The sequence below is a fragment of the Phoenix dactylifera genome, unplaced genomic scaffold (assembly GCF_009389715.1).
Source record: "Phoenix dactylifera cultivar Barhee BC4 unplaced genomic scaffold, palm_55x_up_171113_PBpolish2nd_filt_p 001033F, whole genome shotgun sequence".
Taxonomy (NCBI): Eukaryota; Viridiplantae; Streptophyta; class Magnoliopsida; order Arecales; family Arecaceae; genus Phoenix; species Phoenix dactylifera.
In genome coordinates, this window is record NW_024068386.1 from 5,125 (window position 1) to 147,776 (window position 142,652).

At 42.5% G+C, this 142,652-nt stretch overlaps 7 protein-coding genes and 3 long non-coding RNA genes across 23 annotated transcripts; 4 read left to right on the forward strand and 6 right to left on the reverse strand.

The window, feature by feature from the left end:
* Positions 1-5,189: 5,189 nt before the first annotated feature.
* LOC103700522 (65-kDa microtubule-associated protein 3-like) lies at positions 5,190-48,783 on the forward strand. 3 transcript variants are annotated; one of them, XM_039121294.1, is made up of 6 exons: positions 5,190-5,960; positions 6,042-6,113; positions 6,248-6,534; positions 6,612-6,654; positions 48,373-48,479; positions 48,581-48,783. In XM_039121294.1, the coding sequence occupies exons 1-5, from the start codon at positions 5,949-5,951 to the stop codon at positions 48,412-48,414; spliced, it is 456 nt and encodes a 151-aa protein (XP_038977222.1). In that variant the 5' UTR covers positions 5,190-5,948; the 3' UTR covers positions 48,415-48,479; positions 48,581-48,783. The 3 variants fall into 3 exon arrangements, with proteins under 3 accessions (XP_038977222.1, XP_038977220.1, XP_038977221.1); XM_039121292.1 differs by lacking the exons at positions 48,373-48,479; positions 48,581-48,783 and adding an exon at positions 7,393-8,925; XM_039121293.1 differs by lacking the exon at positions 48,373-48,479 and having other exon boundaries at positions 5,212-5,960.
* On the reverse strand, positions 8,859-16,033 carry LOC120107820. 3 transcript variants are annotated; one of them, XM_039121289.1, is made up of 3 exons: positions 15,674-16,033; positions 13,175-15,576; positions 12,141-13,078 (listed from the first exon to the last, which is right to left on the reverse strand). In XM_039121289.1, exons 2-3 carry the CDS (start codon positions 14,193-14,195, stop codon positions 12,987-12,989), a joined length of 1,113 nt encoding a protein of 370 aa, XP_038977217.1. In that variant the 5' UTR covers positions 14,196-15,576; positions 15,674-16,033; the 3' UTR covers positions 12,141-12,986. The 3 variants fall into 3 exon arrangements, with proteins under 3 accessions (XP_038977218.1, XP_038977217.1, XP_038977216.1); XM_039121290.1 differs by lacking the exons at positions 12,141-13,078; positions 15,674-16,033 and adding an exon at positions 8,859-11,142 and having other exon boundaries at positions 13,647-14,978; XM_039121288.1 differs by having other exon boundaries at positions 12,141-15,576.
* Positions 17,475-23,266, reverse strand: LOC120107821. Its single transcript, XR_005509445.1, has 2 exons — positions 23,023-23,266; positions 17,475-22,926 (listed from the first exon to the last, which is right to left on the reverse strand). It is a non-coding gene; the product is annotated as an uncharacterized LOC120107821 (long non-coding RNA).
* LOC120107822 lies at positions 24,452-25,691 on the reverse strand. The gene is made up of 2 exons (XR_005509446.1): positions 25,485-25,691; positions 24,452-25,388 (listed from the first exon to the last, which is right to left on the reverse strand). It is a non-coding gene; the product is annotated as an uncharacterized LOC120107822 (long non-coding RNA).
* A 2,958-nt stretch (positions 48,784-51,741) lies between the features above and the next one.
* Positions 51,742-53,428, reverse strand: LOC120107824. The gene is made up of 2 exons (XR_005509447.1): positions 53,295-53,428; positions 51,742-53,167 (listed from the first exon to the last, which is right to left on the reverse strand). It is a non-coding gene; the product is annotated as an uncharacterized LOC120107824 (long non-coding RNA).
* On the forward strand, positions 53,422-57,217 carry LOC120107823 (large ribosomal RNA subunit accumulation protein YCED homolog 2, chloroplastic-like). 3 transcript variants are annotated; one of them, XM_039121296.1, is made up of 8 exons: positions 53,422-53,681; positions 53,824-54,015; positions 54,414-54,503; positions 55,923-56,009; positions 56,113-56,193; positions 56,268-56,313; positions 56,415-56,427; positions 56,516-57,217. In XM_039121296.1, coding segments are annotated over exons 1-7 (657 nt in total). In that variant the 5' UTR covers positions 53,422-53,522; the 3' UTR covers positions 56,417-56,427; positions 56,516-57,217. The 3 variants fall into 3 exon arrangements, with proteins under 3 accessions (XP_038977224.1, XP_038977223.1, XP_038977226.1); XM_039121295.1 differs by lacking the exon at positions 56,415-56,427 and having other exon boundaries at positions 53,425-53,681; XM_039121298.1 differs by lacking the exons at positions 54,414-54,503; positions 56,415-56,427 and having other exon boundaries at positions 53,427-53,681.
* A 1,678-nt stretch (positions 57,218-58,895) lies between these two features.
* LOC103700009 (surfeit locus protein 6 homolog) lies at positions 58,896-60,451 on the reverse strand. The gene has a single exon (XM_008781991.2). It carries the CDS (start codon positions 60,431-60,433, stop codon positions 59,171-59,173), a length of 1,263 nt encoding a protein of 420 aa, XP_008780213.2. The 5' UTR covers positions 60,434-60,451; the 3' UTR covers positions 58,896-59,170.
* Positions 60,452-60,482: 31 nt separating this feature from the next.
* LOC113462610 (kinesin-like protein KIN-10B) lies at positions 60,483-65,239 on the forward strand. Its single transcript, XM_039121309.1, has 8 exons — positions 60,483-60,512; positions 61,730-61,816; positions 61,907-61,953; positions 63,358-63,379; positions 63,464-63,532; positions 63,641-63,679; positions 63,839-63,932; positions 64,592-65,239. Exons 1-7 carry the CDS (start codon positions 60,483-60,485, stop codon positions 63,875-63,877), a joined length of 333 nt encoding a protein of 110 aa, XP_038977237.1. The 3' UTR covers positions 63,878-63,932; positions 64,592-65,239.
* A 25,493-nt stretch (positions 65,240-90,732) lies between these two features.
* Positions 90,733-101,566, forward strand: LOC103699965 (small nuclear ribonucleoprotein-associated protein B'-like). 2 transcript variants are annotated; one of them, XM_039121307.1, is made up of 2 exons: positions 90,733-91,641; positions 101,286-101,566. In XM_039121307.1, exon 1 carries the CDS (start codon positions 90,814-90,816, stop codon positions 91,627-91,629), a length of 816 nt encoding a protein of 271 aa, XP_038977235.1. In that variant the 5' UTR covers positions 90,733-90,813; the 3' UTR covers positions 91,630-91,641; positions 101,286-101,566. The 2 variants fall into 2 exon arrangements, with proteins under 2 accessions (XP_038977235.1, XP_038977234.1); XM_039121306.1 differs by having other exon boundaries at positions 90,734-91,641; positions 101,298-101,566.
* Positions 101,567-111,706: 10,140 nt separating this feature from the next.
* Positions 111,707-123,245, reverse strand: LOC103699492 (protein virilizer homolog). 7 transcript variants are annotated; one of them, XM_039121301.1, is made up of 7 exons: positions 122,940-123,245; positions 121,501-121,656; positions 120,849-120,899; positions 115,491-116,287; positions 114,703-115,406; positions 113,036-113,123; positions 111,707-112,954 (listed from the first exon to the last, which is right to left on the reverse strand). In XM_039121301.1, exons 5-7 carry the CDS (start codon positions 114,853-114,855, stop codon positions 112,356-112,358), a joined length of 840 nt encoding a protein of 279 aa, XP_038977229.1. In that variant the 5' UTR covers positions 114,856-115,406; positions 115,491-116,287; positions 120,849-120,899; positions 121,501-121,656; positions 122,940-123,245; the 3' UTR covers positions 111,707-112,355. The 7 variants fall into 7 exon arrangements, with proteins under 7 accessions (XP_038977229.1, XP_038977228.1, XP_038977231.1 ...); XM_039121300.1 differs by lacking the exons at positions 115,491-116,287; positions 120,849-120,899 and having other exon boundaries at positions 114,703-114,861; positions 121,501-121,556; positions 121,650-121,656; XM_039121303.1 differs by lacking the exon at positions 120,849-120,899 and having other exon boundaries at positions 115,491-115,549.
* Positions 123,246-142,652: the final 19,407 nt, after the last annotated feature.

A 142,652-nucleotide genomic window follows, 5' to 3' on the forward strand; every position in this document is an offset into this window, starting at 1 on the left:
ACATCCGTTTCGCCAGAGGCGAACTCCTCTCCGCTGAGGGGAGTTGGTGGGGACACAAACCACCGTTTCCAGCATGTATACAGGCGTCGCCGGCGTGCATAGCACTTTGGCCACCCTAGTTTTATTTTCTTGCGTATTTTCATTTATTTCTTATGTATTTTCGTATTTTATTAGTTGCTGGCTTGTTTGATTGTATTCAGCTAGTGTAGTGACCCATGATGTTGTTGGGTCATGGGTAGTTACATGATCTCATTTGTGGGGATCATGGGTAGTTGTATTGGGGCTATATATGGCACCCCCTTATCTACTGTTTGGTAGAATATTTGGGATTAAAAAGACTTGGCTTTGGCATCTGGTGGACTCCAGACTCCTCCCTCCTCCTTCCCCTTCTTAATTTCTTCCTTTAATCAGCTGTCCCGCATCAACATCTCATTGAATTGCTTTAGGGACTCCATGCCTACAACCGTTTCAAAGTTATTGATGGGCATCTACAAGAAATCAACCTTATCGGTCCAAGTGCCTAGGCGCAAATCTACTCGAGCCTAGGTGCAACTCTACACCATCAATGGGCTACCCCACATCTTTACCCAGCCCTTCCCCTTGCCCACCTTAAGCCCAAGCTGCTTTACCTCATCTAACTTGATAGAATGGTGACACATCTGTGTCCACCATCACATGGGTGGACTTTCCAGGTCTTGATATACATCAAGGTTTGAACTTTGTAGTTTCGGGCATCGGATTAGCCTTTCAAGGTGTTGAGTAGTCAGACAACTCATTGGAGCACTATCTTAGCTCTTGCTCCTCAAACATATCATTGAGTGCACCCCTGTTAGGACAATATCTAGTCCAATGTGGACTGTCATATAGAAAACTATTACCTTAAGGCTTCCTTATCAACCTTCTTGCCATTTGGTGGCTTGCCTCCACCCTTGGGTGTTCAGTGTTAGAATGGCCATCTTCCTTGCCATGAGAGAGGGCTTAAACCCCTTTGCTCCTCTACCTTTGGCATGATCACCCTTTGGACCCTTAGAAGACTTTGGCCTTTTAAACTTCACCTTGGTTGAGGGCAGTTAAGATACGCTTCATACAACGCCTTTGCAATTCAGTGGCAGCCCGTGGTTTGAGATCATCCATGAAGTTGAACAGCTGGTCCCCCTTCCCTATGTTAGGGATTTGAAGCATATGGGAGGAGAATTCCTTCCTATAGTTCCTAATCGAACTTGTTTTTTTGCAACTCCTTCATTCTCTTTCGTGCCTCATGGGTGATATTCTTAGGATAGAACCGCTTCTTAATTTCCCATTTTAGCTCATCCTAAGTGTCAAATTGAGCAAATACCCTTCTCCATCTCTGCATTTTTCCTCTGCCACAGTATAGTAGCAATCAGGAAAAGGGTAGCAATCCTCATCTTGCACTTTTCATCGTTATAGTTGAGTGCTTCAAAGTTCCTCTCAATGTGCTGCAGCATCCCTCTTGCCATCATACTCCTTAGGCTCAGGAGCTTCAACCCCTGGATTGATACCCATGGTAGGTGCAACAATAACCCACTAACCACAGTACTCTTGCATGTGGCCCAATTGGCTTTGGTCTCCATGCTCTTCTTCAGCTCATCAAATGGAGCTTGAAGGTTGATCAAGGCTTCTAGTAATTAGGCTTGGAATGTGAGATGTTCTTGATGTTGAGCTTCCCCCACGTGGTTGATGACACTAAGCATGTCCTAGCGGAGTTCCTCGACTTGCCTGCCGAAGTTTTCATCAAGCTCCATGCCTTGCTTGAACTCATTAAACCGATCCCTCATATTGGCCATGACCAGCTCTACCTTCGCGATCTTTGCCTATGTATTTCTCACCTTGTTGTAAGACTTGTCTTGACTTCCCTTTCCCCTTTTTAGACCATGTTGGTGTTTTCTTCCACCACATCATGTTGCACCTTGACAACTTTTGAAGCCATCATGCTCCACCTTTTCTCACAACAAGCTAAGTAGGCTTGCCTTTCTCTTGTATGACTTGTCATGGGCTTGCTTTTCCTCAAATACACCATACGACACATGGAAGCTTTGCTAGTCTACACCATGGTATGCTGTACCATCCCGAACCGGATGGTACCGGGCGTACTAGTGTGGCACCGGTACGAGGTCCGATACCGAGACGGCAAATCTTGGTCTACACTTGCCTCTTAGTCAACTTGCCAAGCTAGCCCCACAAGCTAGAATACTAGAAAGCTAGGGAGAGCACATGAGAGAGAGAGAGAGAGTTTGAGTGAATGGAGAGTTGTATGGCACTAGAGAACTCTCTACAAGGCTTCTTTTCTTGTTTGCTTATTCTTTGTTTGGTGGTTTGGCCAAATAAGGCGTTCCTCTTTATAGGCACTACCATGTACAATGAATGGTTAGGATTATCTACATTTATCACAAATCTAACAGCTATGATCATTCAAGATCACTCTTTAGAACTTTCCCACCTCCTTGACCAGAAACACCTAGAAACATACTAAAAAATATCTAGCTTCTAGCTAAATCCATAAGCTTCAATTGAATTCCATGAGTCTCCAGAAATTTAGTTTTTAGGATTCCTTTTGGTACATGTGCTCAAGAGAGGAAAGTGTGTGCCAATTGTTTGATGAAATGCACGGTCCGTCACACAAGGCATACCTAGGATCAACCTCGGCACTTTGCCTACCTCAAGCAGGGTGACTTCATCTAGGCACATAAACGCGAGCATTGCGCGCACCTTGCTTATGAACCAAGGCACAAAAAAGTGCCTTTATGATTGTTTGTTTTGACTGTGGATTGTAGCAAATATATTGTGTATATGATGATGATTGTTTTGTTTGTATAACTATTTTGTGTGCTTGTATTTTCAATTTTATATCTTTTTGTTGGGTGTGGCTGAAATTTTTTATTATGTTCATATGCAGATTTTCATGTTGTATTGGATTTTGTTATTGTGCAAGTGTGTTGTGTTTACATTTTTGTCACTATGTGCGTATGTGGCTGAAGTTATTTATTGTGTGTGGATTTTGTGATGTGTTTGTTTATGTTGTTTTTATTGTCAAATATGTCTAAGTCATGAATTTGTTATGTTCATGTACATACATACTTATGTGTATACATGTATGTAGACATGCACAAACACCTAGTTTATTAATATATTTGTATAAATGCTAGTTTATATGAGAATTGGCAACTTGCAGAAAATAAGCATACCAGAATTCTTAAAGATTCTTTTCAAGGTACAATGTTTATTAAGGAAAGTGGAAGGATTTTGAGTCCAAATATGCATTTGGGCTCTGTTGGGGGAAAAACCCCAAGTCATGCCATAACGGAGGCGCTCGGCCAAAGAGTGCCGACCGGAAAGGCGCCTGGCCAAAGAGCGCCGACCAGAGAGCTGCTTGGCCAAAGGATGCCGACCAGGAAGGCGCCCGACTAGAGGGCGCCGACCAGAGTGCGCGCCAAGAGGTGCCCAACCAAAATAAGCTGCTCGGTTAGAAAGTGCCGACCAAAGACAGCGCCGAGGCGCTCTGCTAGAAGGTGCTCGCCTAAAGGGCGCCGACCCGGAGTACTCAAAGCAGCCCCGCCACAGGGCGCCCCATTGGGCGACCAGCTCGGCTCGGCACCCTTGCCGAGCCGATGCCTTAACCAAATGTTCAACCTCCGCCTAAAGTCCAAGGGACTTGACAACTCCTACGGCTTGCGACCTGCCACTATCTCCAAGCCATCAAGGCATAAGATCTCCGCAGGCATTCGGCACGACCTGCCATTAATGCATGAGACTCCCTCAAGTCTCCGATGCGCTCAGGCATTTAATGAACACGGCCCAAGACGATCTCCGGATCACTGAACCATCAGAGCGCATGGCTCTATCTGACCGCCGGTTCATTCGGTAATAAATGCACTTACCATCCACAGACCCCAGGCCCGCCACGGCCGGCGGTTCAACCACTCCAACAGGTCCGATCGACCGTGACAACTCCCTGGTTCCGGTCTGATTCGGCCCCGTTCTCCACTACGCCATAAATGGGCCAAATCGTGCCCAATTATTACGGACAGGGACAAATCCCCCGGTCACCTCCCAGGTAACGTAATCCCCTCCTATAAAAGGGAACCTGGGAGAACCAATGGGGAAAAACGACAACAAAAACGGAAACAGACCCCCGGGACTGAACCCTCCGGGAAGCACAGACACAATTGATGACATCATTCTCTTTGTCTTCTTGATCTGATAAAATACTGTCTTCTCCATACACTTCCTCTCCCCCGCTCTCTCCACATACTTGCCCCCTCTGACTTAGGCATCGGAGGGCCGGCGCCGGGGAGCCTGGCCACCGGTTTTCCTTGCAGGACTTGCACACCCCCCGCGGCGGAGGACGCAGCCAGCCGGCGCACCGCCGTCCGCCTCCTGCAGCAGCGGAGCTCCTCCTTTCCCGGCTTCACGGCGGCCCCCGGGTCCAATTTCCAGCAACAGGCTCCAAAGCCTTTTGCTTTACACATAGATAGATAGCTTCAAGTGATTCATGGTAATGTAGTATTACATAATCCAGCATAATTTAGTTTAATTTCCATAGCAAATTAAATTAATGAAAAATATCTTAAAAAATGATTGATTGGTTTAAAAGTTATTAGCTACTTATCTTTTGTTATAAAGGATAAGTAGAATACAATCAAGGTTCTAAATAGCAGTTGTGATATGGAGGGGGCTGGGATATGACATGGGGTTTGGCAGGCACCACATTGTTTGTAATCAATCATTATTTATAAAATAAGAAATGATATAATAGATATCAATGAGTAGAAAATTGGCAATAGACCATTAAAATTACAAATAGGAAGATAGGGGTGGAGAAGGTAGAGAAGCCAGCATGGCAGCAAGAATGGGGAAATGAGGCTGTTAGAACATATTTCCATGCATTAGAGTTTGGCACATGCTATGCATGTGCGAGGTTCTGCGGATAACGATCATCCTCCAATCCTAGTTTACTATTTTAGTTCGATACATATTCCCTCAACTTTTATAGGTTCACCTCTCTTGTACCTTTTCCGAAAAGTAACAAATGTACTAAGTGGGATTATGTTAATTTGAGATGGGAGTGCTGTTAGGAGTGTGGAGACAATCATATGAGATAATGCCTCACGGACACTCGAGTTTATGTTTAATATTAGAACTTACATATGTCCACACACGTATAGTAGTAGTCTATTTTTTTTCCTTTTTATTATGCAGTATTGTTATAATGGTATTTCCATCTCATATAGATATTTATTAATTTTTTGCCCTTCTAGATATGGTATAGCATATGATTTCCCAATGTGTCTCTCTTTAGAACTTTCTTTTAAGAAGATTAATGTATGCGAATGGCTGTTCCATTTGTCTTAAAAAGTCTATATCCAAGGCACAGGCATCATCCTTAACTAGCTGAGAAACTCCATAGGGTAGAATGATGCATGGTTATTTGGACATCCATGGAGCAATCATCTCTAGTGAGCTAGTACAGAACAAATTTACTTTTTTAGAGTGTATCATCAAGCTTATCTTTGGCTCCCAACACGCTTCATATCCATTAATGGCATATACAAAGAGGCCAAGGGGATGATTTGTCACTGTATAGAATCTCTAAAAGCTAATAATTTGTTTGCATACTTCAGTTTTAAAAGCCTTCCAGATGCAATGCCTTCAATGAAGTAATGTTCATGCCATGATTCAAGGTTATTACTACTATCTATTAATTAGGCAAAGAGAGCTGCTACTCGACCATTCCATTTTCACAAAATGCTAGCAAAGAGGGCTGTAATATTTGTACATCTTTTGTTTTTTAATTCATATGTTTGTTTTCTGTCTTGTCTTTTCCTGCAGTGTTAGTTCTCTGACAAACTAACCCTATCATTGTGTAGCCTTGATATAGAACCTCTCTGCAAAAAATAAAAGCCTGGGAAAAGGAAAAAGGAATCCCGTTCATGTATGACAAGGTAGAATTTGATCTCCGGAAACATATGCCAAATTAGTGACAGCTTATGATTTATTTAAAGCCTGTCCTTTTGATATTTCAGGTAAGATTGCTAGAGACCTTGGAAGAACATACTGTGCTCAGGCATCAGAGAGAGGAGAAGCGGCGAATATGGGTGGGCTTTCATTTTCTGTTTTTCTTGCTTCCAGTGTCTATCTGCTAGATGCTCTATATTTTGTATTTTATGTATTTTATCTGCTAGTGCCAAGAAATATCTGTGCTTACTCCTTCGGTCATCATTTTATGTAGGAACAAAAGAGACTGCGGGAGCAGTTTGCTGCCAAGCACGAAGTACTATTTGGGAGTAAGCCCAGCCCAATGCAGCAGGTAACAGGGAAGAAGCCTTTGGGTCAGAGCTCCAACGCGAACATGGTAACTGGGACATTGACTTCTCGTTGTGTCTCAACACCTTGGCTCGGCTACCCTTCTACACACAGGCCCCAACCGTTGAGCAATTCTATGAAGAAACCTGGACCCTCCCAATTTAGCTCATTTGAGAAGAAAACAAAGAATAGTACATCTCTGACAAAAGGAAGGTATGTGTTTAGAGTTATTTAATTTGTCCTTTCACATGATCCATCAGAAGTAACTTTTGGTTTTGCCATGCTCTTAGGAAGCCGTTCAATGCTACAAGTCCTAGCACCAAATCTATCAAGGTAATAAACCCACTTAATTCTCTTTCATGCTATACGGAAAATAGGTGTGCCTTTTTTTTTTTTTGAAAATCTGCAGATATTTAGACATGGTAATTCTGCACATTAAATGAATTACCTTACCACAATAAAATTGAAGTTGCAGTAGTATTTATATGCTTATTTTTAATTTGATTTAAACAAATTTTGTGCAACAAATTCCTTTGATCTATATTATCGAGACAAATAAACTATATAGAGGCATAACTTTACTGAGTTGGAATTCATGACTTAGAACAACCTTAATGCTGCAGGGAGAATGTATTTCAAAAATATTTTTTTGGAGAGTATGTGTTCTCTTATATTTTAGGATCCATATTTTAATTGAATAATTTATAAAATTGTAATGAAGGATGATGTCTTATCAAATGCTGCTATGAATGTGGATACATTAGATGTGGTCAATCCATATATATTTTTTTTGTGTGAAACCAGCTTTTTAAGTGCGGTATGGATAAAACCAGCTTGTTAGAGAGGAAATTTTGTTTAACATTGCATGCCCATTGATTTTTCTTTTCCCCAGAAGAATGCTTTAAGTGATTCTACATGTGGCGACACTTCTACACAAAGTGACGTATATTTGATACTATTTTGTTATTTCAAATTAGTGGTTAAGTTTCCAAATATGTATTGAGCATTGCACTTTTCTACATGCATAGTTTTTCTTCAACTGCTGGCAATTTCTGAAAGAATTTTATGCAGGAAACTTGCGTGCCACCCATTGCTACTAATGCAGAATCTAAGATTCCAGAGGGGAGAAGCCACCTTTCTTTTCTCCCTCTGTTTCACCATTGAAGCAGAGGGGAGAAGCCATTTAGGCTAAAAGGACACTCGTTTGCTACAAAGCTGGTTTTTGTATCTAAGATTTAGGACCCAAGAAGGGCTTTAAATTGAACAACAAAGAAAATGACAAATTTGGCTCTACCGATATATGCTAAGATCTTTGACACTGAAGAATAAGAAATGCTAATGTTAAGATCTTTCGCATTTATAACGCCATAATATTTAGATATGATAGTGGAACAGTTAGAGAAAACTAGAATGTTAGAGGGATGTCTGTTTCATGTGAACAAAACTTTTCAACCCAATCTGGACAGGGCCATCTATAGCACATTGAGCTGATATTTTTACGAGACAGCCCCATTCTAGAATGTTGTGCTGATTGTGATTTGTGAATAGTTTTAACAGTAATCCAATAATTAATGGCACTCACGAATCATATAAAAAGATATAATTGACTTTTCAATCTTTGGCCGTATTGGTTCTGAAATCAACAATGATGTCACTCCTACAGTCTATGGTAATACCTCCTGATATCTGCTGCCATATGTGTGCATGCAGGATAATAAGTGAACTGCCACTGTGTCAACCTTGTGCATAGACTAGTTATAGTTAAATGACAAATCACTGGGCAATTGACATGGAAAGTAAACCTGCAAAGCCTCCTCCTACGAACCACCTTAGTTTTTTTCTTTTTTCTTTTTGTTTTTTGAGCAACCCACGAGAAGACCCTATTAACCTTCACCACATTCAGGCCTGCGAGACCGTACATTTTTATTTTTCGTTTGAATGCGAAAGCAACAGGCAATCTTATATATTTTTCCCCTTCGCTGCATGTTTATGGTCTGAAATAAGATAAGAAATTTGTGTTGAAATAATTAGATTGAAAGGGCTTAAAATGCTCTTCGTATTCAAGTTTCTCTCACAATTAGGGCTTCTAGTAAGTATTTGAAGTGACAGCTAATTATTTTTTTCATGCTTTATGGTACTATCTTTCTTTTTTTATTCTGAGGAAAACTTTATGGTAGTATCATATCTACTATCTCCTATATTTGACATTCTTGTTGAACACAGTATTTTTGGTGTTTTACCATTAAAGGGGGAAAAGAAAAATCAGATCTATTTATTTGATTATGTAAAGGACAGACATTTGTTAGACAGTCGAATTTATACTTTATGATTCTAACGAAGAAAAGAGATGTTAGTAACATTTCTTGTTAACCTCAATAAAAAAGGGAAAAATAGAAAAGTGCACTGTTGCTTGTGTTTTCCTTCTCATACGTGAACACTTGTTAGGTCTTGTAGCTTAATCTAGATTCCACTTCGATAATTTTCCAGAGTAGACAACCTTGGTGGTGGTGTCAACAATGGCCTTGATGGCATCAAGGATTGTGGTTCCTGTTGCAAAGGATCGCTCGAAGTTCAAAACATTACCATGCTCTGCAATGTCTGAAAAATAAGAAACAAAGTCAATCTAAGGTGTTTAGAATGTTTACCAATTGCTAGATTGTTCCCACTGCGTCCTTGCCAAGTGATAGTCCATCCTCCACACTGACAGCCCAAGTTGTCGGCATGGCTCCCAGCTACAAGGATCTTCTTGGCCTTCGTAGGAAGAGGCAACAGTGGATTGTCCGTAGACATTCCATTTTTTAGTAGTACAAGTGATTTCTCGCCTCTTCGTCTCCATTCTCCTCTCTCTCTCTCTCTCCCTCCGTCTCCATCGGAAGCCCTAGCCCCTTTCTTTCTTCTTCTTTCACCTCCGCCCGAGCCCTTCTCCCATCCTTCCTCTCTTTTTGCTTTCCCCCTTCCTCTTCTCCCTCTCGCCATGCCACCGTGGGGTGAGCCTCCTCCGGGAGATGCTTCCACCTCGGAGCGGCAGAAGGGAAGGCCCTGGACCTCCTCCGAAGTGGTGCCGGAGGAGTCGAACGGGGTCCCCGAGGTGGGGCCGAGCCCCTGGGAGCTCCCCTGAGGAGGCCGATGCTTCCTCGGCCTGTAGCCGCTCCGGCGACTGCGGCCGAGGGGTGCCCTTCTCCAGGGTGGGAGCAGTGGGAGAGGGAGGGGCTAAACCTCCTCCGAAGTGATGCCGGAGTGAGTTTTAGTCTACGGGGACCTCCCTTACCCCGATCCGACCACGGCGGAGGAGGAGAACCACCGTGACCGAGAAGGAGGCGCGAGAGATCCAGGTACAATCCTCCCTTTTTCCCCCCTCTTTTTCTTTATTTATTTTTTTTTATTTTCTTTTTCGCCTCCCTCTGTGGTGGTGCCACCACCTTCTCACTGGAGGGAGGTGGGACTCGGCCAGGGCCGCACGGCCCTGCGGTCGCGTCGAGGTACCCTAGGGCAATCACGGCTGAGCCTGCGGTGCCCTGGGTGCCCGCAAGCCGAGCCCAGATGGGCTCGGCCCGGATTGGCAACTGGGCCTGGTTGGGCTCGGCTTCTCCTTTCTTTTCTCCCTCTGTTTCACCACTGAAGCAGAGGGGAGAAGCCATTTAGGCTAAAAGGACACTGGTTTGCTGCAAAGCTGGTTTCTGTATCTAAAATTTAGGACCCAAGAAGGGCTTTAAATTGAACAACAAAGAAAATGACAAATTTGGCTCTACCGATATATGCTAGATGAGGCCATACAACTATGAGGAACTTAGACACTGACGAATAAGAAATGCTAATGTTAAGATCTTTCGCATTTATAACGCCATAATATTTAGATATGATAGTCGAACAGTTAGAGAAAACTAGAATGTTAGAGGGATGTCTGTTTCATGTGAACAAAAACTTTTCAACCCAATCTGGACAGGGCCATCTATAGCACATTGGGCTGATATTTTTACGAGACAACCCCATTGTGGAATGTTGTGCTGATTGTGATTTGTGAATAGTTTTAACAGTAATCCAATAATTAATGGCACTAACGAAGAAAAGAGATGTTAGTAACATTTCTTGTTAACCTCAATAAAAAAGTGAAAAATAGAAAAGTGCACTGTTGCTTGTGTTTTCCTTCTCATATGTGAACACTTGTTAGGTCTTGTAGCTTAATCTAGATTCCACTTCGATAATTTTCCAGAGGAGACAACCTTGGTGGTGGTGTCAACAATGGCCTTGATGGCATCAAGGATTGTGGTTCCTGTTGCAAAGGATCGCTCGAAGTTCAAAACATTACCATGCTCTGCAATGTCTGAAAGAAATAAGAAACAAAGTCAATCTAAGGTGTTTAGAATGTTTACCAATTGTTAGATTGTTTCCATTGCGTCCTTGCCAAGTGATAGTCCATCCTCCACACTGACAGCCCAAGTTGTCGGCATGGCTCCCAGCTACAAGGATCTTCTTGGCCTTCTTAGGAAGAGGTAACAGTGGATTGTCCGTAGACTTTCCATTTTTTAGTAGTACAAGTGTTTTCTCGCCTCTTCGTCTCCATTCTCCTCTCTCTCTCCCCCCCTCCGTCTCCACCGGAAGCCCTAGCCCCTTTCTTCTTCTTTCACCTCCGGCCGAGACCTTCTCCCATCCTTCCTCTCTCTTTGCTTCTCCCCCTTCCTCTTCTCCCTCTCGCCGTGCCACCGTGGGGTGAGCCTCCTCCGGGAGATGCTCCCACCTCGGAGCGGCAGAAGGGAAGGCCCTGGACCTCCACCGAAGTGGTGCCGGAGGAGTCGAACGGGGTCCCCGAGGTGGGGCCGAGCCCTTGGGAGCTCCCCTGAGGAGGCCGACGCTTCCTCGGCCTGCAGCCGCTCCGGCGACTGCGGCCGAGGGGTGCCCTTCTCCAGGGTGGGAGCAAGTGGGAGAGGGAGGGGCTAAACTTCCTCCGAAGTGATGCCGGAGTGAGTTTAGTCTCTGGGACCTCCCTTACCCCGATCCGGCCACGGCGGAGGAGGAGAACCACCGTGACCGAGAAGGAGGCGCGAGAGACCCAGGTACGATCCTCCCTTCCCCCCCTCTTTTTCTTTCTTTATTTTCTTTTATTTTCTTTTTCGCCTCCCCTCTGTGGTGGTGCCACCACCTCCTCACCGGAGGGAGGTGGGACTCGGCCAGGGCCTGACGGCCCTGCGGTCGCGTCGGGGTACCCTAGGGCAACTGCGGCTGAGCCTACGGTGCCCTGGGTGCCCGCAGGCCGAGCCCAGATGGGCTCGGCCCGGATTGGCCACTAGGCCTGGGCCGGGCCTGGTTGGGCTTGGCTTCTCCTTTCTTTTCTCCCTCTGTTTTGCCATTGAAACAGAGGGGAGAAGCCATTTGGGCTAAAAGGACACTGGTTTGCTACAAAGCTGGTTTCTGTATCTAAGATTCTAAGATTTAGGACCCAAGAAGGGCTTTAAATTGAACAACAAAGGAAATGACAAATTTGGCTCTACCGATATATGCTAGATGAGGCCATACAATTATGAGGAACTTTGACACTGACGAATAAGAAATGCTAATGTTAAGATCTTTCGCATTTATAACGCCATAATATTTAGATATGATAGTGGAATAGTTAGAGAAAACTAGAATGTTAGAAGGATGTCTGTTTAATGAGAACAAAAACTTTTCAACCCAATCTGGACAGGGCCATCTGTAGCACATTGAGCTGATATTTTTACGAGACAGCCCCATTCTAGAATGTTGTGCTGATTGTGATTTGTGAATAGTTTCCAATAATTAATGGCACTCACGAATCATATAAAAAGATATAGCTGACTTTTCAATCTTTGGCCGAATTGGTTCAGAAATCAACAATGATGTCACTCCTACAGTCTATGGGAATACCTCCTGATATCTGCTGCCATATGTGTGCATGCAGGATATTAAGTGAACTGCCACTGTGTCAACCTTGTGCATAGACTAGTTATAGTTAAATGACAAATCACTGGGCAATTGACATGGAAAGTAAACCTGCAAGCCTCCTCCTATGAACCACCTTAGTTTTTTTCTTTTTTCTTTTTGTTTTTTGAGCAACCCACGAGAAGACCCTACTAACCTTCACCTCATTCAGGCCTGCGAGTCCTTACATTTTTATTTTTCATTTGAATGCGAAAGCAACAGGCGGTCTTATATATTTTTCCCTTCGCTGCATGTTTATAGTCTGAAATAAGATAAGAAATTTGTGTTGAAATAATTAGATTGAAAGGGCTTAAAATGCTCTTCGTATTCAAGTTTCTCTCACAATTAGGGCTTCTAGTAAGTATTTGAAGTGACAGCTAATTATTTTTTTCATGCTTTCTAGTTTATGGTACTATCTTTCTTTTTTTATTATGAGGAAAACTTTATGGTAGTATCATATCTACTATCTCCTATATTTGACATTCTTGTTGAACACAGTATTTTTGGTGTTTTACCATTAAAGGGGGAAAAGAAAAATCAGATCTATTTGTTTGATTATGTAAAGGACAAACATTTGTTAGATAGTCGAATTTATACTTTACGATTCTAACGAAGAAAAGAGTTGTTAGTAACATTTCTTGTTGACCTCAATAAAAAAAGAAAAAAATAGAAAAGTGCACTGTTGCTTGTGTTTTCCTTCTCATACGTGAACACTTGTTAGGTCTTGTAGCTTAATCTAGATTCCACTTCGATAATTTTCCAGAGTAGACAACCTTGGTGGTGGTGTCAACAATGGCCTTGATGGCATCAAGGATTGTGGTTCCTGTTGCAAAGGATCGCTCGAAGTTCAAAACATTACCATGCTCTGCTATGTCTGAAATAAGAAACAAAGTCAATCTAAGGTGTTTAGAATGTTTACCAATTGTTAGATTGTTCCCACTGCGTCCTTGCCAAGTGATAGTCCATCCTCCACACTGACAGCCTAAGTTGTCGGCATGGCTCCCAGCTACAAGGATCTTCTTGGCCTTCTTAGGAAGAGGCAACAGTGGATTGTCCGTAAACTTTCCATTTTTTAGTAGTACAAGTGATTTCTCGCCTCTTCGTCTCCATTCTCCTCTCTCTCTCCCCCCTCCGTCTCCACCGGGAGCCCTATCCCCTTTCTTTCTTCTTCTTTTACCTCCGGCCGAGCCCTTCTCCCATCCTTCCTCTCTCTTTGCTTCCCCCCTTCCTCTTCTCCCTCTCGCCGTGCCACCGTGGGGTGAGCCTCCTCCGGGAGATGCTCCCACCTCGGAGCGGCAGAAGGGAAGGCCCTGGACCTCCTCCGAAGTGGTGCCGGACGAGTCGAACGGGGTCCTCGAGGTGGGTCGAGCTCCCCTGAGGAGGCCGACGACCCTGGGAGCTCCCCTGAGGAGGCCGACGCTTCCTCGGCCTGCAGCCGCTCCGGCGACTGCGGCCGAGGGGTGCCCTTCTCCAGGGTGGGAGCAGTGGGAGAGGGAGGGGCTAAACTTCCTCCGAAGTGATGCCGGAGTGAGTTTGTCTCCGGGGACCTCCCTTACCTCGATCCGGCCATGGCGGAGGAGGAGAACCACCGTGACCGAGAGGAGGCGCGAGAGACCCAGGTACGATCCTCCCTTTTTTTCCCCCTCTTTTTCTTTCTTTATTTTTTTTTCAACTTCTCTCTCTGTGGGTGGCGCCACCACCTCCTCCCCGGAGGGAGGTGGACTCTGCCAGGGCCTGACGGCCCTGCGGCCGCGTCGGGGTACCCTAGGGCGACTGCGGCTGAGCCTGCGGTGCCCTGGGTGCCTGCAGGCCGAGCCCAGATGGGCTCGGTCTGGGCTCGGCCCGGATTGGCCACTGGGCCTGGGATGGGCCTGGTTGGGCTCGGCATCTCCTTTCTTTTCTCCCTCTGTTTCACCATTGAAACAGAGGGGAGAAGCCATTTAGGCTAAAAGGACACTGGTTTGCTACAAGCTGGTATATGTATCTAAGATTTAGGACCCAAGAAGGGCTTTAAATTGAACAACAAAGAAAATGACAAATTTGGCTCTACCGATATATGCTAGATGAGGCCATACAACTATGAGGAACTTTGGACACTGACGAATAAGAAATGCTAATGTTAAGATCTTTTGCATTTATGACGCCATAATATTTAGATATGATAGTGGAACAGTTAGAGAAAACTAGAATGTTAGAAGGATGTCTGTTTCATGTGAACAAAAACTTTTCAACCCAATCTGGACAGGGCCATCTGTAGCACATTGAGCTGATATTTTTACGAGACAGCCCCATTCTAGAATGTTGTGCTGATTGTGATTTGTGAATAGTTTCCAATAATTAATGGCACTCACGAATCATATAAAAAGATATAGCTGACTTTTCAATCTTTGGCCGAATTGGTTCAGAAATCAACAATGATGTCACTCCTACAGTCTATGGGAATACCTCCTGATATCTGCTGCCATATGTGTGCATGCAGGATATTAAGTGAACTGCCACTGTGTCAACCTTGTGCATAGACTAGTTATAGTTAAATGACAAATCACTGGGCAATTGACATGGAAAGTAAACCTGCAAGCCTCCTCCTATGAACCACCTTAGTTTTTTTCTTTTTTCTTTTTGTTTTTTGAGCAACCCACGAGAAGACCCTACTAACCTTCACCTCATTCAGGCCTGCGAGTCCTTACATTTTTATTTTTCATTTGAATGCGAAAGCAACAGGCGGTCTTATATATTTTTCCCCTTCGCTGCATGTTTATAGTCTGAAATAAGATAAGAAATTTGTGTTGAAATAATTAGATTGAAAGGGCTTAAAATGCTCTTCGTATTCAAGTTTCTCTCACAATTAGGGCTTCTAGTAAGTATTTGAAGTGACAGCTAATTATTTTTTTCATGCTTTCTAGTTTATGGTACTATCTTTCTTTTTTATTATGAGGAAAACTTTATGGTAGTATCATATCTACTATCTCCTATATTTGACATTCTTGTTGAACACAGTATTTTTGGTGTTTTACCATTAAAGGGGGAAAAGAAAAATCAGATCTATTTGTTTGATTATGTAAAGGACAAATATTTGTTAGACAGTCGAATTTATGCTTTATGATTCTAACAAAGAAAAGAGATGTTAGTAACATTTCTTGTTAACCTCAATAAAAAAAGGAAAAATAGAAAAGTGCATTGTTTCTTGTGTTTTTCTTCTCATACGTGAACACTTGTTAGGTCTTGTAGCTTAATCTAGATTCCACTTCGATAATTTTCCAGAGTAGACAACCTTGGTGGTGGTATCAACATTGGCCTTGATGTTATCAAGGATTGTGGTTCCTGTTGCAAAGGATCGCTCGAAGTTCAAAACATTACCATGCTCTGCTATGTCTGAAAATAAGAAACAAAGTCAATCTAAGGTGTTTAGAATGTTTACCAATTGTTAGATTGTTCCCACTGCGTCCTTGCCAAGTGATAGTCCATCCTCCACACTGACAGCCCAAGTTGTCGGCATGGCTCCCAGCTACAAGGATCTTCTTGGCCTTCTTAGGAAGAGGCAACAGTGGATTGTCCGTAAACTTTCCATTTTTTAGTAGTACAAGTGATTTCTCGCCTCTTCGTCTCCATTCTCCTCTCTCTCTCCCCCCCTCCGTCTCCCTCGGAAGCCCTAGCCCCTTTCTTTCTTCTTCTTTCACCTCCGGCCGAGCCCTTCTCCCATCCTTCCTCTCTCTTTGCTTCTCCCCCTTCCTCTTCTCCCTCTCGCCGTGCCACCGTGGGGTGAGCCTCCTCCGGGAGATGCTCCCTACCTCGGAGCGGCAGAAGGGAAGGCCCTGGACCTCCTCCGAAGTGGTGCCGGAGGAGTCGAACGGGGTCCCCGAGGTGGGGCCGAGCCCTTGGGAGCTCCCCTGAGGAGGCCGACGCTTCCTCGGCCTGCAGCCGCTCCGGCGACTGCGGCCGAGGGGTGCCCTTCTCCAGGGTGGGAGCAGTGGGAGAGGGAGGGGCTAAACTTCCTCCGAAGTGATGCCGGAGTGAGTTTGTCTCCGGGACCTCCCTTACCCCGATCCGGCCACGGCGGAGGAGGAGAACCACCTTGACCGAGAAGGAGGCGCGAGAGACCTAGGTACGATCCTCTCTTTTTTCCCCCTCTTTTTCTTTCTTTATTTTCTTTTATTCTCTTTTTCACCTCCTCCCTCTGTGGTGGCGCCACCACCTCCTCACCGGAGGGAGGTGGGACTCGGCCAGGGCCTGACGGCCCTGCGGCCGCGTCGGGGTACCCTAGGGCAACCGCGGCTGAGCCTGCGGTGCCCTGGGTGCCTGGGCTCGGCCCGGATTGGCCACTGGGCTTGGGCCGGGCCTGGTTGGGCTCGGCTTCTCCTTTCTTTTCTCCCTATGTTTCACCATTGAAACAGAGGGGAGAAGCCATTTAGGCTAAAAGGACTCTGGTTTGCTACAAAGCTGGTTTCTGTATCTAAGATTTAGGACCCAAGAAGGGCTTTAAATTGAACAACAAAGAAAATGACAAATTTGGCTCTACCGATATATGCTAGATGAGGCCATACAACTATGAGGAACTTTGACACTGACGAATAAGAAATGCTCATGTTAAGATCTTTCACATTTATAACGCCATAATATTTAGATATGATAGTGGAACAGTTAGAGAAAACTAGAATGTTAGAAGGATGTCTGTTTCATGTGAACAAAAACTTTTCAACCCAATCTGGACAGGGCCATCTGTAGCTGATTGTGATTTGTGAATAGTTTCCAATAATTAATGGCACTCACGAATCATATAAAAAGATATAGCTGACTTTTCAATCTTTGGCCGAATTGGTTCAGAAATCAACAATGATGTCACTCCTACAGTCTATGGGAATACCTCCTGATATCTGCTGCCGATATGTGTGCATGCAGGATATTAAGTGAACTGCCACTGTGTCAACCTTGTGCATAGACTAGTTATAGTTAAATGACAAATCACTGGGCAATTGACATGGAAAGTAAACCTGCAAGCCTCCTCCTATGAACCACCTTAGTTTTTTTCTTTTTTCCTTTTGTTTTTGAGCCAACCCACGAGAAGACCCTACTAACCTTCACCTCATTCAGGCCTGCGAGTCCTTACATTTTTATTTTTCATTTGAATGCGAAAGCAACAGGCGGTCTTATATATTTTTCCCCTCGCTGCATGTTTATATTCTGAAATAAGATAAGAAATTTGTGTTGCAATAATTAGATTGAAAGGGCTTAAAATGCTCTTCGTATTCAAGTTTCTCTCACAATTAGGGCTTCTAGTAAGTATTTGAAGTGACAGCTAATTATTTTTTTCATGCTTTCTAGTTTATGGCACTATCTTTCTTTTTTTATTATGAGGAAAACTTTATGGTAGTATCATATCTACTATCTCCTATATATGACATTCTTGTTGAACACAGTATTTTTGGTGTTTTACCATTAAAGGGGGAAAAGAAAAATCAGATCTATTTGTTTGATTATGTAAAGGACAAACATTTGTTAGACAGTCGAATTTATGCTCTATGATTCTAACGAAGAAAAGAGATGTTAGTAACATTTCTTGTTAACCTCAATAAAAAAAGGAAAAATAGAAAAGTGCACTGTTGCTTGTGTTTTTCTTCTCATACGTGAACACTTGTTAGGTCTTGTAGCTGAATCTAGATTCCACTTCGATAATTTTCCAGAGTAGACAACCTTGGTGGTGGTGTCAACAATGGCCTTGATGGCATCAAGGATTGTGGTTCCTGTTGCAAAGGATCGCTCGAAGTTCAAAACATTACCATGCTCTGCTATGTCTGAAATAAGAAACAAAGTCAATCTAAGGTGTTTTAGAATGTTTACCAATTGTTTGATTGTTCCCACTGCATCCTTGCCAAGTGATAGTCCATCCTCCACACTGACAGCCTAAGTTGTCGGCATGGCTCCCAGCTACAAGGATCTTCTTGGCCTTCTTAGGAAGAGGCAACAGTGGATTGTCCGTAAACTTTCCATTTTTTAGTAGTACAAGTGATTTCTCGCCTCTTCGTCTCCATTCTCCTCTCTCTCTCCCCCCCTCCGTCTCCCTCGGAAGCCCTAGCCCCTTTCTTTCTTCTTCTTTCACCTCCGGCCGAGCCCTTCTCCCATCCTTCCTCTCTCTTTGCTTCTCCCCCTTCCTCTTCTCCCTCTCGCCGTGCCACCGTGGGGTGAGCCTCCTCCGGGAGATGCTCCTACCTCGGAGCGGCAGAAGGGAAGGCCCTGGACCTCCTCCGAAGTGGTGCCGGAGGAGTCGAACGGGGTCCCCGAGGTGGGGCCGAGCCCTTGGGAGCTCCCCTGAGGAGGCCGACGCTTCCTCGGCCTGCAGCCGCTCCGGCGACTGCGGCCGAGGGGTGCCCTTCTCCAGGGTGGGAGCAGTGGGAGAGGGAGGGGCTAAACTTCCTCCGAAGTGATGCCGGAGTGAGTTTGTCTCCGGGGACCTCCCTTACCCCGATCCGGCCACGGCGGAGGAGGAGAACCACCGTGACCGAGAAGGAGGCGCGAGAGACCCAGGTACGATCCTCTCTTTTTCCCCCCTCTTTTTCTTTCTTTATTTTCTTTTATTCTCTTTTTCACCTCCTCCCTCTGTGGTGGCGCCACCACCTCCTCACCGGAGGGAGGTGGGACTCGGCCAGGGCCTGACGGCCCTGCGGCCGCGTCGGGGTACCCTAGGGCAACCGCGGCTGAGCCTGCAGTGCCCTGGGTGCCTGGGCTCGGCCCGGATTGGCCACTGGGCTTGGGCCGGGCCTGGTTGGGCTCGCATTCTCCGTTCTTTTCTCCCTATGTTTCACCATTGAAACAGAGGGGAGAAGCCATTTAGGCTAAAAGGACTCTGGTTTGCTACAAAGCTGGTTTCTGTATCTAAGATTTAGGACCCAAGAAGGGCTTTAAATTGAACAACAAAGAAAATGACAAATTTGGCTCTACCGATATATGCTAGATGAGGCCATACAACTATGAGGAACTTTGACACTGACGAATAAGAAATGCTCATGTTAAGATCTTTCACATTTATAACGCCATAATATTTAGATATGATAGTGGAACAGTTAGAGAAAACTAGAATGTTAGAAGGATGTCTGTTTCATGTGAACAAAAACTTTTCAACCCAATCTGGACAGGGCCATCTGTAGCACATTGAGCTGATATTTTTACGAGACAGCCCCATTCTAGAATGTTGTGCTGATTGTGATTTGTGAATAGTTTTCAATAATTAATGGCACTCACGAATCATATAAAAAGATATAGCTGACTTTTCAATCTTTGGCCGAATTGGTTCAGAAATCAACAATAATGTCACTCCTACAGTCTATGGGAATACCTCCTGATATCTGCTGCCATATGTGTGCATGCAGGATATTAAGTGAACTGCCACTGTGTCAACCTTGTGCATAGACTAGTTATAGTTAAATGACAAATCACTGGGCAATTGACATGGAAAGTAAACCTGCAAGCCTCCTCCTATGAACCACCTTAGTTTTTTTTCTTTTTTCTTTTTGTTTTTTCGAGCAACCCACGAGAAGACCCTACTAACCTTCACCTCATTCAGGCCTGCGAGTCCTTACATTTTTATTTTTCATTTGAATGCGAAAGCAACAGGCGGTCTTATATATTTTTCCCCTTCGCTGCATGTTTATAGTCTGAAATAAGATAAGAAATTTGTGTTGAAATAATTAGATTGAAAGGGCTTAAAATGCTCTTCGTATTCAAGTTTCTCTCACAATTAGGGCTTCTAGTAAGTATTTGAAGTGACAGCTAATTATTTTTTTCATGCTTTCTAGTTTATGGTACTATCTTTCTTTTTTTATTATGAGGAAAACTTTATGGTAGTATCATATCTACTATCTCCTATATTTGACATTCTTGTTGAACACAGTATTTTTGGTGTTTTACCATTAAAGGGGGAAAAGAAAAATCAGATCTATTTGTTTGATTATGTAAAGGACAAACATTTGTTAGACAGTCGAATTTATGCTTTATGATTCTAACGAAGAAAAGAGATGTTAGTAACATTTCTTGTTAACCTCAATAAAAAAAGGAAAAATAGAAAAGTGCACTGTTGCTTGTGTTTTTCTTCTCATACGTGAACACTTGTTAGGTCTTGTAGCTTAATCTAGATTCCACTTCGATAATTTTCCAGAGTAGACAACCTTGGTGGTGGTGTCAACAATGGCCTTGATGGCATCAAGGATTGTGGTTCCTGTTGCAAAGGATCGCTCGAAGTTCAAAACATTACCATGCTCTGCTATGTCTGAAATAAGAAACAAAGTCAATCTAAGGTGTTTAGAATGTTTACCAATTGTTAGATTGTTCCCACTGCATCCTTGCCAAGTGATAGTCCATCCTCCACACTGACAGCCTAAGTTGTCGGCATGGCTCCCAGCTACAAGGATCTTCTTGGCCTTCTTAGGAAGTGGCAACAGTGGATTGTCCGTAAACTTTCCATTTTTTAGTAGTACAAGTGATTTCTCGCCTCTTCGTCTCCATTCTCCTCTCTCTCTCCCCCCCTCCGTCTCCCTCGGAAGCCCTAGCCCCTTTCTTTCTTCTTCTTTCACCTCCGGCCGAGCCCTTCTCCCATCCTTCCTCTCTCTTTGCTTCTCCCCCTTCCTCTTCTCCCTCTCGCCGTGCCACCGTGGGGTGAGCCTCCTCCGGGAGATGCTCCTACCTCGGAGCGGCAGAAGGGAAGGCCCTGGACCTCCTCCGAAGTGGTGCCGGAGGAGTCGAACGGGGTCCCCGAGGTGGGGCCGAGCCCTTGGGAGCTCCCCTGAGGAGGCCGACGCTTCCTCGGCCTGCAGCCGCTCCGGCGACTGCGGCCGAGGGGTGCCCTTCTCCAGGGTGGGAGCAGTGGGAGAGGGAGGGGCTAAACTTCCTCCGAAGTGATGCCGGAGTGAGTTTGTCTCCGGGGACCTCCCTTACCCCGATCCGGCCACGGCGGAGGAGGAGAACCACCGTGACCGAGAAGGAGGCGCGAGAGACCCAGGTACGATCCTCTCTTTTTCCCCCCTCTTTTTCTTTCTTTATTTTCTTTTATTCTCTTTTTCACCTCCTCCCTCTGTGGTGGCGCCACCACCTCCTCACCGGAGGGAGGTGGGACTCGGCCAGGGCCTGACGGCCCTGCGGCCGCGTCGGGGTACCCTAGGGCAACCGCGGCTGAGCCTGCAGTGCCCTGGGTGCCTGGGCTCGGCCCGGATTGGCCACTGGGCTTGGGCCGGGCCTGGTTGGGCTCGCATTCTCCGTTCTTTTCTCCCTATGTTTCACCATTGAAACAGAGGGGAGAAGCCATTTAGGCTAAAAGGACTCTGGTTTGCTACAAAGCTGGTTTCTGTATCTAAGATTTAGGACCCAAGAAGGGCTTTAAATTGAACAACAAAGAAAATGACAAATTTGGCTCTACCGATATATGCTAGATGAGGCCATACAACTATGAGGAACTTTGACACTGACGAATAAGAAATGCTCATGTTAAGATCTTTCACATTTATAACGCCATAATATTTAGATATGATAGTGGAACAGTTAGAGAAAACTAGAATGTTAGAAGGATGTCTGTTTCATGTGAACAAAAACTTTTCAACCCAATCTGGACAGGGCCATCTGTAGCACATTGAGCTGATATTTTTACGAGACAGCCCCATTCTAGAATGTTGTGCTGATTGTGATTTGTGAATAGTTTTCAATAATTAATGGCACTCACGAATCATATAAAAAGATATAGCTGACTTTTCAATCTTTGGCCGAATTGGTTCAGAAATCAACAATGATGTCACTCCTACAGTCTATGGGAATACCTCCTGATATCTGCTGCCATATGTGTGCATGCAGGATATTAAGTGAACTGCCACTGTGTCAACCTTGTGCATAGACTAGTTATAGTTAAATGACAAATCACTGGGCAATTGACATGGAAAGTAAACCTGCAAGCCTCCTCCTATGAACCACCTTAGTTTTTTTCTTTTTTCTTTTTGTTTTTTGAGCAACCCACGAGAAGACCCTACTAACCTTCACCTCATTCAGGCCTGCGAGTCCTTACATTTTTATTTTTCATTTGAATGCGAAAGCAACAGGCGGTCTTATATATTTTTCCCCTTCGCTGCATGTTTATAGTCTGAAATAAGATAAGAAATTTGTGTTGAAATAATTAGATTGAAAGGGCTTAAAATGCTCTTCGTATTCAAGTTTCTCTCACAATTAGGGCTTCTAGTAAGTATTTGAAGTGACAGCTAATTATTTTTTTCATGCTTTCTAGTTTATGGTACTATCTTTCTTTTTTTATTATGAGGAAAACTTTATGGTAGTATCATATCTACTATCTCCTATATTTGACATTCTTGTTGAACACAGTATTTTTGGTGTTTTACCATTAAAGGGGGAAAAGAAAAATCAGATCTATTTGTTTGATTATGTAAAGGACAAACATTTGTTAGACAGTCGAATTTATGCTTTATGATTCTAACGAAGAAAAGAGATGTTAGTAACATTTCTTGTTAACCTCAATAAAAAAAGGAAAAATAGAAAAGTGCACTGTTGCTTGTGTTTTTCTTCTCATACGTGAACACTTGTTAGGTCTTGTAGCTTAATCTAGATTCCACTTCGATAATTTTCCAGAGTAGACAACCTTGGTGGTGGTGTCAACAATGGCCTTGATGGCATCAAGGATTGTGGTTCCTGTTGCAAAGGATCGCTCGAAGTTCAAAACATTACCATGCTCTGCTATGTCTGAAATAAGAAACAAAGTCAATCTAAGGTGTTTAGAATGTTTACCAATTGTTAGATTGTTCCCACTGCGTCCTTGCCAAGTGATAGTCCATCCTCCACACTGACAGCCCAAGTTGTCGGCATGGCTCCCAGCTACAAGGATCTTCTTGGCCTTCTTAGGAAGAGGCAACAGTGGATTGTCCGTAAACTTTCCATTTTTTAGTAGTACAAGTGATTTCTCGCCTCTTCGTCTCCATTCTCCTCTCTCTCTCCCCCCCTCCGTCTCCCTCGGAAGCCCTAGCCCCTTTCTTTCTTCTTCTTTCACCTCCGGCCGAGCCCTTCTCCCATCCTTCCTCTCTCTTTGCTTCTCCCCCTTCCTCTTCTCCCTCTCGCCGTGCCACCGTGGGGTGAGCCTCCTCCGGGAGATGCTCCTACCTCGGAGCGGCAGAAGGGAAGGCCCTGGACCTCCTCCGAAGTGGTGCCGGAGGAGTCGAACGGGGTCCCCGAGGTGGGGCCGAGCCCTTGGGAGCTCCCCTGAGGAGGCCGACGCTTCCTCGGCCTGCAGCCGCTCCGGCGACTGCGGCCGAGGGGTGCCCTTCTCCAGGGTGGGAGCAGTGGGAGAGGGAGGGGCTAAACTTCCTCCGAAGTGATGCCGGAGTGAGTTTGTCTCCGGGGACCTCCCTTACCCCGATCCGGCCATGGCGGAGGAGGAGAACCACCTTGACCGAGAAGGAGGCGCGAGAGACCCAGGTACGATCCTCTCTTTTTTTCCCCCTCTTTTTCTTTCTTTATTTTCTTTTATTCTCTTTTTCACCTCCTCCCTCTGTGGTGGCGCCACCACCTCCTCACCGGAGGGAGGTGGGACTCGGCCAGGGCCTGACGGCCCTGCGGCCGCGTCGGGGTACCCTAGGGCAACCGCGGCTGAGCCTGCGGTGCCCTGGGTGCCTGGGCTCGGCCCGGTTGGCTACTGGGCTTGGGCCGGGCCTGGTTGGGCTCGCTTCTCCTTTCTTTTCTCCTTTCTTTTCTCCTTGAAACAGAGGGGAGAAGCCATTTAGGCTAGAAGGACTCTGGTTTGCTACAAAGCTGGTTTCTGTATCTAAGATTTAGGACCCAAGAAGGGCTTTAAATTGAACAACAAAGAAAATGACAAATTTGGCTCTACCGATATATGCTAGATGAGGCCATACAACTATGAGGAACTTTGACACTGACGAATAAGAAATGCTCATGTTAAGATCTTTCACATTTATAACGCCATAATATTTAGATATGATAGTGGAACAGTTAGAGAAAACTAGAATGTTAGAAGGATGTCTGTTTCATGTGAACAAAAACTTTTCAACCCAATCTGGACAGGGCCATCTGTAGCACATTGAGCTGATATTTTTACGAGACAGCCCCATTCTAGAATGTTGTGCTGATTGTGATTTGTGAATAGTTTCCAATAATTAATGGCACTCACGAATCATATAAAAAGATATAGCTGACTTTTCAATCTTTGGCCGAATTGGTTCAGAAATCAACAATGATGTCACTCCTACAGTCTATGGGAATACCTCCTGATATCTGCTGCCATATGTGTGCATGCAGGATATTAAGTGAACTGCCACTGTGTCAACCTTGTGCATAGACTAGTTATAGTTAAATGACAAATCACTGGGCAATTGACATGGAAAGTAAACCTGCAAGCCTCCTCCTATGAACCACCTTAGTTTTTTTCTTTTTTCTTTTTGTTTTTTGAGCAACCCACGAGAAGACCCTACTAACCTTCACCTCATTCAGGCCTGCGAGTCCTTACATTTTTATTTTTCATTTGAATGCGAAAGCAACAGGCGGTCTTATATATTTTTCCCCTTCGCTGCATGTTTATAGTCTGAAATAAGATAAGAAATTTGTGTTGAAATAATTAGATTGAAAGGGCTTAAAATGCTCTTCGTATTCAAGTTTCTCTCACAATTAGGGCTTCTAGTAAGTATTTGAAGTGACAGCTAATTATTTTTTTCATGCTTTCTAGTTTATGGTACTATCTTTCTTTTTTTATTATGAGGAAAACTTTATGGTAGTATCATATCTACTATCTCCTATATTTGACATTCTTGTTGAACACAGTATTTTTGGTGTTTTACCATTAAAGGGGGAAAAGAAAAATCAGATCTATTTGTTTGATTATGTAAAGGACAAACATTTGTTAGACAGTCGAATTTATGCTTTATGATTCTAACGAAGAAAAGAGATGTTAGTAACATTTCTTGTTAACCTCAATAAAAAAGGAAAAATAGAAAAGTGCACTGTTGCTTGTGTTTTTCTTCTCATACGTGAACACTTGTTAGGTCTTGTAGCTTAATCTAGATTCCACTTCGATAATTTTCCAGAGTAGACAACCTTGGTGGTGGTGTCAACAATGGCCTTGATGGCATCAAGGATTGTGGTTCCTGTTGCAAAGGATCGCTCGAAGTTCAAAACATTACCATGCTCTGCTATGTCTGAAATAAGAAACAAAGTCAATCTAAGGTGTTTAGAATGTTTACCAATTGTTAGATTGTTCCCACTGCGTCCTTGCCAAGTGATAGTCCATCCTCCACACTGACAGCCCAAGTTGTCGGCATGGCTCCCAGCTACAAGGATCTTCTTGGCCTTCTTAGGAAGAGGCAACAGTGGATTGTCCGTAAACTTTCCATTTTTTAGTAGTACAAGTGATTTCTCGCCTCTTCGTCTCCATTCTCCTCTTCTCTCTCCCCCCTCCGTCTCCCTCGGAAGCCCTAGCCCCTTTCTTTCTTCTTCTTTCACCTCCGGCCGAGCCCTTCTCCCATCCTTCCTCTCTTTTTGCTTCTCCCCCTCCTCTTCTCCCTCTCGCCGTGCCACCGTGGGGTGAGCCTCCTCCGGGAGATGCTCCTACCTCGGAGCGGCAGAAGGGAAGGCCCTGGACCTCCTCCGAAGTGGTGCCGGAGGAGTCGAACGGGGTCCCCGAGGTGGGGCCGAGCCCTTGGGAGCTCCCCTGAGGAGGCCGACTCTTCCTCGGCCTGCAGCCGCTCCGGCGACTGCGGCCGAAGGGTGCTCTTCTCCAGGGTGGGAGCAGTGGGAGAGGGAGGGGCTAAACTTCCTCCGAAGTGATGCCGGAGTGAGTTTGTCTCCGGGGACCTCCCTTACCCCGATCCGGCCACGGCGGAGGAGGAGAACCACCGTGACCGAGAAGGAGGCGCGAGAGACCCAGGTACGATCCTCTCTTTTTCCCCCCTCTTTTTCTTTCTTTATTTTCTTTTATTCTCTTTTTCACCTCCTTTTGTGGTGGCGCCACCACCTCCTCACCGAAGGGAGGTGGGACTCGGCCAGGGCCTGACGGCCCTGCGGCCGCGTCGGGGTACCCTAGGGCAACCGCGGCTGAGCCTGCGGTGCCCTGGGTGCCTGGGCTCGGCCCGGATTGGCCACTGGGCTTGGGCCGGGCCTGGTTGGGCTCGGCTTCTCCTTTCTTTTCTCCCTCTGTTTCACCATTGAAATAGAGGGGAGAAGCCATTTAGGCTAAAAGGACACTGGTTTGCTACAAAACTGGTTTCTGTATCTAAGATTTATGACCCAAGAAGGGCTTTAAATTGAACAACAAAGAAAATGACAAATTTGGCTCTACCGATATATGCTAGATGAGGCCAAACAACTATGAGGAACTTTGACACTGACGAATAAGAAATGCTAATGTTAAGATCTTTCGCATTTATAACGCCATAATATTTAGTTATGATAGTGGAACAGTTAGAGAAAACTAGAATGTTAGAAGGATGTCTGTTTCATGTGAACAAACTTTTCAACCTAATCTGGACAGGGCCATCTATAGCACATTGAGCTGATATTTTTACGAGACAACCCCATTCTAGAATGTTGTGCTGATTGTGATTTGTGAATAGTTTTAACAGTAAACCAATTATTAATGGCATTCACGGATCATATAAAAAGATATAGCTGACTTTTCCATTTTTTCTTTGGCCGAATTGGTTCAGAAATCAACAATGATGTCACTCCTACAGTCTATGGGAATACCTCCTAATATCTGCTGCCATATGTGTGCATGCAGGATATTAAGTGAAGTTTCACTGTGTCAACCTTGTGCATAGACTAGTTATAGTTAAATGACAAATCACTGGGCAATTGACATGGAAAGTAAACCTGCAAGCCTCCTCCTAGGAACCACCTTAGTTTTTTTCTTTTTTCCTTTTGTTTTTTGAGCAACCCACGAGAAGACCCGATTAACCTTCACCTCATTCAGGACTGCGAGACCTTACATTTTTATTTTTCTTTTTACTGCGAAAGCTGTTAGATATATGCCCTAGAAGCCAATATGGCTGACACATTATTAATTCTGGGACATTGTTTTGTACTTGACTTTATTATTATTGAATAATAAATGGGCATTCTTTTCATTCATATTGTTTATGTGTCTATGAATCGTCCAAGGAATTAATAAGACGATACATATTCTCAAGAATTGAGAATTTGAGCCATGTATCATTGGTGATTAATTTCTAAATGCTCCTGATCAATGGATCATCACGAGGACGGTGATCGATCCGATCAGTGCACAGATCGCTTTCCTTATGGATGGATGAGACTCGAGTCCACAGTGTAGGGACACTGAAGTGAGAGTGCATGTGCTTGTTAGAGAACAAGGGTACTGAGCGTGACCAAGACAAGAAGTCACTTGAATGTCTATTCACTCGTCAGTGACTTGCTTGATGTTGCAGTAGTGTGACTGGTCCTTTGACCTGCGGTACTTCGGCTACTCACAGTGAGGTTATTGTAGTTTGACTGCACATATACATAGTCTCTAGTCATATGAGTCCTTGTAGTGTAGATTGGCTGCAGTAGGTTGACTGTAGGAGTAGGGTATGCATCTACATGGAATCTATCGACCTTGATAGATGAGGAGAGATCCTATGTGATTTATAAGACTGAGTTCTAAAACCTTGGCCAGGGCAATATGTATAGTGGAGAAAGAGTTTTCCACTCTCGAACTCAAGTCGAATAAATCTAGACATATGACAGACGACGGGGTTTAGCGAGTTATCAATGACCTCCGTTCTGTAGGGATCCACGATAGAAGGACTGTATCATACGATAACTGCACCTAGAGGTTCATCATTTTATTCTGCTGGGTAGCCACTACATACTGCTAGGTATCACTGGTGGATGGTGAGACTCACGGGGACCATCTTGATGGTCGATGATCCCTGGTGAGTTGAGTTGGAATTGTTTCAACCCATTGAAAGGAGTTTTTAATGATATTGTGATAGAGATCGCCATATATCTCAGTACCAGTCAGAATAGAACCTATGGGGTCACACACATTAGAGGTATTGACCGATTCGATGGTTGAATTGTGATTAGGAATCACAAATAATCAATTTGATTGATAATTGGTTAACCCGCTAAGAGTTAGTGAGTTGAAGAAGGAATAATTGCAATCAGATTGCAATTTAATTTAATTAATTGGACTTGATTACGAGTTCTACTTGGAGTAGGATCCTTGGAGTCCTAATTGGATTAGGATTTCAAATTAAATTAGAGTCCTATTTGGAGTAGGATTTTTAAAGTCCTAATTGCCTTAAGGCTGAAATTTAATAAGTCCTAATTAGATTAGGATTTTCTTAAGTCCTAATTAATTTTAATTTTAATCTAATTAATTAAAAGACTTTTAATTGGAGTAGGATTGAAGAGTTCAATTGAGTCATGGTTCAATTAAATCCTAATTAGATTAGGATTTGGAGGAAATTGAAATGGGTGCAAATCTTATTTTGAATAGGATTGAATCCTAGCACTTGGACCCAACCCTCCCCAATTAATTAGATTGATTGGGGGCTAACCAAATGGGAGAATAGGGAGGGACCTACGCCCCTTCCCTTGGCTGGTGGCGTGAGGGAAAAAGGAGGGGCCACACCCCTCCTATTTTGAATTCACAAAGGGATAAAGATGAGCTAAAATTTAGGAGCTCATCTCTATCCACACACCATAAAAGGGGAGTTCAAAGGGGCTCTGAATTTTTAATGGTTTTTCCTTGGGATTTTTGGCAGCAAGGAACCTCCTTCCATTCCTCCTTTCAGCCACAAGGAAGCAAGGGAAAAGAAGCTCTTGGCGTGGTCTACTTCATCCCCTTCCTTGGTTCAAACGCGAAGGAAAAAGAAAAGGCTGCGGGTTTTTGTTCTCGTTCCTTTGAACCATCCTTCTTCCTCCTCCCTTAGGCACTCAAGAGTTGATTGATAGGAAGGATATCAGCCATCAATAGTCATCTCTGCAAGGGAGCTAGCACCCCGGGGAGATCTAAAAGCTTCGATCGGTGCTTTGCCTCGTGTGGATACCCGTAGAGGTCGGACGCGTGTGCGGCTTCCATCGAACCTTCAACAAATCCACGTAAATCAGATTTGCGGAGACTATCTATCCGCACAAGGTGAAGATCTGATCTTCTTAATGTTTTTAAAATGGTTTATAAGAATTTAATCCTAATCTATCTACAAACGACGGTTTTAAAATACGTTCATGCGATGAACGGATCCCGCATATGCTTTTCCGCTGCAATCTGAAAAATTTTGAAATTTTCTGCAGCATATGAGGGTAACTAATAGTGGTATCAGAGCCATGGTTATGTAGATTAAGATTAGAATTAAATTTTTAAAGGCATTTTAGATCTAAAATTTAAAGGATTATGCTTGCTGAAATTTACTGCATGCAGAATTTTCAGCTTGCTGATTTTTCTGCATGCTGATTTTTAGATGCTTAGATTAATGATTCTAATGCTTTGATAATGTGATTACAAATGTTTAGAATCATATCTTGCATAATCAGCAAGTCGTGAGATGAAATTATTAGTTAAATTACAGATCTGAAAATAATATTTATGCATGAGATGCATATGGTGATGATCATAGATGGACCCTTTACATGTGCTGAAATGTTCTGCAATGTTCTGTGATGCTATGTAATTTTTAATTTTTCAGATGCATGCGTGCATCTTAAATTCATGTATTAGAGACATGCGTGTCTCATGAAAAGGGTTGTAATTTATTTTTTAATTTTATTTATTTTTTTAAAGCAATCTGTGATGTGTGTTGCACGTCGATGGTTGATCGATATGAACATCAACAAGCTCAACATGTGTGGATCGAGATCAAGGGTTGATTGAAGATGGATTAAGGAGTTGATCACAATTGGACCTAGGGGATCAAGATCGAGTCAAGAGTTGAAGACGATCAAACCAATTGACGTGCATGTGCTTGTAAAGTGACCCCATCCTGGATCCATGATCATCACCATTTAAATTTATTTGTTGATAAATGCCTGGATTTTTAATGCTTATGTCTATGCGGGTAGATATATATTTGCATGAGATGTGAATAATCGATCGAGAGAGACCTAAATACAAACCTCCTCAATCAGTCGAGAGTGAACCAACATGAGCTTGTCATATTAGATTAATTGATCTAATTGGTGTCTAGGCAAGCCTAAAAGGTGGTTACTTAATTAGGACCTTACTCTCCGAGTAAGGGGAGCCTCCCACCTGCTTACCTGACCAATTGTTCGATTACCTCTTATGAAGAACTCAAGTTGCAAACACTAAGACATGATTTCATAATATTAAGTCCATAGGTCTTCCACCGTAGTAGAGCTGCTAAGGTCTTTCCGGTGATTTGTCTCGGCTGGACATAGTGGGCATGTTGCATCGGAGGACTGGACCTCTCTATTAGGCATGGGATGTTGCGGGGTAAAGGTGGGGTTGAGCACCAATAACTGTTAGGTGAGGAACCAATGACGACTTTATTTCTGCGGTTATACGGTGGGTCTGATTTAACAAAGTAATGGGGACAATAACTGTTAGGTGAGGTCTTCATGACTTAGAGATCAAGTACCACTGCAATTTGCTTGAGAAGTATTGTACAAGAGTTGTACACTCATTCATTTATATGTCACCAATAACTGTTAGGTGAGGCGGCATGTAAATCGGTGAGACCGCAGTACTCACTAGAAACCCTAGTCGCATAGGGTATTCGTTTCTCCATCAGGGGAGTATGAGGGATTCGAGCGGCTCTTCGCGCGCACGGCAGCCGGAGCGCAGACTCGTGTGCGCCCGCTAGCCTGCGCGCTCGTGATGGAGGGCGGCACTTGGCCCCAAGTCGCCACACCAAATCCTTCGTCTTATGCTCCTTCCGGATGCCTCAAGATGTATGGATGCGGGTCGAACGGGTAACACCGGTTGTGTGTCGAGCACTTAGTAGCCAAGGAAATCAAGGCAAGGGGCGGGTTTACTGGCTGCAGCTTGGACCGACCCTTGGCTTGAATGAAACAACCAAACAATTCAAGTGTATGTGGTGGAAAGATTAAGGTTGATTCTATTCCCAAAATGAAGCTTACAAGCATAATCTAGTGAAACTATGATGGGTTCTCACTAGCCCAAGTCCTTAGAGACACTCTAGGACCGAATATAATAGGGCAAAGCCCTCCCAAGCCTAAGGTCGAAAATACAAGACTCTCAAGATGACAAAAGACTCCCCCCCAAGCTCTCTCAATGCATATTTATAGGCTCTTCAAGGGGCACAAGAGTGGCTAAGGCATATGGCACATGTAGGGCCAAAGGCTTGGCCAAGGCATGGCCAAGCCTTAGGCATAGGCTGCTGCCTAGCTGTGGCTTTTGCAGGGGGTAGGCAGGCCATTGGAAGGGCCTGGGCATGGCTGGCTGCAGGGGCTGGTCGACAGGGCCTCTTTTCGGAAACACATAGATCATCAAGACCTCTTTTGGGTTGAGAGATCATATCTTGTTTTTCATTCTTATTTGTACAACCCGGAAGGGATAAATTTTTGTGGTGTAATCTTTTCATAAAAGGGAGGGTCCGCTCATCCTTTGGGTGACGACCGTAGGAGGATCGGGTTGATTTTTGTTGGGTAGAACTTTCAGATTTCATGGAGCCGGGTAGTGAATCGGTTAGCCAACAAAGGCTCCTTGAGGTTATGGAGAATAACAATGCAGAAATCAGCCGAGTGTTAGAGCATGTGGTGACCACCTTGGCCGCCATAAGGAGAGAAGGAAATGCCAACATAGAGAGAATAGAGAGGTGGTTTGCAGAAAAAGGAAGTGATGTGAGTGAAGGAGGAAGAAAAAAGAGAGAAACAAGGAGAAGAGGGGGAAGGATTGAAAGTGGTAATGATGTTGTAGATAGATGGGCCGATGGCATCCCAATGGAGGATAGGCCAAGGAGAATGGATGAAGAAGGGAGTGAACCCGGGAGGAGTCCTCATGGTCGACAAGTTCAAGAGGAAAGGAGAGGAGAACGGGTTGCCCATGATGATGATTTTAGGGTTGCGGGTCCACATGAGAGAGGGGTCCGAAAGATTGAGTTCCCATCTTTTGGAGGTGATCCATACGAGTGGCTCGATAAGGTCGAGCAATATTTTTCGGTTTATGAGATCCCTCGGGAGGAAAGGGTGGAGGTGGTGGAGGTGGCTAAGAAATATTTATGAGAAGGAAGGGAACTACTTGGGGTGGACGGTTTTTGTGCAGGAGTTCATGAATCAATGGGGATCGTCCCCAACCATAAATCACCACGGCCAATTGGCCAAGTTGAAGCAAGAAGGCAAGGTGCAGAATTACATTGATGACTTTCGCCAACTACAAACAATGGTGGATGGTTGGTCGGAGGAGGCCTTGCTCGGCACCTTTATTGATGGGCTCAAACCTTGGTTATCCAAGGAACTAAAGCTCAAGCAGCCCACACGCCTTCAAGATGCGATGAGGATGGCGAAAATACTTGACCAAAGTGGCTTCAACGACCAGCGACCGGCCAAGGAGAACTCCAACCGCAAGAAAGCCAAACCTTGGCCATCCAAGTCCCAACCGGCAGCTGCAAGCATCTCAAAACAGCAACACCCTGAAGTCAAGAAGCTCAACCGAGAGGAGTTGCAGGAGTACATCAAGAAAGGATTATGCTTTAAGTGCGGCGCCAAATAGGAGAAAGGCCACTGTTGCAAGCCCAGCCAATCCTATGTCCTTCACATCAATAGCAGCGAGGATGAGGCCGAAGATGACGTTGCTGCAACCTCCGATAGCAGCACAACCAATGATGATCCCATCGAAGCCAACTCCATCAGCCCCATTCCAAAGGATGCTGAGTTATCTCTACATGCACTCACCGGAATTCAAAGTCCTTCAACCATGAGGATGACTGCATGGATCGGCAAACATGAGGTGTCATTGCGCGTTGACAACGGATCCTTCCACAACTTCATGAATCTGGGAGCCCTTCAACGAATTGGTCTTAAAGGGGCAACCACCGAACCCTTTGAAGTGAAGGTGGCGAACGGTGAAAGGCTTAAGTGCCAAGAAGTTGTCAAGGACATCCGACTCAACATCCAAGGTGTTTGAATTTCAGCCGACTTATATGTTCTCCAACTAGTAGGCTTGGATGTGGTCCTTGGCAATGCATGGCTTCGAGGCATCGGAAAGGTAGTCACCGACTACAATGCCATGACCATGGAGTTCTGGCATGAAGGAAGAAAGAGGCTATGGACAACACTTAACCACAAAGAAGTCCAGCCTTGTGAGGCCAATATGATCGAGCGCTTGTGCCGAGGTGGGGCACTATGCTTCATAGTGATGCTGTCCAACCAAGGAGGGGCTGCGGAGGGACCTCAACCGCAGCCAAAAGATGAATTGCAGGGCTTGCTGCCGCAAGTCCAAAGGCTCCTTGAAGCCCACCGTGGCATCCTAGAGATGCCAACCGCGCTTCCACCAAGGCGCGCCTTCGATCACCCCATCCTCCTTAAGGAAGAAAGCAAACCAATCAATGTACCACCCTACAGGTATGCTCATTTTCAGAAGGGGAAAATCGAGAGGCAAGTGGAAGACATGCTGAAGCAAGGGATAATCCGGCCAAGTACAAGCCCCTTCTCATCACCGGTTCTCTTGGTGAGAAAGAAGGATGGGTCTTGGAGGTTCTGCACTGATTATAGGGCCTTAAACGAGGCCACTATCAAGGACCGGTTCCCAATCCCAACCGTGGATGAGATGCTAGATGAACTCCACAGCGCAAAATTCTTCACAAGACTTGATCTCCGAGCCGGCTATCAGCAAATCAGGATGCGCGACGAAGATGTCCAGAAGACGGTGTTCCGCACCCACTCCGGACACTATGAATAACTTGTCATGCCGTTTGGTCTTTGCAACGCACCATCAACATTCCAAGCCGCCATGAATCAGGTATTCAAGCTGCACCTTCGTAAATTCGTCATCGTCTTCTTCGATGACATCTTGATCTATTCAAAGTCCATAGAAGAACATATGCGGCATCTAGATCTAGTCTTGCGCACCTTGGCAGAACATCATTTTTTTATCATGCCTTCAAGTGCGCCTTTGTTCAAACGGAACTTCAGTACCTTGGGCATGTTGTATCCAGAGATGGAGTACGTGTTGACACGGAAAATAGAGGCCATTTCTGATTGGCCGCTGCCTAAGGACATTTTAGCCTTGCGAGGATTTCTAGGACTCACCGGCTACTACCGGCGGTTTGTGAAAGGCTATGGCCTTATTGCCAAGCCAGAACCCTTTTATCCTCTCAAGGAGAAATAAGTAAGTCCATAACCCTTTTATCATCTTTTTGCAATGTGGAGTCCAAAAGGCATGGGGTATACTTAGTGGAGAAGTACAAGTTTGGATGTTGCAAGTAGTTGCATGGAGCATCTTCTTACATACAGTGAAAAATCATCCTCTTTAGGAGATACAACAAAAAATTGGTTTAGTTATATTAACACTTGTAAGTTGGGGTTTAGCATTAGTTTTGCATGACATGATGCTGGATCAGACGGAACATTTGGCAGCATGTTAGGAATTCCTTCTTTTGCATGAAATGGTGGATTGTTTTGGTATTTCTTGCCATGTAAAACATAAGTTATTGCTAAAAATTTGGTCTGGGTCACGTATGTGGTTGACCAGTTAACCATTTTCACAACATATCATTTCAAGAAAACATTGCTGAAGGTTTTATTGATTTAAATTCTCACATGGAAGTTAAGAACTGATTAACCTTGACTTTCTTTAGAAAACTAATTTATCCTTGTTTACTTGCGATAATTATTTCAACAAGAAATGTGGATAACATCAATGTAACTACAGTTAGAGAGTGTCATCTTGTTCATTCTTTTATATTTCAAGACCTAATATTTGCAAACCTAGAAAGCTGCGTTAAAAAAATTCACAAAGTTATATTGTCAGATGCATAGATTATTTATCAACCAGGCGCCCATTGGCTTATATTTCAAAAGCCCTTAGACCACAGAAAAAGGCATGGAGTACATACGCAAGGGAGCTGCTCGCGGTGGTACACGCGGTCAAGGTTTGGAAGCCTTACCTACTTGGAAGACTCTTCATCATTGTCACCGACCAGCAAGCTCTTCGGCACCTTCAACAAAAAATCGTGACTCCAGAGCAGCAGAAATTCTTGGTAAAGTTACTTGGCTTTGAATATGACATTATTTATCAACCAGAGAAAGAGAACAAGGTGGCCGACGCATTGTCATGGAAGGAGGGGAGTCCGCTACTTGACGGCACCCTTGAGGACAAGGGTACTCTCCAAAAGGGGGGGATGATGAGTACCCCGGCCCGCCAAGCCAAAATCTTGAAGGCTTGGCCGAGGCCAACCTCGGCCAAGACCAACCAGCGGGCCAAATCCACTGCTTGGGCACTGCTTGGAGGTTTGCCCAAGCAGTGGCCAACCTCGCCAGCGGCCGGTTCAGCCCCGCGCGGGCCTTGCTCAGCGCTTGCGCGAGGTCTTGCGCCCACCACAGCACCGCGCGGCCAACCGCGCGCCCGTTCAGCCACAGCCGCGCACGACCCACCACGCGCGTGCATCCCAGGCGTGCGGCCCTTCGCGCGGATGGCAGCAGGCGCGCAGACCAGTGCGCACCCACGAGCCCGCGCGCGGCCAACCGCACACGCACGAGCAGCCCGCTCGCGGCCCTCTGCGCGCCCGAACCTCGCCAAGTTCGCTTGAGGGACTCCAACTTGTATGCTCCGAGCCGTTGGACCCGAGCGACTGGATATGGTCCTTCCCAATTTGGGGCAAGCTTTCCTTGCTCCGTAGGTCGAGAGGCTTCGGCTTTCTTCAGGACGAGATCACCCACTTTGAAGAGCTTGATCTCGACTCTAGAGTTGTAATATTGTGCCGCTTTCTGTTGATATCTTGCCATACGAATTCGAGCGGCTTCCCTTGTTTCTTCGAGGAGATCTAGGTTGTTTCTGAGTCGTGGTGAATTTGGAGCTGCATCGTAGTTCTCCACCCTTGGTGACGGAAGTTCGATCTCCAAGGGGATGACTGCTTTCGTTCCATAGGCTAGGTTAAAAGGGGTTTCACGAGTTGGGATCCGGAGCATGGTTCTATAGGCCCAGAGAACATTGTAAAGATCTTCGACCCATTGCCCTTTAGACCGATCGAGTCTGGCCTTAAGTCCTTGAAGGATGGTCCGATTTGTCACCTCCATTTCTCCATTAGTCTGGGGATGAGCGACCGAGGTGAAACGATGGTCAATGCCGAGCTCGGAACAGAACTCCATGATGCGGGCATTGTCAAACTGACGGCCGTTGTCGGATATGATAACGTGGGGGAGCCCAAACCTATCGATATCCAGACGAATTCTTGCATCTTTGGCTCGGTGATTTGAGCCACTGGTTTAGCTTCGACCCACTTGGTGAAATAGTCAATGGAGACGATGAGAAACTTTCTTTGCCCGATAGCTTGGGGGAACGGTCCCAAGATGTCGATTTCCCATTAGGCAAACGGCCAGGGGGCACTGATTGAGGTCAGTGGAACTGAGGGTCGGCGCTGAATATTGGCGTTCCGCTGGCATCGGTCACATCTTTGGACGAAGTCTGCGGTGTCTTTCTGGAGTGTAGGCCAATAATATCCTTGGTGTAGAATCTTATAGGCCAAGGCCCGACTTTCTAGGTGGTTTCCGCAGATCCCCTCGTGAACTTCTCGCATGGCATAATCCGCCTCCGAGGGACGGAGGCATCTGAGTGTTAGATGTATGCCCTAGAAGCCAATTTTGGCTGACACATTATTAATTCCAGGACATAATTTGTACTTGACTTTATTATTATTGAATAAATGAAAGGCATCTTTTTCATTCATATTGTGTCTATGAATCGTCCAAGGAATTAATAAGATGATGCATATTCTCAAAAGTTGAGAATTTGAGCCATGTATCATTAGTGATTAATTTCTAAACGCTCCTGATCGATGGATCATCACGAGGACGGTGATCGATCCGATGAGATCAGTGCACAGATTACTTTTCTTATGGATGGACGAGACTCGAGTCCACAGTGTAGCGACACTGAAGTAATAGTGCAGGTGCTTGTTAAGAACAAGGGTACTGAGCGTGACCAATACAAGAAGTCACTTGGATGTCTATCCACTCGTCAGTGACTTGCTTGATGTTGCAGTAGTGTGACTGGTCCTTTGACCTGCGGTGCTTCGGCTACTCAGTGAGATTATTGTAGTTTGACTGCACACATACATGGTCTCTAGCCATATGTAGTGTAGATTGGCTGCAGTAAGTTCACTGTAGGAGTAGGGTATGCACCTATAAGGAATCTATCGACCTTGATAGATAAGGAGAGATCCTATGTGATTTATAAGACTGAGTTCGTAAGACCTCGGCCGGGGCAGTATGCATAGTGGAGAAAGAGTTTTTCACTCTCGAACTTAAGTCGAATAAATCTTCACATATGACAGACGATGGAGTTTGACGAGTTGTCCATGACCTCCGTCTTGTAGGGATCCACGATAGTAGGACTGTATCACACGATAACTGCACCTAGAGGTTCACCATTCTATTCTGCTGGGTAGCCACTACATGCTGCTAGGTGTCACTGGTGGATGGTGGGACTCATAGGGATTGTCTCGATGATCGATAAATCCTAATGAGTTGAGTTGGAATCGTTCCAACCCATTGAAAGGAGTTTTCAATGATATTGTGATAGAGATCGCAATATATCTTACTACCAGTCAGAATAGCACCTATGGGGTCACACACTAGAAGTATTGACCGATCCGATGGTTGAAAAGTGATTATGAATCACGAGTAATCAATTCGATTGATAAGAAGTTGAAGAAGGAATGGGAATTGATTAATTGGACTTAAAACACAAATCCTACTTGAAGTAGGATTCCTATAGTTCTAATTGGATTAGGACTGGGAATCCTATTTGGAGTAGGACTGGGATTCCTACTTAGAGTAGGATTCCTACAATCCTAATTAGATTAGGATTTTGAATTCATCTTTGGATTCCTACTTAGAATAGGATTCCTAGAAATCCTAATTGGATTAGGACTTCGGATTCAAATAGAGTCCTAATTGGATTAGGACTAAAATTAAATATGTCCTAATTTGGATTAGGGTTTCTTAAGTCACAATTAATTATTAATCTAATGAATCAATAAGACTCCTAATTGGATTAGGATTGAAGAGTTCAATTGAGTCAAAATTGATTTAAGTTCTAATTGGATTAGGACTTACCTAGATTGGATCCAATTTGGTTTCTCCTTGGACTAAGCCTAATTAGATTAGGGCTTAGCCACATTAGGGCAACCAAAACCTTACTTAATGAGGATTAGGGCAACATAAGAGGGAGGGGCTCACGCCCCTCCTCTTTTGATCTCTTGGTGCGGCATGAAGAGAGGGGGCCGGCGCCCCCTCTTTGGAAACTTGTCTAGGGCTCCTAATTTGTAGGAGCCCTAGATGGCTATAAAAGAGGACAAGGGGCCGGCGCCCTAGATGAATGTGATTCCTCCTCCTCCAAGCCGTGGCCACCCCTCTTCCTCCCTTGGTTCAGCCGCAAGCAAGAAGAGGAAGAAAAAGAACCTTGGCGGCCTCCTCCTTTCTTCCTTCCAACGCAGGGAAAAGAAAAGAAGGCTGCGTGGGGTTCATTCCTCCTTCTCTTCTTCACCCTTCTTCCTCCTCTCAAGTACATTCAAGAGTTGAAAGAAAGAGAGAAAATCAGCCATCAAAAGAAGTCTTTGCAAGGGAGCTAGCACCCCGAGAAGACTAGAGAGCTTTGATCGGATCTCTGCTTCGTGTGGATACCCGTAGAGGCCGAACACTTGAACGGCTTCAAGCGAACCCTCTTCCTAAACCACGAACTCAGATTTGCGGTGACCATCTACCCGCACAAGGTGAAGATCTGATCTTCTATTGTTTTTAAAAGTTTTTAATCCTTGCCTAACTACGAACGGTTCATGAAACAACGTTCATGCGATGAACGTCGATCCCGCACATGCCTCTTCCGCTGCCATCTGATTTTTTTTGAAATATCAGCGGCATGGGCGGGTTCCCAACACTGAGGAGCGGAGATGTGAAGGACCTACGGTATAGCATGCCTTCATACAGGAGGTATCGGGAAACCTGGCGCTTGACTCGGCGGACCTTGAGCTCATCATCAGGGAGGATTTCATTCTGTAGGAAGTCGACAAATGCATCCATCCAGCTCGGTTCAGTTTCGATGCAGAGGGCCGACTTAGGCTCCTCGGTGCTTGGTGTTTGAAGATACTCGTGTCGTGGTTCTCGGGAGCTCGCTCATGCGGGAAGTCGCCAGCTTTGATAGCAGGTCGGCCCTCGCGTTCTCTGTCCTGGAGATGTGCTGAATGTCGAAGGTGTTCAACGTAGAGGTGATATTTCGTACCTTCTGGAGATACTTTTGCATTGATGGCTCTCTAGCTTCAAAGTCTCCTAAGATTTGGCTCATGATCAATTGGGAATCACTGAGGATTTTTAGGCTGCCGACCTTGAGCTCCTTCGCCAATTTCAGTCCGGCAATGAGCGCCTCGTACATCGCTTCGTTGTTCGAGGCCGGAAACTCGAGGCGTAAAGCTTGCTCCGCGACCACTCCATCCGGGCTGGTAAGAATGAGGCCTGCCCCACTACCCCCGAGGTTGAGGAACCGTCCACATGTAGGACCCATGGCCGCTCTGAGGTGTCTTCCTTTGATGTGAGCTCGGTCTCGGGGTCGTTTGGGAGGGTGCATTCCACTATGAAGTCAGCGAGCACTTATGCCTTGATTGCTGGCCTCGGGCGGTACTCGAGGTGGAATTTTTCAAGCTCAATCGCCCATCTTGCAATTCTTTCCGCACGATTCGATCGTTGCAAAACTTGTTTTATGGGTTGGTCAGTTAATACGGCCACGGTGTGAGCTTGGAAGTACGGCCGAAGCCTTCAGGCCGAGATGAGTAGCGCGTAGACTGTTTTTTCTAATTTAGAGTATCGGGGCTCTACATCTCGCAGAATTCGACTGGTGTACTATATTGGTTTCTGGGATGTCTTCTTTCCGAACTAGGACTGAGCTCATTGCTACCGCGGACACAGCAAGGTATAGGTAGAGAAGCTCGCCCTGCTGAGGTTTTGTGAGCAATGGAGGGAAGGCGAGATGACACCTGGGTTCTTCGAAGGCTTGCTAGCACTCTTCAGTCCACACGAAGTTTTTTGGCCGTTTGAGAATCTTGAAGAAAGAGAGACATCGCTCTGCCGACCTCGAGACAAACCTTCCCAAGGCCGCAACTCGTCCAGCGCGCCGTTGTACTTCCTTGACCGTCCTTGGGGGTGCCATCTCCTACAGCGCTCGGATCATTTCTGGGTTCGCTTCGATCCCGCGTTGAATTACTCCTGTAGCAATAGAGGCCTTTGTCGGTGACAAAGGCTGTCTTTTCCTCATCTTCGGACGCCATTCGGATCTGATTGTACCCCGAGAAGGCATCCATGAACGTCAGCAACTGGTGTCCCGAGGTAGAATCAACGAGCTGGTCGATCCTAGGGAGTGGAAAATTGTCCTTCAGGCAGGCTTTGTTCAGATCAGTGTAATCCACACACATGCGCCGCTTTCCATTGGTTTTCTTCACGAGGACCATGTTGGTGAGCCAGTTCGGGTAGGTGACCTCTCTGATAAAACTAGCCTCGAGGAGTTTGTCCATCTTCTCAGCCGCCGCTTGCTGTCGTTCTGGTGCAAAGCTCCGTTTTTTTCTGCCTGACGGGCTTGTAAGTTGGGCTCACATGGAGTTGTTGAACCATAACTTTACGATCTATTCCTGGCATGTCAGTGGGCGATCAGGCGATTACGTCGGCATTGGCTTGGAGAAATTCAATCATGTGGTCTCGCTCACGGGGGCTTAGGCTGGAGCCGACCTGTACGGTTTGATCCGGGCGGTCCTCTCTTAAGGGGATTTGAAGTAGGAGCTTCCCGGGCTCTACTCGTTGCTTCTTAGGCTCGTCCCGCACTCCAAGGTCTCGATAGGTAGTGCCAAGGCTGAGATTTGGACTGATTTTTCAGCCAGTTGTTTTGCTTTGAGGGTCGCCATGTAACTTTGCTTGGCTGTTGCTTGGTCCCCTCGAGGTTCGCCGACTCTCCGTTCGGTGGGAAATCGCATGAGCAGGTGGTAGGTTGATACTATGGCCCGGAGGGCGTTGAGCCCAGGTCGGCCGAGAATAGTATTGTAGACTGAAGCCACCCGGACTACTAGGAAGTCCATCTTCACGGTACTCTCTTTAGGGGCAGCCCGGCCGTAACAGGTAGGCTAACTACTCCTTCAACCGGGACTGATTCCCTAGTGAATCCGACCAGTGGAGCGTTCATTCTTCGGAGCTGGTCCTCCGTCATTCCAATTTTTTGGAAAGCATCATAGAATAATACGTTTGCAGAGCTTCCATTATCAACTAAAACACGTTTTACATCAAACTTATTTATGACATGGGAGATGACCACATCATCATGGGGAGTTTCAACTCTTTTTAAGTCTTCATCCAAGAACGAGATGGCTTCTGTCGTGCGCTGACGCTTCAGGGGGCCTTCCTTCCCAGCAGGTTCTTTAGCCGAGCTTCCTTCGGTAGAGCCCCCTCCTATGGCGTTGATGGTGCCAGCAATGGGTTTGTTATTGTTTTGATCTTCAGGCGGCGCGGCGTTCTCCACTGGTCCTCCTTCATCACGCCGGTTTTGTACAAATCGGTTGAGTGTCCCACAACGGATAAGCACTTCAATCTCATCTCGAAGTCGGAAGCACTCCTTTGTGTCGTGGCCGTGATCTTGATGAAAGTGATAGTACTTTCTAAAGCGTTGCCGAGCTTCCGACTCTCGCATCGGTGGTGGAGGTCGGAGATAGCCTCGGCCTTCTATTTCTATGAGGATCTCGGCCCGAATAGTGGTAAGGGGAGTATAGTTTCCGTACCTCCCTGGGGGCGTTCTCGGCCGAGGCGGGGATCTCGGTCGGGGTCGCTGATAAGTGCTTAATAATTCATAATTTAGTTATCTTTCCATAGCACTTATCAATGTTCATAAACTGATAAATACGTATTTTACCATAAAATTGAATAATCGTTGAAATAAATTTAAAATATGGTAAGAAGTAAATAATTTTTTTCTTAAACCAGACTCTGAACTTGTCTCTCTTTTGGTTGCGATCTTTCATGAAAACTACAGAAAAACGTATAAGGAGAAGATTGTGTTGATCCGGTTTAGTAACCTGATGGAGTTGTAATCAAGCTAAGGCTATGATTAAACAGATTTTGGTCCTGATTAGATAATTATTTTTTGTATGAGGAAAAAGGTTTGATTAACCCTTTTTATTAAGTCACGGTCCTGTTTTTAGTCTTGTCGAGTCCGGTCTGAAGCAGTTCAGCAAGAATTAAATTTAAATGACATTGGACTCGAGAACAAGTTCAAGCAAATCAACGATCATGGCCCACCTCAAATCCAAAGCCAATTTCCAACCAATTCCTTACCTGCCTTCTAGAGTTGGGCAACGGGCCGTGCCGGGCCGGCCCGGCCCAGGCCCTCCGGGCCCAAATTCTAAGCGGGCCGTGCCTGGCACGGCCCGTGAGGCACGGAAGGCCAGCCCGGCCCGGCCCCCGGCCCCTCTATTGGTGGGCCGGGCCGGGCACGGCCCGTAACGGGCGCAAACGGGCCGTGCCAGGCACGGCCCGCAACGTCTCTAAACGGGCCGTGCCAGGCACGACCCGCAACGTCTCCAAACGGGCCGTGCCTGGCACGGCCCGTCTGGAGAGGGGGAGGGAAAATAGCCGTTTCCAACGGCTATTTTCGTGAAAATGACCCTTTTACCCCTCCCAACAGTCCAATAACGGCTGAATTGAGGGGTATTTTGGGAAAAAAAAAATTTTGGGCTTCTATAAATAGCCCATTCCTCCCTCATTCTCACCACACCAAACCTCTCATTCTCTCCTTCTCTACTGCTATTATTTCTCTCTTCAAAGTGCTCTTCTAGCAATTTAATTTTTAGTTTGTTCAAGTGCTACACAAGAGGAGGTTCCTGTTGAGAAGAGAAGGTCGCTTCTGTTGAGAGCACAAGAGGAAGCTCGGAATTTCGGCTCTGCCTCTGTCCTCCGACCCTCTACTCAATTCCTCCTTGCGGTTAGTTTTTATTTTTTGAATTAATCATAGATATGTCATCTTTTGAGGAAAGTCAGTTTGGCATTCCTGTTTCTGAGGGAGAAGAAACTAATCCCCAACCCCCTGTTCCTAGTTCCTCTAGAACTGGTGAACCGAGTGAAGGTCAAACCTCTTCTCGTAAGAGGACTAGTACTGTATGGAATGAATTTGATAGAGTTATGGTTGAGGGAGTCTGAAAAGCTAAATGTAAAAAATGTGCCAAACTTTATAGTTGTAGTAGTAGTGGGGGAACAGGGCATTTAAAAAGACATCAAGAGAGTCATAGGATGCATGATTCTCATGCTCAAACTCAAAGTAGCCTTAATATACAAGGGGGATTACTTGTAGGTAATTTTGCATATAATCATGAAAATCAAAGAAAAGCACTTGTAAAATGGATAGTTAAGGATGAATTACCTTTTAGTTTATGTGAATCTTTTAATTTTGAAGAATATGTTCAATTAAACCTACAACCTGCTTACAAAAGAACTAGTAGGCGTACATTTAGAAGAGTAGCTATGACCAATTTTTTAGCAATGAAACAAAATTTAATTGAAACACTTTCTACTTTAAATGTAAAAATTTCATTAACTTCTGATATTTGGTCAGCATCTGTAGGTAGTAATTGTTTTATTGCCATTACTGCTCATTATATTGATAATGATTGGCAATTAAATAAACGTATTCTTGCTTTTCGTGCTTTTGATTTTCCACATTCTGGGCAACAAATTTCAAATATAATTTATCAAACTGCATGTTCATATAATATTAATGATAAAATTATGTCTATTACTTTTGATAATGCATCTAATAATAATTCTGCTGTTGTATTATTAAAAGACTCATTGCATCCCATATTAGATGGAAATTTACTGCATATTAGATGTGCATGTCATATCTCAAATCTTTCTGTTCAAGCTGGCATGGGCATGATTCAAGATGTGATTTCAAAAATTAGAAATGCAGTTTCTTTTATTCATGCTTCTAGATCAAGACTTCAAGAATTTAAGGAATTATGCATAAATCATGGTAAACGTTTTAAAAAATTTAAACTTGATGTAATTACTCGTTGGAACTCCACATATAGCATGATACATGATGCATACCCATATAAAAATTTATTAAGTGCATATATTAATGATCGTGGATTAGGATTTACATTGACTGAAACTGATTGGAATAAAGAAAAAATTTTGGAAGATTTTTTGCTTAGTTTTTATAATGCTACCAATGTTCTTTCTGGTATTTATTACCCTACTTCATGTTCATTTTTACAACAAGCATATATAATTAGTCAAAAATTTGCAGAACATAGATATGATGATGTTTTAATGCCTATTATTCACCTAATGGAATCTAAATGGAATGAGTATTGGGACAGGATATGTCCTATGCATAACTTAGCTGCTGTATTTGATCCTAGAGTTAAATTAAATGGCGTGCTAATTTTACTTGATGCATACGCTGAAAATATGAATCAAGATGCTGAATCTGCTAAAGATGAGGTAAGACAACTTCTTTATGATATTTATGCTATATATGATGAAAAAATTCGTGGATCTAGAACACAAATACAAACCTCTATTCCTCCTTTTAGTAGTTCTCGTTCGTCATCTATTTTTTCATTCATTGCACAGAGAAGACACACACATGCTTCAAGTTCCTCTTCATCTTCTTCATCTTTAAGTAGTGAACTAGAATTTTATTTACGAAATGATCTTCAGTCTGCATATGATGAAAATCAAATAGAGAATCTAGATGTATTATCTTGGTGGAAGAGTGTTAGAAATCAATATCCTGTTATGTCTGCAATTGCACGCGATATTTTAGCTGTGCCGATGTCCACGGTAGCATCGGAATCCGCTTTTAGTGCAGGTCGGCGTGTTCTTGACGAAAAGAGAAGTAGGATGACGGGCGAAACGGTGGAGATGCTTCTCTGCTTCAAGGATTGGCTGGATGCTGAGGCAAGACTTCAAGATAAAGGTGGACATAATACAACATCCTCTGATGATGATGATACAAACACTACTGAAGACTGAAGACTGAAGACTGAAGACTGAAGACTGAAGAGTGAATACTGATTCACTGAATCACTGATGATTAGTAAGATTTCTTAATTTTTTATAATTGTACATTTTTATTGTATTCTGGAGGTCAGACCAAGGTCCAAACCTCGGCCCTTTCTTAGTTTCTTATTGTATTCTAGAATCTAGAGGTCAGACCAAGGTCCAAACCTTCCTTCATGTACCATTTTGATTTAAATTAATAAACTGGTAGGGGTCTATGCCAAACCCCCCACCATTAAGGTGGCTTTATATTCATAAATCAAGATTTCTTAGTGTTCAATATTTATTAATTTATTAAAAAAAATTTATCGGGCCGAGCCGGGCCTAGGCCCGGACCGTGCCAGGCTCGCGTGCCAGCCCGGCCCAGGCCCTTATGGGCCGTGCCGTGCTGGCCCGCGGGCCGTGCCGTGCTTGGCCCGCGGGCCTAGACCGGGCCGTGCCGGCCCAGGCCCGAAGCGGGCCGTGCCTGGCACGGCCCGCTGGCCAGGAACCTCTAGCCCAGCACGGCCCTATCAAAGGGGCCGTGCCAGGCACGGCCCGGCACTGTAGCTGGCGGGCCGTGCCAGGCACGGCCCGCTTCGTGCCGTGCCGTGCCGGGCCGTGGGCGGCCCGGCCCAGTGCCCATCTCTACTGCCTTCATATAAAATTTATAATTTTAAAACAAAATAATAATAATAATAATAATAATTAAATATCGACGATTCACTGTTCATATGAACAGTGTCCCGTGAAAACACTGTTTATATGAACAGTGTTACAAAAATATATATATATATATAAAATGAAAACTCCACTGTTCATCTTCTTCCCCCCCCCCCTAGGGCTGTTAACGAGCCGAGCTGCTCGGGCTCGGCTCGGTAAAAGCCCGGCTCGGGCTCGGCTCGTTAGTCAAACGAGCCCGAGCCCGAGCCTAATATGAGGCTCGTTTACATCCGAGCTCGAGCCCGAGCTCGAGCCCGAGCAGCTCACGAGCCCAAACGAGCTTGGGCCTTTAGCTGAATGCTGATTGATTAGTCATTTAGTCTCCCATGGCCATGGGCCCACCCGGCCGGCCCACTCTCCAGCCGGACCAGCCCCCACCGTCCATCGACGTAGATCGTGATCACCACCACTCATGCTCTGATGCTCATCAGCTCATGCGATGGCGATGCCCTAGTCTCCTCCTGTCTCCCTCTCGGCCGCCTCTCCCACTCGACAGACGACTCCAGACTCTTCCGGTCCTCCCCCGATTTCGGCCTCTCCCAGACTCCCACTCGACAGTCGACTCCCAAGTCCCGCCGCGCTCCGCCTCCCTTCGCCCGCACGCCGCACCGCCGAACCCCTCCGGCCCTCCTCCTCCTCCGAACCCCTCCGGCCCTCCTCCTCCGAACCCCTCACCCCTTCCATCATCTGGACGACTGGACGGCTGGACCTCGACGAGACGACGACTCGATCAGTCGATCCCTCGACTTGCTCCTCTCGGATCTTCCCCGACTCCGACCGGCGACCCCCGACCGGCGACCGGCCGACCCCGACTTGCTGGTGAGTTCAAATAGACTCGGGTTTTTCTATTGCTACCAAGTGCACTACTCCACCCACGGATAGCAAATTTTGGGTTTAGCAATGCAATTAGAATTATTTTTCCATCTTTCTAGTTTCAACACTTCATATTTTCCATCTTTCTAGCGAAGGAAGCTGCTAAGTATTTCTGCCCTGGTGAGTTGTATCCTTTTCTTCTCCATGTCCAGTTTCCTTCTTTTTTCTCTGTCTCGTATGTGATTAAATCATTAAACTCTGACTGTCCTGAATCATTTTATCTAGTCAAGCTAAGGATGCTAATATGTCCTAAACAATTAGGGGCTTGCTTATTCCTGAAAAGCAGTTGCTTTTTTGGACAAGCATCTGAGGCATCGATGAATCCAACATGACAGCCTTTCAGCATTTCATTCTTTGGCTGTCACCAGAGTTCATAATGTTAGATCCTACTGTAATATAAGTCAAATGCAATGTTCCCTGCATAATGAATTTTGAAATAGCATGCTTGTTCTTCAAACGTAGGACTAATTAATATGTTTCGATGCCTGAGTATTAACAAGTCAAAACCCTTTCTCCTGATGATGAGAAACCAGCAAAGGTACTTTCTGCATTTAAATATGGTTGCATGAAGACAGTCTCAGGTGACTGCTTACCTGATGTCTGAGTTTCATTACAAACTCATTAATCACAGAGGATGCAATTTGCATCTTTTTTTTCCTTTTTTGCTTGTCAACGATAATGCACTTTCCTTCACATATTTCCATACAATGTGTGTGGACTCATGGCCGAAGTTAGTGATGGATGCTCAAGTGCTTATGATTCGACCTCCCTACAGGATGTCTGTCTTTTGTTTAGATCGCACTTACAAATGGAAAAAGGTTGGTCAGTTATTGCTTCCTTTCCAAATGTCTTCAGGGAATTTTGTGCCTTTATGTAAGACCAGAAGGGTGTGTTTATGAAGTTATAGCATGCACTTCTCTATCTACAAGGCAATGCAAGCAAAAGCAGGCAGCCATCAGCTTTCCTTTTGAAGCTTCTGAATCATTTTTCGTTCCTGTCATCATGTTTGCTTCATCATGCTATCGTTTTGTTCGCAAATGGTAGAACGGATGATTCTTTTTTCCTTTTTATGCATCTTCTATATTCTTGCTTATCCATCTGAGAATAGATGATGTTTAGCGGTGTTCTGATGCGATGTGTTTGTATTGTGTGTGTAATTTGATGAGCATGAGGGGGTGTTGAGCTGATAGATCGAGTTGCTTGGGAACTGACATTTAATTGATCTCTGCTTTTAGAATAATAGACTATGTAGCTATGTCAACATGTAGTGCTTCTACATAATATTGTTTGTTGTAATCTTCATATTTCTCTTCATTGTAACAGACATTGTATCAGAATCCCGTGCCCTTACCTGCGATGTTGTGACATTATGTCCGCTATGTGGAATTTTCTCCATTTGACACGCTACCATTGTTGTTGATTCTACTCTGGTGTGCATAAATAATGATAGTTTTTCATCATCTAATCGAATATATTTTTTATTTGAACTTGTATTTTTATTATATCATTCTTGAAACTCTTGTGCTTTCAGGAAAGCGTTACCTGTTGCCATAGTGCTTGGAGTTGCAGGGCTAGCTGGCTTGTATTTCTACCTCAACAATGCCTACTAGTGTGAGCAAGGAGCATCATGAGGCTCCTCTTTTCTTCATTCTGAAACTGGTCGAGTCAATATTAGTATTCATAATGTACTGTCATATGTAACAACAGAATAAGTTAATGTACTTATGTTTCCAATTTCAAGTTTTTCCTTTTGAAGCTTCTGAATCATTTTTTTTTTTTTGGAATCTAGCCCAAAGCCCGATCCAAACAACTGCCGGTAACCCGTGTCGGAGCCCACGTGATTGGTGGGACTCGAGCCTACATTCTCGTCACGAGCCCTCATGGCTTTTCCTAGCGGCAGGTGATATTTCAGTGATCAAGAAGATAAAACCAAGAAATAAAATTCAACTATCATATGATCTGAATGACAAAATATATGCCTGTCAGCTGAGAACTATGAGAGGTTAATGAGTTCATTTGCAAATATTTGCACATCAAATATTCCGAATCAATGCCATTTGAGGCAAGTAAAGCTGTATAATGAACTTGAATGAACTAGAAATGCACATACAGTGATCTAATAGTTCTATGCAACTCTTCTCAGGTTCTCAGGATGGAAATCACCTACTTTCCTCAAAAACCTTCTGAAGGTCATTCAATTTTCTGTGACAGATGGTGAATACCTGTTTCAAGGAAACAAGAAACAGACCACCGAGCTCGTACCGAGCCCGAGCCCGAGCTCGGGCTCGTTCAGGAGCTCGTAATTGAAACGAGCTTTACGAGCTCGAGCCCGAGCCTTTGCTTTACCAAGCGAGCCCGAGCCCGAGCCCAATACAGAGCTCGTTACCGAGCTCGAGCCCGAGCCCGAGCTACTGTGAAACGAGCCGAGCCGAGCTTTCCCAGGCTCGGGCTCGGCTCGGCTCGTTAACAGCCCTACCCCCCCCTCCTCCGCAGTGCATTACGGCCGAGATTCCCGTCAATTCTCCCGTTCCAGCCACGAGATGGCGTCGCCTAAGAGATCCTCCACGCAAGCCTCCACGCGGTGCAGCCAGCCTCCCGTTCCTCCGCCTCTTCATCCGCCTGCGCCAGCGCCTCCGCACAGCAGCCATTCCGAGCATCCGAGCCTTCTCCGCGTCCCTCCCGCGATGCAATCCTCCCAAAATTGGCAAATCATCAATCTTCCAGTCCTCCCCAGCATCCCGCGATCTGCCCAGCAAGTCTTCCGCATCAGTCCGCGTCCCCGCCTCCTCACGGCTGCCTACTTTCCCAGCAAAACAGAGCAAGAAAAAGAACATTCTTCCCCTCCAATCCAGCGCCCGAAGCAGGGGATTTCTCTTCCCAAAAATCGGCAGATCATCCAACCCAATCCTCCACTCCTTCCGCGCCCAAAGGTTTCCTCCCAGCTGATTCGCAAATCCAACGCCATTCCCTCCGGATCACGGCCAAAAGAAATCCCCTGTTTCAAGATCAGATCGCATCCCAGCACGTCCGCAGCCTTCTTCTCGTCCGCATCCTCTGTGCATCTCAGCGTTAGACAAAATTGATTCCTATCCAATATTATAAATCAAAATCTGTTTTTCTTTCAATCTAGTAAGAAACTTATCTCCAATTCCACTGCATTAAATATGTATGTAAAACTTCTTGCCAATATATACCAAGTTAGTTCAGCTTAGAATGATGCAACCATTTGGGAGAAAGCACATATGCCAAGAACTTACTAGGTAGTGAGATGGCAGCAAAACTTTGATACTTTGCAAATACAAAGCCTTTTACTGGAGGCCAAGTTTATAGGTATTGCATATGCAGTAGGATTGACTTGGAAGTAGAGATTGAGGGAAGAGGCTTCTAGTTCTCTGGTATTTCTGCACGGATACTGCACAGACAATTTTTATAAATTTACTCTCAGACTTGCTTTGGTTTAGAGACCAACATATCAGCAGCATGATATGTTTCTCTCCAACAATGTTTGATTTGACTCCCTCTCTCTCTATCTTTTTGATGAATCTCCTTTGCCCTGTTAAGCAAATTTCGAACGCAAAAGTTTGCCATGGTGTTCCTATAATCTATATTCAACTAATTTTGAGATCCTATAACCTACATATATTCTTTTTCTGAATATGAAGTTTTGCAGTCACCCCAACTTCATCTCGACAATACTCTAGAAAGATTTTGAGGTTTTAAGTTCTATAATGACATGGCTTTTAGCCTCATTTTAAGGATGAATGACTTCTTCATCAGATCAAGAGAAGAATGCCATATGTGGTGGTCATTGCCAGCAGCACCAATCTCCATGCAAGATTTCACTAAAAAGGTTTATTTTTCTTCCTAATAAGGCGTTTAGTTAAAGGCATTGTGATTTGTGAATGCCCAACAATGACTGAGTTGCCAAACGAACCTATCCGGAAAATCTATTTTCTGATAGCATCTCAAAGGTACACTAAAACATCTCAGAAAGCTTGAAGATTTCAGCTTCTGCTATGATTAAAGTCAGCTACTAAATACTAATACACAAGCTTTCCAAAACATCATATGAACAAACATATCCCAAATCAATTAAGAGAGCCTTTTGGTAAACAAGTTCTCCCACTAGAAATTGGTATCTTTGTTGGAAAACATGTATTTATGTGTTTTGTAGGACATTTTCACTAATAACGACGATTTGCATTGCATCTCCACCATTATAACACCCAAAACTCTTTGAGAAATCCTTCTAAAAAGACCAACCAATGGACTCCCATTCTTTAGCAGACCTCATTCCATTTGCTGCAGCTCACTCTCTTTTCTTTCGAGGAAGGCAACCAATTTGCAGCTTGGATCGCTAACTATGGCACCAACATCATGTGGGGTTTGGGATGGTGGAAAAGACCTGCATTTTTTTGCAGATTTAATGGGATGTTTGCACACTCATAACTTATAAGCAGTCATCCGCATGTCCTCTCATTTTTTGGTAGATGCATGTAGTCTCATTTAAAATGCTTCTTGTCTGATAGGAAATTCATGACTATCCCTATGACCTCTCATGTGCAAATGGGGAGCTATGTGATTATGAATGCTTTAAAGCTTTATCAAAGTCAATGCAGTTAGCTTCCTATTAGTGTTTTTAAAGAAGAAACCGTTTACAGCTTATACTCATCTATATATTTGATGATTTGATTTTTTTTTTTTAATGTGAAATGATTTAAGCTGAAATTGTCTCTAAGACTGCTTGGACATTTGTAAGCAACCGAGAAGCGAGGCTGAAGAGGCAGGATTTCTCCCACTTTCTTTGTTTTAATTTTGTTTGGAAATAAAGGATGGGAGAAAAAGCCCATTCAAAATGTAATTTCAGATAAAAAGATTCAAAAGGGCCACCGAGCTAGCCCTAAAGTTTATAACCCACAACAAACCTGCAATAGCAAACAATATCCAAGCCCAAATTAATGGAAAAAAATTGAAAAATATATTAGTGACGACAGAGCAACAGAAAACAACATCCCTCCACCATCCAAAACCTTATCCAACAGAAATTATGACCAAACTCAAATTCAGTAATCCCCAAGAGTTTTTTTTTTTTTTTTTTTCCTGATGATAATCCCCAAGAGGTTCAATCACCAACCATCTGTCAAGTGAATAGATCCCAAGCCCTTAAGCGGTTAAGCCCCACAAATGATACTGCACATATCAAACCCCGGTTAGATCCTCTCCACTAAGGCCCATAGATCCTGAGATCCTGGCAAAAGATAACAAATTTGTACCAAGGCAATGGAACTCGACAGTCAGCAGCCCATGGTATCATAAATCTCAACGTCATGACTCCGCAGCATGGCACAAAAGAACCGAAATAGCATTACTTCCATTTTGTCAGGAGCCACCATTCGCCAAACTACATTCAGCTCCTTCATATATATGCTTATTCTTCTCCTTTTGGATTCCACTACTATCAGCCTTAAGCAATAAATCCAACATGATTCTTCTACTCTTTCTCTGGTCATTCCAGCATGATGCTAAGGAACATGGTCTTCCTTCTATCTGTCTTCATCTTAAAAATAACTCGTTACATTTCTTAGCATCCAATTTGAACCAAAAAATACACAAGAGACTATGTCTAATGACCAAGTGGAATCGATTCTTCTGGTCAGTACCCATAAGACTTGAAGATGGATGAGTTCAAATCCTTTTGATCAGCTTTCCCTTCCGCAGCTATCTGTGTAAACTATTTGATTTTTTCAGGTTTAGCTAATATCCAAATAGAGTAACGCCCAGGCAATAATTGAAAAGTTTGTAACAATAATTACCGGGAAAACACCGGAAACTGCCAATTCTCATTCAGCCTTATTCCTTCTTGTTTCAAAGTCCTATATGATGAAAAATTTTCATTCAGCTAAAGCGGCTTCATCAATATTCCTTTTAAAGTCTTAAATGCCAAAATAAGTTGAAGCCCGTGTGTTTAATCCTATATTAGCTATATACTAAGTATCATGAGCAAATAAAATAAAAAATTTATCCGAACAACCAATAGAATCGGTGCATCTGACACGTCTTGTTTGCCGAACTGTTCAAGCTATTCGGCCGACCCAGCCTGAGAAGCCTTATGTGCAGCCTGAAAACAACCAGGCCCATGATCAAATTGAAGTCCCTTGAGCCTGAATACTAGGTTCAGGCAAGTGGGTGAAAATTTTTAGTCAAAGCATAACATCTTTTGGGCATTGAAGTGGCCAAAACAATACCTTAGAGAGGACCAACATATTTATATAGTCAGATTGGCCTACAGCAAATACTGACGTGTGGCGCATGGTGGACCAGCATTTGTAGATAAGGAAGCACAAAGATAGTAGCTTAACTACTAAAAATATGGACCACATGAACCATTTCCGCCAAAGAGATAAGGTCTACAAAATCCATTGCATGGTAGAAAAAGAAGAGCAGGAAAGATTGAAATCTCCACGCAATTGGAGATGGCGAAATCATATCACTCCATCTCAAGGCTCTTCACTCCTATTGACAATCAACTTGGCAATACCAGAAGACTAAGCCAAGGCCTCAAACTGCCGACCTGCACACATTTTGAGGCCAGAGTTGCAGCTGTTTCTACGAGTAAAGATGAAATCCCACAGGTGAAATTGTGCTCCCTGATAAGAACATCATTTTACTGCAAACAGATTTAAGGATGTATGAATTCACAACAAAGTAATTCAACATGCAATTAATTGCCAAAGCAAATGTAACAGAATGTTTTTTGCTTCTATTCTTTCCCAGAATTCGAAAAAGAAATCATGCAAGGTTTCAAGAGCACCTCGCCGTCTGATCACCATTTCAACATCTAGTTCAGGATGGAACAGTAAATGGAGCTGTGACTATGTATTCACCCTTGCAGAGCTTCAGTTAGCAGACCTGGCCGAAGATGGGCAGAAGAATGCAGAAGTCTTTATTAGCCTTTCGATTCAAAAGGTGGTCTCCCTTGCATTCCTATTTTCAGTGAACCATACAGGTCTCAGACTATGCTAGCTGATGTGAAAAATCTGTACTTGAATTGTCAAATCCAACAATCCATTCATCAATTACATTGTGGATTTTAGGAGTTCTCAATCAATGGAGTTCTTTTTGATGCCTAAAGAAAATCATCAAAAAAATGCATGATGATTAAGATGATTCAGAGCAAACATTTGCTATGTTAATAGCCTCAATCCAAAATCAACAAAATATTCTGCCACTGAACTTGAACACCGAGCCTTAAAACACATAGATAAGTTTTAATTGGTTGCATATGCTTCATAAAATGGGATAAAGCTGGAACATTTATAGAAACTTGTTTGTTTTGCTGATACTTTCAAAGAAACCCCTTTCAGCATACTGGATTTGGATTCTCTATTGAAGGGAGAATAATTACGGCCTTCAACAGAAAATGCGGTTGGTGCTTCTCATCATATTGTACAGAGGTACAAGTTTTATGAGCTAAAACCAGTGGGATACGCACTCTCTCTTTCTCTCTCCCATGGGAAATCTGTACACGTGTCACAAAAGTTTCACAAGTGAAATAGCATTTGAAAAAAATCACTTGGCTGTACAATGCAACATGTATCCTCAGAAAAAGACCTACAAATAATTTGCAGCAGAAGACGACACTGAAGATAACTTGATTGCCAGTTCAGTAGTTCTTGTTATTATCTCAAGTGTATGCCTCAAAACTAGAGACAACGTTCTATGAAAACACAAACAACCAGTTCAGAATAGACTAAACTTTTTTTTGGCTAGTCCAGAATAGAATAAACTTTAACAATATAATTAAGTACTAAAATTTATACTTTAAAATACCAATTGCTTTTGCATGTTTTAATACCTATTTATTTATTTCTTTAGACTTATCTAATGTTTTTGGTCTTTCACTTCATAATATCATCTTTACTTGTAGTAGCATGCTTCAAATCAAAACAGAAGACTGATAGCTGAAATACAAACATACTGCAAAAGAAACTACATACCTAGCTAAGAGCCTACCTCAACTTCTCAAAACCACTGTATCAAATATCACATTGGCGCAACAAAAACCTTTGTTGGAGAAACAAGGTTACAATCATATAATGATTATGTAAGAGGGAAGCACAACCATATGTTAAAAGTTTCTTTTAGTTTCCTTAGGACACAGTCAAGCCATTTAACCAGTCTCACCAACCTTGGAGTAAATAAGCATAGAAGTGCTGATGCACAGGACATGCAGTTCAAGAAAAGCATGAAAGAATCCATCAAACAACAAAGCCAGATCATTGGGGCTTCAGAAATCAAGCTCAAAATTAACCAACACAAACTGTCACAGGATAACAGTTTAGTAATGGATGATTAATAGTTATCAGATAGAAATTTGCATTGGAAGTCATGCATCAGGCAGGCAAGTGCACCAGGCATGTGATGTTTCTTAGATATTGGTGAGTAGACATCTCATCAATTGGTCACATTCCTATAAATAACAGCCACATAACTGACATAACACATCTTGGTTATGGCAAGCTAGGTTTGCCATACCGGTCGATACCGTACCATACCGATACAGAACCAGTATACAACCTCATATTGTACCGACAATCGGTACGCCTCGCCGTCCCATACTGTACTGCATACTGATACTGTAATAGGGTGGTAGTGGTACAGGGTCCAATACCAAGATGGCGAACCTTGTTTTAAAAGAAATCACTCCATCACTCATTCCACTTCTAAAGGCTGAAACAAGTTTGATTCCTTTGGGGGACGGAGGGGGGGGAGGGGGGGGGGGGGGGGGGGGGGTGGAGGGTCCAGATCAATACCACTTTTGATGTTTGGGTGTTTCCAGATCAATACCACTTTTGATGTTTGGGTGTTTCCAGATCAATACCACTTTTGATGTTTGGGTTCTACCTTCAAGCAAGCGTAGTGAGTTCCAGCTACCTGAAATTGGTGGAAGCGATCCATCTGTAAGTCTTTCAACCCATCTCTCTCTATCTCTCTCTCTAGTTTCAGCAACCTGAAATTGGTGGATGTGGGTCGCTCGGTAACTCTTTCAACACAACTGAGCAGGTCATCTATGTGAATCCAGGGTCTGAAGCCAATATTGATTCACTAATCCAAGATACCATACGTTTAACAGCCTCAGCAAAGGTTATTATCCCCTAAATACCCTGGAACACCTATGCCTGCTCACTTTGCATTGCTAATAGTGTTTCACGTTGCAGGACACCTGTTCAGAATCATGTGAGAGGCCTGCACTCATATGGCAATGTATGTGATTTCCTAATCTAAAATCTTTGTATCAGTTCTCAACATCCATGTTCACATTTGTGCAAATTAATGACACAGTATCATGTATGTTTTTCATGCAGGACACCAGTTCATGTAAATTTATAATTTCTTCTAGAACAGATACTATAAGCACATATAAGTTATTCTCAGAGACATCTAACTTCTGAATCATATTTTTCAGATTCCGAAGGAAAGAGGAGTTATGATCAGAGGTGGTCTAGGCTACTTGAGATAAAAAATGCAATCTAGAGGATGCCAAGTTTAAACGGTCTCAAGCATAAATTTTGCCAGGTGATATGATGCCTAGACAGACCACTAACAATGCGTCTAGAATTATAACAGATTTGACCAAATACAGCTTGAATAAGGGTCCTGTGACTTCTATTATCAAGAGCATGCATTATTGTCCAACATTTTTACATGGAGATGTAATCAACAGGACATACCTCAAACTGAAATGCATCAAGAAAAGAGACGTGAAAGAGAAAATAGACAAAATGCTTCAAAGAGATGAGTCTAGAAGTTGGTAAATAATCATGGTCAAGGAATGCTACTTTCACCTTGTAAAAGCGTTATGTATCTTCCATTAGATGGGCAGACAGGAGAAACTTTTGTACTTCTAAATTTGTGTTTTAGATTGATTGTTTGAAATGGAATAAAGACTAAGTTAATAGCCTACAGTTTTAAAAAGAGTCTAGGCCATAGTCCACTAATTCCTCTATGTGAACTTTTGTAGGTTCGACGTTCAAACCATGTGAGTTGTTTCCCCAAGTACTCAACCTGCATAATTATCTCATCATTTCTTTGTGACCTTGTTCTCAAATGAGATAATAAATGGGATCAGATCTCAAATTATATATAAAGTAGAGAAAGAAGAAATATAGCTTTCTTTAAAAAAAGAAAAAAAATGTGACTTGTAGGAAGATCTAGATAATTCTTGGCGGCAATTTTAAAAATATCTGCTCCCGAAGCTGCCTGAGAATAAATGCCTTCTTCAAATCTAGATGGTATAACAGTCAAGACTTCTGAAGAGCTATGGCTATTTAGACAAGGGATAATTAGTCTTGGCTCTGCCCAGCTCAATCAACTGTAGACTTGTTTTCTCAAAAAGTTGTATCAAGTAGACTTTTTATAATGACAGATTGGCAGCATTTGGCTATTTGGTATTTTTTCATTAGTTCCCTGATTTACAGTAAACTTATATTTGAATTGATATGTAAGACTAAACTCATAGCAAAACACATGTCAAATAGCAATAAAAGCTGCTCAGCACACAGAGAATAGGATGTTGCAAGCATTTAAATCAATAAACTTATTTTTGTATGAACTCAACTTAAAATATTGAAGAATAAAAAAGGAAAAAGAAATTTGGAGGCCAAAATAGTCCATACTGACCATACCAAGCTGTACCGGCCAATACATTCTTTGGTATGTTACGCCCCACAGTGTGTACATACTGTTCAGGCCCTCTATCTTGAAATTTCAACCCTGGGGATAGAGGTGTTTTATGATAACATGGCAAGGTTTAAGCTTTAGTCAATGCAAGCAGCCTAAGAAAAACAACAAAAATAGGTTTTGATATTATCAAAAATCTAGAATAGAGATAAATGGGCAAGGAAAGCTAGATGAAAACCATCAGGATGACCTATACTGGGATTACTGAAAAACTAGTACAACAAGTATTAACATGAATACAATGATAAAAGTTCGGCCAAGCATCAATACATTGCCATTTGGAGGTTGGAACTTCAAATTGCACAAGGAGTAGGTATACAAAAATTTATGAGCTTTTGGCAACAAGTTGGTAAAGGATAACTTCAATAGTTGAGGATCATTGTCATAAAAACCAACAAGAGGTAGATATATGTCATGAGGTCCATGTACTACAAGCAAGGCAGGTTTGGTCCACAAGCTTTGTATTATGGCTTGCCAATGGGATCTTCAACCACCACCACCATCACCACCACCAACAACAACAATTAAAAATAAACGTATTCATCAAAAAGAGTTTAAAAGGAAATCATGAAACTTGAGGAATCACATAAGAATGCATATTATAGAAACTAGAAAAAGTATACTTATGGAGGAATTAAATAAGTTGTACTTCAGGGGTAAAATAAAACTGTTTAAACATCAGAACCAGCTGTAGAAAGACAATTCTAAATCCAAATACATTGTGCCTCCATAAAAGGTAGCATTAAGGGCATACTGGTTCAGTCTTGGCATAAGTGTTCCAATTGTTTCAAACTAACGTATCATGGAATATGTTATTTTTAATGTGAACAACGTGTGCATATTAGAGACATCGAAGAATTGCACAAATTAAAGGTGAGTGACGGAGAACAAAAGAAGAGGGTGCAAGCATATCCAACAAATACCAATATGAAAATGAGATGGGGAGGGACAAAGGAAGGGTTTGACATAGCTAGGATTGAAGTTTGAAGGACTCTAGTCACTTAGGTATGTGTTGATCATGTAAAATAAAATAAATGTATGGCATGGTATATGAAGCCAACTCGTCATGAAAATTTCCAAGATTAAAAATCACTACGAACTTTTCCTTGCACATGAAACAGCAGCAATTCATGGTTAAGTTTGAAAGGAGAAACAATTGTCCAACAATTCCACAGCAATTCTTTTAAAAACTGCCAACAAAATAATATACCATAAACATGGATGATAAATCTACATCTAACATTAAACATGAGTAACTAGTCCCCCCAAATGGTTAAGCAAAAACCCAAAAGACTCACCTTACCTCAGCTTCTTCAACCTATAAAACCATTACCAGTTCTTAATCTCACATATACCATAAATTTCAGATCAAAAGCATGATTCATTCATTAATGTATCCCTCCTTGCGGCCTTCAAATCCTGGGCGCATGAGCTTCTTCTCCCTCTTCTCAATCCGCCTCATCTTCTTCTGATGGATCCTCTCCTTTATATTCTCTGTCCTCTTCTTCTGCTTCTCCGCCCTGAGGTTCTCCACGCTCTCCATCCTCTCCTTCCACTTCCCTGCATGCTTCTGCTGCTTCTTCTTCTCCTTCTTTATGCTCTCCTTCAATAGCTTTGGATCATCGTGAACCTTAACCCCTGCAGCTCTACTCACTGCAGCCTTCCAAGAATGCTTCTTCGAAATCTTCTCCCCCTTCTCCGGGTCTTTCTTCGCCTCCTCGAGCTTCTTCGCCCTCTCCAAGGCCTGCTGCTTGGAAAGTTTCTTCTTTTTCTTCTTCTTGTCGTCCCCGCCTCCAATCTTGACCTGGCCGAATGTTAAATCGGCCGAAGAAGCATCTCCCCCTTTGTCTGGCTTCGCCTTCTTTTTGTTGTCCTTCTCCTCTTCCGACTCCTTCTCTCGCTTCCGCTTCCCCTGAGAAGAGGGTTCTGCCTCTTCTCCTGCCTGCTTATTCTTATTCTTCTTATTTTTCTTGTTCTTGCTCTTCTCTTTCTTCTCCTTTTTTTTCTCAGACGGCCGGGTGTTCCGATTTGACCGGAGCTCCTCGATCCGGCGGTGGAGGCGCTGCCGGAGCTCCTCGTAGGTGACGGAGCGGTCGTCCACGACGACGGGGCGGCTGCTGTTCTCGTCAATCTCGGGAGCCTCGTCGCTTTCGCTGCCGCCGTCGGAGGATTTGTCAGCGGCCTCGAAGATGCTCTTTTTGAGGAGGTCGAGGGTGGTGGCGGATTTTTCAGGGTCGAGGCGGGCGCGGCGAGCCTTCTTGAGATTCTCGCGAGACTCCTTCTTGGCGGCGGCCTTGGCGACCTTGCTGAGGCCCTGGAACCAGGGCTTGTCGTCGTCGGGAGGGAGGTAGAAACGGGCGGGGATGAGCTCCACGAGGTGATCGAAGTAGACGGAGTGGCCGTGGATTAGGGTCTTGAGTTCGCCGTCCCCCGCAGCCGGCGAGGGCTTCTGGCTGCCGCCGCCGCCGCTCCTCTTCTTCATCTTCGGATTCGTTTGTTTGATGGACGAAGCCGAAGGGAGAGGGGAGGACGGAACGGAAGGGTTTTGAAATCGGGGGAGGACCGGAGGAGTCTGGAGTCGTCTGTCGAGTGGGAGAGGCGGCCGAGAGGGAGACAGGAGGAGACTAGGGCATCGCCATCGCATGAGCTGATGAGCATCAGAGCATGAGTGGTGGTGATCACGATCTGGGTCGATGGACGGTGGGGGCTGGTCCGGCCGGAGAGTGGGCCGGCCGGGTGGGCCCATGGCCATGGGAGACTAAATGACTAATCAATCAGCATTCAGCTAAAGGCCCAAGCTCGTTTGGGCTCGTGAGCTGCTCGGGCTCGAGCTCGGGCTCGAGCTCGGATGTAAACGAGCCTCATATTAGGCTCGGGCTCGGGCTCGTTTGACTAACGAGCCGAGCCCTAGCCGGGCTTTTACCGTGCCGAGCCCGAGCCGAGCCCGAGCAGCTCGGCTCGTTAACAGCCCTCGCTTGATACACGCCTGAAGCCACTCTTATCTTTCATCTTATGGTCTGCCGTACCGGCCGGTACGTACCGGTCCGGCCTGGGACCGGTACCGGATCAGCGTGGAATCTGGTACCGGTAGTTTATTGTTGGAGAACCGGAACGGGACCGGTTCGGACCAGTACGGGCCCGATTCGGGACCGGTTCGGGACCGGTTCAGACCGGTATGCAACCGGTATAGAATCGGTACGGAACCGGTACGTACCGGTCCGGGCCGCCACCGGTACACCGACCGGTACCGGTACGGCGGACCTTGTTTCATCCCTTCTCTTTTTGGTTTTGGTCTTGGTTTTCTTTCCCTCACATTACTCCTGATCCAGCTGGGCCATTGGGAAGAAAGATAGGAGGATTGGAGATGGACTTCTTGGAGGGCGGAGATTCTTTTAATTTTCTCCTCTCGGTTTCTTCTCCCCTCTTGGGTGGTAGAGAGAGAAAAGGAGGGAGGGGGTTGAATGGCTGCTGTGCTATGATGTTGCAGTTGCTGCTTGGGTACTCACTTGAAGGGGAGATGGTGGGATGGGACTTTTATTAATTAGATGGAGTGAATTTTCCATAATGCCCCTACTTTCTCTTATAAAGAGGTTTCTTTCTGGACAAATTCTTTTCTTTACCTTGACCATGAAGTGCCATGGGATGACCTTTTCCTATTCTGCTCTTGCTTGACATGGTAAACAGTATTGCCAAGCATTATCTCAGTTATTTAATCAGTTTTATGGCCCTTCTTTTAGGGTAATTACTTTTCTATGCTTCCATTCAAAAATCATATTAAATTGAAAAGGCTTCTTGTCTATTTTTGTTAGATTCATGTATCTTTGTTGAAATATTGTACTTGATAGCTATCTATTTTCATATCATTTTTTAAGTATTTTATACTTATTAAAAAAATTTATTATTAAAAAAAGAGAGGCCTCATTCATTGTATTCGCCTTAGGCCTCCAAATGTATTGGGCCGTCCCTGACGCTCGATCACATCAAAACTCCACCGGACATCGTCAGAACTCATAATACAGGGGACAAGGTTTTGTATTTTTCATTTTTTTATGGCAAGTTGTTAATGAGTATTGTCATTTTGATTATGCGTAACTTTTTTTCTTATTAATGGTTGCAGAAATCACTGGTGCAAGCATGCCTAACTTTCGTTAACAAGGCTAATAAGTAAGTAATGAGCGCTTTCTTCTTCTTAAGGAGAAATAACAAATAATGATCAATAGAAGTCCAGCTAACCGTTACAGGTTAATTGTTTTTGTTGTAACAAAAAATAGTCTAATTATTTATATTTGACAAAATATTAACATTGACTGATAAGTCATTCAGTCTTTATTATAGAGTCTAAACTAATCAAATTAAATTATATAAATTGGAAGTCAAAGCAAATAAATTAATGATTAATACCATAATATTTATCATACCGTGTCTAATTTTTTATAATATCTTTTTTTGCATTATACATAAAATTTTCATGTGGTATAATGTTTCATGGCTAAAACTATGTGGAGTGACAGGTGATAACAATAGCATATTTTTTGTAATAAGAGACTATGAGAACTGAAAGATGCTACAAAAAGTATTGCATTGCTAAGCAAGAAACAAAGTGATAAATCCTTATAAAATTAGGTTAAATTATGATGCATTTGCTCCCAGATCTGTTATGACTATTGTTGTTGTCCCTGCACAATGAAATTTCATGATGTTATGATTAACACCCTCTATTATTGACGACATCAAAACCTTATCCTCTTTTTGCAATGTGGAGTCCAAAAGGCATGGGGTATACTTAGTGGGGAAGTACAAGTTTGGATGTTACAAGTAGTTGCATGGAGCTTCTTCTTATATACAGTGAAAAATATTCCTCTTCAGGAGATGCAACAAAAATTGGCTTAGTTATATTAACACTTGTAAGTTGGGGTTTAGCATTAGTTTTGCATGACATGATGCTGGATCTGACGGAACATTTGGGACCATGTTAGGAATTCCTTCTTTTGCATGAAATGGTGGATTGTTTCGGTATTTCTTGCCATGTAAAACATAAGTTATTGCTACAAATTTGGTCTGGGTCACGTATGTGATTGACTAGTTAACCATTTTCACAACTTATCACTTCAAGAAAACATTGCTGAACGTTTTATTGATTTCAGTTCTCACATGGAAATTAAGAACTGATTAACCTTGACTTTCTTTAGAAAACTAATTTATCCTTGTTTACTTGCGATAATTATTTCAACAAGAAATGTGGATAACATCAATGTAACTACAGTTAGAGAGTGTCATCTTGTTCATTCTTTTACATTTCAAGACCTAATATTTGCAAACCTAGAAAGCTGCATCAAAAAAATTCACAAAGCTGTATTGTCAGATACATAGGTTATTTATCAACCACCCCTTTTGTATAAGATCTGCAAGCCATCAGATGAACACAAATTATCATGAAATGGTTAAGATCTGCAATTCCCTTAATCGCTTTTATTTACAGTTAGATGACTTTTTTATAGGAAACATGGTCTCTCTAATATATTCTTTTTCTCTCTAATCTATTCCTTTTCTTTTTCCTTTTTCTTACAGGGAGGAACTTAAACAATTGAAGGTCAGTTTCAAGATCTTAGATTGTACTTCTGTCTGTTGCTCGTAATTTTGGCTTGATATATGCTAATTCCTGTTCTTTGTTCAGTGGATTGGAGAGAAGAGAGCTACCTACATACTCGAACTTCGCGAGGAAACTCCAGAACCCTTTAAGGAAGTAAGCACAGTGAAAACCATTATCATTGAAAAGAAAACCATTTCAATTTAATCCTCCTTTTCCCTGTTATTGGAGCAATTTAATCAGATGGACTGTTTTGATGGGCAGATAGAAGATCTTAAGGAACTAGGGCTATCTTCGAAGCAGGTAATTATACCATTTTAGATAGATTCACACCTTATGGAATTTGTCAAGATAAATCATCCTGTATTCTCAGAAGATTCTTATCACCTTCTATTAAGTTTATTTGATATTAATCGTTAAACAGTGATATGACTCCAGCTATTTATGGTTCTACTTTTACAGATAAGTGAAATGATGTCAGGAATCCTCACAGATTTTTAGAATGATGTTGAAATGCACATTGATCAATTCTTCTCCACCCTGCCATTCAGCATCGGTAAGTGGTGTAGATGGTGGAGTTTCAATTTTTCTGATTAAACACATAATTTCTTATTCACTGATAAATCTGCTTATTTGTCATTAATTTCTAATTTACTGGTAAAGCTGCATATTCATGATTAATTTTTCACTGATAAAGCTGCCTATTTGTGGTTCATTCAGCATTCAGCTGCTTTTTACATAAAGATTATAGTCTATCAATCACAACCAAGTAGTTTAGTGTTTTTTCTCGAATTATATATGTTTATTTCTCCTTTTTATCAAGTTCATATCTGTATTTGTCATTGATCTGGGTGCTAACTATATAACATACTGCTGTTTATGTGCATTTGTATTCTTGGAGTTAATTCATCATTTATGTTAGACAAAGTCAGATATTGCATTTTCAAGTAAATATTTCCCCTCGCCTTAGCATTGGAGTCATCCTTATGCTATCACAATTATTGCTTTCTACTTCTACGTTTTGCTGTTTCTCAACAATTTTGGCATTTATATGATATTCTATGTATATATTGCATAGTTAAGATTGACAACCAACCATCTGTAAATTTGTATTATGTGATTATGGTAGTTGATTGTTTGATCTTAATTAGCTGCTGATAAGTTTGCACTTTTGGGCTTTTTCTTGTTTTTTTGATAACGCGAGGCCGTTTCTAGGTTTAAGAGGGTCTTCAGAGCCAGATTACCTCCTGGTGTTACTTTGAATGGCTAATTGAAATTCATGTCTCAGCTATTAAGCTGCCTGGCAGATTGTTATGTGATTTATTCCTGTAATGACTGCATCTTTTAGGTTTGCTCTCATTTTGTTGGCAATGCTTTCTTTACAAACTCTGACAGCTTGTTCCTGGTACCGAGTAACAGAATGTGCAATTGTCGTTGCTGTAATTTGATATTGTGCTGCACAATCTCTAATTCTTATATGATCCCATTCTTTTCCAGTTTCCATATTGTCTTGTCCTTTTAAGTAATCTTTAATGTGCCGGTGAAACCTTTTTGCACTGAATGAGTTGCAGGAGTTGCGGCTTTTTACTGCTTCTGTCTTTGAAGCATCCATTCTAAACTAACTTTTACATGTTTTAGTATATTACAGAAATGGAGACTGGAATTTGTAATGCAATCCTGTCTTCTTTTTAATATATACATTGTCCAGCATAAACAGAAACGGAATAATCGCAAAGGTAAAGATAGAGGAAGGGATGAGAAGTCTGATGCAATGATGTGGGAAAAAGTCCGGCAGCAAAGCCCATCTGATGAAAGTGACCTGGATGACTTCCCTTCTAAGCGGATGGATTTGGTGATTGAAAAGATTAACACACTGGAAGATGCATCCCATGTCTCAGACAATGGAGATTTTGTTGCTGATGTCCTTCAGCCTGATTTAGATGACAGAGATAACAGCACTGTCAACTGGGATACAGATACTTCAGAGATTCAACCTCCTAGAGTAGCTGGCAGTATGGGCAAACAGAAAAGAGAAATCCATCTGAGTTACAAAATGGCTACTATTACAAATCTGAAAAATCCCATGAATAAATGGCGATGCGGCGCTGCTCCAATCACAGTGAATCTCCATCCTCTTTATTTTCTAATTAACCAATGTATATATAATCCTGTTTGAACACTTGGACCCAACGGCATCATCAAAATGAACACTTTAACACTTGTCCAAGAATTACTCTTTTGAGTTCAACTGGAAGAATTCATGCTCAGACCGACTGCCTGAAGAATTCTAATTTAACTATATGATAAAATCATGGCAAAGTAGTATTGATTGATTTTTACAGCATAATGATTGATCGGAGGTAAATTTTTAAAGTAAAACCAGATACAGCTATATGGAAAAACAATGGCAAGATAATGTATCTTTTTATTTGTTATTTCTTTTTTTTTTTGTGGGGATACCCGATGTATTTCAGACATCCCAACCTGAAAGGTACTACCAAGTCACTCAAAACTAAATATAATATTTCGTGGCCTTTGCATGAGAATATATATATATATATATATATATATATATATATATGTCCATATTTATCACATCACCAACCACAAAAATGATATATTAAACTTTGATATTACAAACATGTGCAACTAAAAGAAAAAAAAAACATTTCATATGCATTTATTTCTATTTCAGAAAGAAAATAGCAAGACTTACATCAACATCTTTATGCTTTTCCTCATAATTGCCCAATAAATTAAGTGTACTCCTTGAATATCCAGTGCCTGCATAGATAATATAACACAAAATTATAAAAGAACAGACGTTTTTGAGCTTCTGTTGTGGCTTGCTCAGTCATAGTTACAAATAAGGGCATTAAGCATTGGTACTCAGGTATAGCAGCATCTTGATCAAGTAGGAGAAGTCTCTGAATTAGATGCATTGCTAAACGAAGGGCATTTTTAGGACAATCTCTTCATTTATTAATCAATTATGTGGTGCAAATAAATAAGTAGCCGATAGAGACAAACCAAACAATTCAAAAAGAAGATTAACAAAATAGCCAGTATCAGTAGATTGACACAATATCAGGAAAGTCTTATCTGCATGTCCACCAGTCCCATGCTTCCTATGTCGAAGTAATTTTCGAGTTAAATGCCCATGGTGGAAGTCAAGCATCCTAATCAAACCCCATATGCAGCCAACATGATCCTTCTTGGCCCGTGCAGATCATCTGCGAGATCTCTTTGCCATGCTAGATGAGTGTCCCCTGCTCTACCTAAATGAAATTAATTTGAAAATTGGAGGTGAACCAACTTGTATTTAAAACCTGGACCAGGCACATGATGAGAAAACCAAACCATCAGGTCCTGACATGAGAAGTAAATAGCAAAAGAAAAGAGAGCAGTTATGCATGCATCACTGTACAATAGCTGGTAGCTTGAATGCTCATTTTGATTGAACTACACAATATATATATATATATATATATATATAGAAGAAAAAAAAAACTAACATATATATATATATACAAGCATGCCACTCACAGTGAAAAAGAAAACGAAGGTGAAGATTTCAGCTAGCAAAAGAAAAAGATTTCACCTTAGCACAAAAAAAAAAAAAAAGATTTCACAGATTAAAAAATAAAATATTAAGCTGTAAGTGCATGTAGCTTTTTCAGATTTCTACAGTGCATTGATTTGGATCCCATGTCATCTGTGGCCTGATTGAAAATTTTCTGAGGTCAGGTCTTATTGACACTATGGCTTAAGCTACATTATGACAAGCTGTTCCCATTTTACTCATCAAACTACAAGAACCAGCTCCAATTCACCTACTTGTTTTGTTTAATTTAGGGCACCTCGACCAAGTTATTCTAAAATAAAAATATGAAGGAAGAGAAAAGCATGGAAGGAAATATAGGAAGGTCGACCTGAAGTTAAGAACCAACTGAATCCAAGTTGATGCTGATAGCCTTAATTTTACCGTCTTCAGATCAGATTTAAGCATCATCATAAATGACCAAGCCAGTCAAATTCATGATCGTCGAAGATAAATTCTGTATAAAGTACTGCTTTCTTTCTTCTCCACTAATCCTTTCGAATATTTGCATGGCATCAAGAGCCATTAAATCTCAAAATTCTTGACCTTTTTCTATCATCCTTGTTTTTTCTGCACCAATTACAGGCACTTAATGTGAGGCCCAGCCTCACTGGGCCAGCCCGTTGGCCTAGCCCAATGCCAAGAGAGGGTCTGAAGGCCCTCTTTCCATTCAGAACAGGGCAAACCCCTGGTGAACCACGCAGAGGAGGAGGAAGAGTCCTCCACTACGGACACTGTCGGAGGCTAGGATAAGCCTAGCCTCCACTTCTATTTAAGTCAGCGACCACCCCAAATCTCCTTTACCGATAGATCTCACAACCTCCATCATTTTCTTCTCTTTTTTTCCTTAGATTGCCGACGGCCTAAGCTCCCCATGCTCGCCGTGAAATGCAGCCAAGGTTCATTGGAATCACAGATATGAGCCTTGATCTTCTTCTCCTCAGTTTCCTTGTTCATAAGCCTCGCTTCCAGTCGAGTCTTTGCCGGAAAAATTCAAGAATAAAAGGCCCTATTAATCCTCTGTTTTTATATTCGAAATCCCTGGTTGTTCCTCCTTTTGCCGGCGCTCGTCACCGGAGAAGGGGGCTTGTCCCCTTTGATGCTTTGGGTCGTCACCGGAGCCCCACCGTCAAAGACCAAGAAGGAAGAAAGAGTTTCGGCCTCTTCATCCTCTTCTTTTTGTTGTTGGCCCTTGCTTGCCGCCGTCGGCCACCAAGGTTGGCCGAGCCACCTCTTGTCGCCTTCGGAGCTGGCCACCACAGCCGCCTCTAGATCCAATCGTGAAGGAAGGGGGAGACGGATCCCCTATTTTGAGAAGAAAGAAGAGAGTTTCTCTTTTCTTCTCTCTCCTCTCTTCTTTCTCTCGTTTCTCTCCTCCTTTCTCCTCTCTCTCTCTCATTCTGCTCTCTTCTCACTCTTCCCCACTTTCTCTCCCTATGAACTTTTCTCTCTATGGGATTTTCTCTCTCTACGAGATTTTCTCTGTCTATGGGATGTTCTTCTCTACTTGACTTATGGACCGGATACATTGATGATCCTAGATGGCTCGTGTCACTAGAACAATGATGACCGAAGAGAAATACTACGTTGATCCAGCATCACATCAACCAAACCCTAGATCAAATGAAAACTAGCACTACCGGTCAGCTCTGGTGTTCAAATACTCAAAGATGGAAATCAGGAGGGAGAAAAATAAAGACCCGCCGGAGAGAAAGATCATAAGATGGAAACAATGAGGAAATCTAACTTCCTTCCCTTCATTCAGTTCTCAATACATCCAATCAATTCGAAAACCTAAAAAAAATGATAAAAGAATCCATCATCTACAAATAATCACAAGAAGAGAATGATCGGTGCTATAGCTTTCAATCTCTTCCAATCTCCAAGATCATCAACACAGACTATATCGCATCAAAGAAACAATAAATCTAGAGGAAATCAAGATTTTTACTCAGTTCTTATGATCAAATACTCGAAAATCAATATCAGCGCGAGAGAAAGATCGGTGAAAGAGAGAATCTAGGAAAGAAGATAGAGACGAGGATAGAAATCTGACCTCCTTTGTTCTATTCTCGACCAAGACAGAATACATAGCATCCAAGAAACAATAGATCTAGAGGAATCAAGATCCTTACTCGGTTCTTGCATTCAAATACTCGAAAATCAAGAACAATCCTCCTTTGCTCTATTCTCAATGAATCCGATGAGAAAACTGGATCTATCTCCTCCACTGCCTCCGTCTTCCACCTCTCGTCTTTTGAAGCACCTAAACTGGCCAAATAGCAAATGCGCCCCATTGAGAGCGATATTTATATAGCTTGGGGAGACTGCTTTCCCCACCTCGGAGGCAATACGAGCTTTCACTGAGAACTAGGGATGTCATGCACGTAGAACTTTGAGGTTCGTGCTTGTAATATAAAACTCGATCATAAAGTTGACGAACCACCAATACAGTTTTTCAGTTATAGTCCATTTCTCAGTTATCATAACGAGGCATTCCAACACTACTTCCTCCACAAAATTACCAAGGATCTGAAGGATTCTAGAGAAGTCTTGGTTTTGAATCTGTTAGTGTTGGAAAAATATTATAGTCATAAAATATGTTTAATGTCATCCATACGTCTAGTAGATTAGATAAAATGCATGATTCCAAAAGACATACAATCCATGATTTCGAAGAAGGAAAAACAGATGCAAGCAAGCATCGGAATCATAGAGATGCCCAGATATGATAGTTGAAAGTTGCCATAGGTGTGCAAATCTTGAGAAAATTTCGAGTCCAGTTTGAGCACTTCAAACATATGGTTCTAGTGCAGCCATTCTAAGACCAATTAAGCCTTGAAGCACCCTTAAGAATTGAAGAGCAACAACCCTCAGTTAACTGATGAATTCAAATCATTGCTTGAACCTTAAGAAAGTTGCAGTACTTTTTCGAATTGAGCCAACAAGGACAAGATATTAATCTTGAAATGACAAACAGATATCCATAGTTTGTACTTTCTAGAGTTGCATTAGTTCTGTATCAAACCAACAGAAGAAAAGCTCTCCAGCTATACCTAGGCATCTAGAAAAGTCTCTTGATAAAAGCATTTTTATCAAAAATTCCTCAAACCTTATCTGCATAAAACACGCTATCTATAAATCTTCCATCTCTAAATTGGCATGTTCGATCTATTGAATACTGGCAGCAGAGGCTGCTGAACCATGACTTTCATTCATGCTCATTTCCTGCAATGGAGGTGGGTTCACAATAGTCATCGGCATAATGGCATTATCAGAGAGGCGCCCTTTCATTTCTCGATGCTCTTGATAGATGGCACACCAATGCATGCAGCAATGGACCATGCAGGGGTCACATGGCGAGTCTGAAAGACAATTATAAGATACTAGTAAAAATGCACCAATGGACATGATAAGCCTCACTCAAGTAAGTCAAAAGCACATACAAGCAAAATATGGGAAATGATTTAGGAAAGTGCATACATGACAATTCATGTTAATAAGTAGCCTGCTGTTAATGTAAGTTTGTCAAGTTAAAAACATTGGCGCTAAGAGAAAAAGATCATGAATATCTGGTATTAACATCTTTAGGTTTATATCACTGAGATTCTCTTTTCAGCTGTCACACACAAGAAAATCTGCAATAACTGCAGATATTCAAGTGGTGGGCCAAATATCTGCCTAAGGGGCAAACTACTCAAATAAATTTCCTTTCTCGTTTAACCAAAGTGAGGTGCCACTAACCAATAATTGCAATACTCCTTTTGCTTTTCAGAAGATCACAACTTTCTAATGGTAAAAAGAAAAACATATGAACAAATAAATCAAGTATCTAATAACATACTTAATAACAAAATGTACATGAGAAATATTAGGCATGTGCATTTGTTTTTTGTTTTTTTTTCTAATGCATTATTAAGACATGTCCATATTTGATCTTGGCCATTGTTATTTCATAGACATTAAGTGATTCGATTATTTGTCTCTACAGTAAAATTTACATAACAGCAACCCTTCTTTTTGAATACTAAGATGAACTCAAAAATTTGCGTAAGGGCATAAATTTATTCATACACATTCATGTGCAGTCTCAATTTTAACCATAATTTTTGGAGCTGGGATAACATAGAGCCCAAGTCAATTCTGATGCCAAAACATGCAAGCATCCAAGTAAGAGTTCTAGAAGCATGCAACGTAGAACAGACATGAGAAATGGCCTCCCTGATAAGGTATCCCAAGCTCATGGGTTGGGTAACCCAAAGGAAGACTTTATGAAGAATGAAAAGCTGAGAAATGCTTTGAAGACACTTTACTTTTTGGATATTGAGATAGAAACAGATACTCTATGATGGGAGGTAAAATGGATCGTCGTACTCCAGCATGGAACCACCCAAACCCCGTCGAGCGAGCCGACCTTGGCCAAAAAGCGAACCGACCTCGGCCAGAGACCAAGCGGACCTCCGCCAGAGGAGGCGACCTCGGCTAGAGACTGAGGCGACCTCTGCCAGAGACCGAGCCAACCTCTGCCAGAGGGGGCGACCTCGGCCAGGGACCAAGCTGCCTTGGCAAACACATGTCGTAGCCATCGCCTGTAGCAGCCTCACCATACCGTACTTTGCTTGTTGGTCACGCCATGACGTGTCAACCAAGGCCACACCCTGCTACACTTTCCAAGGCCATACCCTGCTACACCTGCTAAGGGCCATACCCTGCCATATCTGTCAAGGGCCATACCTCCGCCATCGAGGTACTCTGGTAAGAAATATAAAAGAGGCCATGAAAAGGTACTCCGAGAGGACTTCTCTCCCAACCACAACAGGACCCTCCAAAATTCCGCTAACTTAGCCATCGGAGGTACCCCGGAGCACAGGAGGTGGCTTCTTTTCTCCGTCCCGGCCGGTGTCTTCTTGGAGGTACCCTGGAGCACTGGAGGTGGCCCTCTTCTCCGTCTCGGCCGGCGTCTCCTCAACTCCCTCAGCATGGTCACCCTTTGGCCAAATTTCAACCACAACATTTGGCGCTAGAAGAAGGGACGAAGTCATGATCATAAAGTTGAGGAGTAGAGGAACTTCTAATGCATCGAGGCATCGGGCACCAATTCCCGACAACTCACTTCGAAGCCCACCCCCTGCAGTACCGACGGATCAAATTTCTCAGATCCTACCAGGGCAGTTCAAGCTGCTCGTCCAACAAATCCAAACACTCACTACGGCTGTTCAAGACCCGCAGCAAGCGAGAGTCCAGCATGCACCTCCTTTTCGCAAGCGCGACTCCTTACTACAGCGCTCGTGATGTCACTCCCCTGCTAGGCAGTGCACGGAGGCTGACAAAAGAGAGCGTCATCACCACCGAGCTCGGTCCCTAAGCATGATGGCCCGAGCACGGGAACACCCATCAAAGGTGGGGTCCGCCCCATGCCGAGCTCGACAGAAAAGTCGAGGAGTTGGAGCGAAAGATCCAGACGCTCCGAGAGCCATGGGTCCTAGATGTTAATGGCTCCTCGACCTCAGGGGGCAGCGGTGCAAGCCTCCTCCTCACTAACTCGAATTGAGTAGTAGCTGAGCAGCCCCGGCGCTTTGAAGTCTCCACTTCCAACAATATGGCGAAATATGAAGCGCTAGTTGTAGGGCTAAAATTGGTGAAAGAGCTTAATGCCCACCGTCCAAAAGTCTATAGCAACTCCTAGCTAGCGATGAGCCAAGTCCTGGAGGATTTCGAAGCTCGAGAGCCACCAATGATAAAATACCTCTAAAAGGTATCAAGCATAGAGGACCCAAAATCGGTCTGATGCAAAGAAACTGAACCGAGCTGGAGGGACCCTCCTATTAACCTCCTATGAGGCGGGGTCTTCTCTGCAGATAAGATTGATGCCCGACGATTTGAGCACCGAGCAACAACATATCCCATGTACGAGGGCAAGCTATACCATCAGTTGGTCACATCGCCACTCCTCAAATGCCTCCGCCCTTCAAAAGCCGACTACGCAATGAGGGAAGTGCACGAAGGAATATGCAAAAGTCATCAAGAATATAATGACGCCCCGATCAGAGCTCGGGGCGCCCTGCAGTGTCGACCGCGAGCCACAGGCTCCCTCGACCGTAGGTACAATGATGCCCCGACCAAAGCTCGGGGCACCCTGCATTGTCGACCGCGAGCCATGGGCTCTCTCGACCGCATGTACAATGACACCCCAACCAGCTCGGGGCGCCCTATAATATCGACCGCGAGCCACAGCCTCCCTCGACCGCAGGTACAGTGACGCTCCAACCAGAGCTCGGAGCGCCCTGCAGTGTCGACCGCGAGCCACAGGCTCCCTCGACTGTAGGTACAATGATGCCCCGACAAGAGCTCGGGGTGCCCTGCAGTGTCGACTGCAAGCCATAGGTTCCGTCGACCGTAGGTACAATGACGCCCCAACCAAAGCTTGGGGCACCCTGTAGTATCGATCGCGAGCCAAAGGCTCCCACGACCGCAGGTACAATGACGCTCCGACTAGAGCTCAGGGTGCCCTGCAGTGTCGACCGTGAACCACAAGCTCCCTCAACTGCAGGTACAATGACACTCCGATCAGAGCTCGAGGCACCCTACAATGTCGACCGCGAGCCGAGGAAGCTCCCTCGACTGCAGGTATAATGATGCCCTAGCATCGGAGCATCTTATTGCGTCGACCGCGAGCCGAAAAGGCTCCCTCGACTTCAGAAAAAAATTAAGGGCATCGCGACCTTAATTCGCACGCCCAAGTTAAAGCCTAAAAAGATTTACAAGGTCAAAAGGTATCAAAATTCATGATGACCTTCTACCTAAAAGATACCCTAACAAACTACAGTGCGAAGGCTAAAAGGGGTCCCGATCTTAGCTTTTGTATAGAGGCCCGAAGCGGGCCTGATGTCTGACCTTGGCACCTAAAGTGCGCCAGCGGACGAGCTCGAAAGCGGTGGGCTCTTCATCGCCTCTATAAGACCCTCTTATCCTAAGTCTAAGTTGGAAGCGAATGCCAAGCGCAAAAATCCAACATAAGATGCAAAGTAAGACGAGCTCAGACACTTGCTAAAACTTTGAAACACAAAGTGCCAAAAAATGTACTTTATTAATGTCAAAAGGCCAAAGGCCGAGTACAAAAGATGCCGACCTTGAGGTCGGATCGAATACAAAAATGGTCAACTATAAAAAAGCCTAAGTGGCCCACTTTACAAGAATGGCAAGAAAAGGAACAGAAAACAAGGAGTAAAGCTTAGGCGGCTTGCGCAGTCTCAGCCTCTCAGGCCCGACCTCGGCAGCAGCCTTAGCAGTGGCCTCAGCAAAGGCCTTAGGAGCATCTTCGTCCACATCGGCGACGAGCTCGTGTAACTCAGCAAGCTCGCCCACTTCAGCCATGATCGCAGACTTGGCGACTCCAGCCAGAAGCGGATGAAGGCCGCTGAAGTCAATCTCGGGGCAAAGTTGCTGCGCTTGATCGCGACAGTTCTCGAAATCTCGAATTAGGCCGTCAGTGGCCTCCTCCGCCAGCTCATCCAGATACACCTCAAACTGGCGGTAATTCTAGATGGCCTCCCGGACCCACTCCTCGGCCAACCTAGCGAGCTACTCGGCTTTGTGCTTCTAGCCGGCCAGTGTAGCCTCAAGCTCAGAAATGCGACCTTCGATGGTTCGAAGCGCCGAACAAGCTTGGTCGTGCTCGAGCTCCACCTCCTGGATCCGAGCGAGCCCGACCTCAATCTGAGCTTCGGTCGTCTTCGCCCGTGCATGTAGGAGGTCTCTTTTTAGCGTTGGGTTTGTTATCAAGGCAAGGGGAGTGTGCTTTTTCGCTCTTTCTTTCTACGGCCCATTATGCTTTCAGGAAAAATCTAACCCCTTCCTCTGTTCCCAGAAAAAAAATAAAACAACCCAAAAAAATGTTGCCAAATGAAGCGAGCATACAACCAATGAAGCAATATGTGAGACAATCTTTCATCTTCCTTGCCGCACAAGTCGCAGCAACTTAGAACTCTCCTTGGCCTCTTGCTGTCGTTGCTTGGCACCCATCGCCTGGGCCTCGGCCTTTTGCTTCTGTCGCTCAGCGGCCTCCACCTTTGACCGAGATGACCTCGCCCGATCTCAGTAGTTGGACGCAGCGGCCACCAACATGTCAATCACATGAAGGTGCTGACACAAAAAACAAAATATTAGCCGAGGTCGAGCACTTGGAAAAATATAAAAGTAAGAGTATGGCATTACTCACCAAGATGCCAGCACAGTATGCCTGATCGACGAAGCCTTCGAACCCCAACTGCAGCCGTGATCGGTCGGCCGGAAGCATGGCGCCGCAGAAGACCACGCGAGTGACATCGCTAGATTCGAGGGCCGAATCGTCCTCGAATAGTTGATTTCCAGGTAGGAATAGTGTCCTCCCGAGCTCAGAGGGAGCGGGATTAGCTCTTGAAGAGCTTAAGGCCTCGAAAGAGGTCGGCACCCCAGAAGAAACTGGAACCCCGAGTCCACTCCCCGACTCAGGACCCGATCTCCACAATCAGACAACCTTGCAGGCCCTCTGAGTGTCGCCGCCAGGCGCAGCGACTGCCTGTTCCACCGCGGATCCTCCTTCAACCCCTTCTTCAGTCGGTGGGGGCTGCTTAGCCTTTTGAGCGGGCTCGCCCTGCGTAACACCAAAAGAAGATGCGGTCCTTGGCTTCTTTGACCTCGGCTCAGGATGAGCTCCATCCGAGGCGGTCGCTCTCTTATTATACCAGGCCATCAAGGTCTCATCACTGAAAACCATCCCTGCCATTTCTGACAACCGAAACTCAAATAAGAATCAAGTATGAGAAAGGAGAAAAGGAAAAGAAAGAAAAATCACCCTGTTGCCCTTACTCTTGGGATGAGCTGAGCTCACGCCGATGTTCACCAAAACTTTCTCACTCAGCAGGTTGGGAAGCTTCACAGTTCCTCCCAACCGGAGCAGCCTGTCTACAATCTCCTGCTCGAACTGTGATCGCTTGGGCACTTTATTATTCACCGTGGCCAGCGGCGAGCCCCAGGTTGGGTCAAACCCCCACAACCGCTCGGAAGTAAGAAAAAAGAATTTGTCCTTCCACCTATGAATGGAGGAAGGATCACCTCGAAAGAGTATGCGGCCTCTCTGAAAGAGAAGTACCACCACCGTTTGTCTGCGGGGCTAGCTTTTAGTACAAAGCAGCCCCGAAAGACGTTTACCGAGGTGGGAAAACCATGAGCCAAGCCAAGCGAGAGAAAGCCTATGATCATTTTCCATGAGTTCGGAGCGAGCTGCGCAGGAATGAGGCGATAAGTCGCCAGAAGCTAGTTCAAGAACCCATGAAGAGGAAACCTTAGACCAGCTCGGACAGTCTTCACATACGCTCCAATCCGGCCTCGAGGAGGGTCGGTCACCCGAGCCCTAGGTCCCGGAAGCTCAAGAATGAACTCGTGCAGGAAGGAGAACCGAGCTCGGACCAAGCCCAGCTCCTCTTCGGTCAGACTTGAGCTAATTCCGCTCGGACTATGGTCCAACCCAAGCTCGGCCTCCCCCGCATTCGGAGAAGCCCAAACCCGGGATGGACCCGTGCTGGGCTCAGAAGCTCTCGAAGGCAAGCCCCTTGCAATCAAGGTCTCCGCCTCACTCATAGAAAATCAAAGAGAGAAGGATAAAATCTCCAAGCGACCGAGAACGGAAGAGAACACCGACCTAAGGCTCCACCAGAGAAGATAACCGGAAAGAGAGAAGGATCACCAAAAACTGAAGATGGGGGAGAAAAATCCATTGCAAAGCACCAAGAACGCTCGAAGTGGAGCTTGAGGACGACGGCGATGGCGGCCAGGAAGAAGAAGAGCAAGAATAGAGTTTAAATAGGGGCCCTAAGGCCCCCCTCAAGGCTTTATGTAGCCTACCTTGACAACTCCGATCGACCCACCTGGGTGGCCGAACGGCCAGATCTTACCACATGGCAGGCCCAGAAGCTCCCTCAGAAAATCTTTCTGGATCGTTGCGTTAAAGGTCGATCATCATGATGGCCGCTTCGGAAGATAGGGCATTGATGATTAGCCCCTCGTATACCATCAAGTAACGCCTCGAAAGGGAGCGCACACGCAACGCATTAAAGAGCTCCCTCGACCACCTCAGCTTGGAATAATGTGGCAGCTTGGAATGATGTGGCAGCTTAAACTATCCAAGCTCGGCTCGGAAAGTTAGCCTAAAGCCACTAGCTCCAGCAACATAAGAGGTGCGCCCTACTTGATACTTATATCTTCACAAATGCCTGACTGTATTGCAGGACGATCGGCGACTTGATTACTTTCTTCGCCCGAGCCAAAGAATGACTCGGACTCGAAAGTCGGGGAGCAAATGATGGGAGGTAAAATGGATCATCCTACTCAAGCATGGAACCACCCAAACCCTATTGAGCGAGCCGACCTCCGCCAGAGACCGAGCCGACCTCCACAAACACATGTTGCAGCCATCGCCTGCAACAACCTTACCATGTCGTACTTTACTTGTTGGTCATGCCATAACGTGTCAACCAGGACCATACCCGGACACACCTGCCAAGGGCCATACCCTGCTACACCTGCCATAGGCCATACCCTGCCATACCTGCCGGGGCCATACCTGTTGGAAATTGTATCCTAAGAGTCAATCATCAGTGTGTAGATGATTAAATTTTGTAAATGAATTGACAAATTAATAAAGTGTTATTTGGTATTATTCATCATTTCATCTTCAAATGAACTCTTATATGATGAACTCCTTAGGACTTATTTTAAGATAAAGAAGGATTTATCTTTAAGTCCTTAAACCTATTCGCGACCAAATGATATATTGTTACTAGGACGATAGCATTATCGAGATTAGGTCGTTGTGTGATATATACATTGGTTGTTCTTTTAACCAAGGAGTGTAGAGACAATGATATATCACACAGGTGAAGTGTAGGAGTATATTTCACTGAACGTGATCAATTTTGAAATGTTCTACGGTCAAGAGATGTTCCGAGTGGATATGGGTATAAGTATTCCTCAGACCTGAGATCACCACAGTGATTAGCAAGCAACTCACTGTACTTTGGTACCTGACTAGCAAAATTTTTAATTCTAGGATGGAAGGTTACTGGGTGCAGTCAAGTACTTACGAAATCGGTGCATGAGTCAAGATGGAATTAACCCCTCCTGAAAACAGGAGATAATGCTTTGTGTTCAATTTAGCAAAACCTTGGCAGGGTAATCCTTGCGATGAGTCAAAAAATTTCTAAAGTTGATTACATAATGGATGTACTGATTAGAGAGTTGACAGAACTTTGAGGTCATCCTAGCATTAGGAGTCAAAGGAATGAATTATACAGTAACCGTAGTCCAAGGTTCCAGAATATTTGCTTTGCATATATTCGGCCTATCCGGACGTCGGGTACCATTGCTAGATGGTCACATCGATTAGTGCAGAAAGTCGTTCCTGTACTACCGGCTTAGGTTCGAATCTATGAGGTCACACGCATAGAAGTTTCCTGATTGATCAAGATTGCTGATGGATGATTGAGAATAATTCGGGGATAATTTGGTCAATTCGATTGGCAAATTATCCTATAAAATAATTAAGGTAATTATTGGAGGATTAATTAGTAATTAGATTACTAATAAACTCAATTTAATTGAGTAATTGGACTAAGGATGAGCAAAATTGAATTTGATTCAATTTTGGGTTCAATTAGAGTTTTTGACCTGATTGAAGTTGACTCGAGTTTCTTTGGAGTCGACTCGAGATGGGTTGGAGTCGACCAAGCTTGGCTGGGGTCAAGTCTCTCAGAGAATCCAGAGAACGTCTTCTTCTATTTTCCTGACTTGGAGTCGGCTCAAGTTTCCTTGGAGTCGACTCGAGCTATGAAGGAGTCGACTCGCTGGGCGTATCAGGAAAAAGGTTCTCTGTCGTCTCAGCCAGGGTCGACTCGAAAGGGAAGGAGTCGACTCGAGGCGACTTGGAATCGACTCGAGATCGGGAAGGTCGACTCCTTCTGAAAAATTTGGAGCTTGCGAACATTCTGAACTTTCGGGATTCGATCCAAAAGTGGTTTTTCAATGAAATCTCATGAGATTTGGATCGTGGAACATGTGGGAGAATGGGCAGATGATGATGGAAGATCATCACCATCCATTTCGATTTTATCTTACCCGCATGAACCATATATTATTTAAATTTTGAATTCAAACAAGATAAGATCTATCTTGTTGCAACCATCCCCTTCATGCGCCAACAAGATACCAGATTTTCATTTGAATTTTGAATTCAAATGATCAGATGGCGTGCCTATAAAAGGAAGAGTTCCTTGTGTCGCCAAATATGAAAAGATAAGAAAAACCAAGAGAGAAAAGAAAGAAAAAATAGTTTTTTCAGCTTTCTATCTTGCCACACATATTCTCCTCTAAGTCCATCTCGAAATAGCTGTTAGGGGTGAAAGTGCATCCTAGGTTCTTCGGTGTTAAGCATGCTAAAATTTTTTTTTTTTTCAAAACCATGGCTGAACCTGATCGGATTGCCTACGTACCCCTTCACAAGGAGGATCAAGCCATACGTAGTTCTTTTTAAGTTTCAAAAATGCAGCGAAAAAATCGAATCAAACAATTTAATTCGTGCATACTTGCAAGATCAAATATAGAAATCAGCATTGTAAGAACACATAGGATTATGTCGGAATCGTTTAAACAATTATGCTAAAACTTTATGCATGATCTATCAGATCTGAAAGGTAAACACTCTATTTCGATTAATCTCCGAATATCCATCGAATGCATTCTGGAGATAACTCTATGAGGAGCCCCAAAGAAGGGTAAAACCTCGAGAAATCGAACCTAGACCCTGACTCCAAAATAAAAGATTAATATAAAATTAATACCTTTTATGATGAAAGAAACTTCTGAATCTGATCCTTGACTTCGTAGCCACGCACACGAATGGCCTCTACGAGAAGTACACGCGAAGCCCTAGGAGATCGTTTTCCGCGGGAGTGCTAGCTCGTGCAGGAACACTACAGTGGCTGAAGCTTTCTTCTTCTAAATACTCAACCTTTGATTTTTCTTCAAGGAGATGGAGGATGGACGTGAGGATGAAGGAAAAGAAGGGATGGAGGCCCTCAAAAAAAAATTTCAGAATTTTTTGAAACCTCTAAATATTGTATATTTTAAACCCTAAGCATGGGGGTCTTTTATAGCCAAAAGACCCCCCACGCCTCACACCTAATTTAGCCAATTAATTTGGCTGATAAAATTTCCAAAAAATTCTGGTGATTTGGAAGCTAAGAGAAGATAAATATATTCAAATTTTGTGCATTTTGGATCCCTAAAAGATAGAAATTCATGCGTCCAAAGTTTAGCCGCAGACCACCCTTTTTCATGCACCATGCATTCCCTACAAATTAGGAAATTCATCTAAATATTTTTAGGAATATTTGAGGCGCCATTTTTGTAGGGAATATAGCCCCATGCCTCCTCTCTTCTCATGCCAATTTTTGGCCAAAAATAAATAGGATAGGTGTGAAAAATATTGGGGATAAATCAAGGTTTCATTCTTCTCCAAGAAGATAAGGATGGGTTCCTAAAATTTAGGAATTCTTCTTCTTATCCAATTCTGATTATTTGGACTCATAATCCTCACCAAATAAGATCTTCTAATTGATTTGGATCAAGTATAATCCAATTGGATCAAGTCCCATCAATTGGGTCAAGCTCAATCTACTTGGGTTGAACCCAATCCAATTAGGATGCAGCCCAAATTGAATCCTATTCAATTTGGCTCAACCTAAGCCCAATTGCTCAATCAAATTGAGTTCATCAGCAATCTAATTGCTAATTAATCCTCCAATAATTCAATAATTATTTTAATGCAACTTTTTCTTAGGATAATTTATCAATCGAATTGACCAAATTACCCCTGAATGATTCTTAATCATCAATCAACCATTTGATCAACCTAGAAACTTTTATGCGTGTGACCTCATAGGTTCGAACCTAAGCCGGTAGTATAGAAACGTCTTCCTATACTAATCGATGTGACCATCTAGCAATGGTACCCGACGTCCGGATAAGCCGAATATATGCAAAGCAAATATTCTGGAACCCTGGACTATAGTTACTGTATAATTCAATCCCTTTGACTCCTAATGCCAGGATGACTTAGAGCTCACTGTCAACCCTATAATTAGTACATCCATTATGTGATTAACTTTAGATATCATGTGACTCCTTACTGGGATTACCCTGGCCAAGGTTTTGCTAAATTAATCACAAGATATTATCTCCTGTTTCCAGAAGGGGTCAATTCCATCTTGACTCACAACTGACTACACAAGTACTTGACTGCACCCAGTGACCTTCCGTCACTGAATTAGAAATTCAGGTAGTCCGGTACCAAAATACAGTGAGTTGCTTGCTAGTCACAGGTTGCGGTCTCAGGTCAGAGGGCCAAACTTATATCCATATCCACTCGGAACATCTCTTAACAGTAGAGTATACCGAAATTGGTCACGTTCAGTAAAATGTACTCCTACACTTCACCTGTGTGGCATACCAGTGTCTCCACACTCCTTGGTTAAGAGGACAACCAACGTATATTTCACACAACGACCTAATCTCGATAATGCTGTCGTCCTAGTAACAACATATCATTTGGTCGCGAACAAGTTTAAGGACTCAAAGATAAATCCTCCTTTATCATAACATAAGTTCTAAGGACTTCATCATATAAGAGTTCATTTGAAGATGAAATGATGATTAATGTCAAATAACACTTTATTAATTTATCAATTCATGTACAAAATTCAATCATCAATATGCTGATGATTGACATTTAGGATCCAATTCCCAACAAGGGGTTTCTAATAAGAGCTTTTAGATCAGATCTAAGTTCTCTTCAATCCCTACTAACCATTCCTTCAAGTTCTTCTAAGAAGGCGAATCAAAAGTTGATAGCGTTTGAAAGATCAAAATTTAGCAACAAGGAAGATCCTGCGCAAGCTAGCACTTCCGCGGGATTGGATCACTCCAGGAGCTTCGCGTGGATCACTTGTAGAGGCCAAACAAGTGTATGGCTACGAAGCTCAAGCATCAGATCCATTACTTTCAGATTTCATAAAAGTATGAATCTAGATCCAAAGATATCTCTTATAGGTTCCAATCCCCGAGGGTTAAACCTCTTTTAGGGCTCTTCACAGAGTAATCTTCAGAGCCTATTCGATAGACATTCGAAGATTAGTTGGGTGTTAGATTAATTGAGTTTAAAACTTAATTAATAATTTCATTTTAGATCTATAATTAATCGTGCAATGATTTTAGCATAATCGTTTAAACGATCCCGGCATATTGATCATGAATACTTGTAGTGGTAAATTGAAATTTGATTTCTTATGCTTGCTAGAATTAAAATGTTTAATTCGATTTTCCGCTGCGATTTTGAAAATTAAAAGAACTACGTATGGCTTGATCCCCCTTGCGAAGGGGCATGTAGGCAACCTGAATAGGTACAGTCAATAATTTTGAAAAAGTTTTAAATTTCAGCATGCTATCGCTACAAGCATCATAGGATATCTTTCAATACCTCCGCCACCGAGGCACTCTGGTAAGAAATATAAAAGAGGCCATAAAAAAATACTCCAAGAGGACTTCTCTCCCAACCACAATAGGACCCTTCAAAATTCTGCTAACTTAGCCATCGGAGGGCCTTTGCTGGGATGCCCGATGAAGGCTTTGTGCAGGTACCCCGGAGCGCAGGAGATGGCTCTCTTTTCTCCAACCCAGCCGGTGTCTTGTTGGAGGTACCCCGGAGCACCGGAGGCGGCCCTTCTCCGTCCCGGCCTGCGTCTCCTCGACTCCCTCCGGCGTGGACACCCTCAGGCCGAATTTCAACCACAACACTCTACAATCCGTAAACCAACCCCAAATTAATGGCCAAGGTTGTGCAGCTATTGCATGTGAATGAAATAGTAGGAAATATCGAAAAACACATAAGCAGCCTCCATCTTCTAACCTAATGGTCACTGAAGGATCAACCCATGTACTCAAGCAAAGTGCACATGGATAAGTCAACCGAGGTGTTTCTAGTGGACAAGAATCCTCGTCTAGAAAAAATAAGAGAATATGTGCAATTGCGTACATTCGGCAAATTACAAATGTGCATAACTCCTCCATCATCAATTGCTTTTATCTGATTCTAAAACAGCTATAAATGCAACAAATGCAGGTCCCCTATTGTTTTCGGTAAAAAATAAGATCAATGTTTCTGTTAACTTTGCATTGGCGTTCAGCACATGCATTTGAAAGGAGTGAGAAGAAGAGAGGTTCACCTTGAGATGATATTTCTTCTGTAGTGACTCCCGAAAAATACCAGTATACATACCACACATCCACCAAGTAAACAGCAGTCCTCCTCTGATTAGAATTGATGTTCTTGGGTCAATGCCATGGAACACAGCTCATATACAGATCCATAATGATAATCCCCTTGCATGGTTATGAAATAAAAATATGTAGGTCTATGAGGTTAGAGCAGGCAAGATTAAACTGGGTTTTGTTAGAGCAGAAGATAGAGCAAAATAGTTATTATACTCCATCTTCCTGCTTCTAACTATAAAAATAAATCCAAAGGGAGAGTTTTTCCTAGAGTTCTATGGCCTTTCTGTTCAGGATCAAAATCAGTCCCCCATAAAAGAAAGGTCCCTTTTTTGCATGCTCATATTCACTACTTAATTCTTAGTCTGGATAAAAGTGCATAACTGACATTGAACAAAAGATAGGCCTGTAACAGGTGATAACAGATGGACATAAACCTATCCTGACCTTTTCAGAAGGGCTAAGTTATAGGAATTTGGCTTTAGGTTGGTTTCTGAACCTGAGCCTTCCTGGAGTTTGGTTTTTACCCTCCTAGAGTTTGGTTTTACAGATCTTCTTGTGGATGAGTTATTTGATGGCTAGCAGCCGATTGATCAAGTTGGGTACTGCCATCTCCCATATCCGAGCTTAGGAAGTGCTAAAACTTTTCATCTTGGTTAGTTTTCACTCGGCCAGTTAGATCCGGCTTTGCCACTTTCGATCCAATCTAGCTGAGCTAGGATTTCCTCCTCGGTTCGCTTTGTTTGCGACTAGTCAAGTCAGGCATGCCACTTTCGATCCAACCTAGTCTCAGCTAGGATTTTCTCCTCTGCTGGCTTTGCTTATGATCGGTCAGCCATGCCACTTTCAATCTAACTTAGCCCTCGGGGTAGGATTTTCTTTCCAATTTTCTTTGTTTGTGACCAATCAAATCGGGCATGCTACTTTCAGTCTGCCCTAGCCTAAGCTAGACCGGATTTTCCTCCCGGAGATCCTTGGGACGGATCCCATGGGTATTTCCTCGACCTAGTCTGGGCTAGGATTTTTCATCCTGGTGGTCCTTAGAATGGATCCCATGGGTCTTGCCTTGACCTAGTCTGAACTTGGACTTTTCATCCTGACGGTCCCTAGGACAAATCCCATGGTTGTCACCTCAGCCTAGCCTGAGCTAGGACATTTCATCTTCGTGGTCCTTGGGATGGATCCCTTAGGTGTTGCTTCAACCTAGTCTGAGCTAGGACTTTTCTCCTCGGCTAGTGTTGTCTCCCCACTTGTGATTCCGAGCCTAGCCTGAGCTAAGATTTTGCACCTCAGCTAGTGTTATATCACCACTTGTGATCCGATGTCGGTGGTCTTAGGATGAGTCCCACGGTTCCCGCACCTTGAAAGGTGACTTTTATATAAGTCCAACCTTAAACACTTGAATCCCTAAGGATGCTTGCATGGCTTTTGAAGAAGAGCCAAAACATAATTTGATAGATAATCAGCAATAAAAGAACAAAACTTTGACATTACAGATCTTACTGATAGCGAGTCTTGAGATAGTTAGATTTTCAGGCCCGCATGATTATGGGAGGCTTAGATCCCCTTCAAGTCTACCTTCTAAGTGTAGATCTTTCAGGCTGAGGAATTTCTCCAATAGTTGGTACTCTAGAGATCATGGCAATCACCCTAGGAATAGGTTGGTTGTCCTCACTTAGTTTGGGAGTACGCCTATTATGGTCTGCATCTCTGCACCTGTACTAGTTGTCCATGTACTAGCCGAGGTCATATCGAGATATGGTCTACAATCTCATCCATGAGTTGTATGCAGTTCTCAGTATCATGGCCATGGTCACAGTGGAAGTGACAATATATTGCTTCGGTCCCTCTTATTAGAGCTGGTCTTCAACCTTCAAGCCTAGCACACTCAGTCTTTGATCTCCATCAAAATCTAACTCCTCAAAGTGTTGAGAGGGGTGTATCTCTCAAATCTCTAATGTGGGCTCTTAGCTCATCTGAAAGCCCCTTCATCGCATCTCAACTTTCTGCTCAGTTTTTTGTTAGACTTTCGCTTGTTGTGACCCTCGTGCTTCTTCTCAGCTTGGTCTTCATTCCCTTTCTTCTGAGTGAACATTGCTTCTTCGGCTTTGATATATTTTTCAGCTTATGTCGACAGCTCAGACAGATCTTTGGGTGACCTCTTTGAAAGAGAGAAGATGAAGTATGAGTTCTTCATGCCATTCACTATTGCAGTGATGGCTACAACCTGATCTAGGTCACGTACCTTCAAGGCTTCCGTATTGAAACGATTAATGTATTGCTGGAGCGACTCATCTGACTTCTGCTTAATAGCCACCAGACTTGCCGAGGACCTCTTGGATCTTCTACCATTGATAAAGTGGTTGACGATCTGCCAGCTGAGCTGATCAAAATAGTTGATGGTGCTATATTGATGACTTAAATACCACAACCAAGCTACTTTCCTAAGAGTGGCGGAGAAGGCTCGGTGCATGATCATGTCCAAAATGCTGTACAGCAGCATGAGAGCTTTAGCACTCAAGATAGTTAATAAAGTCTAAGGTGCCGTCATACTAATCGAGCTGCAGCATTTTAAACCTTAGAGGTAAGAGCTCCACCATGATCTCTTTCATAAAAGGTAGCTACGTGCTGAGCTCCAAGACTTCCAAGGCTTCTGTTCCCTTCACCTTCATATTCTGCATCATGGGTCTAATCTTCTAATCCATCTCTTCGATTTTCTTGTTGATGTCCATCTCCCTCATCGAAGTCCTCTCAAGTTGGCATGAAGAAGACTACCTAGACTTGAGCTCGCTTCTGAGCAAGTTAGATCTCAACTACCTTGGCGGGTTCCTTCGGTGTTCTTCAAACGAAGTCGTTCGCTACTCTGCGTTGGTTGGTCAAGCTGCTTTTGCTTGTTTGGTTGAAGAGTGGCCCCTTAGGGAGCAGGTTCTGCACCATTGCCGTTAAGGACTGCACCTATTGCACGGGCATATTAAACTGCTTAATGGATTTGGCCATGCTATGAGCCATGCGACTTTGGCTTGATGTTTGGTTGACCTTAATTTGTTGCTCTTTGCATTATTTCCTCTTCTCAACTTCATCTTTTCGTCATTTTCCAAAAACGGTGCCAATCTATTTATACTAGAACCCAATCTGATGATCTAAAGATGTAGAGGGAATTGATTGATCTGTTGTGGTGGAAGACGAAGTGTCGATCTGCACACAAAGAAATGGGTAAAGGAGTTCGTCGTAGTTGATCTGGCCAGGGACCGGGCTATGAGGAATAGGAGATGTGGAAAAGACAAAGGAGAAGAGAAAGTAGAAAGCTTGTTACTGGTGTTCATACTTGAGACCTTAAGTAGGGGTACAAACATCTCGCGAGTTACTTGAGCTTGATTCAAATCCAAGCTCGACTTGACTCGACTACTATCGAGCTTGAGTAGCTCAAACAATTTTTTGAGTTGAGCTCGAGTTGCAAAATACTCGACTCAAAGGCTTGCAAGCCTAGTCAAGTATATACATTTTTAATAATATCATATTTTAAGTATAATATATATTATTAATTAAAATTTAAAATATAATATTATGTTATATTTTGTTTTAACCATATTTTAATTATAACCAAGGCTGGAATTCGAGCTCGAGTATGGTTTGTTTGATATTCATCTTAAATTGAGCCGAATCGATCTCAAGCATTGTCTTTTTCTGATTGAGTCGCTTCGATATTAAGACTCGATCGATTTCGAGTCGAATTTCGAGCCTGAATATTTTGATTTGAGTCAAACTCGAGCCTCTAGCTACTTGACTCGACTTGACTCAATTGGACCTCTAATCTTGAGTCCATTTTATAGATGAGCTAAAATTGAACTCTTTAGAGTCTTAGATCAAGTGGAGGATTATCTCTTAACTTTCTTATCTAGATTAGCCCAAAAATGTAGGTCCAATTTCATTTCTTGCTATGCCACATATCAGCTTGTGATTCGTAGATCCAATTTAGGCCCTATCATATATAAAAAATTTCATCAGGTTCATAATTATCGAATTGGCATTTTGGGGGGACTCTACAGTCAACTCAAGTAGCCTCCAAAAGTACTTTTAGATAAAAAAATGGTGTTTGATAAAATTTTTAGAAAGCTGTTTCAACTTTTTCGGAAAGCTGAAAACAGCTTTTGGAGGAAAGCTCCAATTTGGAGCTTTCCAAAAACGATGTTTTCAGCTTTGTCGGAAAGCTGTATTTTTGACAAAAATGATTAGAATATAATAATTACAAAGTTTGTCCCTCTATAAACCTAAAAATCTGCCGGAGCCAAGAACCCTAGTCGTCAAACTCCCTTCCACAAGAAAAGGTATTTTTCTTTCCTATTTTTGTATGCATCTTTTAAACCACATTTTAGAAAAAAAGTTTTTTAATTTCTTCTCCATACCTTCCAAAATCCATCTGTTTTTTTTTTTCATCAACCTCGCGGCCCACGCTGAGGTCCTCCTTGATATAAATTAATTTATACTAATAATTATAATATTTTATACCTTTATTATTGTATTATACTATAAATATTATATTATATTACATTACATCATAATACATTAATATGTTATTTTAAATAATTTAATATTATGTTATATTATGAGAAATTAATTTATACTAATAATTATAATATTTTATACCTTTATTATTGTATTATACTATAAATATTATATTATACTACATTACATCATAATACATTAATATATTATTTTAAATAATTTAATATTATGTTATATTATGAGAAATTAATTTTTACTAATAATTATAATATTTTATACCTTTATTATTGTATTATACTATAAATATTATATTATAATACATAATATCATAATAGATTAGTATGTTATTTTAAATAATTTAATATTATGTTATATTATGGGAAATTAATTTTTACTAATAATTATAATATTTTATACCTTTATTATTGTATTATACTATAAATATAATATTATAATATGTTATATCATAATACATTAATATGTTATTATAAATAATTTAATATTATGTTATATTATGGAAAATTAATTTTTACTAATAATTATAATATTTTATACCTTTATTATTGTATTATACTATAAATATAACATTATAATATGTTATATCATAATACATTAATATGTTATTTTAAATAATTTAATATTATGTTATATTATGAAAAAATAATTTTTACTAATAATTATAATATTTTATACATTTATTATTGTATTATACTATAAATATTATATTATATTATATTACATCATAATACATTAATATTTTATTTTAAATAATTTAATATTATGTTATATTATGGAAAATTAATTTATACTAATAATTATAATATTTTTATACCTTTATTATCGTATTATACTATAAATATAATATATATTACATTATATCATAATACATTAATATGTTATGTTAAATAATTTAATATTATGTCATATTATCAAAAATTATTTTACTCTAATAATTATATTACTATTATACTATATTAGAATAATATTATTTTATATTACAATAATATTATACTATATTGTATATTTATATATTAATATATATTATGTTTTATTATGTTCTGTTGTATAACACTATCCAATGTTCTTTATGGTAATTTTTTCATACAAAAGTACTTTCTCAGTTTGTTTATCAAATATATGTTAAAGTACCACAGTACTTTACAAATGCAGTTACCAAACGATAAATAACTTTTTATAACAGCTTTACTTTTTTTTTTTTTTTGCTAAACCGGGCGATCTATACAACACGTGTACGGATACACCCAATAAAATCGGAAAACAAGACATCCCGGAGCTTCCGAGGCAGCTCCCCGTCCCCAGCCCATAAGGTGCTCCCGGCATGGTTAGCCACATACGTGGCCACCCAATCCGCAGCCCCGTTGGCTTCTCGAAATACATGCTTCGCCTGGACCACCCCTCCGTCCCTCATCATCAACCTGATATCGCGGACCAAGGGATGGTCGGCAGCACCGGCTCTCAGACCCCCCTTGATCCAACTAATAACCGTAGCCGAGTCACCCTCCAAGATGACTGATCTAGCTGAGAGCACATGCTGAGCGTGTCGAAGACCCGCCCAGGCAGCTCTCAGCTCCGCTCCAGGGACCGTACAGTCAAATACCTGACAGCCTCCTGCCGCCACAACCCTGGAGGTCGGGTCCCGAATAACAAAACCCGCTCCACCTATCGTGCCACCATCCAGCACGGACCCATCAAAATTGACTTTGAGGAAGCTTGGGGGTGGGGGCTCCCAGGTGAAAAACACCGTGTGAGAAACTGCCGAGGCAGAAGGGGAACCCCAGATATCCCGAGCTCTCAAAAGTCCATCTAAGGAGAAAGCATAACTAAACTCTGCCGCCTGCGCCCGGGTGCTCTCCGCCACGAGCCTTGGCGACTTGCTCTGCTCACCAAAGGTTCGAGCATTCCTAGCCAGCCATATCTGGTATGCTGTGCAGGTCGCTCTAACCGCCTCTTGGCGAGTCAATGGGTTACCCGACCACCAGCGGATAGTTCGTAAGAACTGGTCCCCATGGGTCCAACCATCCCATGGCAGCCCCGCCGCACACCACGCCGCCATCGCCCATATGCACTGAAACAGTACATGGTCCACCGACTCATCAGCTCCGCATGCCCCGCACTCTGGGGGCAACCTCAAACCCCGTTCGCTCAGTACTGCTCTTGTCGGAAGCCAAACCCAAGCGACCTTCCATAAGAACAGTGCGACCCTCGGATGGAGGCCTAGGCGCCAGACCCAGGCACAATCCGGCCCTGGCTCATGCTCTGGCCGGAGCACACGGGAGAGGTCCCCCACCCTCACTCCGGTTCTGCACGACGTGCTCCACACCCGGGTATCCGGACCCACATGCCCCGGGATCGGAAGGGACCTAACCCTCTCAGCCAAGTGTGCCCCAAACATGTAACCCAACCTATCCTCATCCCAGGCAACTGCGCCCGGGACAAGGAGGTTACAGACCCGCAGTCCCTCCACTGCCTCAATGTCAACCATAGTCGGCCAACGTCTCAAGAGTAGGGCACCCACCCATGGGTCACCAACCACATCAATACTCTGCCCATTTCCTATCAACCATCTAGTGTTCTCCTCGACCATGGGAAGATATCTGGCAATCTCTCGCCACATAAATGAGCAGCGACGCCCACTGCGGATCGCCCCTGCAGAACAGCTTTACTTCAGACAGCTCTATTTTCAAGTGCTCTATGCCAACGGCTCCAAGCAGAGCCTGAAGCAATTCCACGGTGACCGCTGCCCGTAACGTAACGAACGTCTTCCTTCCTGTTGTTTCTAGAAGCAGCGCTCACCCCGTCGCACGCGCGCCGCACGTGAGAATGCGGAAACTGGGACCCAGCGGCGCTGCTGCTTTAATGCTTTCATCCTTAGGTTGGCCTCTCAAAACCCAAAACCCTAGAAGTAGAGTAGCGAGAGATTGAGAGAGAGAGACAGCAGCGTCGACCAGCGAAGATGTCGATGTCGAAGGGGTCGAAGATGCTGCAATACATCAACTACCGGATGCGGGTTACGATCCAGGACGGGCGGCAGCTGGTGGGCAAGTTCATGGCCTTCGACCGCCACATGAACCTCGTCCTCGGCGATTGCGAGGAGTTTCGCAAGCTTCCGCCAGCCAAGAAAGCTGGCGAAGAGCGCGAGGATCGCCGCACCCTCGGTCTCGTCCTCCTCCGCGGCGAGGAGGTCGTCTCCATGACCGTCGAGGGCCCCCCTCCCCCTGACGAGTCCCGCGCCAAGGCTCAGGCCGCCGCCGCCGCCCTTGCCGGCCCCGGCCTCGGCCGGGCCGCCGGCCGCGGCGTCCCCACCGCCCCCCTCGTCCAGGCCCAACCTGGCCTCGCCGGCCCTGTCCGCGGCGTCGGAGGCCCCGCCCCTGGCATGATGCAGCCCCAGATCTCCCGCCCCCCCGTGCCCCAGCTCTCCGCCCCGCCCGTCTCCTACCCGCAGGTCGTCCGGGGCCCGCAGATGCCCGGCTTCCCCCCAGCCCCCGGGGGCGCTCGCCCTCCCGTCGCCCCCGGGCAGTTCGCCGCCAGGCCAGGGGCCCCGCCCGCGCCTTTCCCCATGCCGCCGCCCCAGTTCGGGCAGCGCCCCATGGGCCCGCCACCCCCTCCGATCATGCGCGGCCCGCCCCCACCGCCGAGGCCCGTCATGACGGCTCCCCTGCCCCCCAGGCCCGGGATGCCGCCAGGTGTGGTGTTTGCCCCGCCGAGACCTGGGATGCCGCCCCCACCGCCTCCCAACCCGCAGCAGCCTCCTCAGAACCCGCAGCAGTAGTGATTATGCGGGGTATGCATGCTTCTTCCTTCTTCCCCTCCTTTTTTTTGTTTAATTTGGTTTTCCATTTGTTTGGTCAGGCAAGATGATCCTCTGTGATTATGCGATTGAATTGGATCAATTTGTCTCCCCTCCTCTTTTCGATAGATTCAATTAATATCTGATCCATATAATATGCTAATCTGATCGGCATAATGCACTTATTTGAGTTATGTGTGTGGAATTTCCTCTTGTGATGAAATCTCAAGGAACTTCACTGATTTCTTATTTATTGTAGATCAAAGTTGTTCCCATATCTTCTTCTTTTTAGATGAAAACTAGCACTTAGAAAGTTACATGGTTATGTAGATTGGAAACGTAATGGAATCAATTGGTGCTGCGGTTCTATCATAGTTTATTATCTTACATGAGTATCAAAGCATGCATATTTTGAAGTTATATCTCATATATGTGGATTTTATATTCAGTCAGATGATTTAATTTTAACAAGTACTCCAGTGAGCAAGGGGCTTGAGTCAAAGTTTCAGATCAGGAGTAGCCTTGGTGATACACATAAATACAATTGAATGTTCAACTCTGATAGGTTGAATCACTAGTCTGTACTGGGTTGTTTTGGTCATACCAGATCATATTGGGTAAGGTGCTAATATGGGTATTGCTGCTGGTGCTTCTACTTTTACCATCACTCTTTAGTCAATTCTGTGCTTGTTAGGTGATTTATATTTTGAACAAAGAAGACAATTCTTTTGCTTAATTTGGTAGTTTTGTGCTTTTATTTCATAGAACTTCTGGTTATTTGCAAATCATGGGATCATCATTTGAGTTGATTTAAATTTTTAATAGAAATTCTCTTTATTGAAATAAAAAAAGAAACGAAGAGAATGGTGATCATGATTATGTCTGTCATTACGTTGCAAGGAGTAATATAATGCATTCTGTTACATTTTATCTCATGCTTGAGAGGTGCCCTTTTGTTCTGAAGGCATAGTGATCACAGCAAGAATAAGATTGTAGTCCTTGTTTGCAAAATTGCAATTTGTCTCATTGGTTCAGGGATGTACATACATACATAATATATATATATATATATATATATATATATATATATATATATATATATATATATGTAGTATGTTATATTGAAACCTGACTTCCTTTGGTAGCTCTTGGTAGTTAATAATGATTTTCTTATACTCTGATTTTAGCTTCTTCATGCTCCCAGGAAACTTTATTTGGTAAAGTGTATAAGTAGGCAAGTTTTTCTGTGGCGAGTTAATAATAATTTTCTTATACCTTCATTTTAGTCTTATATTCTCATTTTAGGTTGTTCATGCTCTTAAGAAACTTTATTTGGTAGAGTACATAAGGTAGGCAATTTTTTCCATGTCGAGTTAATTATAATTTTCTTATACCTTTATTCTAGCTTGTTCATGCCCTTAATAGACTTTATTTAGAAGAGTAATAAGAAAATGCAAAGTGCTCCATATGCAATTTGCTTTGCATGTTTTAACATTGACTCGATTGATTCAAGTCAGAGATTGATGTTTGTGTTTCCATTTATTGTCTAATGTCATATCATGCTTAGGTCTTGCAAGACAAAATACGAAGATGCTAACAAACATGAAAGTCTAAAAGGAGCTGTGAAAAATTTCAGTGGATGGTATGCATTATAAATAGAATCATAGATTAATATGGTGTGCACTATAAATAGACTAATATGATATATAGTAGTAGTAGTAGTTTATACTTTACAATCCATGCTTTTGTATGATATTTTATATGTATAAAAGTGATTTTAAAATTTAAAGTGCACCGATATGTCAGCTCCATTATATCCCTAAACATCTCTAGATAGGTGGTGAGATCCGATTCAAAGGATTAGTCAAGGGTTTTATTGGACAAGTTCCCATTCAAGCCCCTTGCAAACCAGAAAGCACATTTTAGATTGATGATGGGAAAAATAGTAATTTCTATAAACCAAGGGCCTGGTATAAATCTTATAAATCTCATAGCCTAAGGATCAAAATGTACGAAATAGAATCCATCATATAAACCTACCATTATCCTCTTATAAATAATTGTAATGCAGCATTTGAGTTGGGTGTGTTCTAACTCTAAGTTAAAAAGTCATTATCAAATATACATTTCCAGTCCCAAGTATTTGCATCCTAAAATTTGATTGTGGCTTTTGAATTGGAATCCATTGAAGCAAACAATTCCATCTAATTTTTGTTGAAAAAAGCCTATAGTGGTCAAAGAAACATATACAATTGTAAACAATTTCTTTTTGCTTTTCATTTATATTGAATCTTGTTCTTGCATAGCTAGCAGGTAACTAGCAGCCTTGTTAGCCAACAAGAAAAAAAAAAAAATACAAACTCAAATCTTGTTTTCATAGGTCTATCATTGTGCTTGGAGGAAGTTTGATACTTGTTGGTTGGACACAATTGAAAAACAAAACAGAGGGAGATAAAGCTGCCATGTGAATTCTTCATACCCTTGTGAAGTGGAATTCTAAACGTTCAGGGGATCAAAAGATGTAGCAGCATTGTGGTGAAGTGGAACTCTAGGAATGCTGTCGAGGTTAAGCGAGTGCAACACCATCAAGAGTTATGGCTTCTTAAGGGAGTGGTGATTCATTTTTTCTAAAGCAATTAGCGTTGTGGTGGGTGACTTTGCATGGTGGGGCCTTCTCCTAGTTTTTTGAGAGCATGATATTTTGGATGATGTCGGAATGCTTAGCTTGTTCTTTTGTTTTCTGTCAAAATATGAAAAGTTTTAGGTACCTATACACACACACATATAGGTATGTATATGCGATGATAAGTGAGTAGATTTGGATATGCCGAGACAAGATTATATTGATTGAGGGGTAAGATTATATGTGTGTATATACATTGATGGACCTAACTCTCAAATTCAAGGTCTGCCGAACTAGTACCAAGGCTTGTACTAGCTGACGATTGGTTTGGTACGGTACCATACCGTACTATGCCGGGGCATACCAAAACAAGGAGGTTATGACTCGGGATCGACGGTGTCCGCAAGAGATTCCCCATCCAGAGAATGCTCAATGGGGGGTCATCATTGTCCCCTTTCTTAGATAGCGGCTGCCAGTGGTGATTCAGTGACCCTCTTGCTAAATTGTTGGACATCACTTGCAGTGTCGGAGCCCTATAAAAGATTTGGGCTAAAAAATGCACAACAAAATGGTGTTGGAGGATGAAGTTGGCGTGGGAGAACATTGGAAAGGAGGGAATCTTCCAAAGATGCAGGGAGGTTGATTCGAGGATCGGATGGGGACATGAGAGGGGGTTTAGCAGAGGGGAAGAAAGTGTAGAGATAGGAGAGGAAGAGAGAGAAAGAGAGAGAGCGAGGTGGGAGAGAGAGGGAGGGGGCTTAAGGAGAGAGGGAGGGAGAGAGGGACAAAGGGGCTTATTTGGGAGAGATCAGTGGGGGTCGGTGTCGATTGGCAGCACGAGATGAGTGTGAGCAAGGGGAGATGAGAGCGAGAGAGAACGAGAGAGATGAGAGAGCGAATGAAACATCTCACCTTTTGAGCCATTTTGAACAGTCGAATCATCCCGGTTGGAGGGACTAGTTTGGTTCAGCAGGCCTCAACCGCCTAGCTCAGGATGCTTCGGTGGCCCCTACTCAAATCAGTTATTGAAATGTTTTGTCGAAGCAAGTTAAGCGTTCATAGCATTGACAAGTATTTTTGTTATGCTTTTATCTAAGTTATAAAGATGATGACATTAATTTCTAGTGAAAAGGAGATGCTCTATACTCAAGATCAAAGATTTAGGTGAGGCCAACTCATTCATTTGGGGTCCTGCACATGCTGCTTGGTCATTGCCATAAGGGAAGGAGGCTATGTGTGTGAAATTGAGGTGACTTGGCTCAACAATTCTCAAGTTCAATGTTTGTGCATGCCTTGTCTACAAGTGACTTTGAGATGCGTTTATTGTCTGAATTCATCTTGCAAATGTGTTTGTCAAGATAGCATGTCAGTTCCTAGTGATGGGTCGCATTATCACCTAGTTTACACTGTAATAGACTTGGTGAATCAATGAACAAGTGGATGAAGGAAGAAATATTTTTTTGGTAGCAGATGAAAGCAGAAATTTGATAACAAGAGCTAAGGCAGAATAAGTAGAGGAAAAAAGAGAAGATAAATCAAGGTCCGCTGTACTGGTACCGGTTCCGTACCGGTCCCGTACCGGTTCTTCAACAATAAACTACCGGTACCGGATTCCATGCTGATCCGGTACCAGTCTCAGGCCGGACCGGTACGTACCGGCCTGTACGGCAGACCATGAGATAAATGATTGTAGGAAAGCATAATGAAGGGTATGAGAATATGGGAAGACATAGAAATGGAGGAATGCCCAAGGTGGCGTATGAAAGAAGTGGGGAAAAGAGAGATTTTGATTGGGATGGTCGGTAAAATAGGGCAAAGATAAGAGGCAAAAATATTAATATGTAATGGAAAAGGTTTAGAGGCTAGTTGCTTTGAAGGTGTCCTCAAAGCCTGAAGCCTCACTGTGGGCCTTGTGCATAAAGGAGCATAAAAACACATCCCAAAATCGGAAACCTTTCCTACTAGTGAGTCCCACTCCGAAAAGGAGTTGCATCTAAGGAACCAGGAAAAAGATATTAGGCTCTTAACTGAGAAGGGAAAACTCAATTTTTTTAAATAAATAGATATTGGAAGCTGGATTCTATCAAGAAACTGGAATCTCCGTCAATATTTTCTCCCTTCAATAAAAGATAAGAGGCAAAAAGTATTAATATGTATTGGAAAAGGTTTAGAGGCTAGTTGCATGAAGGTGGCCTCAGAGCCTGAAGCCTCACTGTGGGCCTCGTGCATAAAAGAGCATAGAAACACATCCCAAAATCTGAAACCTTTCCTACTAGTCAGTCCCACTCCAAAAAGGAGTTGCATCTAAGGAAAAAGGAAAAAGATATTAGGCTCTTAACCGAGAAGGTAGAAGTCATTTTTTCAATAAGAAGATATTGGAAGATGGATTCTATCAAGAAACTGGAATCCCCATCAATATTTTCTCTTCTCTTCTCTTCTATAAGTTTGGAACTTCTAATCTCAACTGATTCCATCTCCTACTTTAACACTGCCATTTATTTCAATGTTGTTTTTTTTTTTTTCATGTGCATCATGAAAGCTTGAATACCAAGGACTTTCCTGTTGTGGGTTGTGCACCCATTCAGAAGAGAAAAGGATAACCCACACTCAAATAAGAAAGCTTGCCATTTCTTGTGCTTAAAAAAGAAATGAAATAGATTGCTTACCCATCCTTCGCTTATGCTGCACTTGCTAGCACGTGCCAAGCTTCAGTTAATTTATAAAGAAACTGAAGAACCAGAAAGAAAGGGAAAAGAAAATAAGAATCATAAAATGTTTTAATCATGTTTGGGTACTTGCAAATGAAAGACTTCCATTCACTGTTCATTAGCTTTGTTCAAGTTTACTAATTCTGTATTATGTCTTTTGTTCTAGCAAATTTCTTGAGTACAACATATCTCAATCAAAAAATTTGTGAATAAACCATATACTTTACGTTATCTGGCCACTGGTTTAGCTTCCTGTGAACGGGATCTCCTCTTCTTTTCTCTCTTCTGCCCAATATCAGTCGACAAAACCTGCATTGTAATCCCTGATTCCCCATTCTCATCCTCATATCTATTGATTCCAACCCATATAAGAAGAGAAAACCATTCTGCTACGGCCTTTCTTTTATAGAGAATTAATTTCCTTAGTTTTTTTACATTTCCTGTCAAGGTGTATTCTGGTGGTTGCAATTTTCAAATTGTGCTAAAGAATTGCACAGTTTTCAGCGAGCAACCAAAATTGAAATTAATAAGGCATCTGGATCTTTATGCAAGGAATTTGTTTCTGCCAAATAAAAAGTTAACTTGGCATTGACAAATCTAAGATGGGACCTTGCAACATATTAACTTTATTGTGTACTGCTCTGTTGAAAAATTTGTAGGATTTCATGTGGTGAAATTCTTCTATTCTTTTGCAAGCATTGGCCATGGATATGCTGTGTTAAAGGGATCCATCAAAAACAAGGTTCACTGATGGCAAGAACTACATACCTATGATTGTATTTGCAAATGTGAAGATGAGTCTTGGTTAAAGTTTGTGTAATTTGCTGCCTAACTAAAAAATCTTAAGTAGCTTAAACTTTTAATAGAAGAATGTGTGTCACGACCAAGAAAGAGTGAACATGGAGTTGTTTTTGTGAATGCTTATTGAAAACAGAGACTTCGAATCTTCTAAGGTCAATTTGCTGCATATAAAGGGTGTAGAGCATTGTACAGATTCTATCTGGTTCTATTTGGGTTCAAAAGTGAAGTGTAGCCGTGTATAGAGTTCTGTTGGCTTAACGGCTGTTTGCTGAAGGTAGTCATTCAGTGCAACTACCAGATAAACTTTAGGTTACAGTGTTTTTCTACTTGTGTTTTTGTCTTACTGCTATTGCAAGTTATTTTTGATGTTCTTTAATTACTTGGGGTTTATAGGTTATTGGGGTTTATATGTGGTTTTAGAATGTTCGGTGAGGTGCTTGGAATAGTTGGTGTTTTAATGATTTGGGCAAGGTTTCAAAAACCGGTGGGAAAGCTGGGTGTCCCACCGTCCTAAGTGTTGGGATGGGATAAGTCGGGAAATGGACCAAGATGTGATAGGACATCCACTGTATGTGAGCAATCCATGTCATGGAAAAACTGGAATGGCCCCATCACCCGTTACTTATATCCTTGGATTTGGGGCTTTGATTTGAGAGGAGCATGAGGAACTTATATTGGTGGAACATGGACTTCAAGATGCCCTTTTTTACTTTTATTTCACATCATTATTTGTAGAGCAAATAGAAGGCAGACGGTTGGAAGAAGAAGACCATTGATTTCTCCATGAATGTGTGCTTGCATTCTCTAATTTCTTATTTTCTCCTGTTTTTTGATTGGGTCTGAATATTGAACTTCCTATGGAACTAACAAGCATGCTGATTTGTTCTTTTGCATCTCGATCATCATCATCTTTATAAATGGATTAGAGTCCAAAGCTTCATGTACTACAGTTAATGAATGAAGCATATCCAGCATGTTATTTCACAATCATATAATTCTATCAAATATAACACAAAATTTGTATTTGATCAGCACTTAAAGCTTTTACCATCATGACATGGAGCAAGTTGTCTACCTAATGTACAATTAATTTGAAAAGTCATTTGGTTTTTGATAAGAGATTAATGGGGTTGATTGCTGAATTAGAACAATGGAGGCAAAGTTTGGCGACTATACAGTATGCAACCTAGCGAGCATAAAAAATGAAAATGGAAGTTCAAGTGAAATGGATGAATTTACGGTATTTTTTGTTGAATTTACTGCTAAAATTCCAGAAGATGTAGCACAATGTAGCCTATTTGTGGATGATGTAGTTGGTTGATAATATAAAGATTATACTAAATGCTAAGTTAGATTTATATAAGAATGTCTTAACAATCAGTGGAACAATGAGAGTTATTGGGAGTGAAATGGATGAATTTACAGTAATTTCAGGTGAATTTACTACTAATACTCCTGAAGATGTAGGACAATGTAGGCTATTTGTAGATGTAGTTGATTGATAATAAAAAAATTATACTAAATGCATAATTGGATTTATGGAAGAAAGGGCTTAACAATCAGTAGAATAATAGTAGTGTAGTGCAAATAAAAGGGAGGATGAGGCCCTAGACAAGATTGATGGATAAGATATACAACAAAGTGATTGGTTCCATCATTTAGAATTTGCTATACAGAATAATGGAGATACGTGAAGACATGCTATTAAGTTAGAGCTAGTTGGATGAAGATGGCACGTGCTTTTGGAGAATTATGTGATTGATATATGCCTTGGCGACTTGAAGCATAACTTTTCTAGAACAACAAATAAAATTTACAATGTCTTATGGCTTAGAATACCGGACAGTAAATGAAGAAGACACAAGAATCCTAATGTAGATATGCGGTACAATATCGGGTATATTGAAAAAATGAGTATATAATGACAGAATGATAGGTAGTCTGATCATGACACTTTGGAGTATGGATGTATGCTACAAAGAAATGATGGAACTGTTTGCAAGGAGGGTTATGTTAATCTTTGCCGGAGGATGTAGGAAAAGGAGAAGGAAACTTATGGTTACACGGGCAGAAGTTGTAAGGACATGAAAAAGCTTGTAATAAAATCAAGGATAGCCCTAAATAAGAATGCTTGGTAAGTAGGGATTTGTCAAGCTGACCCTAGATAGTCAGGGCAAGCCTTGATGGCGAGTGCTGATTATCCATTCAAAGGTTGTAAGAAGAAACAGTGGAATGAAGAAAGGAAAAAGGAAGCAATCAAGAGGAAAAGCATTTATGAATTGGTCATTAAAGCTGTTAGCATTACTTGTTGGATGCTGATTGTCATCACATCTAGACGAAGACCAAGAACAATCTAAATCTTGTAGTTATGGAATTCAAATTGTTTGAACAGATGATTTGAATTCCAGGAGTGTTGTATGAAGGATTAATGTAAGATAATAAAAGGAAGAGTTTCATGAGTTTATTATATTTCATTTCTTTTGCATGAGAGTTGTAGGTATCTTGTTTCAGTTCTGTTGCCTTGATAAGGATTTGGAGTTATTTGCAAGAGGCTGATGGGTAAAAAGATAAGCAACTGGTATTCGGTGATTGGTCAAGGGAAACAAGTGATTGCCAGGAGAAGTTACTGCAGGAAGTAGATAGAGAAAAAAAGGGTGATGTTTTGGTGAAAATTGTAGGTGGGTCGAACAAGATTGAATATGGATGGCTTGACATCGAAGGATGATGAGCTTGATGGCTTGGGTGAGCTGGCGGGCGGCAAGAGATGAAATGGGAAGAATTTCCTGGGGGGAAAGCAATCATGTGTGACTAATGGAACTCAGGTAGTGGAGTTTATGGAGCTTATAGTAGAATTTGGATCAAATTTGATGACAGTGTTCTGGTGTTTCATCTCGACGGGAGCTAGTTTTTTTCCAAAGGGATCTTCACTATTCTATTCAAGATACATATGGACCACAGCTCTAGAAGATTTTACATTCATATCCGAGAACGATATGATCTGGCTGATTGATTGCCAATCATTGCAGAGCCCACGAGAGTTGACATGGGAATAAAGTTTTGCATATTGAGCCTTTAGGTTTGGTTGGACAATCTGGAAAATTTCACTTGTTTCTAAGTGTTTTTTGTAGCCTTTTATGGCTCGTTTACCCAAAAAAAAGTAAAAAAAAATGATGAGCTATGATAAGCTAGTGACTTACCTGTTGTCATGTTTGGGCATGTATCACAACAATCTTTAATGTAAATGAGCAAATGACTTGAGGTATTGTTTTTAACAAAGCTACTTAAGGTTGTTTTATTTCATTTCCATCAGTTTGATCATATTTTGGTAATGTTGCTTATTCACTGCATTCCGAAAATAAAATTTTACATATAAACAATATCACTTTTGGTTTCTTTCTTGAGCTTTTTCTGCAAGCACAAGGTGTGCGGACTAATAATGCCCGAGTATGTTAACTGGATATATTTGCTTATATGCGATTAATCATTCTTTATTTGATTCATTCAAGTTTGTTGGGCAGGTATCTGCCTGTTGGAAGAAGCATGCATAAATCTTGCCGCTGAGCTAGTTCTGCGCTTCACCTTCCTCAGCTTCTTATCTAGGACGGTTATCTTCATTATCTGGCATTTGGCATGCAAGATTTTCACAGATTTTAAGGCTTTTTAGTATTTGGTTTTTAATTTCCAAACTGTTAATCTGATCTGCTGGAACTAGTCCAGCAGGGATCTAGTAACTGTTACCTCTTTTTTTAAAAAAGATTATTAGTTAATTGTCCCTGGAGATTCATCATTTGTGCTTGCCGACATTGTTATCTTTGTGGTTTTCTTATGAGCTGTGGCGTCCCTTTCGCTGGTTAAGTCTCTTCGTAAACGTTAGCCAGAAGAAATGAAAAAAAAAAATTCGTAGATAATGTTATCTTCGCCGACCTGTTTCTGGTGCCTAGAATTCGGGGCACTAGTTATCTACTGCAAAATAGAAATGTAAGGGACTGGTTGATAAGAGAAACTAGGGCCAAAAACTAACTCTGATAGCAAAGAATGGGCAAGTGTCAGAAGTTTGAGTTAAATGTTTACAGCTTTTGTTACTGTGTTTTTGGAATCTTGTTTGGACATCAGAAAAGCGCTCATGTATGGCGTGCTCTCGTGTTAGAAGTCCTTCATCTCAACCACGAGATCGCATTAGTTATGTCGTTAACTTATTGCGACATGTCCCGGCATTCAGTTATACATGATATATGCCTATCATGAGAAACTCATACTACAAATGCAAGGATTTTTCCGCTGAATTGCTTTCTTGTTTTTTATAAAATGCTAAACCTCATCTTAATTGTCCGTTTCAATATGGTACACCAACTACCGGCAAACTTCCTTTTACTCCATGCAAGTACTGCAATATTATTGCTCTTGGCCAGATAAGAAAATAATGCTTGAATATTCTAAACGAAATCGAAACAGTCTGATTTTAAATGTGTTATATCAGCTGTTAGATTTTACAAATGGTCCACTAAGCCAGCAATTTGAACGCCCATTTGATGTGGAAAGCACACGGTCGCCCTCCCCTCCTCCACCCAACCAAAACATCGGCAATTTCTAGACGATTACCTCAGGGGTAAAATCGTGAAAATTTACTACAAGCATCCAGAAAGTAAATATATATACTCTACTATTAAATAAGAGAAGAATGTGCTATCCTAAGGCTAATTGAAATTAATTATCAATACAAATTTTCTCATTAGAAACAAAATTAGATGACACATGTTTATAGAAGTTTACATGGTTTTCCCATTTGACGAAGTATAGACTTTCCTAAAGTCAGCAGGGGTAACTAAAACAGGGACTCGAGGTGGAGCTTTATCAACAATTGGAATAGCAGCATCAATGGAGATTTTCCCATCTAGACGTGTTCGGTATTGAGGCGTGCAACGAATGCGTGCGGTGAAACATGTTAAGAGGAGGATTCCGCTGGTTCTTTATTACCTCAGTTAGAGTTTGAATCGTAAGATCTTTTCGGTATTGTCTTTTATTTTTTTTATAGCTTTTAAAGCAAAAAAAATATATTTTTTTAAAGAATAAATATTTAGTATTATTAACTAAAAGTGTTTCAACGAGATGAAAAGTAAGAAAAGCCTTCTCAGGAAAAACTAGAAACTCTTATGACTTCTTATCTTCTCACAATGTAGAAGCAATACCAAGCATGCCACTAATTAAATAATAAGACTAAAAATTGGAGGGAAGTTGTTCACCTGAGCTTGGAGTTAGTCCTGGATATGTAACCCAATGAGAACCCCCTTCCCATGTGATAGTTTCAATTTTATCTAAACTTAATCTTCAGTTTAGATGTCCATTCCAAGACAGATATCAGCATGTGTGGAATGCCCGCGTGTGGTTATGGAACATGCCCGATCGTCATGATTGGACGATTCGATAGTGAATGTTACGTTTTATTAGGGCTTTTCTTATTGGGATAGAGGGTGAGAGTACTTGGAAAATACACTATTCTCTCTATTCCACTCACATCTTTCTTCAAAAAAAATTTTCCATTTCTTTCTTTTTTTTTCTAGTTAAGGCTTCCGGCATAGAGAAGGTCCAAATCCATTGTTGCATGTAGAGCGAGGAGGGGCCATCGATGACAGTTTATGTTGTGCCTTATGGGTAGACTCCCATGAGCTCGGTTGCACCATTAGGGGTGGAAGTCCGTCCTAAGGATCTTGAGCAACCAAGATCCTCTGGCGCAGGATGAACGCTTTCAGAACATAGACAACCATCAAAAAACAACGTGCATCATACATGAGACGGTATGCACTCGTGGACCATCTTGTTTAATGGCCGTCTATCTTTTGATGGATGACATCGAGGGCTTCACAGCACTAAAGTTTGGTGCACGTCATCTATCTCCTCATGGATGTCATCGAGGGCTTCACAGCACTATGGTGCGGCCCGTGCACCGTAGAGGATCTGTGCTCTGCCTTGAGAACCCATCTAGTTTTGATTTCTGTTATTTTATTCTTTCTTGTTATTTTAGTACATTCGAGGGCCAAAGCGACCAGTTGGTGTGCCTTGAGGCTGGCCAACCCTTGGCCGGCCAAAGGGGTTTAGCGGCGGCAGCAACATTGCGTGGGATCAGCCTGCACGCCAGACCTCGCCCCATCAGCCCAACGGACGCTCGGCCGAGAGAAGAAGGCCGCACGGACAGCCGCGTGCGCACAGCCGCGTGCAGAGCTCGGCCACGGCGGGTGAAGCACCAGTGCACCCGCCCAACAGCACGCCCTCATGTGCGCTGGCCGAAGGCGAGCGGATAGCACACTCTTGCATGCGCTGGCTGCAGGCGGGCGGACAACGCACCCGCGCCCACGCGCACATCCAGCCTGGGCCGTTCGCAGCAGGCGCCTGCGCGCTGTCCATGCGCAGCGGACCGCGCGCAGCCACAGATTCTTGTAATTCAACTAGAGAAAATAAAGATCCGCAAGAGAAAATGATCAGAAGATGAAAACGATGAGGGAATCTAACTTCCTTCCCTTCATTCAGTTCTCAAGACATCCAATCAATTCGAAACCTAAAAAAATGATAAAAGAATCCATCATCTACAGATAATTACACGAAGAGAATGATCGGCGCTATAGTTTCCAATTTCTTCCAATCTCCAACATCATCAACATAGACTCTATCGCATCAAAGAAACAATAGATCTAGAAGAAATCAAGATTCTTACTTGGTTCTTGCAATCAAATACTCAAAAATCAGCGCGAGAGAAAGATCGGTGAAAGAGAGAATCAGGGAAAGAAGATGGAGATGAGGACGAAAATCTGACCTCATTTGCTTTGTTATCGACCAATCAAGACAAACTGTATAGCATCAAAGAAACAATAGATCTAGAGGAATCAAGATCCTTACTCGATTCTTGCGTTCAAATACTCGAAAATCAAGATCAGTGTGAGAGAAAAATTGGCGAAACAAAGAGAAAATAAGTAAAAGAATATGGAGAGGTAGACAGGAATCTGACCTTCTTTGCTCTATTTTTGATAAATCTGATGAGAAAACTGGATCTATCTCCTCCACTGCTTCTGTCTTCCACCTCTCGTCTTTCGGAGCACCTGAACAGGCGCCTGCATGCTGCGCAGTTGGCGCGTGTGCAGCAGAATCAAGATCACTGTGAGAGAAAGATTGGCGAAACAAAGAGTAAATAAGTGAAAGAAGATGGAGAGGAAGACAGGAATCTGACCTCCTTTGCTCTGTTCTCGATGAATTCGATGAGAAAACTAGACTATCTCCTCCACTGCCTCTGTCTTCCACCTCTCATCTTTTGGAGCACCTGAATTGGTATGTGTGCTGCGCAGCAGGCGCGTGCGTGCTACGCAGCAGCGCCGTGTGCTACGCAGCAGCGCCGTGTGCAACGGAATCAAGATCAATGTGAGAGATAGATTGGCGAAACAAAAAGAAAATAGATGAAAGAAGATGGAGAGGAAGGTAGGAATCTGACCTCGTTTGCTCTGTTCTCGATGAATCTAATGAGAAGACTAGATCTATCTATTCCACTGCCGCCGTCTTCCACCTCTCGTCTTTTGGAGCACCTAAACTGGCGTGCTGCGCAGCAGACCGTGCGCAGCCACAGATTCTTGCAATTCAGCTAGAATAATTATACAATGATGACGGAAGAAAAATACTATGTTGATCCAGCATGCACAGGCGCGCTGCGCAGCAGCACCGTGCCCAGCGGAATCAAGACAGATTGAGAGAAAGATTGGCGAAACAAAGAGAAAATAGGTGAAAAAATATGGAGAGGTAGACAGGAATCTGACTTTCTTTGCTCTATTCTCGATGAATCCGATAAGAAAACTGGATCTATCTCCTCCACTACCTCCGTCTTCCACCTCTCGTCTTTCGGAGTACCTGAACAGGCGCCTGCGCGCTGCGCAGTAGGTGCGTGTGCAGCGGAATCAAGATCAATGTGAGAGAAAGATTGGCGAAACAAATAGAAAATAGGTGAAAGAAGATGGAGAGGAAGACAGGAATCTGACCTCCTTTGCTCTGTTCTCGATGAATTCAATGAAAAAACTAGACTATCTCCTACACTGCCTCCGTCTTCCACCTTTCGTCTTTTGGAGCACCTGAACTAGTATGCGCGCTGCGCAGTGGAATCAAGATCAGTGTGAGAGAAAGATTGGCAAAACAAAAAGAAAATAGGTGAAAGAAGATAGAGAGGAAGACAGGAATCTGACCTCCTTTGCTCTATTCTCGATGAATCCGATGAGTAAACTGGATCTATCTCTTCCACTGCCTCTGTCATCCACCTCTCGTCTTTTGGAGCACCTGAACAGGTGTGCTGCGCGGCAGACCGCGTGCGCAGCCACAGATTCTTGTAATTCAGCTAGAATAATTGAACAATGATGACGGAAGAGAAAAACTATGTTGATCCAGCAGGCGCATGCGCGCTGCGTAGCAGTACCGTGCCCAGCGGAATCAAGATCAGATTGAGAGAAAGATTGGCGAAACAAAGAGAAAATAGGTGAAAAAATATAGAGAGGTAGACAGGAATCTGACCTTCTTTGCTCTGTTCTCGATGAATCCGATGAGAAAACTGGATCCATCTCCTCGACTACCTCCGTCTTCCACCTCTCGTCTTTCGGAGCACCTGAACAGGCGCCTGCGCGCTACGCAATAGGCGCGTGTGCAGCGGAATCAAGATCGGTTTGAGAGAAAGATTAGCGAAACAAAGAGAAAATAGGTGAAAGAAGATGGAGAGGAAGACAGGAATCTGATCTCCTTTGCTCTGTTCTCGATGAATTCGATGAGAATACTGGACTATCTCCTCCACTGCCTCCGTCTTCCACCTCTCATCTTTTGGAGCACCTGAACTGGTATGCGCGCTGTGCAACTGCACTGTGCGCAGCGGAATCAAGATCAGTGTGAGAGAAAGATTGACGAAACAAAAAGAAAATAAGTGAAAGAAGATGGAGAGGAAGACAGGAATCTAACCTCCTTTGCTCTGTTCTCAATGAATCCGATGAGAAAACTGGATCTATCTCTTCCACTACCTCCGTCTTCCACCTCTAGTCTTTTGGAGCACCTGAACTGGCGTGCTGCGCAGCAAACCGTGCGCAGCCACAGATTTTTGTAATTCAGCTAAAATAATTGAACAATGATGACGGAAGAGAAATATTATGTTGATTCAGCAAGCGCATGCGCGCTGTGCAGAAGCACCATGCCCAGCGGAATCAAGATCAGATTGAGAGAAAGATTGGCGAAACAAAGAGAAAATAGGTGAAAAATATGGAGAGGTAGACAGGATTCTTACCTTCTTTGCTCTGTTCTCGATGAATCCGATGAGAAAACTGGATCTATTCTCGATGAATTCGATGAGAAAACTAGACTATCTCCTCCACTGCCTCCATCTTCCACCTCTCGTCTTTTGGAGCACCTGAACTGGTATGTGCGCTGCACAGTAGGCGCGTGCGCGTTGCGCAGTAGCACTGTGCGCAGCGGAATCAAGATCAGTGTGAGAGAAAGATTGGCGAAACAAAAAGAAAATAGGTGAAAGAAGATGGAGAGGAAGATAGAAATCTGACCTCCTTTGCTCTATTTTCGATGAATCCGATGAGAAAATTGAATTTATCTTTTCCACTGCCTCCGTCTTCCACCTCTCATCTTTTGGAGCACCTGAACTGGCGTGCTGCGCAGCAAACTTGTGCGCAGCCACAGAATCTTGTAATTCAGCTAGAATAAGTGAACAATGATGACGGAAGAGAAATACTATGTTGATCCAGCAGGCGCATGCGCGCTGTGCAGCAGCACCGTGCCCAGCGTAATCAAGATCAGATTGAGAGAAAGATTGGCGAAACAAAGAGAAAATAGGTGAAAAAATATAGAGAGGTAGACAGGAATCTGACCTTCTTTGCTCTGTTCTCGATGAATCCGATGAGAAAACTGGATCTATCTCCTCGACTACCTCTGTCTTCCACCTCTCGTCTTTCGGAGCACCTGAACAGGTGCTTGCGCGCTGCGCAGTAGGCGCGTGTGCAGCGGAATCAAGATCGGTGTGAGAGAAAGATTGGCGAAACAAAAAGAAAATAGGTGAAAGAAGATGAGGAGGAAGATAGAAATCTGCCTTTGCTCTGTTCTCGATGAATTCGATTAGAAAACTGGACTATCTCCTCCACTGCCTCCATCTTCCACCTCTCATCTTTTGGAGCACCTGAACTGGTATGCGCGCTGCGCAGCTGCGCCGGGCGCAGCTGAATCAAGATCAGTGTGAGAGAAAGATTGACGAAACAAAAAGAAAATAAGTGAAAGAAGATGGAGAGGAAGACTGGAATCTAACCTCCTTTGCTCTGTTCTCGATGAATCCGATGAGAAAACTGGATCTATCTCTTCCACTGCCTCCGTCTTCCACCTCTCATCTTTTGGAGCACCTGAACTGGCCTGCACGCTGCACAGCAGGCGCGTGCGCGCTATGCAGCAACGCCGTTCGCAACGGACCGCGCGCAGCCATAGATTCTTGTAATTCAACTAGAATAACTGAACAATAATGACGAAAGAGGAATACTACGTTGATCCAGCATCACATCAACTAAATTCTGGATCAAACAAAAACTGGCACTACCAGTCAACTCTGGTGTTCAAATACTCAAAGATGGAAATCAGGAGGGAGAAATTTTTCTTTAGGATTTCAGAAATTTTGAGAATATTTTTCTTAGGACTTCTGTCTTCAAGTATTTTTATGATATTTTTTCGAAGAGAGAATGAGTCTTACTTTAACTAAGTCCAAACTTAAAGTGATATACCAACGGATATTGAATCTAGAATCTTTGATTTTTACACAAAGAAGTTTGCCCATTGGGGTAAGGCCCCATTTGTTCTAACGGATTGGAGTTGGGTCTTGAAATTGGTATTCTAATGGTCTCAACACATTCATCAAGAAGAGATCTAAAAACATTACTGCTCATAGGCACATAAATAGATATGTTACTCTTGGCACATAAATGCATTTGATTGTCTTCAAAGTAAAAATATTTTTTATTCACAAAATTTAATTCTCATGTATTATGAGAAAAGATTAACAAACTTTTTTTATATTTTTAATAAACTACTACTTTATCGTTGTTTGATCCATATATTTTGAGGATTAAAAGCCTGCATAATAACTACTTGTATTTCCTCTCAAAAAAAAAAAGAAAAAAAAAAAAACAAGATTTGGTTTAGAATAAGAGACCTGGTTTTCTTTTGCAAAAGATTAAACATCTAAAGAAATCTTTTCTTTATGGTAAGAGTTTAAGTATCTGCATATCTAACCAAATTTTTTTTTATAGATAATAACTAATCACATATGAATTTCACCAAATATTTCTATCTTTTTTTTTTTTAAGCTATACATTTTTTTTAAACATCTCTGCAATACATTAAGGACCCGTTGGTTCGCAGGAAAAAAAAAGGCCAACAAAAAAACAAAAAATACCTCGGACACGTTTGGTTCGGAAAAATTTTTCTCCCTAAGCATAATTTTCTAGACTTTAGTTTGGAGATCCTTCCCTTATAAATCAGGATTCATGTTTTCCAGATTCTGACTTATAGATTATAGGTTCCTGATATTGTTCGTTGAATATATTCTCCAACAGCATCTAAGTTGGCCAGTAATAAATAACAATTTTTGCAACATCTTATTTTTCAACAATTATATATCCATTGAAAGTATTATACAATAAGATTAAGCCAAATTTAGCCTTTCCATGTCATGCTTATGGTAATATAAATGAAGCTTTAATTTCTTACTATTATGTACATATTATTATTATTTTAAATCAAGTACGTATTGTTATCATTATATAAATAGTGCCCCAACTGCTTCGCACAACCATGTTACAAGCAAATACAGAACTAACAGGATTGCAAAGGTAGACTTGACCGATTAAGAAAGAAATCACCATTCTTCGTAAAAGACAGGACCCTGCCTGGACTATACAGACTCAGTGCTCGTGTTCGAATCAAGATGGCACCCATGAGTGATAGGTCCCATGCCGTACATATAGCCCCATGCTTGATAAAACACATCCAATCGTCATAGCCATAGTACCAATCCAATCGGATTAACTCTAATCCCCCTATGATATCGTCACAACATTTTTTTTTAATCCTCATACTGTTCAAACAAAATAACAACAAAACTATAATCATTATCAGGGATAACAGCATTTGTTCCATACAAAATGAGATCATTCCAATTAAACCTACACAAATTTAACCCTCACTAGGATAACACCTACTTGTACCGAAAATCCCAACTCCATATACAAAACTGGGCCAACTTAGCTGACAATTGTTTTGAAATGAATTCTCAAACTCTGCAAGAAAACCACATGACCATAATACAAACACAAAATGTATCTTAAAACTTGACCAAAGGAAATTCCAACCAAGAGTAGGAAAAAAACATTTTGATTAATACATTATTCGGATATTATACAGACACTAATGCACAAATGAAACACAAGGTGGAATGAGAAGCAACTGCTTTGGAAGGCTTCAATATGCCGTGATGCGGATTGGCCCCTACCAACGGAGCCAGCAAAATTGGCCTGTGATGGTGGCCACGAAAAGTTGTTAACATCAAAATTTCTTACATCCAAGTACGAAGATTTGATAATTCCTACACCTCTTCCTCCGGCAACTATTGTTGGCCCAAACCCTCCTGAACAGCAACAGAAAATGATGGGAACCATGAGTGGCAGGGGAACATCAAAATTAATCCTTGAATGGACGTTGACAAAAAGAACATATCATTTCGTGCAAGCATATGAATAGGCAGATGCATGCCCAACTTTCAAAATGACACATTATAGTCGCTATAAATCTCTTAGGAAGAAATGATCTAAACCATCACGGTAGGCAAATTTGCCTACTATTATGACACAAGCTCCCTCAGGCCATTTGTCATTTAACAGATCATGACTCTCTTCCCCTATCTTTGATCATCTTCCAAGCCACCTATTAGTCCATCCCAATATAATTTCTTTTAGCAAATACACCTCTGAGATACACGCTTAGTAACAGGGTTAGCCTAGCCAAAATTTCTTCTTGTAGCAGGGATAGTACGCATCGAATACGCCACCTCAGACGAACCATATCGATGCGGGTCATTACCTAACTATGTAAAATAGGATTCTGTGTACGACTTGAATCCACATACGTCTAGGATACCACGAGCTCTACCATAAGGGGGCCATTTCCTGTATGTAATGATATCCTCGCAGGCTCTACCAGGTCGTGCACCATGATCCCTATCCTAGGCATAACAGAATTGAATCTCATTGGTGAACCGAAGACCCTAAGCTGAGTTATATATTGTCTTGCCATGTCCACTGCTATCTCTCTGGCCACCAGATACATCGTCGCTCGAACTATCACCATCCCTTGTATCATGGAACCATCTAGCCAGCCGGCTATCCAAGAGCTCACTGATCTCCGAATGAATGAACAAGCTCCTCAACTCTCTCCAACATAACTGCACCTCAACTCTCTCTCTTTAATTTTTTGCCAATTTTCGGCATGAAAATAACAAAAAGAACAAGGAAGGGGGGAAGACCCTTTACCTGTTTTTGGCTTGGATGTAAGTTGAAATCCGCAAAATCTTCACATTTTAGATGTTAAAAAGTTTGGGGCAGTACGGCCTTCCTAGCTTCTAATTATACCAAATTATACCAACCTGTTGTTAGCAATATATATTCTAAATAAACAAATAAATCTAAATAACAATTAAAAGAAATTCTTAAAAGAAATAATATATATGTATATTATTCGACTTCCAAATAATTCTATTTTAATGCAAAATAAATCTATTTTAGCACAAATAAACCTATTCATTTAATAGGCTTAAATCGTAAAGTTGCAAATTCTACATATCTACTAATATTAAATCAAAAATGAAAGTAGAGAATGATCAGAAGATGAAAACGATAAGGAAATCTAACTTCCTTCCCTTCATTCAGTTCTCCATACATCCAATCAATTCAAAAATCTAAAAAAAATGATAAAAGAATCCATCATCTACAATTTTGCAGTTGAGCTTGCTCAAGCATCGGCTGCAGAGGTTGCAAAAGGGACTCCTGCTGTTGGGTTTCATAATAAAATTGTAACTGGGGAATATGGAGCTGCTGTGGAATCTGCAAGGGATTAACCTGTACTTGGATAGAGCTTTGTTGAATTGGCATAACTTGTTCAGAATGTGGTTGTGAGACTGTTCCTATGATAAAGCGTAGATGGGGGCATCGGTGGAACAGATGAAGAAACACCAACGAAGTGTGAAGGAAAACTAGTAAGATTTGCTGAGGGCTGTGCATCAAAACCCTTTGATCCTGCCATAGGAGAAACATATTTTGACTCTTCAGATTGCTCACGGAAGGATGGCTTATCTGCTGCTGTCAATCTCATGTTTTTCTCTGAAGAAAATTGTTGAGCCGCTGATATTTCAGACTGAGAAATAGACCGTCTCAAAGGAATATCTGAGTGGGAACCTCCATCTTCAGATGCTGGTGGCGCACCTAATTGAGAAAATCGAGAATTTTCATTCACATCTCCTTCAATCTCCTCAACTATTGAACCTGGAGAACTTTCCCCAGTGATGAGAGGAGTCTGCAAACTATTGTCAGGTTGAGGGAATGGCAGTCTCTCATCAGATCTCCAACTGCAACAGCCATGGGATTTTGGCGCTCCCTTTGCCCGGCCATAAACTCATCCACATGAATTGATGGAGGCCTTCCACTCATAGATGTCCCACGCAGAGAAGAACTAACAATATTTGATCCACTACTTGCACCATCAATATTTCTCTCTCTGGCAACATAATCATCAACATGCATGGAAGGCGGTCTGCTGGTGTTAGGCTTTCGCCGACGAAAAGTATCTCTACGAGTAGGGCCAGAAGCAACATTGTTTACACCCAACCCTCGAGAAAGCACATTTGATCCAATAGCTTCAGACCCGGTATTGTCCCGTGTGCGTCTACCAGAGCCCTCTACTGTTGCCAGCTTCCTCCTTGCAGATAAAGCTGGCACCAATCGTCTGTCAAGAGAAGAATCAGGACACTCCCACACAAACTTCTCAGCAATTCCTTCGAGCAAGTATTGATTGCCAGCTTTTTCATCTTCTTTCAACTTCCAAACATTTGAAAGGGATAATGCATCTTCATTGTCTGATGACAACATGGTCAAAGATGGCATCAACTGGGACGTCAAAACAATGGATTGAACAACATCAATAGAGAAATGAGAACCTTCACTTAGAACAATGCCTTCTGACATGGATGATGAACCAGTAGGACTCTGCAGCAGAAACAACAAGGAATCTAAAGACTCCTTAACCTGTAAAATCAACACACTTTAGCTTTCAAACTCAAATAATTAAATCAAGCAAGAAAATAAAGCATAAATCATACGTGATGCAAACCGGTCTTCCCGATTGTAGTAGTTAAATTCTCATCCTCGCTAATCCTCTGCTCTAATTTTTGTATCAAATCAAGCACATCATTTGAGTTTTTATCAGAAGAAATTAAAAAGAAAATATTAAAAAATATTGTTTTTTAAGATCTTTTGATATATCCATTTTTTATTCAAACTTCCCAATTCACTCAAGGATAAAAGAAAAATAATACATTGTGAAGTTGTTTAAACACCTACACCCTTGACCAATCTTGAAAAAGAACTAATTATTCCTAATATCAAATTAGAGGATAAAACTCTCTTCCAATCTTTAAAAGTTGTTACCAAAGAGCTTCATACATATCCAAGTATCCGATATATATCTAAATATGATATGTATCCAACTTCCAACACTAATTGTATTTTTTTTGGAGCTGGAAGTGAGTGTCCAGGTAAAACTGGAAAAAATTGATACTAGCTTGTAAACAGATAAAAAAAAATTAAAGACAACAAAGGACTTATCTCCTCCACAAATTGATGATCGCATGATTAGGAAAAAAAACAATTACAGGTGACAGACATACAAGACACACCCAAAAACAAATATCCTGCTTCAGGCAGCTGCAACTCAGCAGTAGAGGAAAAGCATATAGAAGAAACAGTATATCCTTGCTGTAGTAAATCTTTCTGCTCAAATATCTTCCGAAAATCCTAACATGGAATACAACAGGCAAGACTTATCTCATAACTCTATCCTGTCTGAAACCAGACCATCACTCAAGTCCACTTACCTGCCATCTCATGGAAAATTTATTTCAATAGGCCAGATCTAACCTCACCATATGTAAATTGCTAAAGGTATGCCACTAAAGCGTTTTCCATTATCAAAATAGATTATACTATTTCCAAAATCAAACATACCACTCCATCACAAAAATTATTTACAAATTAACATCCATAAGTATGGGAGGCAAAGGATATAGAAAATCCTCATAACTTGACCCCCTAAAACTTCTAAAAGATCCAGATGATATCCAATTTATAAACATCTATAACTTGACCCCAAAACCCTAACAGAAAACTGACATGAAGAAAACATTAACAGAAAACTGAGGGAAGACTCTGATTCTCTTCTAAGTGTAACATGCTGGTGCTATTGGCTTGACTGCAATCAAAGAATTTTCAACAACAAATAGGCCAGCACATCCTCAATAGCCAATAGCAATTGCAATTGCAGTTGTAACCTGCAAGACTGATCTAGATTACTTCGATCTAAACAACTTTGATTTGAATAGAACTAGATTATTTTAGATCAGCTACTGCGACAAGTTACAACAGACATGAAACTCGCTGTATTGATGTATCAAACAAATCAATAAGCACACTAAGATAGAGATCTGCCGACATGAATGCGACTCCCAAGTCTAAAATTCTTTTTGACCACATCTTGAATGATGATGGCATGATGCTCTGAATTATTGAAGCAAATTCAGTCAAACTATCAACTGATAGAGAGAGAGACCTTGATACGGTCAACAATGTGAGGAAGGGTTTTTATATTCTCGTCAATAGCCTGATTGATACAGGACTCCAAGTCATTCATGACACTTGTTTTAATCTGCTGAAGTTTTGCTGCTTCAAACTTGTCTTGGCATACCATCAGAGACCTGTTCATTTGTTCCTGAAGGGAAAAAAATAAATAAAGTTGCAATAATGTGAGGCTGGGAGCTGGATGTTGCAGTGTTTACATAGTTGCAGATTCATAGCATATGAATATCAAAGAAATATAATGAAGACGTAAGTTATAAGAAAGCATCCTACAACTTTAACATAACTGGAAGATGGTCCCTAGAGCATTAGACAAAGCAAGTACAGGCACTTGTGCAACATAAAAGTTTTACAGCACCTTGCCTATCATGAAGGCTATATCAATATATTCAAGTAGATAGTTCGTACAGCAAGAGGTATAACTGAATAATTACCTCCTCTGGTGAAGAAAAAAGTATCTAGGCAGATTTTACTCACCATTAGATGCCGGGACTCAAATCCAAGTTGTCTGCAAGTCAAAATTTAAAAGCAGAAACCCCAACAAACTAAAAAACATCCCATATAAATCAAGTTCTACAAAAGAGTTCAAGAAATACAATAAACATAATAGATCTCAAGTTCTCAAGTAGTCTAGTTTAGACCAGTCTCTGTGTTCCATTGCATAAACTCTTCATCAACCTGTAAATTAAACAAGAAACCAGAAATTATAAATTGAAAAACTAACTACTAAAAGATATATTAAATACTATAAATGATACTTACATTTGATGACTGCTCCAATCCAAGCTCATGATGCAACCAATCTCCAGTACAAATCAAAACTTGTACACACAATAGTAAAAAGTCCCTTACAGTCAAGAACATTGACTGACCGTATTCAGACAATAAAAGGCAAAAGGGTAGATTATGTGAATATAATTAAGAACTGAATAAGAGGTGCATAGATCAAGATATGCCTATCCATCACCACTTAGGTAACTTCACCTATTCCAAGATGACACTTTCATGACCTGAGTTGAATAGCAAATCTTAAAGAGATGAATCCCTAGACAATCTGAAATCTAATATATTTGATATAGCAATACTTTGTTCATCAACCAGTTGTGGGCAGCGGCAAGACTCCCTTAGAAAAGTATAAGCACTATCAAATCCACAATTTACCTAACTAGTCCAGCAACTTCAATCAGTTCAAATTCATGAAGAAAAACGGTATATAAAATAGCCGGCAGTATTCGATCACAGCCATCAAACCAATGGCATATGCATAACAAAGCTGCACTGTTCATTCCATGGCACGAGAGTTAACAGATCTGCCATTGAAATCAGCTTACGCTAAGCATCTCTAAACAGCCATATAAAAAGGTATAATAAACTAAACAAAGATGAAGATGAATAGCTGACGAACACTGCTCGATGACCCAACTCCAAAAAGGTCTCGCTTTTCCTCCCATACCACTAAGATCAGCCGCAATCCTATCAAGATCGGGACATTCAGTAGAAGCAGATAAAACCCTCGATAGACCAACAAAATATACGCACCAAAACCTCCAAATCTCGTTCTGGAAATCGAAAATAAACGATAAAAAACGTGTTAAAAAAAGTGAAGGCATCAATTTCCTACAACCCCAGAAACACAAACATACCCAAAATTTTGAACAAGAAGAAAATAAAAGAAGCCCCTTCACATTTGCAATGTTAGAAGTCTCATTGTCCCTACATTTCTTGCAAGAGAGATTTCTTAGATCTCTCTCTAAATCGAATCGTCATGAGTGGCCTTAGAATAGCAAACCACAGGTTCTTGGTAGAGGAGCAAAGAGATGGAGCAGAGAGATGATGGAGCAAAGAGATGACGATAGAGGAGCAAAGAGGTGAACCAGATTCCTGTCGCGATGAGGAGAAGTGAGGAAAAAAGAGAGAACTTACCGAGTCGCCAAGGAGGAGGACGGTGAGAAAGAAGAGAAGCACCGCACCGCCCATAGAGCTCCCCGCAAACGAGCCCTTCCGGCTCTTCTTCAATTGTCGGAAAATCGTCGCCCCCGCCGGAGAGGGAGGGGAGAGCGAAAGCTAGGGCAGACCACAGACGGAGGAGGAGGTGGGGACTGGGGAAGAAGGAGCTAGGGCAGCACCGCAGCAAGTCGGGGTCGGGAGAGGACTGAGGAGGATGGACCGAATGGTAGGAGAGGAGGGCGTTGGGCCAACCGTCGGATGCAGGGTTTGGAACTGATCTCAACCGTCGGATCCCAAACTCAATTAGTCAGGTTAAGTCGCGAGCTCTGTTTAGGCTCGTGAGCTGCTCGGGCTCGAGTTTAAACGGGCCTTATTTTGAGCTTGGGCTCGAGCTCGTTTGACTAACGAGCCGAGCCCGAGCCGAGCTTTTATCGGGCTCGGCTCATTAGCAGGCCTAACCCTAAACCCTAAACCCTAAAACCCTAAACTTTAAAATCCTAAACCCAAAAACCCTAAACCCAAAAATCCTAAAACACCAAACCCAAAACCCCAAACCCTAAAACCTTAAAACCAAACCTCAAACCCTCTGAACCCCAAACCCCTAACCCCCTAACCCCTAAAACCCTAACCCCCAACCCCCTAACCCCTAAAACCCTAACCCCCAAACCCCAACCCCTAAAACCCTAACCCCCAAACCCCAACCCCTAAAACCCCCAACCTAAAACCCTAAAACCCCAAAACCCAAAATCCCTAAAACCTAAACCCCTAAACCCCCCAACCTAAAACCCTAAAACCCCAAACCCCAAACCCTAAAACCCCAAAACCCAAAACCCCTAAAACCTAAACCCCTAAAATCCCTAACCCTAAAATCCCAAAACCCAAACCCCCTAAACCCTAAACCCCAAAACCCCTAAACCCTAAACCCTAAAATCCAAAACCCTAAAACCCAAAACACTAACCCCTAACCCCTAAACTCTAAAACCCAAAACCCTAAAACCCCAAACCCCAAACCTCTAAACCTAACCCCTAAACCCTAAACCCCTAAACCTAGCCCCTAAACCCTAACCCCTACCCCCTAAAACCAAACCTCTAACCCCTAACCCCTACCACCTAAACCCTAAACCCAAACACCTAACCCCTAAACCCTAAAACCCTTAAGCCCTAAGCCCCTAAGCCTGAAGCCCCTAAGCCTAAAGCCCTAAGCCGCCAGCCCTAAAGCCCTAAGCCCCTAAAACCCCTAAAACCTAAATCCCAAACCCCAAAACCCTAACCCTTAAAACCTTAAACCCTAAAACCCTAACCCTAAAACCCTAAAACCCCAAACCATAAAACCCCAAAACCCAAAACCCCAAAACCATAAAACCCCAAAACCCTAAAATCCCAAACCCCTAACTCTTGAACCCTTAAACCATAAATCCTAAACCCTAAAACCCCTAAACCCTAACCCCTAAACCCAAAACCCAAAACCCCAAACCCCAAAAACCCTAAAACCCCAAACCCCAAACCCCAAAATCTAACCCCTAAACCCTAACCCCTAAACCCAAACCCCTAACCCCCTAAAACCCCTAAACCCTTAACCCCAAACCCCTAAACCCTAAATCCTAAACCCTAAAACCCCTAAACCCCTTAAACCCTAATCCCTAAACCCTAAACCCCAAAAACCCTAAAACCCTAAACCCCAAACCTAACCCCTAACCCCTACCTCCTAAACCCCTAAAACCCCTAAGCCCTAAGACCGAAGCCCCTAAGCCCGAAGCCCTAAGCCCTAAAGCCCCAAGCCCCAAGCCCCTAAAACCCCTAACCCCTAAACCCTAAACCCTAAACCCTAAACCCCAACCCTAAAACCCTAAACACTAAAACCCTAAAGCTAAACCCCTAACCCCTAAATCCCTAAAACCCTAAACCGCTAAAACCTAAACCCTAAAACCCAAACCCTAAAACCCTATACCTAAAACCCTAAAACCCAAAACCCCAAACCATAAAACCCTAAACCCTAAAACCCTATACCTAAAACCCTAAAACCCAAAACCCCAAACCATAAAACCCTAAACCCTAAACCCTCTAGACCCTCTAAACCCTAAACCTCAAAATCTAAAACCCCAAACCCTCAAACCCTAAACCGAAACCCCCAACCCTTAAACCCTTAACCCTTAACCCTAACCCCTTAAACCCTAAACCTTAAAACCCTAAACTCTAACACTCTAAAATCCTAAAAACCCTAAACTCTAAAAACCTAAACCCCAACCCCTAAACCCTAAACCCCTAACCTAACCCCAAACCCCCAAACCTCTAAACCCTAAACCCCAAACCTCTAAACCCCTAAACCCTAAACCTAAAATTCTAAACCTAAAACCCGAACCCCGAACCCCGAAACCCGAAACCCTAAAACCCAAAACCCTAACCCCAAAACCCCCAAACCCCTAAACCCTAAATCCTAAACCCTAAAACCCCTAAACCCCCTAAACCCTAACCCCTAAACCCTAAACCCCAAAAACCCTAAAACCCTAAACCCCAAACCTAACCCCTAACCCCTAACCCCTAAACCCCTAAAACCCCTAAGCCCTAAGACCGAAGCCCCTAAGCCCGAAGCCCTAAGCCCTAAAGCCCCAAGCCCCAAGCCCCTAACCCCTAAACCCTAAACCCTAAACCCCAATCCTAAAACCCTAAACACTAAAACCCTAAAGCTAAACCCCTAACCCCTAAATCCCTAAAATCCTAAACCGCTAAAACCTAAACCCTGAAACCCAAACCCTAAAACCCTATACCTAAAACCCTAAAACCCAAAACCCCAAACCATAAAACCCTAAACCCTAAAACCCTATACCTAAAACCCTAAAACCCAAAACCCCAAACCATAAAACCCTAAACCATAAACCCTAAACCCTCTGGACCCTCTAAACCCTAAACCCCAAAATCTAAAACCCCAAACCCTCAAACCCTAAACCCCAACCCCCAACCCCCAACCCTTAAACCCTTAACCCTTAACCCTAACCCCTTAAAACCTAAACCCTAAAACCCTAAACTCTAACACTCTAAAATCCTAAAAACCCTAAACTCTAAAAACCTCAACCCCCTAAACCCTAAACCCCAAACCCCCAAACCTCTAAACCCTAAACCCCAAACCTCTAAACCCCTAAACCCTAAACCTAAAATTCTAAACCTAAAACCCGAACCCCGAACCCCGAAACCCGAAACCCTAAAACCCAAAACCCTAACCCCAAAACCCCCAAACCTCTAAACCCCAAACCCCTAACCCCTAAACCGTAAACCGAAAACCGAAAAAAACCCAAGGGATGCGTTTAAATTTATATTAAACTTTTTATCTAGTCTCCCAAGGATGTTTCTTTTCCAAATGAGCACAATAATATTCGAGAAAGTGAGACTGGACCTCATATTAGTGCAAAGCTATCTACAGATTCAGAAGGTACATATCAAATGGCTGTAAAGTTTCTAAGTATATTTACAGAGATAGAGGACAATTTCTTACAAGAGATCTTTTTGTTATTTCTATTTTTTTGGTTTTTGCAGAAAGCACTATGAAGGAGAGGCAGGACTCTCTTGTCAATATGGCTGAATCCTCTCCACCTTTATGTAAAAGATTGAGAGAGATATCAAACAGATTGAAACTTTTAAATACTCAACAGATAAACATAGGAACACTCGATCATATCAAATCTCCACAACACATCTTCAAAACTCATCTTATAGCGCTTTTATAATATGAGTTCTGCAGATGTCTTGTGAAGTTTTGATATGATCGAGTGTTCCTATGCTTATCTGTTGAGTACTTAATCTCTCCCAATCTTTCACTTAACGGTGGAGAGGATTCAGCCATATTGACAAAAGAGGTCCTGGCTCTCATTCATACTGTTTTCTGCCAAAACCAAAAAAATAGAAAGGAAAAAAAGATCTCTTGTAAGAAATTATCCTCTACCTCTGTAAATATACTTAAAAACTTTGCAGCCATTTGATATGTACCTTCTGAATCTGCAGATAACTTTGCACCAATAGCAGGTCCAGTCTCACTTTTTCGAATATCATTGTGCTCATTTGGAAAAGAAACATCCTTGGGAGACTAGATAAAAAGTTTAATATAAATTTAAACGGCATCCCATATGACATCATAATATATTATAATAATATAAAGTTTCCGACTTGGGAAAAAAAACCAACCTCTTAAAGCTTAGATTCTGCATCAATAGCAATGGGTGACATGCAAGTTTTCTGCAAAAAATTCTTTTAGAAATTGCCAGCAATTGAAGAAAAACTATGCATGTAGAAAAGTGCAATGCTCGATACATATTTAGAAACTTAACCACTAATTTGAAATGACAAAATAGTATCAAATATATGTCACTTTGTGTAGAAGTGTCTCCACATGTAGAATCACTTAAAGCATCCTTCTGGTGAAAAGAAAAATCAATGGGCATGCAATGTTAAAAAAAATCTCCTCTCTAACAAGCTGGTTTTATCGATACCGCACTTAAAAAGCCGGTTTCACAAAAAAAAAAAAAAAGATATGAATTGACCTCATTTGATATATCCACATTCATAGCAGCATTTGATAAGACATCATCCTTCATTACAATTTTATAAATTATTCAATTAAAATATGGATCCTAAAATATAAGAGAACACATACTCTCCAAAAAATTATTTTTGAAAAACATTCTTCCTGCACTATTAAGGTTGTTCTAAGTGATGAATTCCAACTCAGTAAAGTTATGCCTCTAATAACAAGATAGTAACAGACAATAACAGCTCTAATAACAAGATATTAGATCATTTTTTGTGGAAAAAGGAAACTTCGAAGCAAGATGACTACCTGCTCAATGACATCAAGTGAAAGAGATCCTTGATCTAACACTGTATCAACAGATGCTGAAATCAAGCATGTCACATGGTCAAAATTTTTTTGCACATCCACTGGTGTATCCATGAGGTTCCACAACTCAATGAATCTGCTCCCTATACCTTGAAGCTACAAATCAAAAAGAATACAATTAGTATGAGCAAATATTATAGATGACCAATTACAAATCAAAAACTAGGCAGTAGTTAATTGCAGTTGCTTTCAGCCATGATGATGAAAAGTGTAAAACAAGCTGGTCCAGAATCCATATCAATTATATAGCATAAGAAATTAATGATTATACTGGATAGAGTCTTACAGCTTAAAAGGCATCACCAACAATATTGCAATATTGAACTTCTATAGCATATCAATTTTCAATTATAACATCTACTCAGGTAACTCTCTTGCTTTAACCAGTAATTGCTTGATGAAAATTAACAACTCACTGTGAGAGATTACATGATCATCCTCCCTAGAAGAAGCAAGGAATGAGAAAATAAACATTCCTAACCTCCTAATTACAAATTTGAGTTAATTAACTACATCAAGTCAAAACTTGACCTACAATTCACAAAGTCATGTGCGATAAAATGTTTCATAGAGTAAAAATTTACAGAAACAAGGTTCATTTGATGAACTCGTTTCGAATACCTAAATTAGGATTCATATAAAAACATGGCTTAAAATAACAGTAGTTATAACATTCTAACATCTGTTAAATTATATACAACAAATGGGTAAAAAGATAATGGGCAATATAAAAGAAATTAAAACCTGCCATAATTAAAACCATCAAGCAGTCAGAAACGCTAGATAAATTCCATTACACTAAAAGGAGAAGAACAAGTGAAAAGTAATGCAAAAGAGACTCTTGCTGTTGGGAGAACCGAAGAAGGGACAAAGCACGCCGAAGTCGCCAGACGCCGAAGAGACTCGCGGGCGTGCAGAAGGGGGAGATCGATCCGGGAAGAAGAGACAGCCGGGCAGGGTCTGCTCTTCTCCAGATCTAGGGTTCCTCTCGGGACAACCGGATGAGGGAACTCGGAAGCAAAAAAGGGCTTATATCGCGTGAGCTATGGCCAATATCGCGTGAGCTATGGCTAATATCGTATGAAAGCCTGTGGGCTTGCTCACGGGACTCGGAAGAAGAAAATAAAAGAAGCCCCTTCACATTTGCGATGTTAGAAGTCTCATTGTCCCTACATTTCTTGCAAGAGAGATTTCTTAGATCTCTCTCTAAATCGAATCGTCATGAGTGGCCTTAGAATAGCAAACCACAGGTTCTTGGTAGAGGAGAAAAGAGATGGAGCAGAGAGATGATGGAGCAAAGAGATGACGGTAGAGGAGCAAAGAGGAGAACCAGATTCCCGTCGCGATGAGGAGAAGTGAGGAAAAAAGAGAGAACTCACCGAGTCGCCAAGGAGGAGGACGATGAGAAAGAAGAGAAGCATCGCACCGCCCATCGAGCTCCCCGCAAACGAGCCCATCCGGCTCTTCTTCAATTGTCGAAAAATCGTCGCCCCCATCGGAGAGGGAGGGGAGAGCGAAAGCTAGGGCAGACCACAGACGAAGGAGGAGGTGGGGACTGGGGAAGAAGGAGCTAGGGCAGCGCCGCAGCAAGTCGGGGTCGGGAGAGGACTGAGGAGGATGGACCGAATGGTAGGAGAGGAGGGCGTTGGGCCAACCGTCGGATGCAGGGTTTGGAACTGATCTCAACCGTCCGATCCCAAACTCAATTGGTCAGGTTAAGTCGCGAGCTCTATTTAGGCTCGCGAGCTGCTCGGGCTCGAGCCCAAGCTCGAACTCGAGTTTAAACGGCCTCATTTTGAGCTTGAGCTCGGGCTCGTTTGACTAACGAGCCGAGCCCGAGCCGAGCTTTTATCGGGCTCGGCTCATAAACAGGCCTAACCCTAAATCCTAAACCTTAAAACTCTAAACTTCGAAACCCTAAACCCTAAAACCTAAACCCTAAAACCAAAAATCCTAAACCCAAAAACCCAAAAATCCTAAAACACCAAACCCTAAAACCAAACACCAAACCCTAAAACCCTAAAACCCCTAAACCCCAAATCCCTAAACCCCTAACCCCGAAAACCTTAACCCCTAAACCCCCCAACCTAAAACCCTAAAACCCCAAAAGAGGCTGCTTTTGACCTTCTATTAGTGTTTCATGTATTGGGTACGAAAGTTGTCCATGCAATGGGTGGCCATATGTCTACACAAAACTAGATATAGAGAAGCAAAGGTCACAGAAAATGATAAATTGACAGCATTTTAGAGCATCCAAGATGAATATAAATTATATCATACTAACACACCATTGGCATCCTCTGAAAGATATGATTGGACTCTTGATAACAAGGATTATTGTATTGAACCACCCGATTTAGTCAGGTACCATACCAATACTGATCCCTAACCAAAATGGTTCGAAGTCTTGGCATGCAATAGGGCCCGAACATGCGCAAAGTAGCCTTAACCGGGCCGAACCATCCGGAGACACTCCATTCCGAGTGGTTCGGCCTAGTAAGTGTTAGGATCCCACATATGCCATGAAAATTCGAAATAATTTTCATGTTGCAGCGGAAAAACTATGCAGGATCCGTTCATCGCATGAACGTATTTTAAAACCATTCGTTTGTAGATAGATTAGAATTAAATTATTTTAAAACATTTTAAAATCATTAAGAAGATCAGATCTTCACCTTGTGCGGGTAGATGGTCTCCGCAAATCTGATTTACGTGGATTTGTAGAAGGTTCGATGGAAGCCGCACACGCGTCCGGCCTCTACGGGTATCCACACGAGATAATGATTCGATCGAAGCCTACGTATCTCCCCGGGGTGCTAGCTCCCTTGCAGAGATGGCTTTTGATGGCTGAAGTCCTCCCTTTCAATCAACTCTTGAATGCTTAGGGAGGAGGAGGAAGAAAGACGGATCAAAGGGAACAAGAACAAAACACTTTCAGCCTTTTCCCTTTTCTTTTGTTGGCACCAAGAATGAAGAAGGATGTTGCCCAGATAGACAACCCAAGAGGGAGGGGTGAATTGGGTTTTAAAATAATCTTACAATTTAAAACGATGTGGATGACTAATTAAAGCTATTGCAAGTTGTTCGATTAATTGCTATGTGATAGTCAACTTTAAAGACCACGCAATAGCACGTATCTAGTAGGATAGTGATTACGGATATCGATCCACAGGGATTGGGGTACAGTTATTTTTCTTTTAAAAAAAATAAAATATTTAAAAAGGAAGAGTTGGTGAAGAAAATTAAACTAAGGAATTTTAATAAAGCAAAATGCAATTAAAAAGATATCAGTTTGGGAGAACCTAGGGCAAGGAATTCACCACTAATATCGGAACAAGGGTTATTTATATTTTAATTTATTCTTGGATAAACATGCAAATTGGCTACAAGCCTAATAAGCATTTAAATAAAAATTCACAAAAGTAATTTGGGCATAATCCATCTTCGGTTGGCATGAAATGTCTACCCTAATCTAAGGTGGTAGCACATCGCATCTTTCCTAAGCATGGACTATCTTATATTTACTGAGTGATCATGAAGAACAGTTGTACGAATATCATACTTAAAATCACAGAAATTAAATATGATTCAAAAGAAGATATCCATTATAAACAATAAGTTCATACAACTCCAAGAATATAAATAAAATATAAAAACCCTTGGCCCTTTGTTAGGGCTACATCCAGCCCTAGTGAAGAAATCAGCCTTCCATGAAGTTGTGGGCGGCAGCAGCAGCACAGCAGCGGGCTCCCGTCTCTTCCTTCATGATCAGCTCCCTTTCTTTCTCCCTCAGCACTTCAATCTTATATTTTTATATACATGGGAAGTTATTCCCAAAATAACCAAACTACTCTCTCCCTTTACTTTTTCTTTCTTCCCGTGGGATTGGCCTGTGAGGGAATTCATTCCTCCGAAAGAGAAGAACTCTTCTTTATATAGGCTCTCCCTCCTTCTCTCTTCTCGGTTGAGATGAGGATGAATCCCGCCAAAGTCGCAGGAGGTTGCTTGGAGCTCGGATGGCGAGGACGTGGACTGAGAGGATCTCGGACGCGGCTGGCGACGTGGCTCTGTTCGGCTGGGAGCAGGAGACTCGGAGAGGATCATGGGACGTTGGGGTTAATCCAAAAGAAGGTTAGCTTGGTTCGGAAGAGGAGAACGCGGCTGGGGGTTTGGATTCGGTTGATGGCTGGGAGATGAACCGCAGATGATTGGGATCAATCCGATCCGAGCTCATCTGCGTTGGGATGCAGCGGAGAAAATCTCGGACGCGGAAGGAAAGAAGACGCTGGGATTTGGAGAAGATCTCGGAGCTGTGAACGGTGGACACGGCTGATAGCGGGATGAGGATGACTCTGTTTGGATCTCGTGAATGCAGGGGAGTTCGGAAGGAGCTATCCGTGGGTGGTTGTCGAACGGGATCTAGCGGAAGCTGGGAGGAGATCTAGCGGAGATGAAGAGGTTGGGAACGGAATATAGCTGATGAACCTTGTATTGCGGATGCTGGGAAGAACTGGGAGTTGATCCCTTGAACTGCAGACGCGGGAGATTCGGTGGATGCTGCCGTTGGCTTTGTTTTGTTGCTGAAACAGGGGAGGATGATGCATGGGATTTGATCTTATCTCATGAGCGTTTGAAAGGATTTCGGAACTCGGTTGGTTTGGTGAGCTGGGAGCTGTGCTTGGTTTTGGGATCTCGGTTGTTGAACGGTATGAGGATGGGAGTTCGGCTGATAACAGAGGAGTTGGGATGATGGAATCGGATCCGTGATTCATGGAGAATCAGTGTGGAGCTGTTAGCTTCCAGACGCGGAGAGAGATGGAGGCTGGCTTGATCCGCAAACGGGAGGGAGAAACGTGAAGCTCGGGTTGCTAACAAATGCTGGGAGATGATCGCGGATGGGGAGTTGGGATCGATCCGGAAGAAATGGAGCAACGAGAAGATGCGTTGGGGCTTTGTATGCGGAAGGGATGTTGCTCACAGTTGAGAGTAGATTAGGGTGAATCACGGAAGAAGATGAGGATCGGTGGGTTTGTTCTTTGGAAGAGAAACGGAAGCTTGGACGTGAGAGGTTCTCGGCTGAAATGAGCGTGGATAGGCTGTTACTCTGTTCCAAAACAGGGGATAAGGATGCAAGGTTGTTCCGCTAGGAGGATTAGACGTGAAAATACGGGAGGACTGAGCTGGGAAGTGATCACGGAAAAGATGGGATGAGCTAGAGCTTTATCCCGAAGGAAGAGGATGCTGGGTTGTGGTTATGTTCCTTAGTCCCGTTTTGGGTCCGAATGAAGGCTGGAGTGTTATTTATTTTTTTATTTTTAAATGGGGAAGGGACTTGGTTTGGAAGGAATAAGGGAGTCGGTTGTTGAGCCCAATGTTGAAAGAAATAAGGAAGTTGGGAGAGTAATGAAACGGATCTGTGAGCTAAGATATTGGGAGATCAACATGGGACAGCTGGGATCAAACTTGGAGCATTAATTACTAAGCACAGGTTCAGCTGCAGACGTGACCTGCACACATTAGACTTAATCATTAAATAATTAAATCAACTCGAATCACCTCTTATAATTATTAAAATGCAATGATGAGGGTAGCACATCTTTTATGGTTAACTTGACCAAATATGTCAATTAAAATAATGATAAGTGCTATGAATAAGATATTAATTTATGCATTATTTAGCACTTATCACACCCCCCAACCTACATTTTGCTAGTCCTCGAGCAAAATAAAAAAAAACTAACTCACTTTCGCAGGAATCGCGATTGCATTTACCGTATGCAATAAGGCTTTAAACCCCTAGGTGGCCCTAGTGGACGAGTTTTGTCTCGTGAGGGTTTCCGGCTCAAATACCCACAAACTGCAGTCGAAAGAAATTTATTTTATTGTTTTATAAAATCTAATTTCAAATGCATTAATGCCAAGAATTTCAAAAGTACACAAAGTTTTAATTACTAAGTCAGCCCAAATCCTAGGTCAGTATGCAACTTAAGTTGAAGTCATTAAGTTTCCGTTAGAGAGTTGTAAGGCTAATTTATATTTGGGTGCTCGGTGATGTCTGGACCATACACAAGCTAAGGCTTTAGATTCTCCAAAATATTGCTAAAAACTAGTAGTTTCCAAGAATTGGTCAGATAAGACTTAATCACTGATTCAAAATCATCCTATCTTGCAGGATTTCGAGAGTTGTGGATGTTTACTTTAATACCTCATGGGCTTTATCTGTAATATTCCAGTTTACTCGAATTTTTACAACGACGGCTTTCACACTATCGTCTTTTTCAAGGTCAATATTATTTTCTCTTTTTCTCTTCTTTTTTTTTTAATAATTTTTTTTATTTTTTTATTATATTTTTTTTATTTTATATTTATTATGCACTTTTACTCTTGTAATGATTCCTCCATGTAACGAGCATTCAGTCAACACTCCCACACCAGATGGCATAAGGTGTTAGGCATCAAGACTCCCCTACGGACCTATGCTCGGGTTCCTCATTACAAGCCCGCTGACCTTTGACAATAGGTAGCCCTTTTCGATGTACCTGATTAAATTCGCTTCTTTTTTTCTTTTTTTGTTTCTTTTTTTTTAATAATAGCGAATTAGATAGGAATGATTCATCAGGACTCAAGGTTGCTACTAGACTTAGCAACATAATGTTGAACCTAATCCTTAGTAGTGCAGGCCATGTGTGTTGTGAAATTCCAAAATAAAAATTATCTTACAACTCGCTAAAGGAATATTTAATAAAAAGAACTCAAATTGACTTACTCCTGACTAGTTATTGGGCTTTTTAGATTTTATATACTTTGTGTGTTTATCATTTCAGCACTAAAGCATAGAAATTAGGTTTTTTTTTTTTTTTTTTTTTGAAATTCACTTCTTTTTTTTTTGAAATTCAATGCGAAAATTTCTTCCTTCAAAAATTCGAATCCTATACCCCCCAACCTAGATCAGACATTGTCCTCAATGTTTTTTTTTTTTTTTTTGATGAATTTTTTTTTGAATATTATATTATTATTATTTTTTTTTGTTTTATTTTTTTATTTTGGACGAAAATATGATGCATATGGAGGATAGAAGCATTTTACTGTAGTTGCATCAGTAATATGAGGGATCCTGTTAAGAAAATAAAAAAAATGCGACAAGAAAATATGCAAAAATAACCTATGAAAATTGGGTTGCCTCCCAACAAGCGCTAAGTTTAACGTCTTCAGCCAGACGCAGTGCATCCTTATCAAATCATACCAGGTTCATGCGGGGTTCTCCAAGGAAGAAAATTCATGGGAAACTGATTGTCGGGCACAGAGTTGACTGCTTCTATGGCCTTTTCTATAGTAACGTCAAAATGGGTCAAGCGTGTTTTCAGAGGGTCATCTGCTAAAATATAAGGAAGATCGCCCATTTTATCTATTAGGAAGCACTCAACTTCCTTTGCGGGTTGATCAGAGGCATGAAATATATTTAACTTAACCTTCATATTTCCAAAGGATATATTCATCACCCCCGTTCTACAGTTAATACATGCATTGGCTGTGGCTAGAAAGGGACGACCAAGAATTATGGAGATCTGTTTCTTAAGATTGGGCACAGGTTCCATATCAAGGACGATGAAATCGACTGGAAAATAAAATTTGTCGACCTTGACTAGGACATCTTCAATTGTTCCTCGTGGTATTTTAACAGATCGATCAGCCAACTGTAGGGACACCGAGGTAGGCTTCAATTCACCTAATCCGAACTTTTCATAGACTGAATAAGGAAGGAGGTTAACACTCGCCCCTAGATCTAATAATGCTCGATCAATAGGATTGTCTCCTACCACACAAGAGATGGTAGGGGCACCAGGATCTTTGAACTTAGGAGGGGTTTTGTGCTGAAGGATGGAGCTTACTTGTTCAGTCAGGAAGACCTTTTTAGGCACATGAGTCCTAGATTGTCGTTTCTGTGTACAAAGGTCTTTGAGAAATTTGGCATAAGATGGAACTTGTCTAATAGCATCAAGAAGTGGGAGGTTGATTTTGACTTGTTTGAAAACCTCCATCATCTCCTCTAGTGAAGTTTCTTTTTTGCCAAAGGGAGAGGGTGAATTGAGAGCATCAGGAAATGGGGCCTTCGGGATGTGAGTTTTGGCCGAAGCTGGAAGAGCTGAAGAAGAAGAAGGTTTTGGATTGTCATGTGATACATTTTGCTCTTCCTTTTTACCTTCTTTATTGTTACCCTTCCCAATCTTATTGTCTACTACACGTCCACTCCTTAGGGTAGTCAAAGCATTGGCCTGTTCATGATGAATTGTATTCGGTTGATTTTCTTGAGCCATGTATTGTCCCCTAGGATTACTCACTGGTTGGCTTGGAAGCTTTCCTTCCTCTCGCTTGTTCAGTGCATTAGCTAGTTGCCCCATTTGGGATTCTAGCTTGGCGATAGATTGCGTGTGAGAGTGCACCAATTGTGTAATGGTTTCCAAACCTTGAAGGGAGGTCAACACTTTCTCCTCAAAGGCTGTGTTTCTTTGGGGTGCTGGGGGAATTCTAGCTCCCGTCTCTTCCTTCATGATCAGCTCCCTTTCTTTCTCCCTCAGCACTTCAATCTTATATTTTTATATACATGGGAAGTTATTCCCAAAATAACCAAACTACTCTCTCCCTTTACTTTTTCTTTCTTCCCGTGGGATTGGCCTGTGAGGGAATTCATTCCTCCGAAAGAGAAGAACTCTTCTTTATATAGGCTCTCCCTCCTTCTCTCTTCTCGGTTGAGATGAGGATGAATCCCGCCAAAGTCGCAGGAGGTTGCTTGGAGCTCGGATGGCGAGGACGTGGACTGAGAGGATCTCGGACGCGGCTGGCGACGTGGCTCTGTTCGGCTGGGAGCAGGAGACTCGGAGAGGATCATGGGACGTTGGGGTTAATCCAAAAGAAGGTTAGCTTGGTTCGGAAGAGGAGAACGCGGCTGGGGGTTTGGATTCGGTTGATGGCTGGGAGATGAACCGCAGATGATTGGGATCAATCCGATCCGAGCTCATCTGCGTTGGGATGCAGCGGAGAAAATCTCGGACGCGGAAGGAAAGAAGACGCTGGGATTTGGAGAAGATCTCGGAGCTGTGAACGGTGGACACGGCTGATAGCGGGATGAGGATGACTCTGTTTGGATCTCGTGAATGCAGGGGAGTTCGGAAGGAGCTATCCGTGGGTGGTTGTCGAACGGGATCTAGCGGAAGCTGGGAGGAGATCTAGCGGAGATGAAGAGGTTGGGAACGGAATATAGCTGATGAACCTTGTATTGCGGATGCTGGGAAGAACTGGGAGTTGATCCCTTGAACTGCAGACGCGGGAGATTCGGTGGATGCTGCCGTTGGCTTTGTTTTGTTGCTGAAACAGGGGAGGATGATGCATGGGATTTGATCTTATCTCATGAGCGTTTGAAAGGATTTCGGAACTCGGTTGGTTTGGTGAGCTGGGAGCTGTGCTTGGTTTTGGGATCTCGGTTGTTGAACGGTATGAGGATGGGAGTTCGGCTGATAACAGAGGAGTTGGGATGATGGAATCGGATCCGTGATTCATGGAGAATCAGTGTGGAGCTGTTAGCTTCCAGACGCGGAGAGAGATGGAGGCTGGCTTGATCCGCAAACGGGAGGGAGAAACGTGAAGCTCGGGTTGCTAACAAATGCTGGGAGATGATCGCGGATGGGGAGTTGGGATCGATCCGGAAGAAATGGAGCAACGAGAAGATGCGTTGGGGCTTTGTATGCGGAAGGGATGTTGCTCACAGTTGAGAGTAGATTAGGGTGAATCACGGAAGAAGATGAGGATCGGTGGGTTTGTTCTTTGGAAGAGAAACGGAAGCTTGGACGTGAGAGGTTCTCGGCTGAAATGAGCGTGGATAGGCTGTTACTCTGTTCCAAAACAGGGGATAAGGATGCAAGGTTGTTCCGCTAGGAGGATTAGACGTGAAAATACGGGAGGACTGAGCTGGGAAGTGATCACGGAAAAGATGGGATGAGCTAGAGCTTTATCCCGAAGGAAGAGGATGCTGGGTTGTGGTTATGTTCCTTAGTCCCGTTTTGGGTCCGAATGAAGGCTGGAGTGTTATTTATTTTTTTATTTTTAAATGGGGAAGGGACTTGGTTTGGAAGGAATAAGGGAGTCGGTTGTTGAGCCCAATGTTGAAAGAAATAAGGAAGTTGGGAGAGTAATGAAACGGATCTGTGAGCTAAGATATTGGGAGATCAACATGGGACAGCTGGGATCAAACTTGGAGCATTAATTACTAAGCACAGGTTCAGCTGCAGACGTGACCTGCACACATTAGACTTAATCATTAAATAATTAAATCAACTCGAATCACCTCTTATAATTATTAAAATGCAATGATGAGGGTAGCACATCTTTTATGGTTAACTTGACCAAATATGTCAATTAAATAATGATAAGTGCTATGAATAAGATATTAATTTATGCATTATTTAGCACTTATCACTATGTGCTATGAGTGATATGAGAGTAAGAGAAAGAGAGACAATCAATCACAAACACCAAGTTTTATAGTGGTTCGGAGCTAACCCTTGCTCCTACGTCCACTCCCCAAGTCTCACTTGGGAATTCACTATAACCCCTTGGATTACAGCCGGTTGTTTTCCAAGCTCACAACCAAACTTGTTGTTTTACGAGCTCACAACGAACTCGGTCGGTTTTCCCAGGCTCACCGACTAGAACCAACCCCGATTGTTTTCCCAGGATCACAATCGAACCCTTACACGTTGGTTTTACACTCGGCTCACCAACCAACCTCTATACCCTTGATTCAATCCCCCGATTGAACCAAGCAAAGACAATGTGTAGATGAAAAGAACAAACAGAAAAATACAGCTTCTCAAAAGCAGATAAATGGCAATATGAACAATAACGAAGTTAAGAGCCCTCAAACGCTTTTAAGTTGGAGAAGAGGAAGGGCTTCTTGAACTTCGGGTCTCCTCTTGAATGTGTAGTCGACTTGAATGCAGGAGGAGGCTCTTTCAATGTTGGAAAGAAGTAGGTGGATGCAGTTAATGCTGCTCTTCCCTCTTTTTCGTTGAAGAACAAGTTGCAGAGATTGAAAGCTTGATTACTTGGAGTGGAATGGTTGTTCTCTGCTTTGCTATAGTCCTCTGTGGCTATTTAAACCAACCCCCACGGAAACTAGCCGTTAGAGAGCTTTTTTCTGCCCGTTCTGCACACTCTGTACACCCTGACAATGTGTCCGTTGGTGGGTTGGAGTTGACTCGCGCGATCAGGAGTTGACTCGGCTGTAGCGGGAGTCGACTCATGCTTTTCTGGAGTCAACTCGGCAACTGTTTCGGATTTGAATTAAAGTAGCCTCTTAGGCTGGGAGTCGACTCGTCTTGACCTGGAGTCGACTCGCCAACTTCTGGAGCTGACTTGGCTTTCTCGGAGTCGGCTCATCCCATGGAGTCCGTGGATCTATTTTTGAATTTGGTCCACTCGAGTCGACTCGACAATCCGGGGAGTCGACTCGGCGCTCAGAGCCCGAACTCCCTATCTTCTGTCTTTTGCCTCGTCCAGTCTTGGAGTCGACTCGAACTTCCCCGGAGTCGACTCGGCTCTCAGTTTCCGAAACACTGTCTTCTGTCTTTTTGATGTAGAGCTGCCTTGGAGTCGACTCTAGCTGTCTGGGAGTCGACTCGAATCTCAGAGACAGTAAATTGGTCTTCTGTCTTCTTTGTGGTTGCGGAGTCTCGGAGTCGACTCGCGTATTGCGGGAGTCGACTCGAATCTCAGAGTTCGAAAAACGTTCTCTGACTTTTTCTTTGTGTTCCTCTGAGAGTCGACTCTCACTTTCTTTGAAGTCGACTTGCCAACCATCGGAGTCGACTCGCGTTCCACGGGAGTCGACTCGAATCTCAGACCCGAAAACTGCTCTCTGACTTTTCTGCCTGTGGCTCCTTGGAGTCGACTCTTGCTACCCTGGAGTCGACTCGGTGAACATCGGAGTCGACTCGCACACTTCAGGAGTCGACTCGCTAACAGGTTTTGAGTTGATGCTTTCTGTTCGTCTGTCTGTTCTAAGTCGGAGTCGACTCGTACTTATCCGGAGTCGACTCGAGCCCGTGCCAGTGAACTTGATACGCTTGGAGTCGACTCGTGATACTCTGGAGTCGACTCGAGTCTCAGACTTTGGTTCAGGCTGACTTCTTAACTTATCCAAAATATTATGAACCAAGTCTAGAGACACTTAGACAAGATTTTCACTGAAACACTTAATTGAATTCATTAGTAAGCAAGAGATATACTCAAATGCTTTGAGCTCATCAAAATCAAATAGGGTTTTAATCAATCACTCCACAATCTCCCCCTTTTTGATGATGACAAAACATTGAGTATATGTAAAGTGAATTGCTCAATAAACAATGAAATAAAATCCATAATTGAATTCAAATGTCTGGTAATTCAATTTATCCAAGCTTGAAAGGAGTGAAACAATAAATTTCGGAGTTAAAGCTCCCCTTTCATTTGGAATTATATAAGCCTTCATATTATACAATCAATTGTTTGGCTTATATATCTTTAATGATTTAGCTTGATTAATATTCAGATTCTCCCCCTTAACATATGCATTCTACTATGTTTTGATTCTCTGAATTTCCTTTTAATGCTTTGAAGTTTTTGAACTGAATTTTTTGTTTTTAGAGGGAAAATCTGTCAATTTGTTCTTGAGTAGGATTCAGCTAATCTTCGAATATCCCTTGAATAGATTCTGGAGATTACTCCATTAGGAGCCCCAAAGAGAGATAATGAGCCTCGAGGTACCAAATCCACTTAGAACAAATTTTGTGTGTTTTAACAGTTTTTTTTGATTTTCATTGATTCCTTTTATATATTTTATACATATTTCTCCCCCTTTTTGTCATCGTATCAAAAAGAAGGTAAGCACACACAATCAATGGCACAACCAATCAATCATCAAATGGCACAGAATTGAAGAAAATATGGCTACTCATTGTATTGATTTACATGTAAATACATTTGAGAGTACAAAAAAAATAAGGCAAAACAATACAGTCAAAACAAAACACAAAAAGTAGCTATGGTCTCCTCGAGGATGTAGCTCCTCCTCTCGAAGATGTATCTCCTCCTCTCGAGGACGTGGCTCCTCCTCTTGAGGATGTAGCTCCTCCTCTCAATCTGCTCTGCTCTATGAGGAGGGTGACTGCATCTGTAACATGCCCGAGCTGAGTGATAATGGACGAAGTGGCTCTGCTATGTGTAGTAGAGAGCTCAATCACCGACGTCTGAAGTGCGTCCAGCTTGTCGATGAGCACATTCGACAAGCGCTCGGCCCCCTCGGTAGTGGTGTGCATGTCACGACCGATGTCCTCCCTCATCTGTCGAGTGGTGCTCGTGACCTCACTCATGCTATGAAACTGGGCCTGGAGCAAAGTCCTCATGTTGTAGATCTCTTCCCGCACATGAGCCGTCATGTCAGTCACGGCCGTCAGGGAAGGGACCAACGCTGAAGACGGAGCGGGAGAGGGAGCAGGCACCGAACCTCGGAGCTCCCGAAGCAACTCATCCCTCAGATCTCGGACTATCTCCTGCCGCAGCTCCCGGAGCTGCTCAGGAGCGATGCGGACCTCCATGGATGGTGGAGCCGAGGAGGAGGGTCCGGCGGAGGTGGTAGGAGCAGAAGTGGATGGAAAGTCTGGTAAGTCGGAAAGGTCAGAGTCTGGCTCAGGACTGGGGGAAGGTCTGGTGGTCTGTGTGGTGATGGAAGACTTCCTAACCCATGTCCCCTCTCTCTTCCGAAATCCCATCCTGTGTAGGGTCCCTGCACGCGTGCGATCAGTCCATCGCAATGCGCGAAAGGGTTCCCCCTCAGGGATAGGAATCTCGTACTCCCTAAATAACAAGGTGAAGACCATACCGTAGGGCAAAGTGAGCCTAGGTCTGTCTAGTGGCTCACACATGTATCGATATATGAGTTTGGGGAAGTTGATTGGGGTGTCATGAAGCATGTAGAACATGAGAGCTAGGTCTCTCTCAGATACAAAGTCAAATCTCCCGGTCTTAGGGAAGATGGACCTAGACAATATACTTAGGAGGATCCGCATCTCAATCGGAAGTGAGCTAGCGGATACCTCGTCTAAGGGTGACTGGGGTGGATGCCCTAGAATGGCCGTAAGGGCCTCAACCCTATCCTCGGGATGTGTGGGAGCCACCCCTACTAGTGGAAGGTGGAGGATGTGGGCAATAAGATCCTCCGTAATGAACAGAGGGACACCGGCTACCATGCCCTCGATACCCCCATCTCCCCGATGGACGGTACCGTAAAACTCTCTAATGAGCCCTGGATATGTGGGGAGATCTAAGGTGAGGAAGTACTCTAAGCCCTGGGCCCTAAGTCTATCACTTATAGTGAACCCTTCTCGGAGAGATAGTCGAAGTCGACATATCTCCCGGTGGTGACGGCCTTCCCGGCTAATGGCCTCGCGGGAACCGCCCTTGGCGGGGAACGAGCCGGAGGTTGTGGCCTCGCGGGATCGTGCCGAGCCTTGGAGCGCCTTCGGGACCGGCCTCGGGTTGGAACCTCTTCCGGACTACGGTTTTACGCGGCATAATGACCTAGAACGGGATGAAAACCTAAAGGATGGTGAAAGGGTCGACGGAGAAGGCTTGGGAACGACCGGGGACGACCTAGGAAGGGGAGGAAAACCCTAAGGGACGGTGAAAAATCGACGGAAAAAGGCCTTTGGGACGACCGGGGACGACCTAGGAGTCGGCTCTAGGGCTTGTGAACAGTGGCGGCTGAGAAAGAAGTGTTTTCGAAACGACAAAGTTAGGGTTAAAAGTCGGATCCCGACTGCGAGTCGACTCCACTGAGTCGCGAGTCGACTCGACCTCGAGTCGACTCCAGAATATGCGCGAGTCGACTCTCCTTATGCGCCTGTAGACCTCGAGTCGACTCCCGACTATATGAGAGTCGACTCCCCCTCTGCTGCCATCTTTGCGAGTCGACTCCTGCAAATGCGCGAGTCGACTCCCCCTTAGGAGCCGACTCTGAAACTTACTCGAGTCGTCTCTAACTTTGGCACGCACCTAAAAATCATGTTATGTTCGTGCCGAATGAGGGAAAATCACTAAATTATGATCTGATTTGATGATCATTGAAAAGAAACTCTATTTTAACCACAATCTAATCATCAAAATCAACGAATCTAGTGGAAACTACCACTAGGATGGATCAATCACTCCTAATCCCCTCCTAAGCACACTAAACCTCTCTTCACTTAGGGGTTTTGTAAAAATGTCTGCTAATTGATCATCAGTACAAACAAATTGTAGTGTCACATCACCATTCAGTACATGATCTCTTATGAAGTGATGTCTTATCTCAATGTGTTTAGTTCTTAAATGCTGAATTGGATTTTTTAGTTAGATTAATGGCACTTGTATTATCACAGTTAATAGGTATTTTATCTTGTTTAATGCCATAAATCTTCTAATTGTTGTTTGATCCACAAGATTTGAGCACAACAACTCCCAGCTGCAACATATTCAGCTTCAGCAGTAGATAATGCAACCGAGTTTTGTTTCTTGCTAAACCATGAGATTAGGTTTTCTCCTAGAAATTGACAAGACCCGCTGGTACTTTTTCTATCAAGCTTACATCCAGCGAAGTCTGAATCTGTGTATCCTATTAAGTTTAGGCTAGATTCTTTAGAGTACCATAACCCTATATTCTTAGTTCCTATTAAGTATTTAAAATTCTCTTAACTGCAACTAGATGTGATTCCTTAGGATTAGCCTGATATCTAGCACACATGCAGACACTAAACATAATATCAGGTTCTACTTGCAGTAGATACAATAAAGATCCTATCATACCTCTATACAGTTTCTGATCCTACAGATTTACCTGATTCATCTTGGTCTAATTTGCATGATGAAGCTCATGGTGGTGCTGATTGACTTGTTTCCCTCCATATCAAACTTCTTGAGCATCTCCTTGATATATTTGGCTTGATTGATGAAGATGCCTCCTTCAGACTGTTTGATTTGAAGCCCGAGGAAGTAGTTCAGCTCTCCCATCATGCTCATCTCAAATTCACTCTGCATCAAATCAAGCAAATTCTTCGCAGAGGCGATTGTTAGTAGCACCGAAAATGATATCATCAACATAAATCTGTACTAGTAGCATATCTTGGTTTTTCTTTTTCAGAATAGTGTTGTATCTACATTACCCTTAGAGAACTCATGTTCTAGTAGGAATTTGCTAAGCCTCTCATACCATGCTCTAGGTGCTTGTTTTAAACCATAAAGTGCTTTGTTCAGTTTATATACATGATTAGGGTATTGATGATTTTCAAAACCAGGAGGTTGTTTTACATATACCTCCTCATTTATATACCCATTTAAAAATGCACTTTTTAACATCCATTTGAAATAGTTTGAAGTCCTTAGAGCATGCATATGCTAAATAATAATCTAATAGCCTCAAGTCTAGCTACAGGAGCAAAGGTTTCATCAAAAATCTATACCTTCTTCTTGATTATAACCCTTTGCTACTAGTCTAGCCTTATTCCTTATAACAATTCCATTTTCATCAAGTTTATTTTTATAAATCCATTTAGTACCTATAATGGATATTCAGAAGGTCTCTCTACTAGATTCCATACCTTGTTTCTAGTAAATTGGTTTAATTCTTCTTGCATTGCATTTATCCAATTTACATCATTTTCGGCTTCTTCTATATGTTTGGGCTCAAAGTGTGAGACAAAAGCTAGATGGTTATTTAAATTCCTAAGATGCTCTAGTCCTAACCGGTTGAGATGGATCATCTAGAATTAGTTCCTTAGGATGCCCGTGAGCATACCTCCAAGCTTTAGTTAGCCCATGATCCACAATAGCCTCTTGGCTTGATGATGCTCCTTCAATCAATTTTGATTATCATCTTGTAATGTCATCTCATCTATCTTTTCTTCAAGAATTTCAGCATCATCATCAAATTAACTTTCTTACTAGAGGAGATGTCACTAGAATCATCAAATACAACATGTATAGATTCTTCTATAACTAAGGTTCTTTTATTAAAGACTCTATAGGCTTTACTAGTTGTAGAGTAACCTAAGAATATTCCTCATCAGATTTAGAGTCAAATTTACCTAGATTATCTTTCCCATTATTATGAACAAAACACCTACATCCAAAAACATGAAAGTAATTAACTTTTGGTTTTCTGTTTTTCCAAAGTTCATAAGGTGTTTTCTTTATGATGGGTCAATAAACTCTATTTAATATATGACAAGAAGTATTAATGGCTTCTCCCCAAAAGTACTTAGGGAGGTTACTTTCACATAACATAGTTCTAGCCATTTCCTCTAGAGTTCTATTTTTCCTCTCCACAACTCCATTTTGTTGTGGTGTCCTAGGTGCAGAAAAATTATGGGTTATCCCCTTTTTACTACAAAACTCATCAAATGACTGATTTTCGAATTCGGTACCATGGTCACTTCTAATGGCTATTACTGAAGTATCTCTAGCATTGGTTACTTCTTATGGAACTTTTTAAAACTGAAAAAGCTTGATCTTATGTGCTAGAACAACCCAGTGTACCTAGAATAATCATCTACAATAACTAGACCATATTTATTTCCACCTAGGCTTGTTGTTCTAGTTGGTCCGAATAGGTCCATGTGTAATAATTCTAGAGGTCTAGAGTAGAGACACATTTTATGGATTTAAATGAGTTCCTAGATTGTTTGCCAAATTGACATGCTTCACATATTTTGTTCTTTCAAATTTTAATTTTGGCAAACCTATCACGGAATCTCTTTTAACTAGTTTAGTTATTGTGTCCATGCTTGCATGACCTAACTTACGGTGCCATAACCAACTAGCATCATTATCTTTAGTTTCATTAACAACTAACATTGGTTATGTTTTGCAAGATCTTCAAGGTCTACAACATATACATTTCCACGTCTAATTCCTTTAAAAACTAAACTATTGTCATTAGGTTTGTTATAATGCATAGTGATGGTTTAAACATAACATCATATCCTTTATCACATAATTGACTAATGCTTAATAAGTTATGCTTAAGACCATCAACATATCTAACATTATCAATAAAAGTAGAAGGGGTGATTTGAACTTTACCAATACCAATGATGTGACCTTGGTTGTTGTCTCCAAAAGTCACAGCACCTCCCTTCTTAGCTTCAAGGGTGAAAAATTGATCCTTGTCACCCGTCATGTGCCTTGAGCAGCCACTATCCAAATACCAGCAGTTTTTGTTGACCTTGGCTGCAAGACACTCCTACACAAGCAAATCATCATCTTAGGTACCCAAGTTTTCTTGGGTCCTTCATGGTTAGTCAAGTTGGTTCCTTTTGGAACCCATACCCTTTTAATTTTCCTTTTTGTTTTACCTTTCCTAAAATTACACACATTTGCTTTATGACCTATAGTTCCACAACAAAAGCAGGTTATTTTCTTAGTTTTACTTTCCCAGCTTTAACAAAGAAGTTACTAAGAAGTTTTTGTTTATTTCTTGGTTTATATCCTAAACCCGCTTTATTAAATACTGCTCGTTGACTATTAGTATCATATTTAACTTTTCAGAACTATATGTAAATTTTTCAACTAAGGTTTGTATTTGTTAAGTTCTTTAGTTAGTGTTTGATTTTCTGCTTTTAGATCATTAGTTCTTTTGTGAGATCCTTGTTTAAGATTTGTTTATTTTTTAAGTTCTGAAAATTCCTTAGTTAGTTTTCATTATCTTTAGTTAAGGTGTTAGTTTCTTGAGTTAAAGTTGGTTGCTTGTCTTAAGTTCTAGATTTTCTTTGGTGAAAGTCCTTATCCTTAACTAATTTATCGCATTTAAGTATGTATGATTGATTAGCTATTTTTAGTTCTTTATTCTTAAGATTTATGCCTTATATTCTATCATTAATTCATTAAATGCATCATAAAGTTCATCAAAAAAAATCAAGATGTGATTCGATGTTACCTCATTTTCATTGGCCATGAAGCAAATTGGCCTTTTCTTCTTGTTCTCATCCGATGATGAAGATGATGAGTCGGAGTCGATAAGTGGTGACAAGGCTTCTTCTTCTTGTACTTGCCCTTCTTAGTAAGGGCACTCAGCTCTATGTCCCGGCTTTTGCACTCATAGCACCCAATCCCCTCATTTTCCCTTTCCTTACCTTTGTCCTTGCGGTAGGAATTTGAGGGCCTCTCCTTTGATGATAGGACTTCTTGTGGTTGATGAATTTTCTGAATTTGCGCACAAGAAGAGCCTCACCATCATCTTCCTCATGTTCTTCTTCTTCACTGCTGCTACTGCAAGATAAGTCCTTGTTAGATGAAGTAGATTTAGAGCTATTACCTTTTTCTTATGGGAGGACTCTTCCTCGTTGTGTTGCTTCATGGTTAGCTCGTGCGTCATTAGGGATCCAAGAAGCTCCTCAAGTGGTAACTTGTTCAAGTCCTTGGCTTCTTGGATTGCCGTCACTTTAGCTTCCCATGACCTTGGTAGACACGAAGGATTTTCCTGACAAGCTCACTGTTAGTATAGTTCTTGCCAAGGCTTTTTAGGCCATTGACAATGTCAGTAAACCTAGTGAACATGCATGTGATTGTTTCATTAGAATCCATTTTAAATAGTTCATACTTATGAACCAAAATATTTATTTTGGATTCTTTGACTTGATTCGTGCCCTCATGGGTCACTTCAAGTCTGTCCCAAATCTCTTTTGCAGAATTGCAAGTGAGACCCTATTGAATTCATTTCTATCTAAGGCACAATAAAGCACATTCATAGCTTTAGAGTTTAGTTGTGCCTTTCTCATGTCATGTTCATCCCAATCCTTTTCTAGTTTGGGTACCGTGACCCTCTACATATATGGATGGGATGTATGGCCCATTTACTACAATGGTCCACATCTCATAGTCTTGGGCTTGGATGAATATTCTCATCCTAGCCTTCCAATATGAGTAGTCGGATCCATTAAAGAATGGGGGTCTTTGGGTGGACTGACCCTCAATGTGGGAAGATCCAAATGGGGTTGTCATTTCGATCTTTTACTCTTGGGTGGAAGAGTTTAGGCTCTGATACCACTTGTTGCCCAGATAGACAACCCAAGAGGGGGGTGAATTGGGTTTTAAAATAATTTAAATTTAAAACGATGTGGATGACTAATTAAAACTATTGCAAGTTGTTAATTAATTGCTATGTGCTGTGAGTGATATGAGAGAAGAAAAGAGAGACAATCAATCACAAACACCAAGTTTTATAGTGGTTCGGAGCTAACCCTTGCTCCTACGTCCACTCCCCAAGTCTCACTTGGGAATTCACTATAACCCCTTGGATTACAGCCGGTTGTTTTCCAAGCTCACAACCAAACTTGTTGTTTTACGAGCTCACAACGAACTCGGTCGGTTTTCCCAGGCTCACCGACTAGAACCAACCCCGATTGTTTTCCGGGATCACAATCGAACCCTTACACGTTGGTTTTACACTCGGCTCACCAACCAACCTCAATACCCTTGATTCAATCCCCGATTGAACCAAGCAAAGACAAGTGTAGATGAAAAGACAAACAGAAAAATACAGCTTCTCAAAAGCAGATAAACAATATGAACAATAACGAAGTTAAGAAGCCCTCAAACGCTTTTAAGTTGGAGAAGAGGAATGGCTTCTTGAACTTCGGGTCTCCTCTTGAATGTGTAGTCGACTTGAATGCAGGAGGAGGCTCTTTAATTGGGAAGAAGTAGGTGGATGCAGTTAATGCAGCTCTTCCTCTTTTTCGTTGAAGAACAGTTGCAGAGATTGAAGCTTGATTACTTGGAGTGGAATGGTTGTTCTCTGCTTTGCTACAGTCCTCTGTGGCTATTTAAACCAACCCCCACGGAAACTAGCCGTTAGAGAGCTTTTTCTGCCCGTTCTGCACACTCTGCAGCCTGACAATGTGTCCGTTGGTGGGTTGGAGTCGACTCGCGCGATCAGGAGTCGACTCGGCTGTAGCGGGAGTCGACTCATGCTTTTCGGAGTCGACTCGGCAACTGTTCGATTTGAATTAAAGTTGCCTCTTAGACTGGGA

What these genes read in the sequence shown, in the direction of transcription:
- LOC103700522 (XM_039121292.1), top strand. An exon ending in ACATCTCTGACAAAAGGAAG is followed by an intron (nt 6,535 to 6,611) that starts GTATGTGTTTAG and finishes CCATGCTCTTAG; the next exon opens with GAAGCCGTTCAATGCTACAA. An exon ending in CTAGCACCAAATCTATCAAG is followed by an intron (nt 6,655 to 7,392) that starts GTAATAAACCCA and finishes AATTTTATGCAG; the next exon opens with GAAACTTGCGTGCCACCCAT.
- LOC120107820 (XM_039121288.1), bottom strand. Translation starts at nt 14,195, where the DNA reads ATGGCTTCTCCCCTCTGTTTCAATGGTGAAACAGAGGGAGAAAAGAAA.
- LOC120107823 (XM_039121295.1), top strand. Translation starts at nt 53,523, where the DNA reads ATGGCGAAATCATATCACTCCATCTCAAGGCTCTTCACTCCTATTGAC. An exon ending in TTGGTGGAAGCGATCCATCT is followed by an intron (nt 56,010 to 56,112) that starts GTAAGTCTTTCA and finishes ACAACTGAGCAG; the next exon opens with GTCATCTATGTGAATCCAGG. An exon ending in GCCTGCACTCATATGGCAAT is followed by an intron (nt 56,314 to 56,515) that starts GTATGTGATTTC and finishes CATATTTTTCAG; the next exon opens with ATTCCGAAGGAAAGAGGAGT.
- LOC103700009 (XM_008781991.2), bottom strand. Translation starts at nt 60,433, where the DNA reads ATGCGATGGCGATGCCCTAGTCTCCTCCTGTCTCCCTCTCGGCCGCCT.
- LOC113462610 (XM_039121309.1), top strand. Translation starts at nt 60,483, where the DNA reads ATGGACGGTGGGGGCTGGTCCGGCCGGAGA. An exon ending in CTCATAATACAGGGGACAAG is followed by an intron (nt 61,817 to 61,906) that starts GTTTTGTATTTT and finishes TAATGGTTGCAG; the next exon opens with AAATCACTGGTGCAAGCATG. An exon ending in TAGGGCTATCTTCGAAGCAG is followed by an intron (nt 63,680 to 63,838) that starts GTAATTATACCA and finishes CTACTTTTACAG; the next exon opens with ATAAGTGAAATGATGTCAGG.
- LOC103699965 (XM_039121307.1), top strand. Translation starts at nt 90,814, where the DNA reads ATGTCGATGTCGAAGGGGTCGAAGATGCTGCAATACATCAACTACCGG.
- LOC103699492 (XM_039121299.1), bottom strand. Translation starts at nt 123,056, where the DNA reads ATGGGGGCGACGATTTTTCGACAATTGAAGAAGAGCCGGATGGGCTCG. An exon ending in ACATTGTTGACCGTATCAAG is followed by an intron (nt 113,124 to 114,702) that starts GTCTCTCTCTCT and finishes TTGATTTTACAG; the next exon opens with GTTAAGGAGTCTTTAGATTC. An exon ending in AGGCATTGTTCTAAGTGAAG is followed by an intron (nt 112,955 to 113,035) that starts GTTCTCATTTCT and finishes TGTTGTCATCAG; the next exon opens with ACAATGAAGATGCATTATCC.